At 33.4% G+C, this 144,179-nt stretch overlaps 7 protein-coding genes, 1 non-coding gene and 2 pseudogenes across 22 annotated transcripts; 4 read left to right on the top strand and 6 right to left on the bottom strand.

Moving 5' to 3' along the window:
- The first annotated feature begins 32,665 nt into the window (after window positions 1-32,665).
- LOC107891859 (peroxisomal fatty acid beta-oxidation multifunctional protein MFP2) lies at window positions 32,666-40,632 on the top strand. 2 transcript variants are annotated; one of them, XM_016816780.2, is made up of 18 exons: window positions 32,666-33,124; window positions 34,148-34,219; window positions 34,330-34,395; window positions 34,952-35,008; window positions 35,097-35,164; window positions 35,392-35,473; window positions 35,681-35,736; window positions 36,018-36,320; window positions 36,425-36,511; window positions 37,100-37,274; window positions 37,380-37,501; window positions 37,823-37,986; window positions 38,074-38,328; window positions 38,430-38,551; window positions 38,635-38,756; window positions 39,269-39,417; window positions 39,505-39,643; window positions 40,361-40,632. In XM_016816780.2, exons 1-18 carry the CDS (start codon window positions 33,025-33,027, stop codon window positions 40,394-40,396), a joined length of 2,175 nt encoding a protein of 724 aa, XP_016672269.1. In that variant the 5' UTR covers window positions 32,666-33,024; the 3' UTR covers window positions 40,397-40,632. The 2 variants fall into 2 exon arrangements, with proteins under 2 accessions (XP_016672269.1, XP_016672270.1); XM_016816781.2 differs by lacking the exon at window positions 32,666-33,124 and adding an exon at window positions 33,645-33,736.
- A 6,349-nt stretch (window positions 40,633-46,981) lies between these two features.
- Window positions 46,982-47,088, bottom strand: LOC121221423 (small nucleolar RNA R71). The gene has a single exon (XR_005918814.1). It is a non-coding gene; the product is annotated as a small nucleolar RNA R71 (small nucleolar RNA).
- An 814-nt stretch (window positions 47,089-47,902) lies between these two features.
- LOC107892627 (bromodomain-containing protein 2-like) lies at window positions 47,903-52,373 on the top strand. Its single transcript, XM_016817692.1, has 3 exons — window positions 47,903-48,073; window positions 51,922-52,017; window positions 52,305-52,373. The coding sequence occupies exons 1-3, from the start codon at window positions 47,903-47,905 to the stop codon at window positions 52,371-52,373; spliced, it is 336 nt and encodes a 111-aa protein (XP_016673181.1).
- Window positions 52,374-66,183: 13,810 nt separating this feature from the next.
- LOC107891860 (eukaryotic translation initiation factor 2 subunit gamma) lies at window positions 66,184-70,245 on the bottom strand. Of its 3 annotated transcripts, none has more exons than XM_016816785.2 (9): window positions 70,107-70,245; window positions 69,302-69,444; window positions 69,092-69,153; window positions 68,811-68,923; window positions 68,207-68,309; window positions 67,802-68,029; window positions 67,495-67,713; window positions 67,003-67,263; window positions 66,184-66,756 (listed from the first exon to the last, which is right to left on the bottom strand). In XM_016816785.2, the coding sequence occupies exons 2-9, from the start codon at window positions 69,405-69,407 to the stop codon at window positions 66,454-66,456; spliced, it is 1,395 nt and encodes a 464-aa protein (XP_016672274.1). In that variant the 5' UTR covers window positions 69,408-69,444; window positions 70,107-70,245; the 3' UTR covers window positions 66,184-66,453. The 3 variants fall into 3 exon arrangements, with proteins under 3 accessions (XP_016672274.1, XP_016672271.1, XP_016672273.1); XM_016816782.2 differs by having other exon boundaries at window positions 70,062-70,239; XM_016816784.2 differs by having other exon boundaries at window positions 69,578-70,190.
- A 9,968-nt stretch (window positions 70,246-80,213) lies between these two features.
- Window positions 80,214-88,207, bottom strand: LOC107891861 (eukaryotic translation initiation factor 2 subunit gamma). Of its 2 annotated transcripts, none has more exons than XM_016816786.2 (9): window positions 88,005-88,207; window positions 87,236-87,378; window positions 87,034-87,095; window positions 86,758-86,870; window positions 86,184-86,286; window positions 85,770-85,997; window positions 81,488-81,706; window positions 81,015-81,275; window positions 80,214-80,769 (listed from the first exon to the last, which is right to left on the bottom strand). In XM_016816786.2, exons 2-9 carry the CDS (start codon window positions 87,339-87,341, stop codon window positions 80,467-80,469), a joined length of 1,395 nt encoding a protein of 464 aa, XP_016672275.2. In that variant the 5' UTR covers window positions 87,342-87,378; window positions 88,005-88,207; the 3' UTR covers window positions 80,214-80,466. The 2 variants fall into 2 exon arrangements, with proteins under 2 accessions (XP_016672275.2, XP_040956250.1); XM_041100316.1 differs by lacking the exon at window positions 88,005-88,207 and adding an exon at window positions 87,589-88,004.
- A 920-nt stretch (window positions 88,208-89,127) lies between these two features.
- Window positions 89,128-92,226, top strand: LOC107892629 (LEAF RUST 10 DISEASE-RESISTANCE LOCUS RECEPTOR-LIKE PROTEIN KINASE-like 1.1; annotated as a pseudogene).
- Window positions 92,227-95,215: 2,989 nt separating this feature from the next.
- LOC121220808 (aminoacylase-1) lies at window positions 95,216-101,316 on the bottom strand. 5 transcript variants are annotated; one of them, XM_041100312.1, is made up of 5 exons: window positions 99,713-100,212; window positions 98,414-98,551; window positions 97,750-97,989; window positions 95,710-95,846; window positions 95,216-95,559 (listed from the first exon to the last, which is right to left on the bottom strand). In XM_041100312.1, the coding sequence occupies exons 1-4, from the start codon at window positions 99,926-99,928 to the stop codon at window positions 95,736-95,738; spliced, it is 705 nt and encodes a 234-aa protein (XP_040956246.1). In that variant the 5' UTR covers window positions 99,929-100,212; the 3' UTR covers window positions 95,216-95,559; window positions 95,710-95,735. The 5 variants fall into 5 exon arrangements, with proteins under 5 accessions (XP_040956246.1, XP_040956247.1, XP_040956248.1 ...); XM_041100313.1 differs by having other exon boundaries at window positions 95,710-95,825; XM_041100314.1 differs by having other exon boundaries at window positions 95,710-95,819.
- LOC121220756 (aminoacylase-1B-like) lies at window positions 100,290-102,041 on the bottom strand (annotated as a pseudogene).
- Window positions 102,042-117,096: 15,055 nt separating this feature from the next.
- Window positions 117,097-130,169, top strand: LOC107891862 (kinesin-like protein KIN-13A). 7 transcript variants are annotated; one of them, XR_005917994.1, is made up of 20 exons: window positions 117,097-117,312; window positions 117,591-117,759; window positions 117,878-117,940; window positions 118,023-118,378; window positions 118,502-118,594; window positions 123,064-123,123; window positions 123,204-123,293; window positions 123,389-123,664; window positions 124,359-124,580; window positions 124,813-125,007; window positions 125,303-125,404; window positions 125,528-125,605; window positions 125,728-125,809; window positions 126,454-126,616; window positions 126,833-127,162; window positions 127,315-127,533; window positions 127,644-128,508; window positions 128,597-128,662; window positions 129,042-129,300; window positions 129,629-130,169. XR_005917994.1 is itself a non-coding variant. In XM_016816788.2 (20 exons), exons 8-19 carry the CDS (start codon window positions 123,443-123,445, stop codon window positions 129,222-129,224), a joined length of 2,727 nt encoding a protein of 908 aa, XP_016672277.2. In that variant the 5' UTR covers window positions 117,097-117,312; window positions 117,591-117,759; window positions 117,878-117,940; window positions 118,023-118,378; window positions 118,502-118,594; window positions 123,064-123,123; window positions 123,204-123,293; window positions 123,389-123,442; the 3' UTR covers window positions 129,225-129,272; window positions 129,629-130,169. The 7 variants fall into 7 exon arrangements, 5 of the variants coding, with proteins under 5 accessions (XP_016672277.2, XP_040956244.1, XP_016672276.2 ...); XR_005917995.1 differs by having other exon boundaries at window positions 129,620-130,169; XM_016816788.2 differs by having other exon boundaries at window positions 129,042-129,272.
- Window positions 130,170-131,086: 917 nt separating this feature from the next.
- LOC107891864 (probable histone-arginine methyltransferase 1.3) lies at window positions 131,087-139,692 on the bottom strand. The gene is given in 16 exon segments (XM_016816792.2): window positions 131,087-131,328; window positions 132,033-132,184; window positions 132,260-132,432; window positions 132,514-132,529; window positions 132,532-132,616; window positions 132,990-133,067; window positions 133,270-133,353; window positions 133,858-133,912; window positions 134,829-134,925; window positions 135,585-135,654; window positions 135,749-135,847; window positions 136,638-136,741; window positions 137,279-137,422; window positions 137,514-137,610; window positions 138,878-138,940; window positions 139,298-139,692. Coding segments are annotated over 16 exon segments (1,620 nt in total). The 5' UTR covers window positions 139,505-139,692; the 3' UTR covers window positions 131,087-131,232.
- Window positions 139,693-144,179: the final 4,487 nt, after the last annotated feature.

Below are 144,179 nucleotides of genomic sequence, written 5' to 3'. Positions count from 1 at the left end.
ATATAGATATGCATATAAGTTATAAAATATAAAGAATGTATAAGTATATATATGTATATGTAGACAATGTATAAAAATATGTACATGTATATATATAAAAAAACGTATGTATATATATATAACAAAATTTAAAATTTAAAAAGTATAAATGAATAAATAATAATAATAATGGTATAATATGATAATGATAATAACATTAAAATAATTAATTAAATAATAAAATAGCTAAAACATGGACTAAATTGAAATAAAAATGAAAAAATTGGGGCGGATTCGAAAATAAATAAAAGGGGAGGACCACATTGAATGCGCGAATAACAAGGAGGGACCAAATGGGTAATAATCCCATCCCTCCAAAACGCACAGTTTCAGGGTGGGTTGAATTGAGAGCCAAAATAAATTGTAGGGCAAAATTAAAAATAAAAAAACTTAAATGCAAAATAATTTAAAAGCGAAAGGGCTAAAAGTGCAATTAGCCATTTAGCTTAAAAACACGCGGACCCTGGCCTGGAGCGGGTTGGGTTCAAGTCAGCCTCCCCAAAACGACGTCGTTTTGGCGTCTGGGGTGGCCAAGCTAAATGGCGCCATTTTGCTTTTAATATTTAAACCCCAAAAAAATTTTTAAGCCTCATTTCTAACCCCCACACCAAAAAAACTTTCTAACCCTCACAACTCTCTCTAAAAATCTCCCCCCAATCGACCATTGGCCCAAAGTCCGACAGGTCACCACTGTTCCGGCCGCCGGTCACCGGTGACGGCGCTGCCGTCCACGGTGGCCGAAAATCGCCTGAACCAATTTTTTACCCCCTGCATAAAAATCGATTTAGAGCCCAAAATTTTTGAAATAATACTTAAAAGAATCCTAAAAGGAAGAAAACCCTTTGGCTTCCGTCGTCGTGGCCTTTGGCCGAATCCCGGGGGTTCGACGACCTTGCAAAACCGACGGTAGCCCCAGCGGCGACACCTCGACGAAACAACAGGTAAAGTTTTCCTACTTTTATTTATCTATTTCGAAAATAAAAGAAAATAATTCACCTTTTGATTTTCTTTTTTAAGATCTCTATTTTTTTTATTTCTCCTCCTCTTACATTACAAATTTTGAAGGCTTTTATAGCCAAATAAAAAGATAATAACCTAAAAATCTATTCTATTTTCTATTTTACTTTTATCATTTCTGTCCAATATTGCTACTGTTGCTGCTATTGTTTTCGTCTTTCTTGCAGGTATCATTTTCAACCCTCTTTTCCAGACGCTAGGGTCAACGGAGGAAAGGAGTTGCCGTTTTGGTGCAAGTAGGGATTGCTTCGGACAGTGAGCGCGCTGACAGAAGCACATGGAGGCAGCGGCGCAAAGGGTTAGGGAAACCCTAGGGTTTTCTAAAAATTTTAAGCTTTTTGGGCTTATCGGGCCTTAGGGTAGTGGGTTTAGGTTTGGATATTAGATTTGGGTCTTTGGGCCGTGTATTTGGACTTCATTTTTATTTGTTTTGGGTCTTTAGACCCAGGTCAAAATTGACCTGTTACACTTCTCATAAAGCATCCTGCTAGAAGCGATTTTATACTATTTGCTCAGAAACGTCAAGTCGAAATTATTTTTCCAGGACCAACTGTAGCAAAAGTGCGTCCACGAGGGCGCGATTTCACAAATTCTTCTCAAATAGCATGCTGCTTGCAGCGTTGTTTTATATTATTTGCTCAGAAACGTCAACTCAAAATTATTTTTTCAGGACCTACTGTAGCAAAAGCGCGTCCACGTGGGAGCGACTTCACAAATTCTTCTTGTAAAGCATCCTGCTTAAAGCGTTTTTTAAACTATTTGCTCAAAAACGTCAACTCGAAATTATTTCTTCCAGGACCAACTGTAGTAAAAGCGCGTCCATGAGGGCGCGATTTCACAAATTCTTCTCACAAAGCTTCCTACTTGAAGCGTTTTTTAAACTATTTGCTCAGAAACGTCAAGTCGAAATTATTTTTCCAGGATCTACTGTAGCAAAAGCGCGTACATGTGGGTGCGACTTCAAAAATCCTTTTGATAAATCATCTTGCTTTGATTTTATCTTAAAAATCCATAAACACGAAACGTAATCCAATTTTGAATAAATTTTAATTAATTTAATTACGAAACCTTAACCCTAATCACTTATTTGTTTACTTTTTCTCCAAAAACCCTAAAAACCCTAACGTGGGAGACACGACGAAATCGCGTCCACGTCAGCGCGATGTCAGGGTACGTGCCAGGAAATCGCGTCCACGTCAGAGCGCTTTGCTGACGTGGACACAAATCGCGCTTCAGAGGACACGATTTGTTGCCATGTCAGCAAAGCGCGCTGATGTGGCCGCGATTTCTTGGCACGTACCTTGACATTGCGCTGACATGGACGGGATTTCGGTAAATTTTAAAAAAAATTAGCTTTTTTTGGTATTTTGCCCTCCTATTTCTCTCTTTTGTTTTCTTCTTCTTCATCCCTCGTATCATTCGGGTTTTAAAAACTTTCTTTCGAAACCAATTTTTAATAATTTAATTATTAATTTTAATCTTATCTATTTTTTTTTGGCATAATACTTAAAACTTATGTCCTCTTGTATTAACAATAATGCCCATACTAATTGACTTAAAACTCAATGAACAACATTAATTAATTAATTTTTAAAAATCTATTTCTTTATTTGAACCTAGAGTTAGGATCGTTGTAGCCCAGGTTTTATTTCTTAATTACATTATCTAATACTTAAGCCTAAAGAATTTCTAATTTCTTAAATAAACTTTTAATCGTAACATAAAATTTTAAAACATAAGCATAACGAATATGTATTGGTAGGTTAAGAGAATTCCAAAGTATGCCTATATCAAGTTAGATTTTCGGCAAGAGTTTTTCTAAAATATTAATTTTATATTAATAAAGTCATTTTATCAGTGTAATAATCTATTTAAGCATTAAATACGACTTAAAAATCAAATTCATCAACACATTCAAATATAAATTGATGTAGTAGCTACATATACTTATTAATTGATCAACATCATCTTTGAGATGTAATTTAATACCTAAATTGATAGAATCACTTAATTGATATTGTTTTCATTTTTTGAAAATTTAATTAAATATTTTGAAATTTGAGATCATTTAAATTTTAAGCAATTAATAAAACCTTAGATTAATAACAAGGAGACCTTGATAATTTAAATTTTGGTGAATTAATCTTAAATTATATAAAATTAATTTTCTTTACTGTGTGATGCACGAGAAAATTGTCGCTTTAAAATTTTTGAAATTAAAATCAATTAATTGCTCTTGGGAAATATAAGTTTATGAAGAATATTCTCTAGTTTGATGTGTCTATATTCCTGTTAAAATGAGTTTTATTTAGTTTTTTTTTGAGGAAGTTTTATTTAGTAAATTATATCATATATATATATTAAGAAAAAAATGCATAATTAAGTGTAATAAAAAATGTGTTAACTCCGGACTAAATTTCATACAATTGTTTCATTATATAATTGAAAATTCTATTTACCGTTTCGTCCATTAACACAAAAAACTTTAATGATCTTGTCGATAACAATAATAATGAATTTCAACCTGAAAATTAATAATTCACGAATAATTTATTAATTATCTAATTTTTTTCTATCCTAAAAATGTCGATTTTTTTAAAAACTTACCGGATTAGGTTATTTTTTGAAAAAAAAAATATGGGATTAGGCTGAAAAAACGAGAACACTTTTTGCTAGAAGGATTTTTCATACGGCTACCCCACCCAATGACTAACCTCACCCCAACAGCTATTTAAATAGCCATTTAAGCCCCCCACTAATGACTATTTTTTCTATATAAACCCCTAATTCCATTCAATTTTCAATTCAATCTCAACTAATCTTTCTTTCACATTCTCCAATCTCTCTCAATTCCCTCTTAATTTCTCACTCAATTTTTATTCCTCTCTCAACTCTCTTTTTTTATTAAAACTGTATTAAGGTTTTTTAAAATTAATTTTTGTATTACTATTTATTTCGTATTTATTGAAATTAGTAAAGGAAAAATTTCCAATTCGTTTGGATGACAAGCACATTTCAATCGATTAATTGCAAATGGTAAATTTTTTTTATTATATTTAATCTAATTTAATTTAAATATTTTCTTGTTATACTGAAATTAAATATTTTTTGTTTTTTATATATAGTCAGAAGATTGGATTTTGGAGACGTATATTCGTAATCTACCCACTCATCCATCGTCCTTAATTGAACCATACTTGAGAGATGCAAGATTTTTGCAGGTGGCCTGTATGTGTAGGGGGTGTAAATTGGATTCCACACTTGTAAGCGCGTTGGTGAAAAGGTGGAGATCTAAGACGTACACATTTCATCTTTCATGTGGTGAGTGTACTATCACACTCGAGGACATACAGTTACAACTGATTGGAGAGATGTATGCGAGCAGCTTTTAAGGAGGGCTCTGGACACGATTTATGGAGCCTGGATAAATATGAATTGGTTGAAAAGAAATTTTGGTAGGCTTGATGCGTAATCGAGTGAGGTTCAAAGAGAAAAACATGCTCGGGCGTACATCCTTATGATCATCAGGGGTCTCTAATGCCCGATAAATCACGAAATCTTGTCCATTTAAGGTGGCTACTAAGACTTGTAGACTTTAAATAAGTGAACAAACTCAGTTAGGGGTCAACTGTGTTGGCAATATTGTACCAAAAGATGTGTCGAGCGATGAAACCACAAAAAATTAAAATTGGTGGTTGCATGTGTTAGGGATCGTCCCGATTAAGCAACAAGTAACAAAAATAGCGGAATAAATTGAGAAATTGAACACACAAATTTAACCTGGAAAAACCCCTCCAAAGAGGATAAAAAACCACGGGCAAAGATAATTTTACTATAATGGCAAAAGAACGAAGAGTACAAAAGATGGAGATAAAACTAAACCCCAAAAACCCGAAAACAAAGAACCCTCAAAACGTAAACACAAAATTCTCTAAATGTGTTATGAGTTCTAATCTCTAATGGGTGTGTATTCTAAGGTTGTAAAAGAGCCTACTTATAGGCTAAATTCATATGTCAAATAATAATAAAATAATCTAAACTAATCAGTGTTTGACTGAAATAAATAAACAGAGTTTAACTAAAAGATTATTTTTCAAATTTGACTGAAAATAGGAGTCATACTTAATAAATCTCCACATTGACTCATATTTCTACAACACCATCTTTGCCAAAGCCTGCCACGAGCTTATCTTGAACTATGCAGGGAATTAACTAAGTCGAATTTGTGCTTAGAAACTGGAAGACTTCTAGCCTTCGACTTGTGCACTGCCAAATCAAAACTAACCCGGGTCTGATTTTCACGAACACAGTGCCCTAAATTTTCAAAACATGCATCCAAAAGAGAACATCTCTTCAACGAAATGGTCATACATTTTTCCCTCCTATGACCAAGTTGCCTCCGCTCCAAACGAGTTGACTTCGACTCTGTAACGGACGAGGGACTTCCGATTTCACCGGTCACTGTAGAACCTTTCAGAATATAAAGACTGCCAGTTCTTTTGCCTTTTAACAAAACGAGAGCTCCACGAGATACTTTAATACCGCTTGACTCGATGTTGTTTCTGCATCCTTTCAAGCCTAAAATACTCAAGGAGATGAGATTTTTTCGTAAATCAGGTACATACCTGACATTTGAGAGTGTCGTAATCGTCCCATCGTGTATCCTAATTTTAACAATACCAATACCAATTACCTTACTAGATGAATCGTTTCCCATGCGCACAACTCCACCTTCAACCGAACTGTATGTAGAGAATCATTCTCTATTGGGACACATGTGGAAAGAACATCCCGAATCTAGGATCCACTCGGACTTGAGCTTGGAGTTATCGCTCGTTGACACTAACAAGAAATCATCACCGCTTTCATCGATCAAATTAGCACCAGCTACATCTTCCTCGTTACTCTCAGCAGCTTTTTTATTTCGCAGTTTATAACAATCTGCTTTGACGTGACCTAACTTTTTACAATAGCGACACCTTTTGTCTCATTTCTTTGATGGTATCAAAACGGAAGCTTGCCTATCTGTCTTGTTATCCAAATGAAGCTCATTGTCGAGTTTGTCTCTACTCAACAAATGACCATTCACATCTTCGAACGAGAGTTTGTCTATGCCATAAATCAGGGTCTCCTTGAAAGACTTGTATGAAGGGGGTAAAGAGCACAATAATAGCATAGCTTGATCTTCATCATCAATATGAACCTCAACATTCTTTAAATCATTTAAAAGAGCAATGAATTGACTGATGTGATCTCTAAGAGGCTCACCTTCGTTCATGCGAAACGTAAATAGACGTTGTTTCAACACTAAACGGTTAGCCAGAGACTTAGTCGCATAAAGAGTTTCTAACATTTTCCACAAGGCGGATGAGGTCTTCTCCATCAATACTTCCTACAATACCGTATTCGCGAGGCACAACTGGATTGCAGACAAAGCCTTTTCATCAAGCTCTTCCCATTCTGTTTTATTTAGATTCTCAGGCTTTTTCCCGGTAACAACCTTTTTCAAACCGGATTGAACTAGAATTGCCATCATCCAAACTTGCCACAGATTGAAATTTGTCTCACCATCGAACTTCTCAATTTCAAACCTTGTTGTTGTCATATCTGAATGGGCTGATCTTTGAACTAGCTCTGATACCACTTGTTAGGGATCGTCCCGATTAAACAACAAGTAACAAAAATAGCGGAATAAATTGAAAAATTGAACACACAAATTTAACCTGGAAAAACCCCTCCAAAGAGGATAAAAAACCACGGGCAAAGATAATTTTACTATAATGGCAAAAGAACGAAGAGTACAAAAGATGAAGATAAAACTAAACCCCAAAAACCCGAAAACAAAGAACCCTCAAAACGTAAACACAAAATTCTCTAAATGTGTTATGAGTTCTAATCTCTAATAGGTGTGTATTCTAAGGTTGTAAAAGAGCCTATTTATAGGCTAAATTCATATGTCAAAATAATAAAATAATCTAAACTAATCAGTATTTGACTGAAATAAATAAACAGAGTTTAACTAAAAGATTATTTTTCAAATTTGACTGAAAATAGGAGTCATACTTAACAGCATGCTACTACTGCAATCATGGGCGTGGTACCGACTACCATTTTTACGTCCTCGAGTAGACTACCCTTGTACATTTCCACTCGTAAAAAGGTAAAATTCATTAGATAATATATTTACCATAATAAACTTATTTAAAATTTAAATTATTTTGTTAACATATTATTTCAATAGGTGGAACCATGAGCCGAGTTACATGGCACTATCGGAGGAGGTTCAAGATATACAGCTTTTATTAGATCAACAATCGGAAGTGGAGGTATGTATTTTTTAAATTTGAATTATATAATATTAACGTAGTTGATTTAAAAATTAATAGTATATGTAATTAAATTTTTTTATTATTTTAATATAGTTTGAATAGATGTCATACTCCGATCCGAGAATTTAAGAATGCATCCCATCCGAATTCTTGGTAAATCCCAACATCTGGCACTTGAAAGTGCCATTGGTAGTGTACGCTATGATGAAGATGCACGAATCGGATAAAGTTATGTGACAATTCGGGTTTAGGCAAACGACTCCGTCGTCACCCCAAGACATCGAAGATCTACACTATATTGACTTACGGGGGAGAATTGTTGAAAATTGACCTACATTCCACGTGGAATATATCAACCTTTGGAACAATAGGTACAAATTTTTACCTACTCTCGAACCCATTATTGTTCGGGAGTTAGCCTGTGATCCGGAGTACATGTCATGGTTTAGACACCATGACAAGCCATATCTACTAGCGGAAGAGGCGAGGGGTATGCAGCGTCATATGAGGAGGCCATAACGGACGCCTAAGCATCCAAGGTTTAAAGTAGCTGCCAAGGCAGGTCCATCATCTACACCAACGAAGAATCGACACTAATGACCACACCACATCTTGTACGACATTTTTATGTTTCTACATCAATGCCAGGTATTCTTTTTGGACCACCACCTCATTTCCCATTATATTACACGTCGATGCCATCAATGTTTTAGACGACGATGTATAGGTCACCTATGTTTGGGGCACCAACCGGAAGTCCAATTATTCTGCTATCGGTGTGTGGGACACAATATGATTATATGCCTACACCGATGGTGTCACAAACACCTCTAGGATTATTGTTCTACCAAGGTGAACTATCTTCGCAACCACCTGTTCTTAGAACAGAGGATACATGATGGCAACCAAAGAGCACTCTGCAATCAATCATGGATGAAGGCGAAGAAGATGAGAGACTGAGACCACAACCTGTACCCGAGAGTAGACGTAATGATGAAGACGAAGAGGTTGGTATATAGCTTGAGTGAAGAATAAACCTGGCTCTCAATCGACGACCACCCCATTGTGGCACACATTTTTATCGAGGATATGAATGATTTTTTTTTTGTAATTCTCATGTAAATTTTAATTGTTTAGCTAAGTTATAGTCGATAAGATTGTACCTATATTGGATATGAAATGGTTTTAAATAAATATAATTTTTGAATCAAAATTGATTGTCGTTGTCATTTTATATTGTTAAATCAAGTCTGCACGAGAAAAATAGAGCAAAGTTGTATATTGTATATTCTCTATAGTATAATAAGAACGCGTATTTACAAATTACAAAAAAAAATTTGAGTATGAATGAAAAAAAATCAACAAATAGATTTCGGTTAAAAAATTAATAAATTGATTAATGAGGTGTTGTCCTTATAATATCCAATCAGTGTGGACATGACGACATTGTATGCCAACCTCGATTGGTTTCTCTTCTCCTGAATATCCATGTTGTCGCGTATCCGAGTAGATGTCAGTTGACCTTTTGGTTTGTGATGTAATGATCTATTGGGTAACAACTTGAATAGAGCGCTCGATATCGGCGGCCACATACTTTCATCTAGGACCGGTGGGAATACGTTTTTCTATATGTTAGACATGTGTTCTAGTTTGTACACTTCATCCACAAAGCTCATGTTCGGGTTGAAAGCCAGCTGCGCTGTGTTCTTCAATAAAAAAATGACCTCATTCTCAGTGTCACGGACTTCACCGTTGTAATAAACAATAACATTAATTTGTCCACTCATTTTCAACGAAATAACTTGTTCCACATGTTCAAAAAAAAACATTATGCAGGAAAATAGTGTTGTAATTATATACGAACAACAAAAATTGATTCTTACTTGATGCAATTTCGTGGTTGCTCCAAATTATGCCTTATGAAACACCTTGTGAACTTTCTTTTCGTCCAATTCTTTTTGCAATTTTGTTTGCTCAAAATTGCCTTATGCCAATCAATGCTGAACGTCATCCTTTTATAGAGTTGGGGTGAGTGACAATTGATTCAGAAATTTTTCCCGGGTGAGTGGGAAGTTTGCATGTGTTGAATTTGGTAGAGGGAAAATGCTTTACATAGGGCACGTTTTCCGTGCATGTCAGAAAAATTCACTGAAAACGCGCCCAGCTAGACACGTTTTCAGTGCACTGTCAGAAAAATGCATTGAAAGTCTGTCTAGATGAACGCGTTTTCAGCTGACATGGCATGAAAACGCATCTAGCTGGGCATGCTTTCAGTGCATTTTTTGAGTTTGAAAAATTTTGATCATCCTCAACCTTCGTAAGCTGCGGGTGATCAAAACTCAGTTGCATTCAAAAAAATCGAAAAAAAATAAAAACTAAGAGTTAATCGAATCGAGTAGTTCGAGTTTCAATTTTGAATCGAATTAAATTTTACAGTTCAAATAATTTGAATATACGATTGGTGTGAATACAATTGTTGTAAATATCAACTTAAATAATTATTAACTTTACAACTCAAAAAATTATAAAAAATTTAAAGAATATATAAAAAAACTTAAAAATATAAAAAAATCCCTAAACCATAAACCATAAAACACTAGAATTTATAAAACCTTAACCTAATCTTACTTTAACAAAAATCAAAATCCTACCAAAAGGAAAAAGCTTCCAGCTAAAAACGTTTTCCTTCAAATATGTTGAAAACGCTTCTAATTAAAAATATTTTTTTATTTTTAATCGTAATTTTTTTAAAAATTGAAACCAGTAATATTTTTAAAATAATAGTAATTTTTTACAACTTTACTCCCAAATTTGTGAGGGTGAATTAACTTTAAATATATAAAATATTAAATTTGAAACTGAAAATCTGGGAAATGAAATCCTTTATGGAACATGGAAATGAAATCCTAAAACATTGGAAAAATCAAAACCCAATAATTCAAAAATAGAATCTTTTTCCATCTTATCCGAAAGTTAAGTTTGTTACGTCAGCAGGATAAGGTATTGCGAACTTCAAGAAAATAAACTAAAATAAAAGTTGTACGATTTTGGATATTATTGTTCCTAACTCCAAATTAACGCGCGTGTACAGTACCGTTTTTCCTCAAAAGAAAAAAAAATCTGGGATCCAGTATATAATTTTTTCTACAATTAATTAATACCTGTTTAAAATAAAATATATTTTTTATTGATAATTTTCTTTTATATAATCCTTTTAACCCCGCGTTCTTAGATGATTGCATTAATCAATAATTTATTTTAATATAATAAAAGATATTAAAGGTGTAATATCATAGGAGTTAATTCATGAGAACATTTGGATTACAACAATGACATATATTACTCTTGTTTTTAATAAATAATAAATTTAAATAATAATAATATAATTTAATATTTATCAAATTTTACCTATTTGATTTTTTATTTAATTACTTTTAATATAGTAGAGGGTTGAAAGATTAACAAATGTAAATGTTTATATTTTTTGGTAAATGGTTGTGCGCTATGTATGTTCCAATCCGACGAGTGTCTTACTCTGTTTAACCTATTGGCTCTTCAAGCAACCTCAAGCACTTTAGCTCTCCATAGAATCAGGAGACAAAACCTCGACTGGGGACACTATTGACTCGTTGAAAGCTCGTTAGCTCCTGATTGAGTACAAAGGCCTTGAATTTATTATTTTGAAAAATCCTTATTTTTTTATTAGTTAACATTTTTGTAGAATTTATAGAATTTTTATTTTATTAAATTTTATTCTTTTTATTTTTTGAAGATTTTTTTGAAGATTTTATCATTTTCTCAAACGGACCAATTTGCTTATTTAAAAATGGCAAGGATCCAATGTATTTACATAAATTTGTTTTCGATTTATTTAATTTGCGAGTTGTAAACATTTAACCCAATTCCAAAAAACTGAATAAATTAAAAACTTAAAATTTGAAAAAAAAACTAAATTTTCGAGTTGAATAAAGTTTTACTCACTCGTAAAAATTAGCTCTTATTTGCTTAACTTGTTTAACTTCTTATGCAATTAATTACTTTAAACTTGCAAATTACACAAACAATTACAAAAGTATGGTAAGAATTATCATTGTAAATTGTATATTCTTATAAAATTATAATTATAATTAATTGAAAATAACATAAAAGTAAAACTAAAATGAATAAAATTATAAAATAATAAAGTCGAGCTTTCACATTAGACAATAGAATGAAAAAAGAAAACGAAGAAGGATGAGTTTAAAATAAATTTAGTATGATATTTAATAAACTAAATAAGAGTGTGATAAATGAATTATAATATTATCTCATCTTCGATTAAAATGATTTTCCATCTTTCTCTAGTTTCATTATCATTTGAATATAATTCAATATTTCTTATTTCTTATTTCTTATTCTAAGAACCATTACTTTGATACTCTATACCTTTTAAGATGCTTCTAACTTATTAATATTAATAATCTCTATTTTTCGCTACTTAATTGAATAGGCTTAAGTGTTGGATGTTATCTAGATAAATCTTAATTTTAATTAGTATATATCTGTAAGACTAATTAAGTGGTAATTGATCTAAAATAATATAAATTATTAATATTTAATTAATATAAAAATTTTTAATACATTAAATCCAACTTCAACATAATTGTATAATTCAAATGAATCAAAACTCTATTATATAATAAAATAATTTTTTTATAAGATTGTATGATCCACTCATTTGTAGGCTCAATTCCAGAAACTAATGTGTCATTTATATTATCCTCGACTTTTACAATTCTTGAAGCTTCATTATTACATTTCAATAGATCGTAAGACATTTCAATAATATTATGAAGCAAACATCATACAAAGATAATTTGATTTTGGGTAGTGATGGCCACCAGGAGAGGTGGGTCGAATTTTTACCTACCCCGACCCTAACCCGATACTCTATCGCCATGGAATTTATTGTGTTTGTAGTTTACTTTTTGAGCTATTATGATTTACAACCAAGATCATACATGAAATGACCAAGTAAAATATATATTACATCATAGAAGATAAAATAAAAAACGAAATGAGAAAGAGACTTGGGAAAATAAATTAAAAAGAGTAACTAATGTGAAATAGAAGTAAAAGTGATGAAATTATGTTGGTAGTGATAAAATTTAATGATTTTTTAACCATTAGATAAGAAGGTTTCATGCTAAACTTGATTCCGAGTTGAACCGAGCAGATAGTAGATATTTGACTTTAATAACATTAGTAAGTACTATATTGAAAATCCTACTTATTGTTTCGTGCGATCTGTGGAACATATCATCACAAGTTCGATGAGAGATAATGAAAAGGGAAAATTGCTAAAGTAATACAGCCAACCTTGACTTTCTTTCAACCACAAAATTTTAGACTCACTTCATTCAAAAACTTGCCCACAAACTCTCTTAACTTTGGTATTTAGAACCCATGGACTAAAGAAGAAGGAAATTAAATTAAATTGTAGGAAACTATGATATATTTGACCATCTTTTTCAACTTTATGAAAGGAGTAAACAAATAAATTTACAAAGTAATACAACTTAAATTCAACAGAAACAAAACTCCCATGAAATATTTAAAACAAAGACCACAATTTCAAACATAACAATAATAGACGATTACTAGGACCGAGTTACCAATTTGAATTGACGCAGCTATGGAAAAAACCATAAAAATGTGCAAAGTAATTTTTGAGAAAGAAAAAACGTAAAGTTGAGTGGTTTTGTAGTGGGGTAAAATTGGCACAAATATTATTTAATATTTAAACCCACTTTGACGTGAGTAAAAGTCATCACTTACTTTTAACCAAACAGTCACATGATCTTATTATTTATCAATCCAATCAAATGCTTTATCATTTCAACCTTGTGTGATAAATATTGTGGCACCCACACTTGATCATGACGACCGACTTGAATGTGAGATATCACATTCGTTATCGAAGCAACTCAGATTCTTTCGATTCATTTTACTTGCTGGTTAAACCATTGAACATAACATGATTAAAAAATTTCAACTTATAAAATCAATCGTACATATTCGATGTCAAATTGGTTTTCTACTAGTGGCTTAGGATCATATGGGGGTCAATCATGGAGCTAGGATCCGAATCCGAACTCAAATTATCAAAGTTCAACAACATGTCTCGAGATAGGGAAGCCATGTCTCTAAACATGCATCCCCTGTTTTTATATTTTGCTTCAAAATATAATGTCTTGAGACAAGGACCCTAATGTCTCAATCCCCCCTGCTTTAGACCCTTAGCTTCAATATTGGTGGTCTCGAGACAATACCTTCCACGTCTCAAGACCTTAAAATGATTTTAGGTTCAAAGTTTGTTGTCTCGCGACATAGGCCACTATGTCTTGAGATTTGACAGTTTTGTCTCGAGACTTGCATGATAAATCTCAAGATTTATATCTAGAATTGCACAAAATGATCATTCTTGTTCTTGATGTCTCGAGACATTAATGCAAAACTACATATAATGCACATTTTATCTCATTCAAAGGATCACCTAATCAAACCTAAACATAATCGATACGATACTAATCCAGCATACATCAATTTAACCTTATTGAACACATTTAAAATATGCAAATTCATAGCACCTAATGCATCATACCAACATAGAAGTATACAAATGATTGCACACATATGAACTGTAACACCCCTAACCTGTATTCGTCGCCGGAATAAGGTTATGGGGTATTACCGAATAAACAGATTAAATACAGACATTTCATATTATTATTTAACATTCATGTCGGATATTATTCATAAAGTCCCTTATGAGAGCCCTCGAGGCTCAAATTTTACTTTAGAATCGAATTGGGACTAAATCGGAAACTCAAAGAATTTTTCGCGAAAATTTCAAAATTTTCCAAAATGCAGGGGACACACACCCGTGTCTTAGGCCGCGTGGTATTTGAAGTAGGGCACACGACCGTGTCCCCAGCCTGTGTAACTCTCTGACTTGTAATACATTTAAGTGCAGGGGTCACACGGCCAAGCCACACGACCGTGTTCTAGGCCATGTGATAAATTCTGAGCATTCTGTTTTAAAATTTTAAGATGTAGGGGACACATGGCCAGAACACACGCCCATGTGCTAGGCCGTGTGTCACACACGACTGAGACGCACGCCCGTGTCTCTGCCCGTGTAGACAAAATAAGACCATTTCCAAGCCTTATTCTTCACCCAATTTCACCTTCCACCTATATAAACATTTAAACACATTCAATAGCCAATTCAAGACATTTAAACCTAGCCAAATTCAAGTCTTCTGCATGACATATTAATACCTATGATCAAATGTCCAACTTGCCAAGATAGCCTAATACTTATAAATATGTTTTACCAAATACACTATCATAAATTAATATCCAATATACTTATATAATTTTCCCCATTCACCCCTTTAAACAGACTCATCAAGCATATTAAGACTATTTACATATCAAAACATATCATTTAATAGTCATTCCAATGGCTAATTTCAACCAACATTAAATTGTCATCAATGGTAACATTTAACCTATACATGCCATTATTACCAAAATTAGTTTACTATTTATATATATACCAAAAAGTTCGGGGGATAGTGTGATGTAGCTCTGACCAGCTTTCAACCTTTACGAGCTTCCGAGTACTATAAAACAGAGGAAATAAGACAGAGTAAGCACTTAATGCTTAGTAAGTTCGTATAACGGGAAATTAACTTACCATTCATTTACTTATATAATAAACATGCATAATACATCCAAAGCAATTTGGAAATTAGCCTAACATATATAACCTTAACAAACATGTTAATCATGTATTTCATGTGAATAACTAGAACAAGGATGAGCTCATCAGGTATCTAGTTTCCAAGTATTTCATGCATATACGGACAATAGTTTCATTTTGATTTCACATGTTCTCATGTCAGAATTTCATCCGTTGAATCATTTGAAATCTTGATGGATACTTGGGTAGTACACCTGAAGTGTACAATACTATAAATCCGTCAATTCATATTCGGGAGTGCTTTTATGAGCACTTAAACAGAAAGCTCTATTTCAAGCACTATAACTAGAAGCTCATTGAGCCTTGTAACGGGAAGCTTATCCGGGCAATATAACGGGAAGCTCAAAAAGAATCTATAACGGGTAGCTCCAAAGAGCAATTAACGGGTAACTCCGAAAAGCAATTAATGGGAAGCACCAGATAGCCATATAACGGGAAGTTCAAGCGAGCACTAACGGGAAGCTCACAAAGAGCCTTTATTTTGGAAGCTCACAAAGAGCCATATAACGAGACACTCATAAGATCTGCGGTGTGCCCACAACACATGTAGGGTAACAACGGATCGGGATGCTCCGAAGAACATTTAACGGGAAGCTCGCAAGAACACTATAACAAAAAGCTTAAGAGGGCTTGTAACGGGACGCTCTTTAGAGCTACAGTATGTTCGTAAAAAATGCAGGACCACTACCTTTTCGGGAAACAGAACCCTGTATCCAATCGAATTTCATTCATTCAAACGAGATTTAACATTTATCGGGTATTTTCCAGATATATGATCAGATTTCATATACATGGCCAGTACACAATTCATATACAAATCATTCAAATCAATTTGAACATATAATTACACAATTAAGTTACACGAACTTAACTCGACAATTGTTCGTGACTTGTAAACTACTAATCCGATACTTTTTCTTTTCCATGATCTAACTCCGTTTTTGATCTATCCAAATCTATATGAGTAAATTTAACATTAATGTAATACAATTTACATTCAATTCAATCCAAGTCGCATCTTAGACAAAATTATCATTTTGCCCCTATACTTTTAATTAATGACGATTCGTCCCTAGGCTCGAAAAATGAGATTCATGCAATTTAAATCCTTATCCCAAGCCTAGATATTTTAATATATATCAATAGTAGCCCATGAATTCCATGAAATTTTATAATTTTCCATGAATTCCCAACTTTTTAATTTAATCTCTAGATCATGATTTCATCCAAAATCCTTTAATAAAATACCATTAAATATCCATCAACATCTCAATTTCATCATATAATAACTAAAACCATATATAATTATCAATGGTATCTTCCAAAACTTTCAATAAAATAAAAAACTAATGACATGGTTAATTGGACCAAATTGTAAAAGTCCTAAAACATAAAAATTTCAAGGAAAGAGAAAGAATTAAACTTACATGAAGCAAATATTGAACAACTAGCTTAACCCTCTTCAATGGATATTTTAGAACTGAAAAATGATGATGAAAATGTCTAGAATTTCAATTTCCCTTTTATTTTACTTAAATTTGGCAAAATTTACAATTTTTCCCTTATTTCACATTAATTCCTTGATTTTCTATGCTTATGCCGCCTTAACCATCCCATGTGGGTCAAATTGCCCTTTTAGTCCTCCTTTATTTACTATTTAGGCTATTTAATCAATATTTCTTTAATTAGCAAGTTTTGCACCTTTTTCAATTTTATCCTTTTTAATTAATTAACTACCAAAACGTTAAAATTTTCTAATGAAACTTTAATACTACCTTAATGACACCCCTTAAATATTTATAAAAATATTTATGGCTCAGTTTATAGGACCGAGATCTCGATACCTCTTTACTAAATCACTTAACCTAATAAAGCCTTATAAAACACAAATTACTAATTCAAAAATATTTTAAAAACCACATTTGGCTCGTAAATATTAAATAATAAAAATTTACAAGCTTATTTGTTGGATTTGGTGGTCTCGAACCACTATTTCCGACATCATTGAAAATCAGCCTGTTACATGAACATATGAATTTTTCACAAGATTGAACTTGAAAATTCAACAATAGAATCATTATAGGTTCAAAACATATCATAGTACACCAAAATAGCCAAAATAACACTTAAAACTCAAAATTTACTCGCTCAACCTAGGTACATGCCTATTTACCAACTACATTAAAAAAAAGAGATACAAGCATTTCTGAGTTGAGTCTATATCTTTGGATGCCTTGGATGTTTCACAAACTAATCACGAATCAAAACAATACATGCGCACGGAAAAACACATCCGCATGCTGAGCATCAAAAGCTCAACATAAAGCAATAACTAAAAGAATAAACTACATTAACATTATAGATATTTATATAAACATGTCATCTTGACACATTTATTTAACACATTATTGACTACATTTTATTTATATTATTTAGCCTTTAACTAAATGTAGAATCCAGGACAAATACATGGATCAAACCTTTAACACTTTATAATACACATCTAAGTGTTGATTGAGCCTAAATTCTATGTTATCCCCTAAAACACTATCGTATGTACATATATAATATCAAAATGAATTGCAATGTAGTGCCAAAATACTTCCATAGCAAATCCTATGGTATATGCTAATTGTACCCATAACTCTATTCGACATCGTTTAATTAGGTTTGTTCATTACCATTTAACTTTATAATAGGATGAAATACAATTCTCGACATGATATCGTTTTAGTTTACTTTATAATGCCATAAGGAAATTCACATTTACAAAATTGACAACTTATCATCTACATTCATATTTCAACAACGATAATCTATTTATTTATCATTTTTCATGGAAAATCATCACATAATACTAACAAATAAATAGGTTAATAACCTACCATTATTTCAATCAATACTTACCAAATTTCCCATGCTCAGTTCCAACAAATTATAACTATCAAATTCAAGTCATCATTTATCAACAATGTACATATAAACCTAGCTACTCATAATTATGTGTAAGGAAAGCAAATTATATTTGCACAAAGGATATTGTCACACGTCAACTGCTTTCGCCTTCCTTTTGTATTTCGATAGGCCGATGTTGTCTTTAGTTATGTACAATAATTTCAAATATAGAAAAAAATGTTAGATTATCACCTTTAAATATATGAAAAATTCAAATTAAACATGTCATGCATATTTTCACTTAGGTCCTTATTGTATAAATTTCGGTATCTCACAACTCTCCTATTATCTAAATTAGACATTATAAATATGCTCTAGGGACCTCAAACTATGTAAAAGCATATAAAATTTCCCAAAGTCCAAACTATTCTCTCTCAAGCTTCCAAGAATACAGTCATGAAAACTTAAGCTATTATTGTTAGTACTTTACTATCTACTCAACCCATTAACTTCTAAACTTACACCTACTATGATCTAAGCTTAAAGCAACTAAATACTCATGATTCCAAGCTATCTCTCCTAGGTTTTCTAATCTTCCTTTTATGCTAACTAAATTATACATTAACAATTACAAATTCTAATCAATGGCCAAGGTCGAGTTGGGAATTGGATGCTAATTATATTTTTTTATAGATAAAAATGTCAAAAGAATCGAGAAATGATGTTGGTGATGATAATTCCAACAATGATCACTAGAAATGTCAGAGGAATCAAGGCATCAAACGTAAATCCAGCCTGTTCTCGAGAAAATAGGGTTGATAACCTCGTTAGGAAGGTCAGGATAGTGAGAATCTGTTCCATACCATTGTAAAAGTTCTTCAGTGAGTGGAAAGAGCTACTCCGCAAGTTGCACCGATAACCGTATCTCGACGAGCTCTGATAAAATAGTTGTGTAAATATGGGGTGACTGAATTCAAAGGGTTGAAAGGAGTAGACCCCTCGTCAACGAGGCTTGGCTTGAATCGATGAATCGGGTACTGTAATAGCTTGAATGCTTTCCACAAAAATATGTCACATGCAACACGGAGCGTGCTAGTTGATTAGATCACTTAGACTTCCTTCTAGTTCGAATTCCAGAAGAAGTACGTCGGTGAGTTGTATTTGAAAGGTAGAACATAAGAATTTTTTTATGTTGAGACAGGGTAATATGTTGGCGGTCGCTTATGAACGGGGATTTCTACGGCTCAACAACTATGCTTTAAAATTGATTCCATTTGAAGAAGAAAGTTGTAAGCGATTTCTTTGAGGATTGCATGATGAGATCAAATTTCAGTTAGTATCGTACAAGTTGAAAGAATTTTATGATCTGAATGAACGTGGGAAAATGGTTGAGCAAGCCATGGGCAATAATAAAAATACTAAGCCCTTTCAAGCTTTTAGGAAGCAAGTCGAGACATCTAGTTTGCACCTCGTGTCAAAACTAGCTAGAGAGTCTTGGGGACCTTGAAGGTCAACTTCGAGAACTATTAAGTTAGAGAGAGATCTTAACCAATAGCCATCAGTGTCTATATGTAGTGTTAGAGGCCTTGTAAGAGATGTTGAAATTTAGAATTGTGAATAGTGTGGAAGAAAGCATAGAAGGAGTATTGGAAAAAGACTGATGCGTGTTTTAATGTGGGTCTTTGGAGCATTTTGCTCGAGAATGTCCGAAGACTAATGATGCTTCTCTCGTTACTACTTAGAGGTTCGTTCCTACAATTAAGGGTCAGGGAAATCCTCATGGTGTTTCAGTATCAATGGGATGTCAAAAAAGAGGGATCGAATCAATTGTTTTGCAATCCGAGACTAGAGCCCCAACACGAGCCTATATGGTTAGAACCCGTGAAAAGGGTGATGTTACTGATGTTGTAGTAGGTATTTTTCTTTTATCCTTAGCACCTGTATATGTTTTGATTGAATCTAGTTTGTTGCATTCTTATATTAATTCTAGCATTGTGGAATCGGGGAATTTGATATCCGAATTGTTGAAAGTCGCAATGGTTGTATTAAGTCCTTTGGGACAAACTGTGCTCGTTGACAAAGTGTGTAAACTGTATCTATTGGAAATCTAGAATAGATGTTAATTATGTCATTTTGTGATTTCAATGTGATTCTAGGAATGGACTGGTTAATCAAGCATAGAGTGATTTTGGACTGTCACAATAAGAAGTTTTTGGTCCAAAGTCTAGATGGTGAGGTTGTAGATGTGAATGGGATCAAATCAAGTGGTTTAACTTGTACCATTTCATCAGTTCAAGCTAATAAGCTCTTGAGTCAAGGTTGTGAAGCATTTTTAGCCTACATTATTAACTCGAACTCGGATGAAAGCTAGTTAAGCAAAATTCAAATAGTATGCGAGTTTCCAGATATGTTTCCTAAGAAATTGCTAGGATTGCCTCCCAATCACAATGTTGAATTTGCAATTGAAGTTTACCCGAGTATAGCTCCTATGTCAATTTCTCCATAAAGTATAGCAACAACGGAGATAAAAGAGCTAAATATTCAGTTGCAAGATCTCTTGGACTGCGACTTTATTCATCCTAGTATATCACCCTAGGGAGCTTCAGTTCTATTCATTAAAAAGAAAAATGGGTCAATGCGGCTCTACATTGATTATCGGTAGTTGAATAAGATGGCAATTAAGGATTGATATCCATTGTCGTGTATCGATGATTTATTCGATCAGTTGAAAGGTGTATCAGTCTTCTCTAAGATCGATTTGAGATCAGGATATTATTATTTGAAGGTGAAAGATAGTGACGTACCAAAAATAATGTTTTATATGTGGTATGGTCACTATGAATTTCTTGTGGTGCTATTCAGGCTCACGAATTCACCTACGGTGTTCATGGATCTCATGAACCACATTTTCCAAACCTATCTAAATTAATTTGTGGTTGTGTTTAACAATGATATCCTGATATACTCGAGATCAAAGGCTAAGCATGATAAGAATTTGAGAATCATTTTGCAAGTGTTGTGTGAAAAGTAACTTTTCGGGAAACTCAGTAAGTGGATTTCTATTTATTTAAAGTAGTATTTCTTATCACACCCAATTTCTTTAAAACCTAAAATTTAAGAACATATTTTGGGTTAAAGAGACCAAAAATTGACAGTCTTTACTGGAAAGCTAGAAAAAATTAGGAATGAAATGAGACATGTTTCAAATCCAATTTTGGTGCTATTGGATTAGAACTAGTTGGTACCCTAGTGGAGGACAAAATTATTGTAAATGGATGGTCTCCAAACGGTTGAATACCGTGCATGAGGGGCTATAAAAGGTTGAGAAGTGAATCCTTAGGTGGATTCATCTCAATTTTGTTTCATTATTTCCTTTTCTTCATCTTCCATGGTTGCTCTGAGGAAGCGATGGTTATGGAAAGCTATTCATGAAGCGATGATCATAAAGTTTAAGTCGAAAAAATGGAGAATCCAATAAGCTGGTAAGGTTCTAAGTCCTTTGGTGTATGTAAGTTTTAGAAAACAAAGTTAAAAGGTTTTTAGAATCATTTTAGGGGTTCTGCATATTTTTCTAAAATTGGGAGTTTAAGTTGAAAATGTTAACTTTAACCCATGATTTTGGTTATAATGCTTAGCTACCAAGAGAATGGAAGCTCTGACGCTTGGGAAAAGCTAAGATGATAAAGCTAAGAAGAATTAGGTGAGTTTTTGAACTCCATTTTCTGGAATATTGTGATGATAGTATGAGTTCTATGATGATTCATAATTTTAGTTACTTGAGAATGCTGGTTGCATAAAGTTGTATAAGTTATGAGCATCCGTCATCATGTCGTTGTTTATAAATTTACATGTAATGCCTATTTATTACTGTGAACCATGACGGGGAATATCGAAGGGTTTGACAAGTTTAGGAATGAGAAAAATGGGTGATTCTATTAGATACAACCATACGGTATTATTATATACAAACCGGGATGTTCGAAGCTTCAGGCCTTGCGGAGGGGACATTGCGGTGTTTGAGCATCAAGTATAGGACGACAAATGAAGAAATGGGTGGAGGATTAGAGAAAAATGAATACTTAGAATTTTGTTATGATTCCGCCATCTGGGATTGCTGGGAGTAAACTGTGATGTGCGAAGCTCTGGGCCTTGCAAGGGGATACCCAAGCAGTAATATCACGTCATTTTTTCTCCACGTCAGGTAGCGGTATCACGATACCTAGGCTTAGGCATCGCGATACCCACGACAATCTTAAAATAGGTGGTCCTTTGGGAGTTGGATATCTCAATATCATTGTGAAGTGCCTCGATCCTCTTCAATTCAGCATTGTCAGGGTTATCATGACTTTCATGCTTCGGTATCACAATACCCCCTTTTTAGGTGATGTTTTCGCTTACGTTTGGGCCTCCTATGACTCCCTATAACACTCAATTGATCGTTAGGGTCCAAATGGCGCATTTGGCCAATTTGGGTCCCGAAATGAGCATAAAACACACTATTTCATTTATTAAGGTAAAGAACAAAAACTAAATAAAAACACAACAAAAACATAAAAATTGCTCAAAAAAACTCGTAAAGTGTAATGAGGAGCCTAATTTAATATATCAAATTACGACAAATCAATGGACTATATTAAATAAATTACAAAGTATGCATAAATTGATATTTGGTTATGAACTAGCTGGTAATTGATTGTGTGATATGTTTTGTGACTATTCATAGCTAACTTCTGTAATACCCCGAAAATTACTACAATAAGAACGTAGGTATCTTTGATATAGTAAAATAAGGAAATAAAGTGACAAAACGGAAAATTTTGAGTTATATCAACATTGGGTAGTATATTATGACATATTAATTCAAGAAAGGATTAAATCGCAAAAATGAGAAAAATTTTATTGCCCAAGAATAAATACTCAAAATTTGAGGGGTTAAAGTGTAAATATAAAAAATTTGAAGGACCAATAGTGCAAATATTTTAACGGTGAAATAATCTAGAAACTAAGGAAAATGAATGAATTAGGACCAAATTTAATAGGTGAAGAATTATGAGGGACTAAATCATAATTTTACCAAATTAAGTGATGACTCAAGGATGAAATTTTAAAATATCATAAAGGGTAAAATGGTCAATTAGAAAGAGAGAGAACTCTAGAAGGTAATTATAATGTTGGTGATATTTTTAATTAATTAATTAGATAAATGTTATTTAATTAATATTTTATTAATATTTTTAGTATTATTTTATTATTAAATGATTAATATAAAAGGGAGGAAAGATGAAGAGAATTTATCATCTTTCATCCCTCCAACGTCAGAAGAAAAAGAAAGAAAGAAAATTTATTTTCTTTACAATTTGGTCATTTCACCGAAAATCTACCATTTTCACTTAGAAATCAAAAAAATTTCCATAGCCACCAAGAGAGAAAATTGATAAGGAGACTATGGGGAGCTAGAATATCAAGTTAGATTCAAGAAATAGAAGCTGGAGGAGAGAGAAAATCAAGTTAAAGATTGAAATCAATAGGACAAGGTAAGAACATCAAGATTTCAATATATTTTTGAGTTTGATATTATTGAAAAAGTATGAAATTGATGTTAATGTAGAGTTTTATTATATAAGGTTCTATGTTCTTGATATGTTAGTGAAGAGAAATAAGTGGAAGGGATGAGAAATATTGTATAGAAAGGAAAGGAGGGTGTTATAAATTTGATTATCAACATCTTGCATTAAAACAGTTTTGGATAGCAGCAGTTGACTAACTTTGAAAAATCACCATAAATTTTGTAAATCAAATTAGAGGATGAAAAAAATATGAAATTAAATATTATTGAGTCTAGTTTCTCATAGAATAAATGGTGTAAGTAATGGAATTGTAAATCATGAGATATAATAATTTTTTTTAGACAAGGTCAAAATGAATTCAAGTTCCCCTATTCTGACTTTGGAAAATCATCAAAAATTGGAGAAAAATAATTAGGGGTTAAAATTTACATTTTTAAATTATTAATGAGTATATTTTCAATAGAAACAAATAGAAAAATCATCAAATTTTTTACTAAGAGATAATTAATATTTAGCAAAGAAAGGTCGAAGATGTCAAACAGCAGAACAAGGGTAAATTTGAAGATTTTACTGTACTTATTGGCTAAACTATAAATTCCTAAAATTTTATGGTAGAAATATATTTGAGTCTAGTTTCAAAAACATCAAGCGGTTCTTAATTTAGAATTCTGTAGCTCAAGATATAAATAATTTAGTGACTATGACTCAAGTTGACAGCTTTGAATGAACATATAAATAAATAGTGAAATTATAGATAATGTTACATATAAGCATGTTATATACATTAAGGATGTGGAATGGAGAGGAGGAGGAGGAAAATATATTAATATTCAACTAGCATGAGTTTTCATTAAAAATGGCTAATTTGCATGTTTTATGTTCGGGACTAAATTGAATAAAAGTAAAATTTTAAGGGTAATTTTGTAAAAATGTTAAAATGGCCAAATTGCATGAAATGAATTGTTTTATTATTTAAATTAATAAATTGAATGAAATATTAATATAGATCAATATTGGGTGGAAATTCGAGGAAAATAAAAATTACCAAAATGTCCTTGAATTTTGATATTTCTGCAATTTAGCCTGGTAAGTTCGTATGAACTATACTCTGTATAATTTTGATTAAAGTGAATGTTATTTGGTGATGGATATTATATATGTGTTATATTGTTGGAATTGAATTATTATTGGAAATATATTATTGAATTTAATACTCAGTTTTGATTGAACGCGGGATTGAGTACAATCGTTCTGTGCCAAAGGATGAATTGACGGATAAGACCATAACTGGGTTATGGCACTATGAACGTAAGACCATCGCTGGACCATGACAGTGTTTATATGTAAGACCATAGCTGGGCTATGGCATTCTGATGATAAGACCTAACTGGGTTATGGCACTACGAATGTAAATGATGAATTGACGATAAATTACCAAAGTAAATCGAGGTTCAACATTTGTTGCAAACTTTCGTGCTTACTATTTTTTTAGCTCTCATGAGCTTCTGTTCAGCCTTCGGGCTTCTGAAAACAATGTACTCATATCTGTAAGTCGTTCTTCGAAGGGTAAAATATCGAGAGTTGTCTTGAATGATATATATATGTATATGAAGAAATGGTAAGAGAAGGATATGTATTATGATATGTATTTATATAAATATCTTGATATGTTGATCTATGGAAATTATGTAAGTGGAGACAAGTAATAAACTCAAGTGTAACATGTTGAGATAGTAAGGTTATCGATGTTGAAATTATATGAAATATGTTTAAGTATGCTAACAAGTGTTGTTGTTTGATGCTTAGGCAAATTCCAAGCTATTGGTTGAATGGTAATATGTTTAATTATAAGATGCATTGAAATGGTAAGTGCTCAAATGAAAATATGCTTGTGTTCATGAAAAAGTGGTAAGTTTAAAGTTATATAATTTCTTATGAAAAGACTTATTATATGATTAATTCGAAAAAGACTATGTTTAAATGCATTAGCTTGTGGCTATGGTTGAATGATATGTTTATGACTGGTGTGTTATGCATATGGAATGAGTGTAGAAAGTAAAGAAATGCAAGTGAAAATAAAGAAATTCAGAAAAGTATAAAGTTGTTTAAAATCCTATTATGCTAGGGATAATATGTACAAGTGATGATGTGGATTTATTTACCTTGTGAGTTGATGAATATAGCCACATGAGTATTGTGTATCAATATTAAATTATTCTTAATATTTATAAATTTCATATTTGAAATGAATGGAACTGATTAAAGTTTATACGAGCTTACTAAGCATTTATTGCTTACGTATTTGTTTTTCTTTACTTTTCAGATTATCGGAAGCTCGATTGGGTTGGAAGCTTGTCAAAGATATAACACACTATCCATCGGTTCTATGGTAATTTTGGATGATTTGATTCTAGTTATAATGGCATGTATAAGTTAAATTGGCCAACGTTGGCTCATCAATGTTTTGATTTTGATTGGTTTCAAATATGAGTGCTAGATGAAATGAAATGTCTGATAATTAATTTGTAAACTCCGGTAATGTTCCGTAACCCTGTTTCGGTGACGGATTTGGGTTATAGGCTTACAACTTCACCGTGGAATTTTTTAGAGGGAAAGAAAAGAAAAAGTTGTCGATGAGTGACGCGATACCACAATTTGTACATTTATGATTGAGGGTCATAATAATTGATTGCATTTTCATGTTAATTGCATTTGGAAATATCAAGGTGAGTACCTAGTGATAATATGAGCTATTGAATTGAGTTTGAATGTGAATTGTCGAAATAGGGGACTAATAAAATGAATAAAATGTAAAATAGCATGAATTGCTCCAAAAATGATATGCGCTATAGGTTTAGGTGAAAATGTATTGAATGACATGAAGTATATGTGATATGTTAATAAATTGGATTATGATAGTGAATATGATTGAGAAATGTTATATGTAATAAATTGTAAATGGAATTGAACATTAGTACCCTATTAACTAGTTGGGATGAGTCGAATATAGTTGGCATGCCATAGGATTGGTATGTGTATAGGATTATGGACTTATGTGCCAGGATGCACATTGTGTGCCAGATATGCACTTTATACCAATTTACCCTACTTCAGTTTATCCAATGATGCACTTCAATGCTAGTTTGGTGTGTTAGTTGGATGATCCGTGTATCCGTTCAAGTCCGAGTCGTGTTAATAGGGTTGTAAATGATAAGGTTGATAGATGGTATTGAAATGAAACAACATATATGATCGAATATATGTATATGTATGAGTTTGATAAAGGAAGTTTATACTAATGTGGAAACAAATTGACAACGAGCCCTAGGGGTGTAATTGAATGCGAATAAGTTGATAGACTCTAGAAACAAGTTGAATGGTATAATGTTAATGGAATTTTGTAAAGATACATAATTGAGTATTTTATTCTTTAATTATTGGTAATTGGTAAGTAAATTGGAGTTAGTCATATATGTTGCTTTGTTGAATAAGTTGTTTGGTAATGTTCTAGTATGCTTACATAAATAAATGGATGATGAAAAATGTTTGGCACTTTGGAAAATGAATTGGTTGGATATAAAGTACATATTTGCGTGTTTTGTCTTGAAAAATGTTGTTAATGCTTATGCATATATATCTTGAATCATAAATGTACCACTATGCCCTATTGCTCAGTATATGGTTTTTTTTCTCTATGCACAGGTATAGGTGATCCTTGGAAAATCGAGAAGTAGTTCCAACATCCAAGAAGTGATTCACCAGCTCAGCAAAGTTTGTAAAGTACTCTTTTGATATTATATGGCATGTAGCTAAGGTTTAAGTCAATTTGGTATTGTAAATGGTCAAATTTAGAACTTGGTTGTTTATGTTATTTTGAAGTATCATTTTGGCATATTTTGGCTTGAATGTAATTGGTATATTTTTTATTTGGTTGTGATTCATATGTTAAGTGTTATTTTAGGTCTTTCTAACTTGTTTGAAACTAGTCTTTTTGAAAATAGTGAGTCACGTCACGACAACGTACTCCCAACTTTGTGATGAGGAACAACCAAAGAGTCACGTTGCGACAACGTATACTTGAGATCACGACGAGCCTATGCTAAAGAGTTGCATCATGATGAGGAACCCTCGAAGGCACCACGACAAACTAGAACTTTCAAATATTTATAATGTGGTCTTATTTCGACCCCGTGTTGGTAAAAGAGCTTTCGTAAGCTCGTATAAGACCCAAAAATGATTATATATTATTTTATACATAAGTTTTACATATATTTGAATGTTTAATTATTTTTAATCGAATATAAATCAATCGTAGTTACTCTGGTAACGAATGTGACATTTTGTAGCTCGAACCTGATGATCAGGTTGGGTAACGGGGTGTTACATGATGGTTTCAATGGTGTGTTAAGATTTTCGCCATTGATCAATACTATTTGGATGTTGTTTTTCGCATTATTTGGCTATTGATTTGACATTATTTAGGTTATTTTTTGTGTTGTTTTTTTGCAAGCTCATTTGGTATTAGCTTTGATAAAATTAGTTTAGAAGTTGATTTTGTAGTCTGCTTGTGGGATCTTTTGCCTTTCGTTCTATAATGGGTCATTTTTTTTCCTTTGCAGGTTCAAGTAAATCGGTCAGAGGTGTTTTCTCTTCGTGCTTTTTGTGTCGAGATAGGAACGTAATTTAGTGTATTTGTCCAGATTTTGTGAAGAGATAATATTAAAAAAATACTTTACTGACTCTTGCAAGGCCTTTAGGATCTAGAATAGGATCCTTCATCGACCCTTATGTGTTGGCACACCATCTTAGAACAAAGTAGTTGAACAAAAGAATAGACATCTTATTTAGATAGCAAGATCCCTTTTATTTCAAATGAATGTTCTGACCGCTTATAAACGTGTTATTGTTTATAGTATAAATATCACACAAAAAATATATAAAATTAAATCGACGGTGTCCGCAAGCGTATGGGTCAAATTGTAATATAGTAAAGTTTACAACAAAACACCAGTAAGTATTTCGAGGTGATACCCAAGGGATTGCAGATTGGAGAAACTATTATTAAATTAATTATAGAAAATAATTACCAACTTAATCGAGTCACGAATTAGTAGTGTTAATACAAATTAAAGTATTAATTAGACTAATTAAATTAACTAACCTAAATTAACATAATGGACTTTCCTAGTCCTAGTTTCAACAATACGAAACTCTAGCTCTAGCCTTTGATTGATTGAATCCCTAATTATTTAATTAAATAATTAATCATTATAGATCGTGTTATTTATCACCCTTAGCTACGAATACCCTTCGATTTATCTTTACTAATGATTATTACCTAATTCACCCTTCCGGTCTCTTCCTAGGTATACGGATACCTTTCCGGTCTCTCCCCTTGGCACAAGTTATACACGACAGGATACCCTTCCGGTCTCACCTGTCTCGATATTCTATCAGGGGTATCACTCCCTAATATACTAAGACTCTTGAATAAATGATCAATTTCAGGTAAATAATCACTTAACAAATAAATTAGATTGTTAATCGAATCATGCGAGATATGAAATAAGCACAATAATCTATTCAATTATTCATACAAACGCTAATTGATCAGAGAAACGAAAATATAAATAAAAGGATAAGAGATAGGAGAAAGTTCATGAATATATATATTGAAGCGCGGTGCTGGAGCAATCTCCGCTCGCAATTGTCTTTACATTGGAACAGAAAAGTTCTGACTACACGAACATGAAAAGAAAATACAAAGAAAATTGAATAGAAAAAAATTACCTGTCTAAGTTTTCCCCTAATTCCAGTAACCTTAAGGTTACTTATATAGGCAACGACTTACTTGGTATCCACTCGACTCGAGATACTCTTAGACACCAATAAATACAATATTCTGATAAATGCTAGGGTCCAAATATGGAAATATCCCAAAAGTGTTGTCCAAGGAATCAACTTCATTTTCGCCTGCCATCGTCGTGTCAGTGTGATGTGGGAAGACTCCTCGTCATGACATGGCCACCGTGAGACCCTTTCCATATTCATCGCTTCGTCGTGATGAGAGAAAGGTCCTTATCACGACGTCAAGTGTATTTTGGGCCTTGGCAGCTTCATTGTGCTATTGGGCTCCCTTGTCTTATGGGCCAATCATCATTCCTTGTATTCTTGGTCCTAAATTGGCATCTTACACACTTAAATAGCCCATTAGTCACTCACGAGGCCCGAGTCAACCTTACAAGTCATCAAAATTATAGAAAATGCGTAAAAACACTTATTTTATTAATATTTTATTCCTAACCTACTAATATTGAAAATATAATAATTGATTATAAAAGTGCTAGAAAATAAACTCATCAAGTGCGGAAATGACCCAAAATAACTACTACGTTTGACATCAGGTCATGTCCCTAAACAATTTTGGGTTAATGTTTCGACAAGTTGCTTTTTAATCAATCACATGTCTTCCTTCATACTTGATGGAGAAAACCTATACAATGTTCTCTTTCCATCTAAACCATCATTTCCTATAAGACCAAGAATTTTCAAGAGTATCTATTTTGTTCAAGATGTTTGGCCTTATGTCATTAAATTGGATCCTAAATCCTTAAAATATGTATTTCAAGGATATTCTCACCTTCAAAATGGGTATAAGTGTTATAGTAATGATCTAAACATGTATTTGGTGGCTATCAATGTTGCATTCTCAAAACAAGTACCATTATTTTAGAAAATATGCCATTTTCTAAAATAGAGGGAGAATGATGAATGGTTGATTTACATTATCACTAATCAATCAAGGAATTATAATCCTATGACTTCTGCTCTGACAAGGCCACCGTTCACTCAAGGGTATTTCAAATGAAAAGAAACTCATGATACATGTCTTAATCGGTGTCTTCACTGTTAGATCCAACCTCAAATGACATTGACCTTCCCATTGAGTAAGAACCTGAATGTTGTATGTCGATCTAGTGTAGAATTAGAATACAGGGCTATGGCATAGTCCATGTGTGAAATCATATAAATACACCATATGTTAACTAACTTGGGTTAGAGCATTCATCACCAGCAAAGCTGTTGTGCAATAGCCTTCATATCGCCTCAAATCCAGTTTATCATGGAAGAACTAAACACATCAAGGTTGATTGTCACTTCATTTGAGAGAAAATTTTAAACAAAATCAATCTCCATAGAATGTGAAGGTAAGAGAACAACATGTTGAATTGTTTACAAATGCACTGAATGGGAATCAGATTGGCTACCTATGTAACAAGTTGGGCATGACCAATATCTATGCTCCATCTTGAAAGGGAGTGTTACAGATTCTTAGGTTTAAGTCTAGGATTTTCTTTTCTTTTCTTTCCTTATTTAGACTATGTAAACTTGTATATAAATAAGTTAACCCTAGAGATGAAAGCAAGTAACTTTTTTCCATTAGTTTATTTTTGCATGTGTTCTTTTCTTTGTTTCTGTTAATAAATCCTATTTAGTGTTAGATTAGAGGATGTCTTTGTATCTGATTGATGCTCCAACACTTGAGGAAGTCCATTTTCATGAAAGGCATATGAATTATAAGAGTCGGTGTTACCTTTAGTTGAAGTTAGAGATTGGTCAAAATTCTTGATCTAACAAAAGATCAAAGCTTTGATATGGTCGAAGAAAATATTATGATAACCAATTTATAGATGTTTTAATTTAAGGTTTTGGATTAAAGTTAGAGTTTAAAGTTTAGGAAAAGGGTTAGGCTCTTTAAGGGATCAAGTCTAGTTTTTAATGCTAGTTGTGGAATCTAACAAAAATCACTAAGGATTTGCAACTTACTTAAGATATGATCTCAAGGATTTGGAGTTCAATGAGATGTGTTAGAATTTCTCAGTCACATATGTAATATTTTTGGTGGATTTGTTTGAGTACAAGGACCCATAAAAATCACTACATTGTTTTATCTTAGGGTTTGCTCAAAAGATACATTAAAGCAGAAACCAAGAAAACTACCTCATAGAAATAGAAGCGAATACTTTAGTAATAATAAACTTCACCAAATTTAGGGGACTATAGTTCAAGGGCACAAATTATGTTATATAATTAATTGTTTTTACATATAATTTTTTCAATCTCTTATATAATATATTCAATAAATTTGTTAAGTCTAATTAAAATTAATACCTATAGTCCCTCCCCAAACTATAAATAAGAATATAATGCATTTCAACGCATTTGAACTCACGTTTTCCTACACTTGTAACAATATTGGTATCAATTGAGTTAAAACTCAATAAGTATAAACATCTTAACTTTAATTAAATTATTTATTAGAAAAAATCAAATAATAATAATAACAACAATAATTTGATGGTCACTCGCCAAGAAAAGCAGGTGAGGATTTGCATGTTACTCATCTGACATCTTTATCCTTCCCTTTTTCTAGAATACTATTTTATTCATTCCTATTATATTTATTTTATAATATAATATATTACATATAATTTTTTAGTATTAATCCATACAAAATTAACTTATATCATTTACACTAAATAAATTCTTAAATATTAAATCAATCATTTCACCGATTTGGTTTATGAAACTGAGAATATTCTATTTTGATTTTTTGATTAAATTAGTAAATGTGATTAAGTATCATTATAAAACTAGATTTAAAAAAATAATAAAATTATAGACAACTACTTAGTTCCCATGATTTTTGTAGCATATTATTATAGCTGAATTAATATAATAAATTAATTAGATAGCAACCTAATTAAAAAATAAAAATATTTCCTGTTTTATAAAATAAAATAAAATATTTTATTTTATATTTTTATACTAAAAATATACATGCATAGGGACAAAGCCAGAACAAATTTTTAGGGCTGAATGAAATTTTAATTTTTTATAGTTTATAATTTTTAAAAGATTAAATTAAAATTTTATAATTTTAGAAAGATTAAAGTAGAATTTTAACTTACTAATTTAAAATTTTAAAATTTTTAAAAATTTTAAATAACAACTTTCCATGGAGAGCCAAAGCCTGCTAAGTCCCCTAGATTCATCTCTGACATGCATAACAATATTTTAATTTATATTTTTTATAATTAATATATTCTTCATATCATAAAATACATGAAAATTAATTTTCACATTTAATCAAAACCACATTTAAATTAGTTTTTTAAACATTTTTATTACATAATTTCCTTTCAAAAAAATTTAAGGATTACACAGCAACGCCACTCGACTATTCTTACACGACACTTCATCCTTAATAAATTGTTATTCGCTCAACCGAAACTTTCATTTTCATTTCCACAAATTTGGATCAAATAACAAACAAATATCGAATCAGAAGAAGAAAAAGTCGAAAATGGGGAGCAAGAAGGGAAGAACAATGGTTGAAGTTGGAGCTGATGGGGTTGCTGTTATCACTATCATCAATCCTCCAGTCAATTCTCTTTCACTTGATGGTAATTCTTTTTTTTTTTGGATCTTGTTTGTTTTTTTCAATGACCCATTTCTTGTTTGTGGTTTTTAATCAAGGTTTTGAGTTGTGGAATCTCGTGGGATTTCTTTGTTATTTATGAATTCAAATTTTTGTTAGTACTAAATTGTTGAAAAATGTTTTGATTTTTCGGTTCATTTGCAAACTAATTATATCGGGTTTTATTCAATTACAGAAGGAAGTTGACGCATTAGTCTACTTGACATTTGTTCTTTTTAGGATCAGAGTTTAGAGGGAAATTGATGTATTAGGCTACTATGTTGTTCTGGTGTGAGTATATATTCATTAAAAATACTGTATTCTAACTTATTTGAAGAACTTTTATGTCCTTATATACATATTTGATTATATAGTGTCGATTCAGGTCCGAATGTCAAATACGTAATCCTACTCGGGTATATTAAAAAGTTTTTAAGTATTTTTCTGTATTTAAAGTGTCTCTATATTCATGTTTGATTATACCCTTGGACATGTTTTTTATGAATAAGGAGAACCCAAAAAGCTGCCATTGAAGACCTGGCCTTTGTTTCCTTTTGAAGAAACACTGGTGTTGATTCGGGTGTGAGTTCAAATACGGGTATGTATTCGAGAGGGATAGTTCAAAATTTTAAAAATGTTCATGTATTTGGGTCATGTCCTTGTATCCATGTTTGATTTACATTGGACAAGGGTGTCAGTTCGGGTGTGAGTGTCAATTTCATAATTCGAGTAGGGTATATTCAATTTTTTCCCCTCCTTTTAATGTATTTGAAGGGTCCTGAAAGTATCAGTTTCCTATATCCAAGTTTGATTATACATCAGACGTGGGCGTCTCAAGAGAAATAAGAAGTCGGAAGAACATATTTAGGCAACTGCCTGGCTCGGTTTTGGTCACCTGAAAACTATAGTCATCAGGCTTTTTCCTGATATTTGTAGATTAAGTTTTAATGATTATATATAAGTGGGAATAAATGCAATTGATCTCTGATGTCATGTGTATTCCTTGCAGTGTTGCAAAGCTTAAAAGAGAGTTTCGATGAGGCCTTACAACGAGATGATGTGAAGGCCATTGTTGTTGCAGGTAAGCTCAAGGAGATTACCCTTAAAATTGAAGGAAAAGTTGTACTAAGATATTGTCCAATACTGGAATTCATTAGTTTGAGATACTAATATGCCTTGACCTTTGAGCAGGTGCAAATGGAAAATTTTCTGGTGGTTTCGATATTTCTGCTTTTGGTGGAATTCAACAGGGAGCAGGTATACATACTATTAAGGGTGTGCAGTCAGTCAGTATGGTTGAAAATTTTTTTTGAAACCGACTTAACCAAAGTACTATAAATAATAACCAAAGCAGAATCGACTAAAGCCGGTCGGTTAACCAAATTAACCGAAAATAAATTATCCAATCTATCCTTTTTTAGTTCATATTTATTTAAGACTATTATATATTTCTTTATGTTTCCTTAGAAAAATCCTAATCATTTGAGAAACGTAATCAACTTTATATTATAATATTTTCCATATATCTATGATATGTTAAATATATTTAAAAAATATAAATATAATATATTTGTTATTAAATCAATTAGTTGTTTTAGCTCGATTATCAGTTATATTAACCGGCAACCAACTGAATTAAACCGACTCCTTTAATTGACTAAAACTGAAGCCGAATTAACCAAACCGAATTAGTCAAATTGCATCAGCTCTGTTTTAACCATGTTTTGCACACTCCTACATACATTCTTTTGTTTTTTCCCAAGTATTATTGTATATTAATTTGACATTGATAAGATTTGGTTGCATTTTCCAGTGCAGCAGCCAAAGTCTGGCTATGTATCTGTTGAGGTTCTCACCGACACCATCGAAGGTAATGACCTGGTTACAATTATTTTTAAACAGGAAAGAATTTAAAATTTGTTTGGCTCTGTGTTGACTCTAGATGTTTTGTACTTCAGCCGCAAGAAAACCATCAGTTGCTGCCATCGATGGCCTGGCCTTAGGTGGGGGTCTAGAGGTTGCAATGGTAGGTAGTATTAAACTTAGTTTGATTTTACTTCGAACCAAGCTTGAGCTTCTATAATAGTATCCAGTCGAGCTTGAGCCAAGTTTCAAGCAGTAACTTTCAAGTTGAGCTCCAGCCTCTCACTGTTCGAGCTCGGCTCAGCTTGCTTACAGCCCCAATTGAACTTTTCAGACAATTTCTTATTTTGTTGCTTAGAAAGAAAAAGACCTTAAATGTCTCTATTCCAGGTATGTCATGCCCGGATATCGACCCCTACTGCACAACTGGGCCTGCCTGAACTTCAACTTGGACTAATTCCTGGGTTTGGAGGTATGACTCTTTAATTTAACAGCTTGTTTATGCCGGTTATCTTTATACAAAATCATAGGTTATTGAGGTGAACTATCAATTGTATGTGTGAGGTGCTGTTTTCGGATTACATAATATGCTAATTTGTTATCTTGGCAATATTTACATTTGGGCAACTACTTTTTCTTCTCCTACTATCAGTGTTCTTATGCTTCTAAATTGACTCAGGAACGCAGCGACTTCCACGGCTTGTTGGTCTCGCGAAGTCCCTTGAAATGATGTTGGTATGTTGTTAAATCATCTTTTTGCTTAATCTTACTTTGTTATGACTTGACCAAGGGTGGGTTTGGATGAGCGATTGAGTGCGGTGTGGTGTGTTTAGCTTACTTTTTATCTAATGCTATAGTATCGCTACAGTATCTAATCTCATCGCCACCGTTGTTTCTACACTAACAGCAGCTAAATGCACCGCCCATCCAAACCCACCCTAAATGTGATTTACTTCATTAAGTTCTTGTTTGTTAACATAGCATTTTCTTCTTTCTGTCACTTTTCTCATAAATAGACATCAAAGCCGGTTAAAGGCGAAGAAGCCCTTGGATTGGGTCTTGTTGATGCTGTCGTTTCATCTCATGAGCTGGTAAACGCTGCACGCCAGTGGGCACTGGATATTTTGGCACGAAGAAATCCATGGGTTGCTACCCTTTATAAGACTGATAAGATCGAGCCCCTCGGCGAAGCTAGGCAAATACTTAACTTTGCTCGAGCACAGACTCGAAAGAGGGCTCCAAATCTCAAGCACCCCTTGGTTTGCATTGATGTAATCGAGGAGGGCATAGTTAATGGTCCTAAGCCAGCACTGTATAAGGTATCTACTTATCCGGAATAGTGTTTGAATCCCTTTTTTTTTTGTGATAATGTTTTTATTTATAGCTATAATTCCCTTCAAAACCATATTTCCAATATTGGCAGGAGGTTGAAGCTTTCCAGGGACTTCTCAAATCTGATACCAGCAAAAGCCTGATCCACATCTTCTTTGCTCAGCGTGGAACATCAAAGGTTTAATGATAATTACTACTAGAAACTGTTTGTTGCATCTCTCATACACCATTAATGGATCCTTATATTTCATCCCTTGGTTTAGTGGGTGGTATTCTAAGTCTTTTTTTCTTCTCTACTTGGTCTAATACCGAAACAAGTTTTCTATTAAAATCTTTGTTACTAGGACTCTGGTGAGAATGTTGGATGCATATATTTTCTGACACAAGTTTGTTCAATTTTTTACCATGATTTCATGTATTTGAAGAGTCCCATCCCATATCCATGTATGGATATGTGTTGTGCATGGGTGCTTTAAAAACAATGAAGAGTCAGAGCAACATAAATTAAAATCCTCATATATTTTACATGTGGTTTATGTGGCTTGTAACTGGAATCTCAAACTTGTGGCTTTTAGTTAATTATTAATCAAAATGAAGTGGCTGTTTAATATGAGAATTCTTGATCTATATTACATTATTGATTATACTCTTCAAAGCATCTACTGCTCCAGGCTTCTGTTAAATGTAGCCCATACCTGGATGCTACCCTACCTTTTGTTATTTTCTGCTGAACTTTTTAGAAATACTTATTCTCTGCAATGGACAGGTTCCTGGGATTACTGATAGGGGCTTGGTGCCAAGAAAAGTGAAGAAGGTTGCTATACTTGGCGGAGGTTTAATGGGCTCGGGGATAGCAACGGCTTTGCTTCTTAGCAATTACACAGTGATCCTGAAAGAAGTGAATGAGAAGTTCTTGGAGGCTGGGATTGGTCGAGTCAAAGGTGAGATCACAATTTGATTATTTATTTTCATTTCCGATATCAATTTTGATGTATTTCTGATTTTAGAATGGTTCTTGTTCTGAGACCGTGTTCATTTTTGTTCAGCCAATTTGGGAAGCCGGGTTAAGAAAGGGCAAATGACTCGAGAAAAGTTTGAGAAAACCATGTCTCTGCTCAGGGGAGTTCTTGACTTTGAAAGCTTTCGGGATGTGGACATGGTCATCGAGGTAGTTAATGACACATTATAAGTTCTCCTCATGGATAAAATAAACCGAACTGGAGGTTGAACTAGTTGGGCCTCCAGTTCTGGTTCAACCATCTTGAGAAGTCTCAAGACATAGTAATTAATAAAATGAGCCAAAACATAATGAAAAGGTTCAATTTTTTGTTATATGGTTGAACTGTCAGATCAATTGCTACCCAGTTTAATTTGTTGAATCGTCCTGTCCCCTCATTTTAGTCCATGGCTTTCCTTTCTTGCGGTTCATGGGGAGGTTTAATATAATATTTTCACCATTTGTACCATTTGTTTATAATCCTTGTAACAGGCTGTAATCGAGAATGTGTCATTAAAGCAACAAATTTTTGCCGATCTTGAGAAATACTGTCCACCACATTGCATACTTGCAAGTAACACTTCCACTATTGATTTGAACTTGATTGGTAAAAGGACCAAATCCCAGGATCGGATTATTGGAGCTCATTTCTTTAGGTAACATCATAACTGCAGTTACCATTTTTCTGCTTTTGCTGTTTCATAACACGGATGATTTATCTGTTACATGTCTATATGACGCAGTCCGGCTCATATCATGCCGTTATTGGAAATTGTTCGTACTGAGCATACATCTCCCCAAATAATTGTTGACTTGGTTGATGTTGGGAAGAAAATAAAGAAGACTCCAATCATCGTTGGAAATTGCACAGGTTTTGCTGTCAATAGGATGTTCTTCCCGTATACACAAGCAGGCCTTTTCCTTGTTGAACGGGGAGCAGATGTTTATTGGATTGACCGAGCAATTACTAAGTTTGGAATGCCAATGGGCCCGTTTAGGTACCTGATTCTGGAAAATATGGCTTGTTATTTTTATTCTTGCAGTTGCTTAACTTTGATGTGCCAATGAATCGGACTTGGTAATTTTTGTATTAATGCAGGCTGGCTGACCTTGTCGGCTTTGGTGTTGCAATTGCCACTGGCTCACAGTTCATTGAGAACTTTCCTGAGCGAACCTATAAATCAATGCTTATCCCAATTATGCAGGAGGATAAGAGAGCAGGTATGATTTTCAGTTGAGCCCAAGCTGACAAACAAATTACGTCCTTGAGCAAATCCTGTTAATTATATCCAATTTTGTTTCAGGTGAAAGTACTCGAAAAGGTTTTTATTTGTACGATAATAAACGCAAAGCTAATCCCGATCCCGAACTAAAAATGTACATTGAGAAGGCGAGGAGCATCTCTGGTGTAGCTGTTGACCCTAAGGTCAGTCTTCATGGATCACAAAACCAGATTGGACCCGCAGGTTCAGTTGGTTGGTCCTATGGTTCAATCATATAAAAATTAAACTTAAAAATTGGAGAATTGGCCAGAACCAGTAAAATCCCAATAAAACCGGATTTCTTTTAATTAATTTTGGATTTTTTAATCAAAAAAATTGGGCCTTTTCATCTTTGGCCCATTTTTCTTAAGTTTCTGTTTCTTTTTTTTTTTTAATTTCTTTTATCTTAATTATTATCAATATGTGTTTTTAAAAATTTTAAGGTGGTTGAATCAAGAATCGGTGATCTAATTGATTTGACCTCTGGTTTGGTTTTTTCAACTATATTTATATGTTTGAAAATGTGGTATTTTGCATCTCATATTCTATGACCATATATACTACAGTGAAGCATGAGCTGCCTTGATATCAAACATTATAAAGAATAGAATCTTATTCTTTTCCTTTTCATCACTCGTTCTCAATCTCGTATTTGTGGGGCTACATTTGTATGCAGTTTGTGAAATTGTCGGAGAAGGACATTGTGGAAATGATATTCTTTCCAGTGGTTAATGAGGCTTGCCGAGTGTTTGCTGAAGGTATTGCAGTGAAAGCATCTGACATTGACATTGCTGCTGTTATGGGCATGGGATTCCCACCTTACAGGTTCGAAACATCATCGATTTTTTTATTAATTCTTCTTGGTTTTCCATTGGTTTCTCAATCTAATAACTTGCTTAAAAATTTTCTCAGGGGAGGACTCATGTTTTGGGCTGATTCTCTTGGTTCTAAGTACATTTATTCGAGACTTGAGGAGTGGTCGAATTTATACGGAGGATTTTTCAAGCCTTGCGCTTTCTTGGCTGAAAGAGCTGCCAAGGGTGCTCCATTGGTAAGCAAACTCCAAACTGTACATATTTTGCTACATTATTCGATAGGCTACTTCATGAGTTTATTGCATCCATTAGAAGCATTGTGGGCATCCACTGTGTCTCGCAATCTTATGAGGGCATTCTTTTTTCCTCTTATTTGAGTATGGAAATTGTCAACTCTTATTAGTTCCGAGTGTCGATAACTTGATGTTGAGTAGCTTAAGGGACCGGGACAATTTTATATGTTTCCTTGTATAACTCCTTTCCTCATTTACACATTGCTATCCCTCGTGCTTGCTCTGTTTACCCTGCAATTTCCACCAGAGAATAGTTATGGTCTATCTAGGGATGGCAAGAATCCTTGAATCTGTTCAGTTTCCTACCCTCCTCGATTCCATAGGGTCAGCTTTTTTTCCTCCTAATTTGGATTCACGGACAAGGTGGTTCAGGTATATATGGATAAAAATCTTGTCAAAAGGACAAAAAATCACCCGTCTTGTTGCCAACTGATTAGGTTGCCCTCCACCGACTCTACTCGGATGTTTTAGTTTGTTGTCTACCTACTTTGCCTGAAAACTGGTCTTAGTGTCGTATATGGGTTATCCAGCAAAGTATGTTTTTAAAGTTCCCATGTAAGTCAAGAAAACCAGAAAGCCGGTATAACATAGTTTTCCACCAATTGATATCGAAAACTGTAATATTGATGCTCATCTGATGATTGAACTGTTACATTGCAGAGTGCACCACTGGAGATGGGAAAATCAAGACTATAAAACTGCTTTGATTGCGGTGCTCGGAGATGGCCATTGATGTTTTGGTTTTACCAATTTGCTGCCATTGATAGAATGATAAAGCTCTCAAGATGAGCTTTCAATAATGTTGTTTCAAATCCAAAAAAGGATATGAGATAGGGAAGCAGATAAGCTAAAGAATGAAACATGAATAATAATAGTAATAGACATCGCAGATCATTTCTAGAAACAATCTTAATGTTATTCTTTTCATTGTCTACGGTTGTCTGCCTCTTGTCTTCCGGAAATCTTTGATTGTTTTCCTCTTGATATTAGATTGCATTGTTAAAATTCGACTTTATTGAACTGTCCAAGGGGTTGGGCAGTACGTCCGGAAATAAAATAAACAAAATGAAAAGCAAGGTCTGTACACCACCTCGACATGACCTGTGGATAAGTCACTATCTTGCAAAGATAATCGTATCTTTATTAAAATTTTCACATACTTTTATCGTCAAGTAATGATCTGTTAATTATTTAGTTGTTTAAAGGGGTATTTTCACGTCAAAATTTTGATTTATAAAAATATTATTTATTAATCGCTCCACTTGAATATGAGATTTATGTACCAATATGGGGCAGGGAGAAAATTGTTGGGTGGAGAACTCTATTTAAAGCACTTTTCTTGTAACTTGTACTAATATGAGAAGCTTTTTAGCAACCTTAATTGGTAGGATGTAGCATAATGTTCAAATCAGACGAGAGATGATTATTGATACAGAATTTAGGACAAGTTGGCTTGGGAGAACAGGGCTTTTGTCAATAAAAAATAAATAGATGGTTATTTTTCTATGATAAAGTTTTTGATATGTGGGTTGTAGATATGTTAATATTTATTATTTTTGATGTAATTGATATGTTATTGTTTTATTAAAAATTCTATCTCATAAATAAATTTGGGAAGGGTTATGATTATAGAATTATAACCCTTCTCTCCCAAATTCTTCTAATCTTCTCCTTCCTGTCTTCTTCTTCTTCTTTCCTTCTTAATTCTTTTAATCTTGTCATTCTTGGCCATTTCACAGTTCTATCAAATTGGTATCAGAGTCTCTTTTCTGGGTATCCATGGCATCATAAGGGCCAGTTAATCAAATTCAAATTAAGATTGCAAAAATTCAAACACAGGTGCAAGAGAATGACCGTCTAGTTGATCTGAGGTTTCAAGGATTTCATGGGGAAATGAAAGCTAAAATCAAGGCCATATTTTGAAACGTCTCTGGGTAAGTTTGGACTGGATGAGGTGCAAGGAGTTCTTGGAGCGTCCCCTTTAGGTTACTCCCATGCAGGCAATAGTCAAAATAAGATGATGGTGATAAAAATCGTGATTCTTGTTCTGATTCTTTCGGTTTGATTGTCCCAAATTTTTAGTAGATGATTTTCGAGGATGGTGGAGTAAAATGGAGCAGTATTTTGCTGTAGAGATGGTGTCTGACAGTGCCAAGGTTTGTATTATGATACTATATTTGGAAGGACGTGCTCAAGGTGGGATTGAGCAATTGGTATGAAGTTATTATTTGCAAGTCATTCGTGATAGGTTTGCACTAGAAGAATTTGATGATCCTAAGTTTTAGATGATGGCGCTGGAACGACTGGGATCGATAGATAAATTCTACGATGACTTTGTAAGCCTTCTCAATCAGCATTTAGATGATTCTTATGCACTTAGCATGTTTTTTAGTAACGTCTGACCTGGTATAAGTCAGCAAGTAGAACTATTTGGACCAAAAACCCTTAAAGAGGCTTTCTGCTAGCTAAACAAATTGAATCCATCCAATACTTGTCTACTAGGAAACAAATGAATTCATTTTTAAACAAGTCGATCAGTTATGATTGACCTAGCCATTCTCAGTCTACCTTTCCTAAATCCAACTATCTAAATCCTCGGCCTTTTAAAAACCTACAACGCCAACCTAAAGGAACCACCAATACTATAACAATTAAAAATAATGTGCTCATCAACCCAAAACCACCAAATAAGTTACCTACAACTGCTGAGGTTGAAGATAGGAAGCGTAGGGGCCTTTGTGGCCTAAAATATACTGTAGGTCATAGTATATGCAATACTAATTGTATCAGCTGCTTTTAGACAATTGTGAAGTAGGAGTTCAACAAGAAGAATTTGCTAATTGTGTTGATAATATGGATTAGAAACTATGCATGTTCAAGCTACATTGGTAATAGAAGTTTGCTTGTACGGATAGACAACGGTAGTAAGCATAATTTTCTAGATTTTGTTGCTGTGAAAATTTTGGGATTACCTGTAAAAAGGCATTTTGCACTGAAGGTTGCTATAGTTGATGGAAAAAGTCTTGGTATTAGGGAAATTTGTGAAAATGTGGGTTGGCTTTGCCAGGGAGTTGAGTTCCAAAAATGATTTCATGGTCCTTCCGTTGAAGGGATGTGATCTTGTGTTAGGGGTCCAATGGTTGGTGAGTTTGGGACCTATCGTTTGGACCTTTGAAGCCTTGACTACGAAAATTTAACATTATGGTGATTGTTGTGAATTGAAAGGACTGTAACCAGGTGCAGTGCAGGTAATGAATGCTCGATTATCCTCTAAGATGTTGCTAGTGTTAAATAGTCAAGGACATCATCTTAGTACTTATTTGAGGGTTATGACAACCATGACTGTTGAAAAAAATATGTTTTGAAAACAGTTTTATTGTATAGCGGGAAATTAAAATTTTAAAAATCGATCTGGTTTGTGATATTTATAGCAATAAATCTTAGACTAAAATTATATTTGTGTTTTCGGATAAGCGGATCTTTGATGTTTTCTGGCTTTTAACCAAACGATTTTTTTTGTTATTTTCATACCATGAACTGCTTTGAGTGTGAGCTCGAACTAATTGAATCGAAACACAAAACTAAAAAAAAAAGTTTCTCTTTTTAATTTGAGATGAAAACAAAACTTCTCTTTTCTTTAATAGAAACCAATAAAATTGTTATTCTAGATGAGGTGTACTTCCCTCATATGATGGGGATTCGGGTGTCTCCCACATCGGGTCCAATTACGAGTACTTCTTAGGCCTTTTAACCCAGTATTCTATAATGTGATCTAGCCCAATTCAGTTTTTCTATTTCCTAAAATAAACTTTAATATTCTATATTAAATAATTTTCTCATCCCTATTTTACTCCCAGTAAAACTTTGACGATTTTACCTCCGGTAAAATTTTTGATGATTTTATCCCTGATAAAATTTTGAGAAAATATGTTCAATATTTCATAACTCAACATGTTCACTGTGACCGAATGGTTTATTTTCATTTTTTAGCTTCAACACAGCTCAAAAACATAAACTCATTCTTCCGATCATTTTTAAGTAATCCATATAAAATTGCAAATGGATCGTTTCTATTTCCATTTTTGGCAACCTTTCCAAATGATTCCATCTTTTCATTTCGAAAAAATAAATCATAATCATTATTGAATGTTTTCCATTTCTCTTTAACTATTCATTTTGTTCATTTTTATTTAAACTCGCAATTCATTTTTGGTTTCAACAAGCTAGCGAATGGATCAATTGGACATATGTAATTAGGCCTTAAAATGATTTATAATTAAGTTTCGACTTTTCTCCTACTAATTATAAACTCATTTAGTCACGAATTTATTCAACCATAGTATCATGACTGAGCTCTCCCTAACAACATACCATTACGAAAGTAAGTACTCAGTGATCGTCCAATGACCTTGTCAAAACTGTGTTACCTTCATACGATATCAGTGATCTCTTTGGGATAATATCCGCTCTCCCAGTATGATCCTATTTTATCTTATGGTAACCATTACATTTTCTTTCATGAAAAGTCAATACTATCAAATAGTAATCAAGTCATTCATCACAAAGACGAATAATCGTGACCACGTTTACTTTTCATTAACCATGTAATGCCTATAAGAGGATATCACTTACTCATGTCTTGAACTATGAACTCCACTGTTGTGATTGACGCTGCATACTTTAGAAGTTGTAAACCTAACGCACCAGCTTTCGGTTCCTTACTATAGAAGTCACAAGTGAATAAATCCAAAAACGGATTCAAGATCTATTCTACTTGGATCAAGTCCGATGCATTGTATCTGATGCTCAAGACAAGGTATCTCCCCCAATTAGACTTGATAGACGATATATTAGTCTTTCAATCGATTTACTCATTTTCGATTAGACTAAGGACATGTTTAGGCTCGTCTAATAATACAAGTTGTCTTTCTATACTACGATCCGACCACGTAATATCGCTTAATGTCAGTTTAAACAATAAACAACTAATGAACAACATCTACTTCTATTTTTCTTTGCATGCAAAAACTATTTGAGGATAATAATATAAAGTATATTCATTGTAATAAATGAATTTGTTTTATTAACCAATCTGTTCGAAAAAATTACAAGTGTATATTGACGAAAATACTACACCTAAGGCATGACATGCCGTAATTAGTTGTAGCAAATTAAACCATTTTCTGTACTTAAGGAGCTTGTATAAATGCAATTTCATTATGTGTTATTTAGTTTTTCACTTTTAGTTGATTTGAGCTATTTATACGACCTTAGGGGTCAAAGTAGGCCTAAAGGAAGGCTAACGTATTTGGTGAGTGTGTAGGGTATCATTCGGAGGCACGAGAACACGAGTTTGCTTGTCATGTTGCAACATTGAGGGTCAATGTCGCAACATAGTGAGAAGGATACCCAAAATAGAAAAACTACCATCAGTGTCACGATATAGCTAGAGGATGTTACGACACAGCCCTGAATCCAAGCCTAAGCCTGTAAAATGTCACCAGTGTCGCGACATAGGGCAGAGGATGTCGGACACTGCCTTGACGTGAAGAATTAATAAGCCGAGGGCGTTTTGGTTTGCGCAACAAATTTTAATGTAAAAACGTCAGTCGAATTAGGTCAATGGACAGCAACCAACCCTAAATCTATAAATAGGCTTCATTAAACACTTCATAAACATCTTTTCTATACCTTTAATCTTTTATTCTAGTTTATATTGCAACTTTTATTTAGTTTTTAATTTTTTTGTACTTAGGATTTCCATTTGTAATTCAGTTTTATTTTCATTCTTGTTCTTCAGAGAACCTGACTTGTGGATTCATAAACTCTTTGTAGATTTTTGCTTTTTCAATTATCAATACAAATCAGGATTTCTCTCAAACCCTTATTATTGATCTAGTTTTCATGTTTATCTTTTTAATCAAGTTTTTATTGTTTATGAGATCCATAAGGAACTAATCATATTATAGGGGATTAGCGAGTGGACGTAAGAGTAATTAATTTCTTAGCAGACCAATTCGTTGGGATAGGAAGAATTTAAAACCTAAGCCTAACAGCCCTAGAAAGTCATCTAGGTGGGAGTGAACCCAAAATTGGTATTGTCTATCTGTGAACACCTTACCCTAATTCGGTATAAACTGTGAGGTTGACAGATAAGTATTCTTGTCAACTCGTTAGTTTAGTGAAAGATCGAGAGGTCCTGTTAGGTTAACGACTAGTTGATTGAGTAGAACCCGAAAAAGGAATTAGTTACGACCACCGAAGTGAGTTAGTCTTTCATACCTAGAATTGATTAAGTCAGCAAGTTAGTTTTTCGTTTTTCTTTTAATGCAATTTATTTATTTTTATTTAATACATTTTTTATTTATCTTATATTTTATCGTAATATAATTTAATTAAAATACTAATTAGATCTATTAATATCGGAGTTATTATTAATTTAGTATTCGCCTCCCTTAGGTACAATCCTCGAAGTACTTCTATACTTCGTTGTATAAACTATATTAAAACCTGACTCGTATACTTGTGGAAACTGCCTAATACTTATATTTGGTTGTAGGAATTACACTCTAGACATTAGTACATCCAGAGGCGATCAAGTTGTTGGCGCCATTGTTTTTTGCATTCAATAGAATAATTAGGAAATATTTAAATTATGGGTACAGTTTTTATTTTATTTTTCCTTACTAACGCTTTTACTTTTCTTTGTGGTTTCAGTGTATGACTTGTAATAGAGGCACACCTATAGAGCCAGCCACTAATCCAGAAAGAATAATTCGTAGAAATCGTCGTCATCAATAACAGATGTAAAACAATCCACCTGCTGCAGTTAACCCATCATGAGAGAACCCGTTGTTTGACGAACTTGACTTATCACCACAACTATCGTTAAACCCACCAATGGCTCTAGAAGAAAGAACCTTAAGAGACTATGTGCTACCAAATCTTGATATGGTACAATGAAGCATTATAAGGTCGACCATCATGGAAAATAATTTTGAGATCAAACTGGCTATGAGCCAGATGGTCCAGAATAATCTGTAATTCAGAGGGACAACGACGGAGGACCCAAATCAACATCTAAAGCGGTTGCTCCAACTTTGTGACACTTTTAAATTTAACGGGGTCACCAATGATGTTTTTTGTCTTCAGTTGCTCCCCTTCTCCTTAATAGATAACATTTTCTCTTAGTTAGATTCGCAAGTACTAGTATCTATAATGACATTGAACAAACTTGCAAAAAAGTTTCTACACAAGTTTTTCCCTATTAGCAAGACAGTCCAACTCAGGAGGGAGATTTCCATATTTAAAAAAATAGAAGGAGAAAGTTTTCATAAAGCTTGGAAATGGTTTAAAACGTTGGTTAAAATATGCCCACATCATGGTTTGCCCGACTGGTTACGGTTGCAGATGTTCTACAATGGGTTGGATACAAATGCAAGATCAGGTATAGATAGAGTCGCAAAAAGAGCCTTGATGAACCGAACATGCAAGGATATGTATGATCTTATAGAAAACATGGTGATAAATTCCTTCTAGTGGCCAAATAAACGATTTACTTATGGCCAGAGATCGTCTGCAGTGAAAATTGTTCAGAAAGAATATCAATATCAATAGATCTTGGATAGACTTAACCGGATAGAGTCAACATCTAGTGAATTTTTGATATACGATGTAGATAGACCTATTGGTCAATATTTTGAGAACCCAGCCGAGAATAGAATTACATCGAAAATGGGGGTGGAAATCCTTATTCAAATACTTATAATCCAAGCTAGAGAGATCACCCGAATTTGAGATTGGGCGGTAATCAATGAGGAAGTAATAATTCTAACCCTATTAAATAAAATATTACTTACCAACCTCCATATCTGCAGAAACCTCAGGAAAGGGCCAACCCAAATGAAAATATTGTATGTGGTCAACAACTAGGTTTAATCAAGTAAGAGATGCAGACAATGTGAACTAAAGTGAAACAGGTGCAATCTGAGTGCAATCAAACAAAAAACATTGACAAAACTTAAAGATCAAATGAGCCAATTGATGAGAATGAGGGGAGACATCAAAAGGCAAATTGGCATTAGGATCCCAAACAATACCGAGAACAATCCTCGGAGGGAAGGGAAGAAGCACATGAAAGCAATTGTGCTCCGATAGGGTAAAGTACTGAGTAGCCTGAATAACCTAACTCAATAGAAGGATATGGAGGATGTCGGTGATATTCAAGAAGAAACCCCTCGAAACGACGATGCTAAACTAGAACCAAAAAGGGTAGTCGAGTCGACAGCTAAGCCAAACCAAGAACCTGCACTGACCAAGGTACCATTCCCCTCACAGCTAGAAGATAAACAAAAATGGGATGAAGCAGAACTTGTATGTTTTCTAAACTTATTCAAGTCACTTAACGTTAACTCGCCTCTAATTGAATTAATTGAAAACGTTCCTAAATACGCTAAGTACTTAAAAGAAATCATGAGTAGGCGTAAGAAAATTAAAATAGGAGAGGAAATCAATATAGATGCATCTTGTAGTACAATAATCTCTAAACTAATACCTCCAAAACTAAAAGAACCAGGGAGTTTTACAATTCCTATAGAGATAGGAGATATTCACTTTAGTAAGGCCCTATGTGATCTAGGAGCTAGTATAAATTTAATGCCCTTATCAATATACAAGAAACTCGGGTTAGGGGAACTTAGAAACACATATATCACACTACAATTAACTGGCAGGTCTTTGGTACAACCGAAAAGGGTACCTGAATATGTGTTGGTTAAGATGCGTAGTGTTATCATCCCGATCAATTTTGTGATTTTGGACTTTGAGGAAGACCTTAAGATACTTACTCTGTTAGGTAGATTGTTTCCAGCCACATCTAGGTTCACCATTGACCTAGAAAATAATGAACTAATCATTAAAAAAATTGTGAGACTGAAATATTCAAATGCAATCACCAACAAAATCAGGGAAGTAGGGAAAAGTTAGGGAGATCATGTTATGAAATATCTGTAAAACCCCTAGCTATCTTGAGTTGGAAAAAGGTATTCTCTGTAATCAATGCAAGTAGAAAGAACAAATTCAAAGAGCTGGACAAACAGAAAAAAGGTGGAATGGCATGATGGACATCGGACCAATAATGGATAGAAAAACAATCAAAGACGCATCCATGTATACACTAATAGAGCTAACAGATGAATTTGATAGTAATACCTAACACTTTTTAAACTGTGTTAAAATTTTGTAAATTATTGTATTTTAGTAGACTTACAGGTAGATTAGGAATTAATTTGATTTAAATTGTTTAGAATTAGGTTATGTATGCCTGAACATTTTGAAACTCAATAGGGGCCAAAGTAGAGCCAGTGTTCTAACACCGATAAGAAGATCAAAGAATCGAACAATTCAGCTCGATGTCGCGACTTGGCACCTCTATGTCGCAAAAAAGTAGTCAATAGTCCCAAAATCTAAAGATTCCAATGTGTCGCAACATCAAACCCCGATGTCGCGACATCGATAGCCTGCCAGGGGTGTCGCAACATCGAACCCCCATATCGTGACATCGCTGCAATTTTCTACAGGGTCGACTCGACCCGTTGCACAACCTGTCGGCTTTAACCCTTATTCTACCCAATTTTTAACCTAAAAACACTAAAATTTTAAAAATTAAAACACTTCTAACTATTTCTAAACCCTCCTAAACTCTTCAATCGCAAAAAAAAACCCCATTTTATTTTTCTTTCTACTTTGTTGCAACTTTTTCTTCCTTTTCTTGTATTCTACTTTGTGCAGGGATAAAAGCACCACATAAACGAGGAACTTGTAACAAATTTTCGCGAAGAATCACGATATTTCTAACAAGGCTAAGGGTTCCTGCTTAAGTTTATTTTCCATTGCATTGTTCTTTTGTTTCTTTGAAATACGTTGCTTGATTTATCTTTTTCTAGTAAAAAATATTATTGAAAATGCCTTCTAGGAAATTTAGATGAACTAGTGAACAAGAGCCATTGGTGGTCACGTACCCTTCAAAATTTCCAAATGCGAATCTCAAAAAATATTTTCTAGATTACCAGGAAGGACATTCATTCAAGAATGGGGTTTCAAACCGTTGATTATTCTTTGTAAACAAATTTGGGCGTTAGTTCAGTATCATAGATGGGAGCGATTTTGCATGACTCCCAAAGAAAATATTGTTATCCCCGTGGTCCAAGAGTTTTATGCATCTTTTAAGGATCAAGAGATGAGGAACGCGGCTATTTGGGAAACCATAACAGTACAAGGCAAATAGGTACACGTCACCCCTAAGGGAATTTGTGAGTTTTATAATACTCCATACTATAAAAATGATTTCCTTGAAAACACTAATTTAACAAATTTTAATGACAGAGAAATGGATAACATTATAAATTACCTAACCGAAGGGAGGGGTGAGTGGAATCGCTGACTGAATATCAGACTACCAACCAATTTTAATCAAGCGCTAATGTTTACTGAAGCTAAGATGTGAATGTCATTTCTTTGCAGTAGAATTACACCTACAATGAATGTTTCTAACGTAAATACTTTTCAAGCTATTCTATTATATGACATTTTGCAGAAGAAACAGATATGTATCAGGGAATGGATCTATCACAGCTAGACCTGTTCACTGGTCGGGCCAGCCGGCCCTCCTGAAGGCCCGCTCAAAATGTGGGAGGGTTTGGGCAAAAGTATAGGACCAAAAAATGGGCTTGGACAAAAAAATAATGCTCATTTAAAAAACAGGCCGGGCTTCGAGTAAGGCATTTTTTGCCCGGGCCCGGCCCGACCCGAATTCACTAAAGGATAAAAAAATCTATTTTTTTAATATTATTTTCTTGTTGTTTTCTCCCTATTTTGCTACCATTTTACTATTATGTTGCTACAATTTTGTTGCTATTGTTTGGATATTGTATAAAACTTATTTTATTGTTAATTTTTTTATTATTTTAAAGACATTTGTTAATTTTGTTATTATTTTAGAGGCATTTGCTTATTAAGTTGTATCTATCTTAGTGTTGTTTAAGTATACATATTTTTTTAAAATCTATTTTCAATTTATTGGGAAATATTTATTTTGATGCTTTTAGTATTTTTGATGTATAATATATATTTTAAAATTATATAAAAAATAATATAAAAATTAATATTGGCGGGCCAGGTCGGGCTTGGGTTTTAGCATTTTATCCAGGTCAGGCTTGGGCAAAATTTTAGGCCCATTTTTCGGGTCGGGCAAGGCTTGGGCCTAGCAAACGGACCTATATTTTTTTTGAGCCCGGCCTGGCCCATGCACACCTCTAATCACAGCATGAAATGTTGTATCAGTGGCCAAAAGGTCGGGGTTTTCTTCCCTGACCTAGTGACGACATTATACAAAAAGGTTGGAGTTTCAATGGAAGCAAATAAATAGTTCATAAAGCCGAAGAAGAGCTTAATAGGTGACTCTATGTATACCTAATACGTCGAGCTCAATCGAAAACAAATTAAGGATTGGAACCAGCAAAGATAGATGTCTTGGTATCTCTAAAAATAAAAGAAGTATCAAAAGCTCGGAAAGGAAGTGAATTTTCGAACACTGAATGGATGAAAAGGTGGATACAAATTTTGTCCAAACCTGCCCATATTTGTAAAAGACTAACTCAAGCCCATTTTAGGTCTGTCTATATTAATTTTTTAATTTTTTTTAAAAATATTTTATTTTATTTTATTTTATTTTTATTTTAATATTTAATAATTTTATACATTTTTTATTTATTGAAATTTTTTATATAATCATCTTAACATTATTTTAATGTTTACATTAGAGTAGTATTATATGTTTAGTATAAGTTTTTTTTAATGTGTTCTAAATTACACAATATATAAAAATAACATAATATAAAGTATTATAAACTTAAAATGGGTTGAGTCAGGCTCGACCCTTGAATGTTTAAGCCCAAGCCCGAGCCTGAGCCTAACCCATATTTTAAACAGGCCTAATTTCTTTGCCCAAGCCCATTTTTCAGGCCTAAAATTTTTGCCCAAACATTCCCAAATTTTGGGCGGGTCTTCGAGCCTGGGTAGGTAGCACGGCCCATGAACTTGTCTAGATGCAGAAAATGAGCCTAGTTGGACAAGAGTTTGCACGGCAGAACAATATGAGAATACGAAATTTACCGCCAAACAAAAATGGACCCATGCGATCCCATCATAAATTCAAAGAATAGGGGAGTAACGAAGAAGGAGAAAGCGAGAGAGAAGAGGAGGAGGAAGAGGAAGCTGCAAAACAAGACTCTCAAGAGGAGAATGACAACTACGATACGGCATTTCAACCACAACATTTTACATAGAAAGGGCCCGTCATCCATAGCCCAACCTGGCATGCACATTCATTAGGCAGAGGCTCCTCTCAAGGCCACGTCTCGGGTCGAGGGAAAGCTCCAATGGTGGGGGGAAATCGACACATTTTAACGATTGAAACACTTTTTAATTTTGTTAAACTATAAAACAATTAATTAGGATGGTTTTTATTTTTATTGTTAGGAGTAGGAGTAACAATAGCTTTATATATCTATATTTTTTTGTTTTTGTTTTTAAATTTTCTATGCAGGAATCTCACATGAAGGAAGCACTACATTTACGAGCTTTAAACGAACGAGGAAGGAAGCACCCACTATAAGATTATGGCAATGTCACAATCAATCGGGTAACTTCATTTATCTACTTAGAGGTTGTACATTAGGGACAATGTCCTATCTAATGTCGAGGGGGTAACATAGGAAATTTATTTTTTATTTTTATGATTTTTTGTTTATTTTTCTTGCCAAAAGTGAGCCTGGGCTTATAAAAATACAATTAATTGGTTAGGCGCATGTTTATAGGTTGATTGTATTTACTATAAATTTGATGTGATAGTGAATGATTTTAAAAATACTAAGTTCTATATATTACAATATAAATAGATATTAAGTAATTGAATATACCAAATGACTGAGAAAATATCGGGAAACGAGCATGCTAGTATGTATGATAAATAGTTAAAATTGTGATTTTTTTATTGATTAAATTTATGAATATTGAGATACCTAGGGATGACCTAAGGCATTATTTGGTATAACCTAGAGCCAAAAAGCCAACCTTATTCATCAATCCTTAGTACCGATATTTGAGCTAGAAAACTCTTCTTGATAAACCTTTGTGCAAAACTCGGGCCAAAATATGAACTTGTACTTACCATTTTTCTTTAGTCCCTGAAATGCACGAATTTAGACATCTAGTCATACGTATTGAGGGATAGGTAGATACATTATGGTGGTTTTGTAAAATTTAGAGTGAAATAGGAAGGAGCAGTGTGATATAGTGATTATAGGTCTAACTAAAATGTGCAAAACAAAAGAAAAATACAAAAAAAAGTGAAAACTAGTAGAAAAAGTACTTGAACATTGAAAAACAAAAGCATTGTGAGTTAGATATGTTGAAAAAGTCAACATTGACATAAAAATAAAAGTCAAAATTAGAAACCTCAATCATTAGTGCACAAAAACTCGTAAGTTGACCATAGTTACTTTATCAAGTTGTGACTTCCTACATGGAGAAATAAGGAAGGTGAAAGAAGGAGAAATAAGGAATGTGAGAGAATGAGAAATAAGGCGATGAGTGGGAAAGGGTCATTAAGGGGAAGAATAGGGGACAAAATGATGTGCCAAACTACTTTCGTGCTTGAAACTGTTTTGATGCTCCTTGTTTTTTACTTTCATACCTACCTTGAGTCTCAGAGCTTTACAAGCTGAAAAGTCCTATGTGACCTAGGTAAATCTATTCATGAATGGACATTGTATCGAGTAATTGCAATAATGATTGTTTGTATTTTGCTAGGATAACCAAACTACCTATATGATTTATTGATGGATTAATATATTTGAGGACATTTTTGTTTATATGCTTTGTAATATACTGAACTTAGATGTTTGAGATTGAAAATGGTAAGTCGTCTACATATCATGCCAGAATTACGTGTATATATGATTATTCTTAATTATGTGTTCCAAAACTCGTCTTTGTATTATACTTACTCAGGAGTTGTCTTTTCTTTTTTGTTTTTATGTTTTCTAGCTTAAGGACAAGAAATGACTTAAGTGTGGGGGAATTTGATCTACCGCAATTCGTTGTAACAGATTAAACCTATCACGCCCTAGAATTTATTTATTAAATTGTGCAAATTTGTATCACAATGAAGAAAAAGGCCTAGTGATTTAGTGTGTTAATTAATTGTTAGAGGTCCAATGTTTGAATTCCCCTACACTCATTTTATTTATTTTCTCATCCTAGTTGCAATTGTTGACCATTCTAGAAGGTCAACACTCCCCCTTGCCGTCCAAGTCTTTCCATAAAAGAATGAGATTCTCCTTCCTCAAACTTTCCTTCCACAGCCCCTTTCTACTTTTCTTTTTGTGCAAAATCCCCCTTTTCACTCCTTTTGTCCCCAACTTTACCCAAAATGAGTTGTTGACTACCCTTGGCTGGCCCCAGCTCTCCCAAAACCTCAATTTTCATTTTGTTACTCCTTTTTTTTTCTCTCATCTCCTCCTTTGCCGTCCACCACCTTCTCCTTCACCGTTTTTGGCTTTTTTAATTATTTTTCAACACCTTTAAAGCCATTTTTCTTCAAATCTCTTCCCCTTCTCCACCATACTCGGCTTTCGCACCACTTTCCTTCCCCACTACCGCTGTCGCCACACCATCGCTGCTATCCACCGCCGATTTTTTTCCATTTTTCTTCTTTTCTTCTCCTCTTTCTAAAAATTCTCTTGTAAAAACCTGAATCTGATTTTTCATTATTAAAAATCATCTTTCAAATTATTATTTTATTTAAACTCTTTTATTTTCTAATTATAGGCCTAATCCCCCTCTTTGACCGGTTTTCAGGATTTTGTTGCCAAGCCATTTTCTCTTCGTTTAATTGTAAGTATGAAGAATTATCGTACGCATTATATTTTTGAAGTATTATTTTTATTCAACAAGGATCTAACTATTCAGTTTCGTGCATCATTGAAGAATACTTGTAAATCTTGGAATATGCGCATCAACTGTAGAAAAGGGTAATAGTTGATAATCTTTTTGCGTAAGTAGTGTCGAATCAGTGTTATTTATTTATGGGAATATTATTATTTCGTTAGATCGGTACTAACACATATTTTGATTTAACATAGTGACTCAAGGAAAATCAAATTCATCTCTTTCGAAGTGGAGTCGAGATCTAATTCATCAAATCTAAGGTGTGGGGATTTAAATGATATTATTCGATATTAAGATTAAATAAATAACGATGAAGACTATTTTTAAATATATAGCAAGTGTATTACTTATGGATATTGATATTTAATATTGTGATTATGTGAATACTTATAAAAATCGGTAAAACTGATAAGCGATAATAACAAGTAAATCCCGAAATTCTGTGATTCTGTGGTGTGAGTGGTTTATTGGATGATTCTAAGATATATGATAATATATGAGTTCCATCACTCATGTCATATGATTTATAGCTTATAAAAATATGGTATACTTATTTATATGGAAGTAATATATGTTACTAAATTTTGATCTAAGGATTTGTATGTTTATTATGTCCTACTATGATGCTCTGATTTGCTTGATAAAACATGCTATTTATGTGTAAAAATATGAGATCTAACTCGCATGTTAAGCATGCCATACTTTGATAATCCGATTCGCATGTAAAGCATGCTACTGAAAAATTTGTTATGTTTCCATAAGACATGCATAGGGTGAAAAAAATGTACGACGGAAGTATCTAGCAGTAGATCTGCATTTCTGGTGGCTTGTCTACAATATTATGTATCTGGCAGTAAATTTGCAATTTCTGGTGGTTCGACCATATTTTGGTGTGTTATTGGTTGGATAAGTTTTAAGGCTCTATATGGTTTGTAGCAGAGTTGGGTGGGATTTAAGCTCTAATATCTGTATTGTATTTTGAAAATGTTGCATTGATTACATCATTACACAATCTGCCATATCTGATTTATAATTGAGTAATTTATATATGTTATGGACTGATTAATATGATGTTGTGATCAATTGTTTTGTGAAATAATTGTTATTTAAGACCTACACTGAGCCGTTTTAAGCTCACCCCCTTCAAACTTTGATTTCAGATAATTGAGGCTAGGATGGGCTTGGCTACAGAGGTACTTTTGGTTATTTTTTAGAAAACTTTGCAAGTAGTGGTATTGGACATTATGGTTTGTGATCATGCTTAATGGACTTTAATTCTGGGTTATTTATATGACCTTAAGGGCCAAAGTAAGCCTAAAAGAAGGCTAACGTGTTTGGTGAGTGTGTAAGACATCATTTAGAGGCATGAGAACACGAGACTGGTTGTCATGTTGCAACACAGAGGGCCAACATCACAACATAGTGAGCAGGATACGCAAAAGAGCAAAGCTGCCTTCAGTGTTGCGACATAGCTAGAGGATGTTGTGACATATCCCTGAATCCAAGCCTGAGCCTGTAAACTATCACCAGTGTCGCAACATAAGCCAGAAAATGTCGTGACATTGCCTTGACATGAAAAATTTTGAGATAAGGGCGTTTTGGTCTGTGCAACAAACTTTAACGTGAAAATGTCAACCGAATTAGGTCAACGGATGACAACCAACCCTAAATCTATAAATAGGCTTCACTAAACACTTCATAAACATCTTTTTTGTACCTTTAATCTTTTATTCTAGTTTAGGTTGCAACTTTTATTTAGTTTTTAATTCCTTTTGTACTTAGGATTTCCATTTGTAATTTATGTTTACTTTCATTCTTATTCTTCGAAGAATCTAACTTGCGGATTCATCAACTCTTTATGAATTTCTGCACTTTCAATTATCAATAAAAATCAAGATTTCTCTTAAACTCTTATTCTTAATCTACTTTTCACGTTTATCTTTATAATCAAGTTTATATTGTTTATGAGATCCATGAGGAATAATCCTCTTATGGGGGATTAGCGAGTGGACGTAGGAGTAATTAATTTCTATATAGGGTTTCTTAATAGACCAACTGGTTGGGATAGAAATAACTTAAACCATAAGACAACCCTAGGAAGTCATCTAGGTGGGAATGAACCCAAAAATGGTATTGTCTATCCATTTATACCTTACCCCAATCCGGTCTAAACTATGAGGTCGAAAAATAAGTAGTTTTTGCCAACTCATTAGTTTAATGGAAGATCAAGAGATCCTGCTAAGTTAATGACTAGTTTATTGAGTAGAACCAAAAATAGGAATTAGTTATGACCACCGAAGTGAGTTAGTCTTCCATACCTTGAATTGATTAAGTCAACAAGTTAGTTTTTTTGTTTTTCTTTTAATGAAATTTATTTCTTTTTATTTAATATAATTTTTCTTCACCTTATATTTTACCTTAATATAATTTGACTAAAATACTAATTAGATCTATTAACGTCGGAGTTATTATTAATATAGTATTCACCTCCATTGGGTATGATCCTCGGAGTACTTCTATACTTTGTTGTATAAACTATATTACAACCTAACCCGTATACTTGCGAAAATCACCTAATACTTATATTTGGTTGCAGAAATTACACTCTAGACGTTAGTATATCCGGAAGCGGTCAGGGCACCAAATCCACCAATAGAAACCTCAACAGGTGATGACAGTCAATTGAGAATTGATTTACACTTGCTATTAGAGGAATTTCAAGATGTTTTTAGTGAACCTAAATAGTTGTCACCCTATAGAGCATGTGATCACAAGATTCCCATGAAAGATGAATCAGAAGTGGGGAAGTTAAGGCCATGTAGATATCCAACCATTCAAAAAGCTGTGTAGGAGAAAATGGAGTAAAAAATGCTCAATGTTGGCATCTTTTGGCATAGTAGTAGCTCTTTTGTCTCACCTATTGTTACGGTGAAAAAGAAGAATGGTTCCTAGACATTTTGTATTAAGTACAAGTTTCCTATACCCTTATTTGAGGAGTTGTTGGATAAGTTAGGCCAAGCAACCTATTTTTCAAAGTTAGACCTGAAGTCAGGGTGTAACACCCCTAACCCGTATCTTTTGCTGGAATAGGGTTACGAAACATTACCAAAATTTATAAATCGAATAACAAGCATTTCATATCATTTAGAATTCATATCAGAAACCAATCCAAAATCAATCATATTGCCCCTTAAGTGGGCCCTCAAGGCCCAAAATACACATTAAAAATAAATCGGGACTAAACCGAGTACCCAAGGAATTTTTCAGAAAACATCAAAAATTTTCAAAGGTGCAAGGGACACATGCCTGTGTGGCCAGGCCGTGTGGGCATTCGAAATAGGACACATGGTCGTGTCCCAACCTGTGTCCAAACTTGGGAGCTCTCTGACTTGGGTCACACGGCCAAGCCACACACCCGTGTGCAAGGCCGTGTGAGCATATAACTTGCTTTAATAAGGTGCAGAGGTCACACGGCCAAGCCACACGCCTGCGTACTAGGCCGTGTGAAAATTTTAAGCATATTGACTTATGCAAATTAAAAGAGATAGGGGACACACAGCTGAGACACAAGCTTGTGTCTCTGCCCGTATGGACAAAAATAGGTTATTTTCTAAGCCACATTTCTCACCCACATGGATACCAACCTAACCTCAACAATTTACACATCATTAGACCATATTAAAACATTCAATACAAGCTATCATAAGTCTTAAACATTCATCATCACAATAATCAACCAACATGCTCTTAGCCACCTCAAATGACAACTTATAAACATGTCAACCAAATACTCAAACTTACCTATTTAATGTATCTAACAATTCTACTAAAGTCCACCATAAATTAAATGTACACAAACATATATATCATTCACACCAACATCCCTAATATGCCTCATTCTCAAACCTATATATATAAGTTGGTTATATAAATAAAGTTATAATTCTTAACATTTACACAAGTCAGACTTTGAACAAATACACACAAACCCTATATATGCCATATAAACCATATTGAGCATTTCAAAAACTACCGGAATAAGTTGGATAATGTGACTTGAGTGTTGATCCGATCATCTAACCTTTCGAAAATCTACAAGGACATTAAACAACTAAAATAAGCTTATTGAAGCTTAGTCGTTCTACAAGTTAAACAGAAATTTTACCAAACCTACTATAATAAAGCAAATAATAAAAACCATTCATATCAATTCCCTGTCAATCACAACTTCAATCGATGAATACTATTGTTTTCAATTCAATATAAAAAATAAGTAACATGTCTTTCAATCTCAATAAATAAATCACCTTACCAAAATCTTTCCAAAATTGAATAACGACTTACGGGTATGAGTACATCGTTAACAGAAGCTCATAAGAGCTGGGCTTCTTAGATACACTAATAGAAGATCGAAAGCTGAACAGAAGCTCATAAGAGCTGAACAGAAACTCTTAACAGTTGAACAGAAGCTCGTAAGAGCTGAACAGAAACTCATAAGAGTTTAACAGAAGCTCATAAGAGCTAAACAGAAACTCGTAAAAGTTAATCAGAAGCTCATAAGAGCTAAACAGAAAGTAAAACAAGAGAGTTTGCAATAAATGTTGAACCTTGGTTTACTTGGGTAATTTGCCGTTATTTTTCTCCAATACCGTCATGCGCCAAATCATGAATCTACTCAAATCCCGCGTCCGATTTAATCCAATTATCCAATTCAATATCATAATTCCAATAATAATTCATTTTCAATAATAGAATAAATACATAATTCCATTCATAAAATTTCTACAAGTACAAATTAAACCGTAAGAACTTACCTGGATTGAATTGTAATATTTGTAGAAGTTCAATGACTATTCGGTTCTTTTTTCCTTTTAACGAGTATCTACGGGATCTTAATCTAAAATATAAAATTACTCATTCAAGCATATATTTCAATTTCAATTCATTTCACAATTAATACCCTTCAATTTTTTTCAAATTTACACAATTACCCCAAACTTTACAACTTTTGCAATTTAATCTATTCACTAGTTATTCTATCAAATTAACTAATTTTTCTCAATTAATAATTTATCTAAATATTATAGGCCATCATATAGCCCTTAATAAACCAAAAATTTACTACCAAACCCTAATATTTTAGCCTATTCACAATTTTATCCTAAAATCAATATTTAACAAAATCACTTTATAAAATCATCATACAAAAAAATCAAAGCTCTAAATCCATGTTATTCTTCAAAAACATCTAATGTTCATCAATTTAAACCTCCAAAATTTTCAATAAAATCAAAAACTAATGTAAAGTTTAGTTGGACCTAATTGTAACAATCTCAAAAACATAAAATTTACAAAAAACGGGTAAGAATTAAACTCACATGAAGCAAAAATAAACAAAACCAGCTTAAAGAGCTCTCCAATGGCTGTTTGGCTGAAATTTGGAGAAGAAATTGTCTAGAAACTTTTAGAATTTCAATTCGTAATTTTAATTTTACTTTATTTACCATTTTGCCATTAAATGGCTTTATTTTATTAATTTCTTTGCTTATGCCGCCTCACCCTTTTATTTTAGGCATATTTACTCCTTAAGTCCTCCCTTGTTTATTAATTAGGTCATTTAATCACTATTTCTTATAATTAATAAGTTTTGTACCTTTTTCAATTTAGTCCTTTTAATTAATTAACTATCGAAACGTTAAAATTTTTCAACGGAACTTTAATACTACCTTAATGACACTTTGTAAATATTTATAAAAATATTTAAAACTTAGTTTATAGAAACGAGGTGTCGATACATTATTTTCTAAGACCACTTGACCTAATAAATTATTATAAAACATAAATTAATGTTTCAAAAATATTTTTAAATCTGCATTTGACTCGTAAATACTAAATAATAAAATTTACGAGCTTACTCGTCAGATTTGGTGGCCTCAAACCATAGTTTCTGACACTACTGAAAAGTCGAGCTGTTACACAATGTGTCATGAAATAAAGATGTGGGAGTCATATGTGCATCAAACTGCCTTTAGGACCCACAAAGGTCACTATTTTTTGGGGATTGACCCGTATAAACAATAAAATAGAGAAGGTAGAGAAGATGGAACACAAATTTTGCGTGAAAAACTCCTCCGAAGAGGACAAAAAACCACTGGCAAAAAAGGCTTCGGCTTTTCACTAAATGAGTAAACAAATGAGAGTACAAGATGGAGAAAATAAACCTAAATGTACTAAACGTAGAAACTCAAACCCCAAAAAACAAAGCCCTAACTCTCATAGAGTTCTCTCAAAAGGGGTACAAAATTCTCACCATAGTTACCATGAAAACTCTCACCAAAACTCATTTGTGCCTATATTTTGTTGCCCCCAAAAGAAAAGTCCTGTAGTACTACATCTTTAATTGTCTTATCGAAATAAGGATACAAGGCCCCTTTAAATGGGCTAAGTTTAAAGGGCTAAAACGATTAAAATATCCCTGAAGTAATCAAAGTTCGATTAGAAAAAGATAGCAGAGTTTAACTAGGAGAAGAAACTTAATTCATGTAGGAAAATGTCGTGACGTCGTATGTTGTCTCATCAGGACGTCAAGTGCCGTATTGTCAATAGACCTGTCCATGGGTTGGGCCACCTGACTCAGCTCGAAGGCTCACCCGAAAATTAGGAGGATTTATGCAAAAATATAGGCCCAAAAAATAGGCTTGGGAAAAAATAATACCCGTTGAAAAATAGATTAGGCCTCAAGCAAGGCTTTTTTTGGCCCGAACCCAGCTCGACCCAACTCAAGTTAGCAAAAAGACAAAAAAGCATTTTATTTTCTTGTTGTTTTATCACTATTTTGCTATCATTTCACTGTTATGTTACTATTATTTTGTTGTTGTTATTTGGATATTGTATAAGTCTTGTCTTACTATTAATTTTGTTACTCTTTTAGAGGCATTTGCTTGTTAAGTTACACCTATCTTAGTGTTACTTAAGTATAAATGTTTTTATTTATTTATTTATTTACTTTGTTCAAAAAATAATTATTTTAATGTTTTTTAGTATTTTGATGTATTATATTTTTTAAAAAAATTATATTAAAATAATATAAAATAATAATATGGACAGGTCGAGTCGAGCCTGGGTTTTAGCATTTTTATTTGGGTCGAGCTTGGGAAAAATTTTAAGCCTATTTTTGAGTCGGGTTGGGCTCGGGCCTAGCAAACGAGCCTAAAATTTTGGCAAGGCTTGACCCATGGACAGGTCTAGTTGTTGGGGTGTCGAGTGTCGCATCGTTGGGACATTAGCTCTTCTTCGTGGCGACATCAGCTCTGTTTCATCCAAAAATGTGAGGCACACTCTACAAATCTCCACCTTGACTTGTATTTTCACATGCCTTCCTTTTTCGTGCCCCGTAACGAGCCTAACTCGATCTTTGCAGGATACTGACCAAGTTTAAGTAGTGTTTAAACTTGAAAATTGGAAGGCTTTTGGTTATCATATCGACTGAATTATTTTTTTATGCCAATTTTATGAATTTGAACATCTCCTTGAGCAACCATTTCTCGAACAAAGTGATACCAAATGTCTATGTGCTTTGTTCTTTCATGGTGATTTGATCCTTAGTGAGATGTATAGAACTCTGACTATTGCAATATACAACAATTGTTTCTTCTTCCTTAACCAGCTCCCCGAGTAGACATTTCAACCAAATGGCTTCTTTCATAGCTTTTGTGATTGCCATATATTCAGCTTCAGTAGTCAATAAAGCCACAGTGGCTTGAAGCGTGACTTTCCAGGTAATAGCACAATTGTTGAAAGCGAATAGATAACCTGTGAGAGATCTCCTTTGGTTTAAATATCCTACATAGTCTAGGTCCACATAGCCATCTAGACCCTCTGAACTTCTCCCAAATTCCAACCAAACATTGAAAGTGCCCCTTAAATACCTAAGATTTCACTTAACCGCTTGCCAATGTAATTTTTTGGATCTAACAATGTATCTACTTACAACACTAACATCATGTGAAATATCGAGACAAGTGCAAATCATTGCGTACATCAAACTTCTGACTGTACTAGAGTAGGGAATCGAAGACATGTACTTCTCTTTGTCTTCAGTTTGTGGTGACTCTGAAGCCGAAAGTCTGAAGTATGAATCTAAGGGCATACTCACCAGTTTTGAATTTTGCATCCCAAACAGCTCGAAAATAATTTTGGTGTACCTTGGCTAGGACAAAAAATCTTCCTAAAGCTTCTATCTCTGGAAATTTTCATCCTTAAAATTTTCTTAGTCGCACCAAGATCTTTCATCTCGAACTTAGTGTTAAGCATTATTTTTAACCGATCGATTTCAGATGGATCCTTAGTCGTAATTAGCATATCATCAACATAAAGCAACAAATATATAAATGATCCATTATCAAAACGATGTAAATACACACAGTTGTCATACTTGCCTTATTGAAACAAGGATATAAGGATACAAAATTCTTTCCATAGTTACCACAAAAACTCTCACCAAAACTCATCTGCAACGACATCTTGTCGTCCGCAAAAGAAAAGCCCTGTAGTACTACATCTTTAATTTCCTTATTGAAACAATGATACAAGGCCCCTTTAAATAAGCTAATTTTAAAAGGTTAAAATAACTAAAATATCCCTGAAGTAATCAAAGTTTGATTGGGAAAATATAGTGGAGTTTAACTAGGAGAAGAAGCTCAGTTTATGTAGGAACACATCGCCACGTTGTGACGTCATATGTTGCCTCGTCAAGACATCAAGTGTCACGTCATCAGGACATAGATTTCTTCTCGTCAGGATGTCAACTCTTCCTCGTGGCGGCGTCAACTCTGTTTCGTCTAAAAATACAAGGCACACTCCACACTATGAATTTTTGGTGATGCCCTTTGGGCTTACATGCACCCTCCACTTTTCAAAGATTGATGAACTCTTTCTTTAAACAATTTTTAATGAAGTATGTACAGTTTTTTTATGGTATCCTAGTTTATTCAGAATGTTGAAGTTCACATTTGTAGCATCTCAGACAAAGGTTGCATATTCTTAGAGAGCATAAGGTGTTTGCTAAAGGTAGCAAATGCCATTTTGGTGCTTAGGAGGTGGAGTATTAGGGGCCTATTATCAATATGGGGCAAGTATCTATGGATAAAAAATAAGGCGGCTAATGTTTTAAATTGGGCAATACCTAAGCAAATTAAGAAACTCGAGTTTTTTGGGGCTCTCTAGCTATTATAAGAAATTCATTCAGGGGGCCAAGCCTCTCACTCAATTATTAAAGAAATCAAGGTGGAAACGGTCTAGTTTGTAAGATGTTGCTTTTGACGCTTTGAAGGTTGCTATGACTACTACTCTAGTTCTCACTCTTGTGAGTTTGTGGTAGAAATAGAAGCCTCATGAATTAGAGTAGGTGTTATGTTTACTTAAAAAGGTAGACCCTTGTCATCTTCCAATAAAGCTTTAGCTCATAGGCATCAAGCCTTGTTCATTTATGATAAAGAGATGCTTGTTGTTTTATTGGTTGTTAATCACTGGAATTCATATTTGGTTTGCAAGCATTTTAAGATAAAGATAAACCACGAAAGACTGATTTTTTTGTTAGATCATAAAGCTATTACTCCAACTCAACAAATATGGGTGGAAAAAATGATAGGGTGTGATTGTGAGGTCTTTTACAAGAAGGGGAGCTACTAATTAGGTAGTTGATGTCTTATCTAAGCAGCTTAATACTGGTAAGGAGACACGGGCAACTAATGATAATTTATGTTGTTACTACTGGATTGATGGATAAGATTCAGAGACCACGGTACTAGGATCCTAAATTGCAACAAGTTATTCAAGCCATTGCACTAGACCATATATTTTCCTAAGTATCAGTGGGATGCAAGTAGACTTGTTCATGGGTCGGGCCGAGACCGCCTAAAAAGTGAGAGGGTTTGGACAAAAATATATGTCTGAAAGATAGCTTTGGGCACAAAAATAAAGCCCATTTAGAAAATGAGTCCGACCTTAAGTAAAGCTTTTTTGGCCTAAGCTCGGCTCAGCCCAAATTTGCAAAAAGAAAAAAATCCATTATTTTCTTGTTTTCCCATTGCTTTGTTGTTGTTTTATCATTATTTTGTTGACATCTCACTATTATATTACTACTATTTTGTTGTTATTATTTATATTTTTTAAAAATTTTGTTTTCAATTTGTTAGGAAACATTTATTTTAATGTTTTTGATGTATTAAATTTTTTAAAAGAATTATATAAAAATGTTTTACTACGGGCAGGTCAGGCCGAGCCCAAGTTTTAGTATTGTTATTTAAATCGGACTTGACCAAATTTTAGGCCTATTTTTTGGATCGGGTCCAAGTCTCTCAAATAGGCCTAAATTTTGTCAAAGACCCATGGACAAGTCTAATGGCAAGCAACTTAGAAGGGCAAATTGGTGGTACGAGCTGGGGAGGAAATAAGGAATTATGGGGCTACTTTCGCAATAGTTCCACAGCTGGCCAATTGGGTGCTCCAGAAATTGTAAGTAGAATGAGAAATGTCTTATATTGGAGAGGCCTAAGGAAAAATGTCAGGAAATGAGTTCAAGAGTAATGCAAGGCTGATAATGCAGCCAAGCTTGGACTACTTCAGCCTTTGTCAATACCTCAAAGGATGTGGGCTGATATAAGCTTGGATTTCCTTGAAGGTTTGCCAAGATCAGGGAGTAAAGATACTATACTGGTAGTTGTGAACTGACTCGCCAAATATGCCCATTTTGTGGGATTTTCACATCCTTTAACTACAAGTGGCCTAAGAGTTATTCAATAAGATTTGTCAGTTACATTGACTTCCAGAGAGCATAATTTCAGATCGAGATAAAATGTTCATGAGCAATTTTGAAGAGAGCTTTTCAAGAAGTTGGGAGTTGCCCTTAAACAATACACTGCCCATCATCCTGAATCGGATGGCCAGACTGAAGCTGTGAATAGATGTTTAGAATCTTAATTGAGATGCATGACTGATGATAGGCCAAAAGACTGGTATAGTTGGTTGCCATAAGCCGAGTATGGCCAATAACCACCAACACATCTTCCGTATTTGGCTAGTATATCTTTAGTGACAAAGGTAAATACGCCTCTGCAGGCCAGGGAAGCAGCTACTAAAATACTTCGATTTTATTCTCCTCTCTTCTTTTTCTTCTCTCTCATTCTTATTTCTCCTAATTTCGCCATTTTTGGCCGTTTCATAAGTTCCAGCATATATCAGCTTCAAGAAATTGAAATGTTAAAAAAAGTTATACGGAAATAAAAAGAATTGAATTGAACCTATCCAGGCTAAGCAGGCAACAATTCTAGGTTATTATCAACACAAATAGTCTCAATATATACATTGGGTTTTGTAATTTGATAATATTCCAAGCCCCAAATGACAAAATTCAATCAATATTTTATCTAATTTCATGCACCCCAATGTGAGTTCATCGACAAAAAAATAAAAGGTCGGAGTAAAAGATTTTTATCCAAAGACAAAGAATACAGTATCAAATATCCTAGAAAATGTTCCATGTTTTCAGCATAGTTTAGGAGACTCAATGTAATGCAAGGAACAATGAAGTTTCTATCAAACAATGTTTTCTTCTCCACCTTACAAAAATAGTACCAAGATATTGTCTACCTTCCCACATTTTCAACAAAAAAACAAAAATAGACTCTTCCGGCTTTTTTTTTCTTATCGATGTTTTTACTTTCTGTTTACCTGTTTATCGGTTATTACAGAGGGCAGGGTGGGACTTCAAGGGTTGTTCCAGCTTGGATTTGGCCCCATCCAATTAGACGCCAATGCTTCTCAACACGCCGACTAAGTGCAATTTTCTCTCCCTTGCTGGTGCATACAGGGGATGTGAGTTGCAGCTTTGCCAAATCATTCTTTACAGCTATGACTCGAGCACCGGTCGACATAGACCCAATATTCAACATTAGGATCTCTCCCTTGGCCAACTTTGACACTTTTCCTTGCCTCTCCGAACCCTTTGTCCTAACACCAAGAAGCCTTCGGAGAAGGAAGAAATTTACCTACATAAAAAGAAAAGATGCACCGAGCAAGAAGATGCCAGCAGTTAGCATTTTTCATAGTTTTTCTGATGTAACAACCTACAATACTTGGACTCGGATGTAAGGGCCAGACTCGAGTTTGTGTCTGATTCAAGTATGTTCATTTTTTTTATAGCTCTTTTATACATTTGGAGAGCCATAACCCTATATATCATTAAGAAAAATGAAAGTTCAGGTAATATATTGCTAAAAAAACTTAGCATATACCTCGAGCTCAACATAAACTTCTGGGAGTGACCCGACCTCTCCAAGAACTTGACCCACCAACCTATCTGCACGAGTTAAAGTCGGGTCCATTGTTGTTCCAACACCAATTAGACCTCCCGGAACGGCATACTGTAGCTCATTTTGTTCAGCATACAATGAGACTATTCTCGAATATATGGGTGTGCATTTGATGTTTCCGCTTTCATCCTTAACAACAATCCCAGGACGAACTTCAATAAATTGGTTCACCTTCAAAACACCCTGAAATAAACAAGTATTAACAAAATAGTCATGACTCATGAATACAAAACCAAAGCTACCGAAGCTCAATCTAAATTCACTCTAGCATCATTTTGGTAGAAGTCGATGTGGGCAAGAATGAAACAAGAAAAAAATATGGAAAGGACTCGGTGTGGCAAATCAAAATGTGCATCAATCGTACCATTCATCTCCAAATAAAGACTGAAAACTACATTCCAAAGAAATACATACCCTGAGTATACTTCCACCAGCAACACCACCTTTAATCTCATCAACCTCAAACCCTGGCTTATTGACATCAAATGATCGGATTACAATCATGTTAGGGGGTGAGACAAAGTTTCTCTCAGGAATAGGGATCTTCTTCACAATGTACTCGCACACAACATCAATATTATATTTTAGTTGTGCAGAGATTGGCACCACTGGTGCACCATCAGCAACTGTACCCTGCAATGAATTATTTTGAGCAAAAGATTCAGAAGAAAATCAATAATTAAATATCCATCTGTTTTCAATGAAAAGAAAAGCGATTAACCTGAATAAATTTCTGAATTGCTTCATGCTGATTGATGGCTACATTCTCTTGAATAAGATCAACCTTGTTTTGAAGAATTATAATATGCTGGAGTCGCATAATTTCAACAGCAGCCAGATGCTCAGAAGTTTGAGGTTGCGGACAGCTTTCATTGGCAGCTATAAGAAGTAATGCACCATCCATGATTGCTGCTCCATTAAGCATAGTAGCCATGAGAATATCATGACCCTGATGGAAAATTTGAAGATAAAAATAAATCCACATACGACAAAATAAAAGATTTGTATAAATCTCAAGAGAAATACGCTTAAATCCCTTTTATAGAACTGCAACAAGAGTGACATATCAAACAAGAGAATTAGAAAACTTAAAACTATCCCTAAAGTGTAGCACTTAGGACCTTACTGGGCAATCTACAAAAGATACATGTCTCAGCAACTTCATCCTACAGTTTTCAAAGCCGGGCACATCACAAAGAGGACTATCCTCCTTTCCACTTCCATATGCCCTACAGAAAAGATAACAATTGCAGGTGTTATTACTACTCATTAAATCAGTATTTAAAAAACCAGCTGGAGATCAAACCAATGCGGCCTCCAGTTACCAGTTGATTTGGTTTGGTTGTAGCAAAAAGAAAATAATATTAAAGAAGTATAAAATGTAAAAATATTAAATAAAAATAGGTTTTTGGTTGAATGGTACAAACTTTCACATTAATTAAAGAGGTTAAAGGGCAAAATCCATTCACATATAAAAATAAAAATAAAAACTTCATTAAGAAATTATTTTTAAAAAAGTTTAAAATCAGTTTTTTGCGATTTTTAAAGTTTTCTTCTTCTTTTTTCTCTTTTTTGCCGTTTTTAGCCAGTTAGAAAACAAAGCAGTTTAATGATATATGCCACGGACCAGATGGGCCACCAGTTCGACTGATTCAACAGGCTGGTCTTGTCCAACTTTTTAAACACTGCATTAACTTGGCTAAGAAAACAATTGCTAGATATCAACATACTTGTAGCGCATAGGACGAGGGCATCGCTCATCTTCACATTTGTATATCTTTGCATTTGCATATCCAAGCTTGATAGTAATATTTCTCTCCAACTCATTCTTGAAACGAACAGTCTGCAGAAAAGGCACAAAGCATAGAAAACAAAATGATTTAAATTTACTAGACTCCAAAATTCAAGGTTATTGTAGTCACTGTTCAAAAAGGCAAAAATATTAAGTGAACTCTATAAAGGTATATCATATCCTAGTTCAATATCACTCGTTAAAAGTAACTGAACTCACCTGAACCCCAGATATTGCTTTCACAACTGTTGACTTCCCATGTGCGACATGCCCTATGGTGCCTGATAAATTGAAATCCGAATCAAAAGATTGATAAATAAAGTCCCTAGCATAACAACTAGGAGTCATAATAACCATAAGTCCATAACTATTGGCACCGTAATGATACATGCTACAACTAGTTCGATAACAATGGAGTTAAAGCATTACCAATATTTATAGTAGCCTGGCGAGATATGACTTCAGGAGACAGTGGATGCAACTTAGTTACATCCAGTTTACTTAAGTCTTGCTCCATCAAACCTTTTTTCGACATTTTCACTGCTCCCTTTGTCTTTCTGCTTCAATATGAACTGTAAACAGAACATATCCCGAAAACAAATCATTTCACTTAATGTAGAAGAAAAGGAATAGACAAATATTGGAATCTAGCAATTAAGCAATCCTAAGAAATCAAATCAAAATCCAATGTTACAGAACAAAAACCTTAAAAAGTTCAGTTTTCCTACAACCTACAAAGCACAAACACAATATGAAGCGGAGTTCGGTCGAAGGGCCTTTACTCGATGAAGCTTTTAATCTTAATTCTGAGCCTCAAATGAAAGTGAGGAAATGTTGGATACAGATAAGTACAATTCTGGAAACGAATAGAACTGTGATTCATTACGTTCTGAATTCACTGCCCAAAAACCCTATACCCAATAAACCCGGATTAATTAAGTTCCTAATTCCTATCCCAAAACCCTAAATCCAATAAACCCCCTAGCTCAAAATTTCAAATCCTTAAGCATCGATCTTCAAACTCAAAATAAGCATAACTTATCCAGAAATATAACAAAAAAAAAGGAAAAATGAGAAAGCCAACAAAAAAATTTGAAGAACAGGCAAGCAAAAACAGCTCACAGCAACAAAAAATAAATATTAAAACTCAAAAAAAATACGAGAAGAAGCAGGAAACAATCAAAGGAACCTAATTAAAAGAAAGAGTTGCTTGAGACTGATTTGATTAGTTTGCCTGAAGAAAGAAGAACGCAGCCTTTTTCAGTCGCTGGGGATGGTGAGATTTAAGCCTAAAAAACTAAGCTTTTTAACAATGGTGCTTTCTTTTGTCAATCGAATCAAAGATCCAGTATTCTTTGGGTTGGATTTGGGCTTTTTTTCTGGGTTGGGAAACACCTTCTTAATCAATTATTATAATTTTAAATGGTTTAAACTATAAAATGATACCTAAACTATATTGTTTTTCTCAAATTAGTACCTAAACCCTTTTTTTTGTCACAAGTAGTACCTAAAATATATTTCATTACCTAAAGTGATACCTAAATTATACTCCATTACTCAATTATCCCAACCAATAAAAAATCTCTTAATCATTATGTGACACGTGATAATTTTTTACTCAAAAAATCTCCCAAAAATTAAATATCATTTCCTTACTCTATATTTGGAAAAATATTTATTAAAAAGAAAGAAAGGAAAGGAAATAAATGAAGGTTAAAAAATGATATTATATATGTTTATTTTATTTGAATAGATAAAATTAGAAAAAGAATCAAAATAAATGAATATTTACAATTTTTGTTCGATTAAATTATAGAAAATAAAAAAATAATTGATTATAATATTTTTTCCTATGTCTTTGTAAATAATGTTACAACTATAATCAGTTAACTAGTTAGTTAATGACCAAACTACTACGTCGGTTGTTAAAATTAGTTAGAGCAGTTAATCTTCTTATTCTATAAATAAACACCAATACTGTACTGAAGTTTTCAAGGTTTATAATAAAGAAGATTAGTTCATGTTATATCTTAACATGGTATCAGAGGTTTATTACTTCTTGTAGTTTTTTGTTTTTTTTTTCTGTGTTTGATGGACCTGTCTTCCAGTCCGTCTGCTGTACAATCCGCTGCTCATGCAATGGCATCCAATCTTGCTAATGGAATTGTTGATAGTCGTTTCTTTGCAACCAAGAAGATCAGTGTATTGCTTGATGATAATAACTATTTGCTATGGCGTCAACAGATTCTTTTGGCGCTCAAAACCCATCGTCTACAGTATTTTCTTACCTTGAGCACGACTGCTCCGCCTCAACAGGTTGTGGATCAAAATGGGGTTCCTCAGGAGAATCCGGAGTTTGTCAGGTTTGAGCAACAAGACTGTGCTCTAGCCTCCTGGCTGTTATCTTCTGTAAGCCCGGGTGTATTGCCACATCTTATTGGTATGGATTCCAGTGCTCAAATCTGGAATGCCATTGTTACTTTGTATGGCAGCAAGACAACATCTAGGTTGATGTCGTAAAGGAGAGTTTTACATGCACAAAGGAAAGGAGATCTCTCTATGAAAGATTTTCTTGTGAAAATCAATAACTATTGCGATAGTCTTGCGAGCTGTGGGGAAATTATTAGTGATCATGAGCACATCACTGCTATTCTTAATGGCTTGCCACCTGAGTATGAGTCTGTTATCGCGATCGTTACCTCCAGTCAGGTTCTATATACGGTTCAAGGAGTTACAACTATTCTTCTTGATGCTGAGACACGACAGCAAGTTATCGTATGCGAGGTTCCTAGTTCGGCAAATTTAGTATCTAGTCAGGTTCCAAATATTGTGAATGAGAATGTATCCACACCAGACTATCGACCTTCTCCTAATAACCGTGGACGTGGGCGTGGTCGTTCGTATGGGTCAAGATTGCAATGTCAGTTGTGTGGGAAGTCCGGTCATCTTGTTGACCGGTGTTACCATCATTTTGATGCGTCATATAAAAGTATAGGTTACAGACCTCCTCCAACCCCTCAAGCAAATCTCAGTATGCTTGGAGCAGGCTATCCGACTCCATCTTGGGTTGCTCCTACACCTGTAGTGAATCCGAATGGTCCCCCAGGTTGGTATTGTCCACCTACTCAAATTCCTAACTGGTCTAATCCGTTTCTTCCTGCCTCTCCACAGCATGGTAACGTGTCTCAGGTCTCTGCATCTCCTCCAACTCTACAGTCTCAGGCATTTCTTACAACTCCTGGAACAGTGGCAGATAATGCCTGGTACCCTGACTCTGGAGCCACTCATCATCTGACCAATTCAGGGGCATCAATCAGTGAAACTCTACCGTACAATGGTCCAGGTAAAGTTTATGTGGGTAATGGATCCGCTCTTCCTGTTATGTCAATGGGTCAGTCATCTTTAATTACTCGATCACGACCTTTGCTTATGAAGTCGTTGCTGCATGTTCCTGACATAACAAAAAATTTGCTTTCTGTTTCCAAATTTACCAAGGATAATAATGTGATGTTTGAGTTTTATCCCACATAGTGCCAAGTACGTGATCTACAGACGAGAAAGGTTCTTCTTGCTGGTTCTGTAAGTGACGGGTTATACAAGCTGCACTCGAATGCTTCTGAATCAAAGATGAACTCTGCTCACTATTTAACTGCCAGCACTATGGTTCCTCTTGATGTTTAGCATTATAGACTAGGGCATCCTTGTAGTGCCATGCTTAAAAAGCGTTGACTCAATGTAATATTTCAGTTGCTGAAAATAAACATACTGTTTGTTGTATTGCCTGTCATTTAGGAAAGGGACGCAAGCAACCTTTTGCACATTCTAATTTTGAATACACTGCCCCATTACAACTAGTAGCTGCTGATGTTTAGGGACCTGCTCCAGTCACATCAAATAGCTTTCGCTACTACGTTGCTTTCACAGATGCCTATTCAAGATATACATGGATATATTTCCTAAAAAGAAAGTCCGATGTCCTTAGTGTGTTTCCTGTTTTCCATAGACAAGCTGAGCGACTTTTTGGATGCAAGTTGAAAACTTTGCAAACTGATGGTGGTGGAGAATTTCAAGCTTTGACTGGCTATCTGTTACACCATGGTATTATTCGACGTGTCACATGCCCATATACGTCTCAGCAGAATGGTCTAGTAGAGCGCAAACACAGGCAAGTTGTTGAAACCAGTCTCTCTATGATGGCTCACGCAAGTCTACCCATCACCTACTGGAATGATGCATTTTGTAGTGTTGTTTTCTTGGTGAACAGGCTGCCTACTTCTCCATTAGGGGTATCCCCTTATGAAAAGTTGTTTCATGAGCGTCCTAACTACTCTTTTCTATGGGTATTTGGTTGTTTGTGTTTTCCTAATCTACGGCCATTTAATACCTCCAAGTTGCAGTTTAGATCCAGTTCATATACCTTTCTAGGGTATTCCCCTAGTCATAAAGGCTATCGATGTCAGGCAGCTGATGGTCGGGTGTATATCTCTCGCCATGTTACTTTTCATGAAGGAGAGTTCTCGTTCAAACAGATTAACTCTCAGACAACAGCCTCTCAACCTCCGGTTTCCAGTTCTAGCTCAAAATTGCTGGTCTTCATTCCAGCCCAGCTGTTTCAGCTTCATCCACTGCATCAGTTTCACCTGAGCCATATAATACTTCAACTCGACAGCACAGTCCAATGGTCTCCTTCAATAATAATTTACTTCCTGACAGCCCTAATTCAGGCCATGGTTCTCGGTTAAGTACCAGCTTGCACCAGTCTTCAGTTAGCCATTCTATTCCTACTGAACCTAGTCCGCTGCCTGTAAACTCACATGCAGGGATTTAACTAGCGGTCCGTTACCGAAATAGCGGTCGTTATATAGCGGTAACGGCACCGTCCGAAACCGTTACTGCCGAAACCCGCTATACCCGCAATACACAATAAGTAATGTAAAATTCACGACCGCGATACCCGCAGTGACCGCAATAGCGTCCGTTATGTCCGCGACCGCGACAAACGCGACGCGACCGAAAACGTGACCGCGACCGCAATTTAAATCCCTGCTCACATGCTATGACTACCAGAAGCAAATCGGTTATTTTTAAACCAAAGGTATATCTTAGTAGTGTTAGTCATGAGGTTCCAGAGACTCCTACTAATATTCATGATGCCATGCAACATGGCTGCTGGCAAACCGCTGTTCAGGAGGAGTTACAGGCCCTACTTCGCAACAAGACGTGGGTTCTCTGCCCTCTCCCTGACAATCGAAAGATTATCGGATACAAGTGGCTTTTTAAAGTCAAAAAGCGTGCTGATGGCACTGTGGAGAGGTACAGGGCGCGGTTGGTGGCCAAAGGATTTTCTCAACACCCGGGTTTTGATTATCGAGACACATTTAGTCCCGTTGTTAAAGCAGCAACAATCAGAACAGTACTATCTATTACAGTTATGCATGGCTGGGCTCTAAGGCAAGTTGACGTGAATAACGCCTTTCTTAATGGCGATCTGACAGAGGAGATATATATGGCTCAACCTCCTGGTTTTGAAGTAAAAGGAGATAATGGGCAGACACTTGTGAGCAAATTGACCAAAGCACTCTATGGGCTGAAACAAGCCCCTCGTGCATGGTTTCAGACGCTTAAGCAACATCTTGTTTCTCGTATTGGTTTTCGTGCTTCAAAAGTAGATCCATCCTTGTTCATTCGCTCATCTGGTGGACATCTGTTACTGCTTATGGCATATGTTGATGATATTGTAATTACAGGGAGTTCTGATGAGGAGATAGACACAGTTATTAGTTTACTGCACAAAAAATTTGCACTCAAAGATATGGGGCAACTTAACTACTTCTTAGGGATTGAGGTTCATCACACACCTCAAGGACTGTTCCTCAGTCAAAGAATGTATGTTTCAGAGACTCTTCAGAAAATTGAGATGATAGGAGCTGCACCCACTCCAACACCCATGGTGAGTAACCAAAAACTTGTTGCATCTGATGGTCATTCGTTGTTGGCTGATGGTCAGCTATATCGAAGCATAGTTGGCATGCTTCAATATCTGTGTGTTACACGTCCTGACTTGGCCTTTTGCGTCAACAAGCTAAGTTAATACATGAACTCTCCTAGTGATGATCATTGGAAAGCAGTAAAACGTGTTCTGAGGTACCTCATTGGGACTATGGACCATGGTTTATTTTTTTCCAAAGGGCAGTGCAAGTTGGTGGGTTACTCGGATGCAGATTGGGCTGCCTCGGTTGAAGATAGGCGTTCCACCACGGGGTATGTGATTTACCTTGGCCATAATCCAGTTGCATGGTGCTCCAAAAAGTAATCTGTTGTATCCCGGTCAACTTCTGAGGCTGAGTATCGCAGTTTGGCAAATTGTGTTGCTGAGTTATTATGGATTAAACAGTTACTAGATGAGATCGGGGTCTCTTTATGTCAAACACCAGTTGTCTGGTGTGACAACACGTCTACTGTGTCCATGGCCGCCAACCCAACCCATCATGCTCGCATGAAGCACGTCGAGATTGATCATCATTTCATAAGAGAAAAAGTTACTGCAGGAGCTCTCCAGGTCAATTTTGTTCCCTCTGCAAGACAGATAGCTGATGTTCTCACAAAACCCATACCTCCAAAGCAGTTTGCTAGTTTTTGACAGGATTTACAAGTTCAACTGTGTGATCAAAGTGAAAAGTTCAAACGGAACCAGGAGAATGTTACAACTATAATCAGTTATCTAGTCAGTTAATGAACAAACTACTACGTCGGTTGTTAAAATTAGTTAGAGCAGTTAATCTTCTTATTCTATAAATAAACACCAATACTATACTGAAGTTTTCAAGGTTTATAATAAAGAAGATTAGTTCATGTTATATCTTAACAAATAAGATAAAAATGTAATTTTGTGATAAAAATAACTTTCACTCTTTCTTTAACTTTTTCCCTAAATTGGAATATTTTAAAACTAATGATAGGTTTGAATAGGCGGTGGAATGTGGTGCGTTTATCTTAGTTTTTATCTTACACTACAATATTTAATCTCACAATCACCGCTATTTTTACTCTAATCGCAGCTAAGCATACCCTCCATCCAAATACACCCTAAGTAACTCAAGAAAAAGCAATGGAAATTCGAACTTCCTTTTATTTTTCCCTTGATTTCATAAAAGAAACTATGGAAAGATGTTATTTTCATTCCCTTTCCCTAATTCCAATGCAAACCAAACATGGTGTTAAGGGTTTTTTTTTGGTTAAACTTATAAACATATTTAAGTACACCGGAAAATTTAAAGACCCATTAAAAGAATTATTCAAATCTAATTTTCAACAACAAAATTTAAATTTCTTTCTCACCTCAATTCAGAAATCATGTATTATTGTTCTTAAAAAAAATTCTATTCTTTCCTATGTACTTTGCATAAATTAATTAATGTTAAGTGAACCTTACGATGAAGAAAAAACCAAGAAAGAAAAAAAAAAGCAAGAAATCCAAATATTAGAAAGAAGTTGAGTAAAAAAAATGCTAATAGGATTGCAATAAAAGGTTTTCTAACAGTTAAAAAAAGTGCATTGAAATAGAAGAAAAATCGTGATAAAAAGAGTGTAAACATGAAAAGTTTTAATTTAATTATTTTTTATAATTTATTTTAAAAGTGCATATGCCATAAAATGATTGACTAAAGGTTTATTTGAAACAGCTAGGGATAATTTAGCTAATAAAATTAATTTAGGTATCACTTGTTACCAAAAAAAAAGTATAAATATCAACTTGAGAAAAAAATATACTTTAAGTATCATTTTGTGATTTAAGTCATTTTATATTAAACCATATATTGCAAATATCATATTTTAAAATTAATTAAAAAATATGCAAGTGCTACATGGGTATATAAATATATAGTACTATTTAATATAATTTTTAATACAATATTAAGGGTGAGAGATGGGGTCATAGGATAATATAATTCATTGTGATAAAATATTTGGTACACTATCAGTGGAGTTTTTAGACTCTACAAGTAGGGTCAAAGGATTAACAAGTGTCTTACTGGGTTATAGTAAAATATTTTTTTTAAAAAGATACATTGTAATTTTTTAAAACTACTTGTGAAATAAAAAAGATACACTACTAATATATCAAATACTAACTCATTTATTATATATATATTGAACACAACATCAATAAAAACAAAATAAGGTATAATATGAATACATAAATTAACAAATTAGATTTTAAGTTTTGTAGGGCTTAAGTATTAAAAAAGCTTTTAAAAAGAATGAAAATTAATTCAAAAATCAATTGAGTTTCTCGATGAAAGTGTAATCATTTGAGCCATTAATCAAAAGTTAGTAATCAATTAAGCCTTTCAAATATGATTTTTAGTTGAAGCCCTTAATGGACATTAAGTGCTAATGTGGCAGGTAATATGAAATCTGACATAGAAAATCAAATGACATGGGGGTTAATATGGCATCTAGCAGCATGGGAAAATACTGATGTGAAGGGGTTAATTGTTATTTTTTAATTATTTTACGAGGACTTGATTGATTTTCTTTAATTATTTTAGGAGGGCTTAAATGAATTTTAAAGATTATATAAAAATTCTTAAAAATTTATTTTAAAAAATAGTATTTTTTAAATTAACATTTAATATTTTTTAATAACTTATAATTTTTTTATAATTTTCTTTATACTATTCTAGTAATTCTAACAGTTTTAAATTTTTTTAATAAAGATTACAATTATTTTTATTTTCTTACGCATGCTAGCCTACACCATACTTTACCCATGCATTCTTTATCAACATCTATTGCATCACTTCTCTTCAACTAAAATTATTATTCATAATTCACCTGCCACCAAACACTAAATCTATTGTCTCTAAACTCAACACCCCATACATGTTTAATTACCATTTTTGCAAAAAGAAATATACTTCTAATAAGTTTTTATAACAATTTTTATAGATTTTTTATATAATATTCTAAATTTTTTATAATATCTGTTTAATATTTTCATAAGATCTTAATAATATTTTATAATATTTAATAGTTTTTATAATGTTTTAAAATTTTATGATATAATACTACTGATACTAAGGATGCAGGTTCGAAACCTATAGGCCAAATAAAATTTCATGATATTTAATTAATTTTATAGATTTTCCATAAATTTTAATTTTTTATAATATTTTAATTATTATTAGACTTAAATAACTACAAAATCAATTAGACCCTCATAAAATAATTAAAAATCAATTAAACCCTACACGTTAATATTTTTCCACGTCAAATGTCATATCAATTATCATCTCATCAAAATTTTCATGTTAGATGACACGTTATACGCTACACCACCTACTATATCAATTGTTAACAGTCCATTACAGGCTTTAACAGAAAATTATATTTAAAGAGCTGAATTGATTATACTTTTCAATGAGGGACTCAATTAATATTTAAATTATTTTTGTGAGGCTTTTTTATTACTTAAATCATTTTAAATTATATATAAAAATCTTGTTGAATTAATTTTTAAAGATATGATATTTAAGGAAATTTAATGATGCTCTCATATGCCCTAACATGATGGGTGATTAGGATGTCTCGTTGATTTTTATTTTGATAATAAGACAAGTAGTCTTATGAATATGAGCACATGCTAAGAAACCATAAGACCAGAAATAAAAGACTCATCCTAAAGCTAAAGCAAGTAAACAAATTATGAAACTTGTAGTGGCTTTGATTTGACTATTAGGTCATTGAAATATGTCTTTCGAAAAGAAAATAAGTGTGTAGATGCCTTGGTTCGATTTGGAAGCAATTTTCAACCTGATTTATCTATAGTATTCATTATGATTATGTATTACTCCTTCTACTTGTTTAATTTCCTCATTAGCGAGCAGGGTAGTGTATTGTATCCAACAATATACTAATTTCAGTTTAATGGTAACTACTTCCTTTCTTTGACTAAAAAAAAATTTTAGCCCCACATATGCAAACACCTTTGGCCACTTGTTTGTATCTTGTAGAGCTTGATTACACACAGCTAAAGAAACCAGCTTAATCACTAGAGTTGGCAATCCTTCAAGATGCCACTACCAAGATTTGTTGCCTCCTTCACAAAAACTACGACTTGGAGCTAAAATCTTTTAGAATCTTGTAAGGAAGGCTTCTCCCAAAATATTGAGAAAAGGCAAATACATACTTCTTTGTGTTGAGATCCAACAGCTGCATTGCAACCAAGTTTTCCTCTTTTTTTATCCAGGAAAGCAGAATAAAAGAATGCTCCATGCCCATGCCATGTAAAGTACTGACTTGTGTTATTTTAGCAAAGTTGGTATCAACAAAGTCGAAACACTGATTCCAAGAGTCTGATAAACAAACCCCTTAGCAGCAGAAATAACACTCGCTGGGTTGAAAACTTTTCTCTCAATTACGATAAATCTATAGTGACTAGAAGGTTTTCAAAATCTCAAGAAAAAAGCTATGTTCAGGCAAAGTTTTCTTTACCATAATGAAGAAGTTTATCCCATTGATTAGATTGATGTTATCAGACATAAATTCAGATCTGCTCCCAAACCACAATTTTGCATCTTATTCTGAGCTCTCTCTAGAATAGATTGGAAGAAATGGAATCTTTTAGAAGGTGCTTCAGCTCAGTATCTACCAGTAGCAATTTTAATATGCAAGATTTCCTTGAACATCTTTTTGAAACGAGGATGACGATTTGGGCTAATTAGGAACTCTGACTTACCAAGATTAATAAGATGACTGGAGAACTCACTCTTAACACTAAACGGCTTCACATTCTTGCAAATTGGCTCTGAAGAAAATATAACCATCCTTTGCGAAGAAGAGACGGAAAATAGGAATATTATTTCCGCTGAGTTTCAAGCCTTCAGTTATCGAAAGCACATTATAACGGATAAAAGATCTTGTCTTAGTCCTCGTTGAGGCTTAAAAGAGCTTGTCATGTTCCTATTGACAAGAAATTAAAAAAAAAAACTGCTGTAGGTTTCCTTGCATTATATTAAAAAATAAAAACCCCTTAAAATGGCTATAAACAATGCAATGTTTATCAATTAAACTCGAAATTCAATTTAGTTCATGTAAAGGAAGCGACGTTTATGGTAGAATCCGGATTTTCTTTTATCTATGATAAAATCTTCAAGAAATTGAGAAAATAAATGAATTGAGCTTATCCATGCTAAGCAGGCAAACTTCTAGGTTTTCAACAAAAAAAGTATCAACATATAAATTGGGTTATGTAGTTTGATAATATTTCAAGCCCCAAATGACAAAATTCAATCATTATTTTATCTTATTTCATGCATCAAATATTAGTTCTTCGAGAAAAATAAAAAGTCCGAGTAATAGATTTTATCCCAATAAAAAATTACAGTATCATATATCCTAGAAAAAGCTCCATGTTTTCAGCAAGGAACAATCAAATTCTCTATCAAACAATGTTTTCTTCTACACCTCACAAAAATAGTACCAAGAAATTGTCTACCTTCCCACATTTTCAACAACAAAAAATTTGATTCTTCTGCCTCCCTTTTTTTCTTATAGATGTTTTTGCTTTCTGTTTACCTGCTTATCTGTTCTTAAACAGGGCAGGGTGGGACTTCAATGGTTGTTCCAGCTTGGATTTGGCCCCATCCGATTAGACGCCAATGCTTCTCAACACGCCGACTAAGTGCAATTTTCTCTCCCTTGCTGGTGCATACAGGGGACGTGAGTTGCAGCTTTGCCAAATCATTCTTTACAGCTATGACTCGAGCACCGGTCGACATAGACCCAATATTCAACATTAGGATCTCTCCCTTGGCCAACTTTGACACTTTTCCTTGCCTCTCCGAACCCTTTGTCCTAACACCAAGAAGCCTTCGGAGAAGGAAGAAATTTACCTACACAAAAAGAAAAGATGCACCGAGCAAGAAGATGCCAGCAGTTAGCATTTTTCATAGTTTTTCTGATGTAACAACCTACAATACTTAGACTCGGATGTAAGGGCCAGACTCGAGTTTGTGTCTGATTCAAGTATGTTCATTTTTTTATAGCTCTTTTATACATTTGGAGAGCCATAACCCTATATATCATTAAGAAAAATGAAAGTCCAGGTAATATATTGATAAAAAAACTTAGCATATACCTCGAGCTCAACATAAACTTCTGGAAGTGACCCAACCTCTCCAAGAACTTGACCCACCAACCTATCTGCACGAGTTAAAGTCGGGTCCATAGTTGTTCCAACACCAATTAGACCTCCCGGAACGGCATATTGTAGCTCATTTTGTTCGGCATACAATGAGACTATTCTCGAATATATGGGTGTGCATTTGATGTTTCCGCTTTCATCCTTGACAACAATCCCAGGACGAACTTCAATAAATTGGTTCACCTTCAAAACACCCTGAAATAAACAAGTCATGAATACAAAACCAAAGCTACCGAAGCTCAATCTAAATTCACTCTAGCATCATTTTGGTAGAAGTCGATATGGGCAAGAATGAAACAAGAAAAAAATATGGTAAGGACCCAGCATGTGGTAAGTCAAAATGTGCATCAACCGTACCATTCATCTCAAAATAAAGATTGAAAGCTACATTCCAAAGAAATGCATACCCTGAGTATACTTCCACCAGCAACACCACCTTTAATCTCATCAACCTCAAACCCTGGCTTATTGACATCAAATGATCGGATTACAATCATGTTAGGGGGTGAGACAAAGTTCCTCTCGGGAATAGGGATCTTCTTCACAATGTACTCGCACACAACATCAATATTATACTTTAGTTGTGCAGAGATTGGTACCACTGGTGCACCATCAGCAACAGTACCCTGCAATGAATTATTTTGAGCAAAAGTTTCAGAAGAAAATTGTAGGAATATTCTGTAAATATTTTAGGAATATTTTGTAGATATTTTCTTTATTAAAATCCCTTATTTTAAGGGATCATATCTCCTATTTAGTATCTTTCCTAACTTAGAGTTTCCTAAAGTAGTGCCATAGGTTGTATATAAAAACTCTGATTTATGTTCTATTTAGTATAAAAAATACTCTGATTTCTACATGGTATCAGCTTAGGTTACGATTTCTTTTTCAACCTAGACCATGTCCGAAACTCCTTCTCCTACTTCGGAGATTACTTCAAATCCAGAAAATTTTTCTGGTTCCGATGCTCCATCAGATTCGTCTGGTCTGACTATCACCTGCCATCGATTGAATGGCAACAATTTTCTTGAAGGGTCTTGTGAAGGTAATCTGGTCATAAAAGATCCAGAAGGTAACCTTTCTTCTACTGCATTTTTCTCCTCCCAGTTGACTCCTAATTGGATCCTCGATTCTGGTGCTACGGATCATATGACTAGTAACAAGGCATTGTTTCACAATTTTTTCCATACCTTTGGTAAAGCTGTCAAAACGGCTGATGGTACCTTGTGCAAAATAGAGGGACATGGCACTGTTATTCTCAATGAACAGATTGCACTTAAAAATGTTCTCTTTGTACCAAATCTGGCGTGCAATCTCATCTCTGTTAGTAAATTGTCCACAGACTTGCACTGCTCTGTAATTTTTAATGATCGTGATTGTACTTTGCAGGCACTGAACTCGAAGAAGATGATTGGTAAGGCCAGCTTGCATAATGGTCTCTACATCCTCCCTACCTCTCCTAAAATCGAGATCTCCAAGTCATTTACCGCTTTAGGAAAAGTTGATACTGTTATGTTATGGCACTTTCGTTTAGGCCATCCTAGTTTCCAATACCTTGCAAAATTGTTTCCTGCTCTATTCATTAATAAAAGGCCTAATTCTTTTTCTTGCAAAGTTTGCTCTCTTGCCAAACATACTAAATCATCTTATTTTCCTTCTACATACAAGCCTTCTTACCCTTTTGCTTTGATCCATAGTGATATTTGGGGCCCTTCTCGGGTGAAGAATGCTGATAATTGTAAGTGGTTTATCACTTTTATTGATGATCACAGTAGGATAACTTGGACTTATTTGCTGAAAGATAAATCTGAAACTGCTAGTGTTTTTGTGCAATTTTATAACATGGTTCTCACTCAATTTGGGTCTAAAATCCAGCTCTTTAAATCTGATAATGGCAGTGAATTTTTTGCTAGGTCTTTAGGTGATTTTTTTAAGGAAAAGGGCATAGTTCAGATTAGTTCTTGTGTTGGAACCCCACAGCAAAACGGCGTTGCCGAAAGAAAAAATAGGCACCTTCTTGAAGTTACTCGTTCTCTTCTATTTACCACTAATGTTCCTAAATATTTGTGGGGGGAAGCCTTATTAACTGCCACATATTTAATCAACCGGATGCCTAGTAAGGTTTTAAAATTTCAAACGCCTCAATCTATATTTTTGCAGCACTTTCCTCATTTTAAGCCTATCTCCTCCATTCTGCCACTTAAAATTTTTGGCTGCACTGTTTTTATCCAAAATATTGCTCCTAATAAGTCCAAGTTAGATCCTAAGTCTTTAAAATGTGTATTGGTTGGGTATTCTTCACTTAAGAAGGGTTATAAATGCTATCATCCTCCTTCTAAACGATTTTTCACCACTATGGATATAACATTTTATGAGCAGGATTCCTATTTCACTCAGGCTGAAATTCAGGGGGAAACATGGAGTGATTTTCAGCCACAACAGGTATCTCCTTCTAATCTTCATTCTCAACCTTCAGAATTGCCATCTTGTTCGCCATTACCTGCAGATCTGTCACCTGTGAATGCTCCCATTGATTCTCCTGTAGTACCTATGACTAATTCACCTACACCCACTCTAAACACTCTTCCTGAAAATACACCTACTCCAATTGACAGTCTTCAAAAAACACCATCACCCAAACAGCTTCGTGTCTACACAAGAAAAAGAAGACATATCCCTGAGACTGTTTTGCAATCTGATTCTTGCCGAGAATTGGATTTGGGTCCAGCTGCCGAAATGGAAGAAGAAATCAGTAAGTCCACTACTCTAGATGACTTTCCTATTGCTATTAGAAAAGGGGTTAGACAGTGCACCAAGCATCCTATTGAAAAATTTACTGGTTATAATTCATTGATGCCGTCTTTTCAAGCATTTACAGCAACTTTGGATAAAGAACAGGTTCCCACAAGCATAGCTGAAGCTCTAAAGGATCCAAAATGGAGAAGGGCTGTTGAAGAGGAAATTTGTGCACTAGAGAAAAATGCTACTTGGACCATTACAGACCTTCCTCAAGGAAAAAAGGTTGTCGGCTGTAAATGGATCTTTGCTGTAAAGTATAACTCCAATGGCAGTATCCAACGATACAAAGCTAGACTAGTGGCCAGAGGTTTCACGCAAACATATGGGATAGACTTCACAGAAACTTTTGCACCTGTGGCAAAGCTTAACACTATTCGAGTACTCCTAAGTTTGGCTGTAAATTGCGATTGGAAATTACACCAACTTGATGTAAAAAACGCATTTCTTAATGGCAAGCTTGAGGAAGAAGTCTATATGCAATTGCCACCTGGCTCAAAGTCTATTGAAGGTAGCAACAAGGTTTGCAAGCTCAACAAGTCTCTATACGGGTTAAAACAATCACCCAGAGCTTGGTTCGAGAGGTTCACTAAAGTCATTCTTCAAAATGGCTACAAGCAGTCCCTTGCCGATCATACGCTTTTCATCAAGGTAACTTCTACAAATAAGAAAGCTATCCTAATTGTGTATGTGGATGACATCATTCTTACTGGAGATGATGAGGAAGAGATTAGCAATTTGAAGAAGTTGTTAAACAGGGAATTCGAAACCAAGGACTTGGGAAAGCTAAGGTATTTCCTAGGAATGGAGGTGGCAAGATCAAAAGAAGGACTTGTGATCAACCAGAGAAAGTATGTACTTGATTTACTCAAAGAAACTGGTTTTCTTGGCTGTAAGCCGGCTGATACACCAATGGAGGCAAACTTGAGATTCAATAAAGAAGATGAGTCCTTAGTAGACAGAGAGAAATTTCAAAGGTTAGTTGGGAAACTAATCTACTTATCCTTGACAAGGCCAGATATAGCTTTTCCCGTAAATGTGATAAGTCAACACATGACTAATCCTACTGAAGAGCATATGGCAGCAGCAAATAGAATTCTCAAGGACTTGAAGAAAACTCCAGGACACGGCTTAATGTTTAAGAAGACACAAGACAGAACTGTTAAGATTTTTACAGACTCTAGTTGGGCTGGAGATCTCACTGAAAGAAGATCCACTAGTGGGTACTGCACTTTTGTTTGGGGTAACCTTACAACTTGGAGAAGTAAGAAACAATCTGTTGTTTCAAGAAGTAGTGCTGAAGCTGAATTTAGAGCACTAGCTTTGGGGATATGCGAAGGAATTTGGCTACTTAAATTACTAAAAGAACTTGGCACAAATCAGAAGGATCACTTTGAAGTTTTGTGTGATAATCAATCTGCCATTCAGATTGCCAAGAACCCAGTTCAACATGACCGAACAAAGCATGTTGAAATTGATAGGCATTTTATTGCTGATCAAGTCAACAAAAAGACAGCCACTCTTTCTTACATTCCTTCAGAAGGACAGATTGCAGACATTCTTACCAAGGCTTTGCCAAAACCTGTGTTCAATAAATTCCTATTCAAGCTGGGATTATACAATGTATATTCTCCAGCTTGAGGGGGAGTGTAGGAATATTCTGTAAATATTTTAGGAATATTTTGTAGATATTTTCTTTATTAAAATCCCTTATTTTAAGGGATCATATCTCCTATTTAGTATCTTTCCTAACTTAGAGTTTCCTAAAGTAGTGTCATAGGTTGTATATAAAAACTCTGATTTATGTTCTATTTAGTATAAAAAATACTCTGATTTCTACAAAAATCAATACTGAAATATCCATCTGTTTTCCATGAAAAAAAGAAGAGTAACCTGAATAAATTTCTGAATTGCTTCATGCTGATTGATGGCTACATTCTCTTGAATAAGATCAACCTTGTTTTGAAGAATAATAATATGCTGTAGTCGCATGATTTCAACAGCAGCCAGATGCTCAGAAGTTTGTGGTTGTGGACAGCTTTCATTGGCAGCTATAAGAAGTAATGCACCATCCATGATTGCTGCTCCATTAAGCATAGTAGCCATGAGAATATCGTGACCCTGATGGAAAAATTGGAGATCAAAAATAAATCCACCTACGAAAAATTAAAAGACTTGCATAAATCTTAAAAGAAATAAGCTTAAATCCCTTTTATAGCACTGAAACAAGAGTGACAGTCTGATAGATCAAACAAGAGAACTGGAAAACTTAAAACTATCCCTAAAGTGTAGCACTTAAGGCCTTACTGGGCAATCCACAAAAGAGACATGTCTCAGCAACTTCATCCTACAGTTTTCAAAGCCAGGGACATCACAAAGAGGACTATCCTCCTTTGCGCTTCCATATGCCCTGCAAAAAGGTTCACAGTTGTAATTGTTATTAAATACTCATAAAGTCAATATTTAAGAAACCAGGTGGAGGTCAAACCAGTGAGGCCTCCAGTTACCGGTTGAACTGGTTTGGTTGTAAGAAATAGAAATTTTAAATATTAAATGCAATAAGTATTAAACAAAAATATGTATTTGGTTAAATGGTACAAACTTTGACATTAATTAAAGAGGCTAAAGGATAAAATCTAATCACATATAATAATTTTTTTATTAAGAAATTAAAAAAAATAGGTTTAAAATAAGTTTTTTGGGGATTTTATTGGTCTTTTTGCTGTTTTTAGCAGTTCAAAAATAAAGCGATTTAATGATATATGCCGAACCAGATGGGCCACTGGTTCCCAGTTTGACTGATTCAAGAGGCCGGTCTTGTCCAATTTTTTTAACACTATATTAAGTTGACGAAGAAAACAATTGCTAGTTATCAACCTACTTGTAGCACATAGGACGAGGGCATCGTTCATCTTCACATTTGTATATCTTTGCATTTGCATATCCAAGCTTGATAGTAATATTCCTCTCCAACTCATTCTTAAAACGAACAGTCTGCAGAAAAGGCAGAAAGCAAAGTGTTTTACATATACTAGACTCAAAAATTCAAGGTAATAGTAGTCAATGTTCAAAAAGGCAAAAAAAAAAAATTAGTGAACTCTTGAAAGGTAGGTTATATCCTAGCTCAACATCATTGGTTAAAAGTAACTAAAATCACCTGAACCCCAGATATTGCTTTCACTACTGTTGACTTCCCATGTGCGACATGCCCTATGGTGCCTGATAAATTGAAATCCAAGTCAAAAGATTGATCAAAGAAGTCCCCAGAATAACGACTAGGAGTCAAAATTACCATAACTATTGGCACCGTAATGATACATGTTACAAGTAGTTCAATCACAATGGAGTTAAAACATTACCGATATTTATGGTAGCCTGGCGAGATATGACTTCAGGAGACAGCGGATGCAACTTAGTCACATCCAGTTTACTTAAGTCTTGCTCCATCAAACCTTTTTTCGACATTTTCGCTGCTCCTTTTGTCTTTCTGCTTCAATATAAACTGTAAACAGAACATATCCCGAAAAACAAAATCATTCACTTACGGTAGAAGAAAAAAATAGCCAAATATAGGAATCTAGCAATTAAGCAATCCTAAGAAATAAAATCAAAATTCAATGTCACAGAACAAAAACCTTAAAAAGCTCAGTTTTCATACAACCTACAAAGCACAAACACAACACGAAGCAGAATCTGGCCTAAGGACCTTTACCGGATGAAACTTTTAATCTGAGCCTCAAATGACAGTGAGGAAATGTCGGATTTGAAAGATAAGTACAATTTTGGAAAGGAATAGAACTGTGATTCATTACGTTCTCAATAAACTGTCCAAAACCCTAAATCCAATAAACCCTGATTAATTAAGTTCCTAATTCACAGCCCAAACCCCAAATCCAATAAACCCCAAGCTCAAAATTTCAAATCCTTAAGCATCGACCTTTAAACTCAAAATAAGCATAAATTATCCCAAAAACAGAACAAAAATGGAGAAATGAGAAAGCCAGCAACGAATTTGAAGAACAGACAGGCAAAAACAGCTAACAGGAACGGAACATAAATATTAAAACTCATAAAAAATTACAAACAAAAAAAAAGGCACGAGAAGAAGCATGAAACAATCAAAGGAACCTGATTAAAAGAGAGAGTTGCTTGAGTCGGGTTTGATTAGTTTGCCTGCAGAAAGAAGAACGCAGCCTTTTTCAGTCGCTAGGGATAGTTGGATTTAAGCCTAAAAAACTGAGCTTTCAACAATGGTGGTTTTTTTTGTCAACCCAATCCAATCCAGATACAGTATTCTTTGGGTTGTCTTTGGGCTTTGTTTGTTGAAGGATACTGAGCCTATCACACTCTTTGCATCTTTATACTCCACCTTAAAAAATATTTGATATAAAATTTAAATAACAGTTCGGTTTAAAATAATGTTAATACATTATAAGTTATTATGTTTTAATTTTAAATTCTAATTTTTTTTAGATTTTATATAAAACATAAAATGATTAACTCATTATTTCGAATCTAAATTTACAATTTCTTTCATATTAAGACTTGAATTCCTTTTTTTTTTAAATTTAAATCTTTAACTTGACTTTTGTTAAATAAATTAATTTCTATAATAACACCATTGATTTTTTAATACAACGAACCATGATTTGACACGTGGCTTTTATAATATAATTAAAATATATTTTAGTTAAATAAAAATTTTAAACCCCCATGGCAGCAGCTATCTCCTCCTTTTTTCTTTCACGTGAACCATGATGAGGATGATTTTTTTCTGAAATCGTCACTAAAAAATCCTTACTCTTCGATTCCTTTAAAAACATATTTTTATTATACTATAAAAACCATGTGTCGTTATATTAAAAAAAATTAACATTTTTATCATAGAACCTAATTTTATTTAATAGAAGTCAAGTTGAGGGGCAAATTACCAAAAAAAGCCCTTTTTTTTAAATTTATCGAAATGGGCCCGGTATTTTATTATTTACCGGAATGAACCATTTTCCCCGAAATCGCACCCACGTCAGCGCAATGTCAGGGGACGTGTCAGAACATCGCGTCCACATCAGCGCGCTTTGCTTACATGGACACAAATCGCGCCTACGAGGACGCGATTTGCTGATGTGGATGAACAGTTTATGTTTTTTAGCTTGGAAAACTTTGAAAGGCCATAACTTTTGGCTCGGTTAACCCGGAATTGTTAACTCAATGTTCAAGTATTCAGCCTTTTGATTGATTCACTGTTAACTCGATGTTCAAGTATTCAGGCGGTTTGCCGCAGTTTTCATCGAAAAAGATCCTTTTTTACCCCTAAATTTCGATTTTTTCGGTTTAAAATTGAATTTTGAAACATTCAAATCATTATTTTCCTTATTTATTTGAAGTAAACACCGATTTTTTTTACAGAATTGTTGTATTTTTTTTTTATTTGACACGTGTATGGAATAGGTCCGATAAATCGTTAGAACGTAAGTAATATAATTAAGATAATAACAGTTTTTCTATAATATGTCAATTAATTAGTTTAGCTTAGTTGGTTAAGATGCTTGCTCTTTTCCCTTAGTACCTTGGTTCAAATCTTGTTGGTAATAATTTTGAATCTTTTTTGTACTTGTTGCTATTGATGTAATATTGATGTAATATTAAAAAAATAAATACAAGTACAAAAAGATTCAAAATTTATTTTTTCAAAATACCAAAAAAGCCCTATATTTCAATCGAAAAAGAGAGCATTTACTTTGGAACTCACGTCTTTAGTTATCAAGAACTTGAGGAAGCCACTGATAATTTCAATCTTGCTAAACAACTTGGAGAATGAGGCTTTGGCACTGTTTATTATGGTAAGACATTAACTTCTCAAACATTACTCGCCCTTCACCATTAATTTCCTTGTATTTGCTTCATCATTAGGTATGCTCAATGATAGGCGTGAAGTTGCGGTTAAACGCCTTTACAAGACCAATTTCAAGCGTGTTGATCAGTACATGAATGAAATCGAGATCTTCCCTCGAATACGCCACCCGAACCTTGTCACACTCTATGGATGTACGTCAAAACGTAGCACAGAACTTCTCCTTGTTTACGAGTACATTCCTAATGGAACCGTGGCTGATCATTTATATGGGAAGCTATCAAATAGCGGTTTCCTTACTTGGCCTATTAGGCTGAGCATTGCAGTAGAGACAGCGAATGCACTAGCTCACTTCCATGCATCGGATATCATACATCGCGATGTTAAGACCGCTAACATTCTCCTAGACAATAGTTTCAAAGTAAAAGTAGCTGATTTCGGTCTTTCACGATTGTTTCCTAATGGTGTTACTCATGTCTCAACTGCTCCACAAGGCACACCCGGTTACGTTGACCCTGAGTATTTCCAGTGCTACCAACTCAGTGAGAAGAGTGATGTTTATAGTTACGGAGTGGTCTTGTTTGAGCTTATATCCGTAAAACCGGCAGTGGACACCAGTAGGCACCGAGATGATATTAATTTGGCTAACATGGGTATGAACAGAATCAGGAACCATGCATTGCATGAATTGGTTGATCCATCTCTTCGATTCGAGAACGATTATGCGACGAAAATAATGGTAACGGCAATTGTGGAACTGGCTTTACGGTGTTTACAACAAGAGAGGAATATGAGACCTTCTATAGAACAAGTGTTGCAGACAATGATAGGAATTCAGGGTGAGCAGATAGGATTGCAGAAAGCGGAGAAAGAGAATGTAAGATGTAGGCGTCAAAAAATTTATCGAAATGGGTCTGGTATTTTATTTTTTTGACCGTTGGGTACTGTTCACGCGCGGGCCAAAATCGCGTCCACGTCAGCATCTCGGGCTGACGTGGACGCGATTTCCCAGAAAAAGGACCATTCCGGTAAATAATTAAAAAATGGGCCCATTTCGGTAATTTTTGAAAAAAATGGCTTTTATTGGTAAATTGCCCCAAGTTGGGAGCTCAAGTTGGAGAAAAGAAAAGTTCAAATCTTAATGGGAGAAATTGTCAAGTACAAACCTCAAATAATGACTTAATTCAATATAAAAAGATAAAAATTCTTCTAAAATAGTAATTATTACTTTGTAAAAATAAGAGTTTTTAATAATTTCCCAACTAATATGAGATATGATAAATGAGTGACATCAACTCAATTAAACACAACATTAATTTTAGGCATATTCAAAAATAGGATTACCTGAATTGAGCATGGTGAATTTTAGTTTAGATTAATTTCGTTTGGCTTGAAACTAATAAAATTAACATTTTATTTAAATTTAATATTTTACAAACATTTTTTGGCACAACCACGAGTGTTTTCATTCATTTTACGGTTTAAGCTTAGTTATGTTTGGGCCAATGGTGGTATTTAGGTAAAGCTCTCCTAACAATGTCAACTCTAGGATTCAAACTTTTTCAAAATACCAAGACTATTATGATTGGTCCTGACCTAACTCGAATGGACTTTGATAATGAATTTCAAAAGGTTTTTAGTTATAGCCCGGCTTGAAACACGAGCACATTTAGGTAAAAGATGGTATTAATATTTAGGCTTGGCAATTCTTGATTCATATGTTTTTTTATTTATTTCATATTTGTGTTTTAAAATTTTTTATATTTATATAACTTTTGATAATTTAATAATTTTTAATTTTCTTAGATTTTGACATATTTTCAATCGTGTTTGTGTTTCTTTTCCATGTCATGTAGTATTGTGTTTACATAATGTTTTTTTTTTCAGTGCCTTGTAATCATATCAGGTTCAACATATCTAAATATTATTTAAACATCCATGAACACAGAAGTGGATAAAGCAATTTGTTAGTACTCGTTGCACCGTCAGTTGCAAGTCATTTAGTAACTAGACAGTTGTGCAATTTATCATATATGTTGGCATATTTTTTTTACTGAAAAAATTTTGTTTTATTTCTTACATTTCATTAAGAATTTTGAGCAACAATTCTATAGATTTAATATTGTTGAATATCGGTCAATCAATAACTTTATTTGAACAATTTATATGTGATTGAGTTACCATAATTAAGGAGATTTAGTTTCTATAGAAATTTAGATGGAGAATATCTCTACTTAATTTATGTCATATCTAAGATTAATTGAAGTACAATTCCAATAGCATATCTCATTCACCGTAGCTGAAGATTATAAGTCTGCAATGCCTATTTGAAGAAGACTTGTCTATGTGATTATGTACGAAATAAAAACACTTATTTTGTTCATCAAGAGGAACTTGTTTTAATACATAACACATGTAAACAAAATTATTTTCATGATCATTTTGTAGCTATGCTTTCAAGGGGAAGAAAGTCTTAGTGGGGAAAGTGATCTTACTTGATGTATAGGTGTGAGTTTGGAACTCGGTGAGTAGGTTGAGCTTAAACCACAATTTGTACTATTTTTTAATTGTAGACTTCTCTTTGGATAATGTCCCACAAACATAAGAAAAGGTTTTCAACTACGTAACCAATTTTTTGTGTCCACCTCTACTTTTTACTCTTTTAGTTGGTACTCTAGTTGCAACTTAACATATAACTGACAAGCAACTCAACACTAATAACTGGTATCAGAGCTAGGCACTTAATGTATTAGGTGAATATCTTGTTATTTAGTTGATTAAATGTGAAAGGAAGCTCAATTTAAAGGCTCCCTATACTTGATAGTTCCAACTATGCTATTGGAAAGGCAAGATGATGACATTTATCAAGTCTTTGGATAAGTGAGGTTGGAAAGTGATGTTGGCTAGTTAGGAGCCTTCTACTGTTGATGTAAATTACATGGATCATTAAGGAAGATAAGTTGATAAATGCACACTTGAAAGCTTTCATGTTATTTTAAACAATGATGACCTTCAAGAGTTTAGAAAGAACTCCAAACACACTACTCCATGAAAAGCTTGGAAAATATTAGAGACAACATGTGAAGGAACTTCCACTACTAAATAATCAAACTTCAAATGTTAACGATCAAGTTTGGATTTCTCAAAGTCAAAATTCTTGATGGTAAATCCTTGTCTAATTTTCATGCAACACTTCCTGATATCTCTGACCAAGCTTTTGCTCTTGGTGTATTCAAATGCTATGCTGGTTAGGAAGATTTTAAGGTTATTTCTTAAACGTTTTGCGATCAATGTGACTGGTTTAAAAAAGGTCAAAGATATCAACACAATGAAAATCGGTGAACTCATTGGATATCTACTAACCTTTAAGATTAATTGATTGCACCCCGGCATGTATGCACTAAGGCTATTCATCAACACAAAAACAATTATAACTAGCTGTATACTTACAACACCCCTAACCCTTCTCCGTTGTCGAATTAGGGTTACAGAGCATTACAGTACAAATTAGAATAATTTACTTCAAAATAGATCAATAATACCATTTGTTATTAATTATCAGAACTCATCACAATCTTAGTAAACATACACATTTGGACCTTAAATCAAGCATTCGAGGCCCTAAAAATAGTTCAAGAACAAGCTAGGACTAATTTGAAACAAATAAGAAATTTTAGGAAAAAGTTAAAAATTTTGAAAATAGGGGTCATACAGCCGTGTCCCAGCCCATGTGTTCGCCCATGCGTGTATACGAAATTGGGTCACATGGCTGTGTCGTTAGGCCGTGTAACTCTCTGAGTCCGTGTGGTTCACCTTGCAACTAAAAAATTTAAATGACACACGGCCATGTGGGGTGACTGTGTGTGGCACACGGTCATGTGGCAGCTCGTGTCTTAGGCCGTGTGTAGCAAAATTTACCTCTAAATCAAGTTATTCTAAGCCCAAAACTTGCATACAAAGATTTACCAGTTCAACCATCATTAACATATATAAAACATACCTCAAAACATCTATAAACATGACAAAATCACATTCAAACTATTTCTAACCAATATGCCATTTAAACGACACCTCAATCATTATTCTATTCAATCCATTCAAACATGCATTATAATCTAAACATATATTCCTATGCTTACACCATCATTATATCACTTCTACCACATATAAATGAACACAAAACACATATTTAAAAGGCATTTTAAGATGGTCCAAAGTCACAAACATATACATACATTTACATAGCCATATTAACATATGCATAAGTTTGGTAGCAATCCAAACATACCAACTCAAACATCAAAATACTAAGGGTGCGTTTGGTTCGCTATATTGGATTAGAGGTGTATTGGATTAAAGGTGTATTGGATTAGATGTGTATTGGATTAAAGGTGTATTGGATTAGAGGTGTAATAGCAAATCAACTGTTTGGTTGAATGTAATGGAATAGAGGCGTAATAGTAATCTTGTGTTTGGTTGAATGTAATAGAGGTGTAATAGCATAATGGAAAAAATTAAAATGACTAGAATACCCTTAGCATAAATTTGTTTTGGTAAATGATTATTGTTATTGTTATTTAAATTATAATAAGATTATTATTATCAATAATAAATAATTTAATCATATTTAAACATAATTTTTATTAAATATATTTTAATTAAAATATATAATTTAATAAAATTCTTAATAATTAATATTCTTATATTAATTTACTGAAATCATAATATATGATACTGTAAAATATAAATTAACATAATTACTATTAAATATATTTTAATTAAAATATATAATTTAATAAAATTCTTAATATTAAATATTCTTATATGAATTTTCTAAAATCATAATATATAATACTATGAAATATAATTTAACATAATTATTATTAAATATAATTTAATAAAATATATATTTTCAATTACTTATTTAATATAAATTCAAATTAATGACGATTAATTATATTAGATATATATGATCTTGTACTAAAATTATTTTAAATTACCATATTATTTAATAATTGGAATACAGTTAATTTCTTACCAAATTATCTAAAAATTTTAAAAATTGTGTTTGGTAAAATTTTTAAAATAGCTGGCACAATAATTATGTTTTAAAATTTTTTTTTACCGTACCATTCTAAAAAATTCAAATATTGTTTTCTTAAAAAGTATTAAAGTGCGAAATTATCATCATACTATAGATAAATATTGAAATTTGTCACTGTACTTTATTTTTATTTATATTTGCCGTTATTTTTTAAAAAAATATGAGTAAATTTGTAACTTAATTTTTATGTTATTGAATTTTACCACTAAAATTTAAATTTTATTAATTTTTGCCACTAACTCTTATTTTGTAGTTAAACTCTTATTTTAAATTTATATTGAATTTTTATTTTTTTAAATTACAAATATCTTCATTTAACTTAACGAGTAAATATAATTCTTGACTTTCCTTTCTCATCATCTAAACAAAAGCACAATAAACAAATTGTCAAAAAGAAACCCAAATCCAATAGTTGGGAGATTCAAAAGCTTTCTCCAATAATGTGTTTATTCTATAAGAAACAATGCTTATAAGCAGCTTGTCAAAGCTCAAAATCTATTTAGTCCTATGTCATACATCCAATGTCATTTGAATACAAACAGATAACTGGCTTTAAATGGCAAAAGATATAACCTTAGGTGGACTCATTACAAGACTAGCAAGAATTTGACCAGTGATGTTAGAACACACATTCGCAGATGCTAATTTGTATATATGCTCCCTCACATCAGCACCAAACCCAGTAACCTCCATGTAACCTCCCCTTTTTCCACACTCTCCATAATACCCTGGAGACAGTAAAAGAGTTTATATTCTGTGTCAAAATTCCAAACTTTGTATAAGCTCATTCACATTCCGTAAATGAAATAATAGAAAAATGAAATTGCATGAACCTTTTTCATTTATAATATACTTTTCTGAAAGCATTTCATTGATACCTGTCCTGTTGGGTTGCCTGGATTTATTACAACCAAGGCCCTAACTGTGATGCCATTAGACTTGGCTTCCTGCAGTTGTTTCTTAAGCTCAGATACTTCCAAACCCCATCCTGTAGCTTCATCAAGATAGTAGGGAACTTGTAAAATCCAAAAGAAAGTTGTAATTACAACAACTGGCCGATCAAAAAATGGTTGGACGGTTAAAGGAAATCCCTATTGCCAATCATTTAGCAAGTTCTACCGGGAAAGACAGCTAAGAAGTAATCCTCAAGAAACATAACGCAACTTGATATAGGTCAGTTAAAGCTTGGTCAATGAAGCAAAAAGTGAGTACTTACTTCACTAACAGATAATTAAAGACAGCTTACAAATAACTAAATACTAAATAATGCTTTAAGTTATTATATGCTTGGAAACTAGATGCACTAACAGTAAAAACGTGACAGATAAAACAGTCACACAAAGCAAAGACAGCATTCTCTACATGTAAACTAGTGTATCCCTAATTCATAATAAAACCCAATGTAAAGTCAATCAATATCATATATCAAGGGAAATCAATCAAGCATACCCCAACAGATGCCAAAACATGAAGATCATGCTAAACATTAAGAATAACTCAATGTGACTACCTTAGGACTTAAAACCATGCTAATTGGACTTATATTTCAACACTCAACATTGAAAACAAGGGCCCCTTCTTTCTCATTAAAAGATAGAAATGAAGTAAAATAAACATAGCATAACCATTTTCTCAAATGAAAAATCATACTCTTAAGGCATATAGAGGTCATTGCAATTAGGACTTCTTAATATTATCAATATCATATAAAATATTATCGTTCAAGTACATATACATCGTTCAGGTGCATATAGAGGTCATGCAAAAATAATATACATATAAAAGCCTAGATTGAATAATTAGGACCCATCCATCCCTGAAGAAATCATCAGTTTAAAGCACTATAATGTTTAAAGGAGTCATTTCATCTCAAACTCCATTATTCAACCACCAAGTAGAACTTTGACAAGGAACTATGAAAAATGAAAACGCTACAACAAAGAAGGAAACGAGGCACATGTCATCAGGGCACATTCAAATAACCCACCATCCATAAGTAACATGATGAACTGCTTCCACTGCTATTGATACATTTCTAGGATAACATTACCTCCACTCCCTTTATGGTATACTTCGAGGCAGCAAGAAAAACTAAGAGTTATCACTCGATGAAGAAGGTACCCAACCGTGCTAACCCTTTTACAACTCTTCTCTCGAAAGGCTATCTCTTCCAGGTGGGATATATGATGTATATGCTTTAATAATGGACTCGTATACGTCGATTCCTTTCATGTACTCAGCTTGGTTTAGAAACTGCAGTAAGGTAGAAAAGACAACAATTAGATACTCAGATCACATTTTGGCAGTGAATGTTAACTGAAGGGAGTTTTAGTTCTTCTTGTATCACATACTTGTATTCACACGGTAGATCATCTCTGTCAACCTTCATTAAAATGCTAAGTTACTTGGACTCGGGTTTGAGTGTCGGATATGGTTATGTATCCAACATGAGCAAGGTTAGTCCTTTTTATGTTTTGTCATGTATTTGGAGGATTCTTGGAAGTTATATCCCCGTATCCATGTGTTAGACATGGGAATTTCAAAAAACAAATGAAGAGTCCAAGCAACATGGTCATAATGTGTATTGATTCTATACTCTACTCTATATCAGAGGAAAAAGTGTATAAATGCTCATAATCCATTTTCCATCATATATACCACTTGCAAGTTGCAAGAGATGGGATCCAAATGTGCATATGACAAAAAATTGTAACTTCTTGAATCCTCAATGACGAGTCATTTGTGGTTAAAGAGTACTATAGGTTTCGGCTATCTGCACTTGTAATATAAGATGCAAGCATAAATATGACAATACTAATGCAAGAGGCGCCTAATTGGGGTTAACAGTATTTTGTGTGAGTGTGCATAAATATGCAAGCATGCACATTAACATATAACGATAATAATACAAGATGTACCTCATTATGGTCATGAAGCAAAACAGGAGTGTTAGCCATAGGTGAAAAACCAATAGCTCGCAGGCCCTGTTGCCGAAAATAAAGAGAATCTGTAGCAGCGGGAAAAATCTCTGGCTTCCCAATCTTTCCATTAGCTTTCTTGATAGCTTCTACCAACAAAGCCCACCATGGATTCGACCTGTCAGTAGCAGTTATGAGTGGCCTTCCCCGGTAATCTTGCGTAGAACCCTTTTGCTTAAACTGCAGACAGAAATAATTAGTTTAGGAAGCAATTCGGTATCACACAAACAGCAACACACCATGAGAAACTCATACAAGTGGGCAGCTTTTTTCTTTTCCTAATATTTATCGCCTTTGTTTCCCCTGGAATGCACTGATCTTGTATTTAGACAGTGACTCAGATGATATCAAATCGATACAAGTTGACGAGTGTCACTATCTTCAAAAAGCGGGAGAGGGGATGCGTGTAAGGTCATATAACTGACAGTATGAGCAGAACAAAATATTGAACAAACCACAGGACATAATCATATTGATTTCAAGAAATATATTGCAGGATGCCATGAAATTTTGTACTAACAGATCCCAAAAACATAGTACACCACCCTTTTATTCTTACAGAATGCCATTTTTTTCTAAGAGAGAAGTGTTTCACTTGCTCTACCTCAAATGACATGTTTCGAGAAGCAGGTGCCCATTCCTCAGCTATCCGTTTCTCCAAGAATTCTGCATTAACTGTTGGTGGTATTCGAATATCAAAACCAGCTTCTGCTTCAGACGGCTGCAAATTCATAACAAAACCCTGGCAGAAAAATATAAAAGAACCCACGTATGTTTGAGATAGATATTACATATATAACTATCTTTTTTTCCATGAATGCAAAATGGCAACAAAATTGATGATAGACCAGCAGAATGAATGTGTGCAGTAACGGAAAGGAGAAAGGTAGGCTAAAAGGCCTAACTGACCATGCATTAAATGGTCCAGCATTTTTAGCACAGAAAGCTTAGTCCTTTAGTTCCTCTAGCAACCGAGTGCTTTAAGGAACTATGGAACATAGATTAATGCACATTGTTTTCCATCTTCAATGAAACAATGCAATCAAGCCACAGCTTTCCATGTTGATATATACTTAACATATTTATTAGGGTTAATGCAATTTTTGGTCCCTGAACTTGGCAACTAGGTCCATTTTGGAACCTCACTTTTTTTTATCCACTTTGGTACCTGAACTTACCTGAACTTGACAACTAGATCCATTTTGATCTTTGAACTTGAAAAATGTAAAAGTTTGATAACATGGCACTCTGAGATTATGCCACATCATTAGATATTGAGGAAATCCAAATTTAGGGACAAAAATGGACCTAGTTGCCCAGTTCAGGTACCAAAGTGGAACCAAGAAACAGTATAGGTACCAAAGTGGACCTAGATGCCAAGTTTACTGTTTAATACTTAATAATTACTGTTAAAGACATCAAATTGACACAAGAAAATCCACTATTGAGTCACTAGGAAATTATTTCTATTCCATCAATGTGCATGACTAACATTTCATATCCAGTAAAAGCCTCATGAGATGCTTCATATTACTTGTCAAAGAGTATATGCTCCTCATGTCTTGTATAAAGATTCATACACTAACATTTTGTTTTTTAAAAGAAAGATTATCTATTTCTTTAATTTTCTAAAGTGTTTGAGGAAAGGAATCGGTATAAGCTCATTAGGGCTCTTAAAGTTCTAGTGCGTCAAAGCCAAGTGACAAGTATGGTTATAGACTGCTCCTGAGACATGAGCAAAAATTTGGTTATCTTCTGTGCTTTTATGATAAATATCTGAAGCTATACTATTAAGAAAATATCTAGTGAAATCATAACTAATAGCAATGCATGTAAACTAACTACAAGGACTTTAACAAGTAAAGATTTTAGCAACTAATTATCTAAATTTACAGAGACTTACTGTGGGAGAAGGCGTGCCAGCCTTCAGAAAGGCCATGTTAACCGAAATGACTTCTCCTTCACCCTTCAAACCAGCTTTGACCAAATCAAACTGCGAAGCCCTGAACCTCCTGATACTCTCAATGCTCTTGAAAAGGTTCTCAATTGCACTGTTGTCGTAAAGCTTCGCCCCATGTCCAGGAGCTCCAGTAGCCTTTATCACCAGCCACCACGGCATCCTCTCTCCATAGAATAACCTGTAATTCTCATTGGGTGAAGCCAACCCTGTTCCTCAAAACAACATTATGTTATCATCACTAACAGATATACGGCCAACTAGCGGATCAGATATCTGCAATGTCAATAAAATTCAAACCCGCAAATTTGCTTTAAAATCTAAATCTGTTTACTATCCGCAGCAAATCCAAATATAACTAAGATATCCAAATCCGCTAAGATCAGTATTTAGTAAGTCCAAATACTTGTTTAAAATAAAATTTTTTAAATAGTTTGGATATCCAAATCCCTTATTCCCCAAAACAGATTCAGATAATGGATATAGGAACATTAATATCCACATCCATTCCGAATCCACTTACTAAAGTACCCAAATACAAATATTATCTGAAAAAAATTAAATAAATATCTACAAATACCCAAGTCCCAACTATTGTACTTACAAATTCAGGTCCTCACCGGCAAGCTCAATAACGAACAAGAAGCATTGCCCACCAATCTATTAACTATTAACTATATCAGCCATTTCAAAACATGGTTTTACAATTTTTTTTAATAAATTTTAAAAAGTAAAATCTGGTTCACCTCCATCAAGCACAATATCAACATTCATATTCTTGAAAACATCGGATTGAGCCAACTTCTCAAGACCGTCATGGCCACCAATCTCTTCATCAGGGACAAACGACAAGTAAAGTGACCGTTTTGGCTGAAACCCAGAAGCCTTCAACCTACGAACAGCCTCCATATACTGCATGCCCACGCACTTCATATCCTGGGAGCCTCTAGTTAATATATTACCATTTTCATCGATGTGGGCACCGAAAGGATGATAATCCCACTTCGAACGCTCAGAAGGGACGACATCGGTGTGGGAGTTGAGTAAGATAGAAGGAAGGAAAAGGTCGGAGCCTGGCCATTTGAGGATAACGAGCGGCTTTCCTTAGACGAACTCTATGACTTGGGTTTCTAAAGAAAGGGATTCGGCTAAGGATAGGATGAATTGGGTCGATTTTTTATAGTTCGGGGATGGTTGGGATGTGTTGATTCGGAGGTATTCTTGGAACCTTGATATGATTTGGGATTGTTCATCTTGGGTCGGGGATGGTGTTGGATTTGTGAAGCTTAGAAGTGAAGAAAAGAGTAGAAGATGAACAATGACGCGTTGGCAGGGGCTGCAATGGTTGTCGCCATACCTATGATAGATGCCGCAAAGAGAGAGAACCGAAGTGCGGAATGAGGAAATTAGAAGACAAAGGCCTTTCTCTTATACAGTTGCAGTAACCTGGAGACCCAGAAGCGGATGAAGCTAGAAGGAACAGAAGAGAAACAAAGGGGATCGGGGGAGGGTAAAACAGGGAGGTTTGCTGAAGCGGTAGCTAATCTGGACAAAAGAGGGGGAATAGAAATCGGTGGTTTTCACCGATTAGGAAGGTAATGGATTACACACGTATTAGTAATACATCAAACCAAACAACTGAATATAGCCGGATTAGGTGGGGCCCACCGATTAGGGGTGTATTGGCATAGCCAATACACCAAACCAAACATAGTGTAAGTGGTAACCAGCCTATACATGCCAAATAACCATACCACACAATCATCTTCTCTCTACTCACATAAGGGCATGCATAGTTACTATCATCTCATATGAATACACATCATTTATAAACTTTCATTGGAAGATATGAAAATAAATGAACTTGGCACCATTTAAAAATAAACTAATTACCAAGACTACATTTATAACCCTATTACATGTCATTTATAACCATCAGCCAAAATAACCAAAATTTACCAAAATGGATCATTAGATAGTGTGATTGTGCTCTGACATAATTTCCAACTAATTGAGCTTTCTGATGACTTAAAGAAACAAAGAAAATCAACTAGGTAAGCAATTAATGCTTAGTAAGTTTGTATAACGAAACTTAAACTTACCAAATGCATTAATTAAACAACCATAAATGATTCCATTTAGCCATAGTCCAAATTTTATTCTCCTATATACAACACCTCACAAGATTACTAGGTGAAGCAATGCACATATAAATTTAACCAAATAAGGCATATAACATCTCAAGCTTTTCAAATTCATCAATCATTTTCACCATATACTATGTACTTTTATTTTCATTACCTTTCACACCTCAAACTTCATATATCATACATACTATAACATAGTAAATCATGTCATATACCTAATAAACATTTAGGTTTTATAAATAATCCATCACACATATATATATCCATTTCACATTCTACTCATTTGAGTCCACATAGTTAGTAAATAATAAGTAAACATAACATCTATGAAACATATCATATGTTAAGAAATAAATTCCATGCATATTTCATCCGTCGCATGATAAATTCTCATCATTTTCATTGCATATGTGCATATCCATCTTTCCGTTTCATATGAACATTAGTACATTAAGTTTTTATACATGTCTTTCCATTAATCTTTACTTACTCATTGAACTATCTAGAATTTCATCAAATACTCGGGAATGCTAGTATGCCTTTTCATGTAATCATAACATTTCCTTTTTCAATAGTGCTTACACAAGCTGTAAAATAGGCCCACTCACACGAGCTATGGGTTAGAATGTTAGCTACATGATATTGCTCACACAAGCTGTGGGGAATCTGCAACAAATGCAGGACCTCAGCCATCTGTAGGACATTCAAGATCAACACCCGAAATCGTATAAACCCTAATGACATGTCATTTGTATCCTAATAATTATTAAGGTTCAAACAGGACTTTTATGTCTTAAATCCTTTACTTCCACTACATTATAACATTTTTGTATATCACCACGATTTTCACATTTCTCAATTACAAGCTTTAAATAAACTAACCTTACAAATCAATCCATACTATCCATTTCCAAACAATTTACAAATCAAGATTTTAATTCACATAATTATTTATAGTAACTCATTTAAAACATCATATAAAAATAATTTAACTCTATACAAACTTATCTATACCAAAACAATGCCCTAATGTGATTCAACGACTAATCGCTATTTTGGTTTTTCCGCGATTAATGTCTGTTTGAGTCGTTTCTTGATCTAGATAAATAATTTTATTCAATTAATCCCGTTCTAGTATTTAAAATAATTAATTTAGCTTATAACCCATAATAATGGAAATTTACAAAATTACCCTCAAAATTTAGTCCCTAAACCCAAAACTTGTAATTTCACCATTTTTAACCATAAATCATGCTATCCAATTTTTACCTAATATTATAACAACCCAAATTTATCAATAATTTACAATAGTTTCCTTTAATTTTACAATTTTTATAAATAAGTCCCTAAACCTTAAAATCATAAAAAATTTACTTAACAAAATATGTCTATTTAACAACAAACTTAACAATTACCATAAAACTCCATAAACATATCAAATTCATCCACGGAATAATATATAAAATTTTACAACTTTACAATTTGACCCCCGAGTTAACTAGATTAAGCTAAAGCGAGCTCAAAAATATAAAAATTACTAAAAACGGGGCTCGAAAACATACCACACATGAGATTTCAACTTTGGCCGAAAGCTTCTTCACCAAAAGATGGTGTTTTGGCCATCCCCTTCTCCAAGTGAAAAAGATGATACCTTTTCATTACTTAATTTTAAGTTAAATTAACTAATTACTATTTTAACCTTAAATATTAAACCAAATTTCACCAAATGCCAAGCCATGATCATCCACTAAACTTAAAATAAGTTGAATTACTACTTAAGACCCTTATTTCATGCTTTTATATCTATTTAATACAAATAAATCTATAGCTATTAAGTTTCACTTTTTTTTACAATTTCGTCATTTTCAATTAATTAACTATCTAAACATTAAAATTTCTTAACTAAATTTTAATATGACCCTAATAACACTCTGAAAAATATTTAATAAACTATTTACGGCTCAATTTATAGAAACGAGGTCCTGAATCTTCATTATCCAAAACCACTTGACTTTAAGGATTTACCAATTGAACCTAATTATTTGTTTAAATAACATAAATTATCAAATAAAATTTTATTATAATACTATATTTGGCTTGTAAATATTAAATAATAATATTTACGAGCTCACTCGTCGAATTTGTGGCCCCGAAACTAGGGGTGTGCATTCGGTTAACCGACCGGTTAACCGACCCGAAATAGCTATAACCGAATTAACCGACCTTCCAAAATTCTTAACCGTTAACCGAACCAAATTTTTTTAAAAAAATTAACTGAACTGAAATTTTTTCGGTTAATTAGGTCGGTTAACCGAATTAACCGAAAATTGTATGGTTTTTATTTTTGGTTAAAAATTAACCGAATTAACCGAATTACTCGAATTGAATCACTACATAATTAAAAATATTACATAAGTCTTTGAATCACTGCATAATTAAAAACATTACATAATTCTTGAAATTAACACATAGTTGAAATGTAAGTCTTTAATATTCTCCATTTATATCCATTTCTTCTCTCCAAAAAATCTTCATTTGCATTAAACCTAAAAAAAAGTGTAATTGGGTAGATACTTAAGAGTTAGACTTTAGCTTTATTTTTATTGGGTTGGTAATTGGGTAGACTTTAGTTTTAGTTTTATTGGGTTGGGTAATTGGGTAGACTTTAGTTTTAGTTTTATTGGGTTAGGTAATTGGGTTGGGTTGGTAATTGGGTTGGGTAATTGGGTTGGGTTGGATAATTTTATTTATTAATTTTTTCGGTTAACCAAAAAAATTCGGTTAACCGACCGGTTTCGAACCGAATTAACCGTTAACCGAAAAATTATAAAAAATTAACCGACCCCTGACCGAAAAAATTCAGTTAACCGACCGATTAACCGAATTCAGTCAGTTAACCGAATTTTTTCGATTTTACCCGAATTATGCACACCCCTACCCGAAACTACTATTTTCGACACCACTGAAAAATGGGCTGTTATAGTACTAAAAGTGTGACAGGTCGAGTTTTAATATTTGTAGTGTTACAACAGAACACCCAAGTATTCCAAGGATCGAACCCAATAAAGTTCGGGGACTAAGTGATTCTTAAGCAATCAATATGCAACCAAGAATTCTAGTTAACTACTTGTCAAGTGCTATATTACGACAATCCATGATCAAGATTTAATTACTCTAATTGACTACCTAACATTAAGGCTGTGTTTGATAGGGGAAAATATTTTCCGGAATTGGTTTTACACATTTTCCAGTGTTTGATAGGAGGAAAATATTTTCCTTTTGTAAAACCAATTCCGCAACACGGGAAAACCAATTACAAATTTGGGGAAAATGTCTTACGCCCTTAATTTCGGTAAGACATTTTCTGTTTTCTCTCCTGCCTTCTAATACCTTCATTCCTTCATTTCCTTCCATTTCCACACCCCCCACAAGATCTGTCGACTGATTTTCCACTAACCCCCCATAAGAACTCCTTCATTCCTTCATTTCCTCGATTCCCAGTGGCAGATTATTACAGTTTTCTTTCATTTCCTCGGTTCCCTCTTCTCCGACTGATTCAGTTACCGATCCAAACGTTCTCTCCGACCACCATTTATTTTTGCTATCTCCACTCCAATTTCCGTCAGATCTGTGGGAAATTTCAGGTAACCTTATTATTGTAGACATTATTTGATTTTTTATGGTTTTATTTTCAATGTCGAAAAAGACTTGCTGGGTTTGTATTTTCTGTTTCTATGTTATGCATTGTTCAGTAATTGTAAAAGGGTTTTAGGTTTTTATGCACGAAATTGGGTAATGCAAGGTAAATAATAAATATGCAGATCAGTAATGTTTGATCCTGCAAATTTTCGTATTTTTGGTAAATAATAAATTGCTGCTATTTGTTGTTTTTGTATTTGGAATACTTGTAAAGTGCCAGTATTTGGTTTTTTGAACTGCATGTGTAGTTAAACTATTATTGGTTTTTTTGTTGGATTGTTTGTGCTACATTGTTGGTTTTGACCTGTTTCTGATATTAAACTGTTGTTTTTGTTTTTTCTTTGGACTGCTTGAGTAATTAGGATGAACATTTTGCCTATCTTTTCACTACTATTGGTGTTAGCTCTGAACTATTTACTAAAATGATTAAAATTGGTTCATGTCACTCTTTTCCTATGCCATTGAATTGTTCTAAGTATGAGTGCAATCATACTCATAGTAGCTTTTATTATTTTTCATCTTCAATATGTACAGAATGGATGGAAGCTTTCATGCTTAATCATACATGTGTCTAAGCTCTTTTTATTGCTAGGATTGAGAATTTATTGTTTGTTAGAAATGGAAGGGGTCCTGAACCATGATAGTATTTTTCTTTTTTTATGGACAAATTTGTTGATTTTTCTGTAATTCACGTTTGTAAATAGACAAATCAAGTTGTTGTTGTAATATTGTAGATTTTAGCATTATACAGTTATTGATTGTTAGCACCCTCTAAGGATTAGAGCCAAAAGGGATGCTTTTGGGTTACAAAGTTTATTTGATGAGTATAATTCACTGAATGCACTTCACAATTGCTATTTTTGGTCATCTTTTTTTACCAGTTTTGGACTGTTTGTATTAAACCATGTGAATAAACCTAATCGAACTGATGAAGTTTAGTTCAGTTATTTCGGCAAATAATAAACATGCAGTTAAAAACTCGGCACCAGCTGTTACAAAAAATAAACGGGAAAACAAAATGCCTAAGCTAGATCCCAATTCTTTCTAGATGAAAACGAAACCCCCTACAATCTCTTTACTTTCTATTACATTAAGCTGTAGCAGGCAGGGATTTTGATTATGTTTATTAGGTTTTAGGTTTGAACGAACCAGACTTATTGATGATGGTAAGACTGATGTTGTCTTAGCTTCTATTTTTTATTGCTCCTAACGGTTCTAATTTCTTTCTATGCTTGACCTCCAGCTGTATAGTTCTTGCTGTCTTAGCCTCTACCTCAGCATTCTTAGTCCTGTTGGTGGTCTTGGTCGATATTTTCATAAGAGGTTTGTGGTGTGCTTGATTTATGATTTGGTATAATATGCATTTGTTGTTGTTATAATTCGGTTCAAGTGAATTAAATGGTTGTTGGATGTGTTTGGGTATGGCTTATTATTGATTTACATATTTTCTGTAATTTGTTTACGTATTACTTGGGAAATGGCAGTGATGAGCTGTTATATTTGGTTGATGGTAGATGTTATAGATTTAAATATACGTAGCAATCTAGAGTTTATGGCAAGGAATTATGTTTTTTTCTTTAAAATATAAGGAAATGTTGTTTAAATATTACACATTGATATCGATTTGCATGAAAGAGATTGTAGTGAATATACAGTATGAACAGGAGGGAAAGAATTCATGCACCCCACCATTTTTTTCACAATTCAAAGACTCAGAATTAAAGAAAAGATGATGCTAGAAATGGGAGAGTCTCAAAACTTTTGCAAATGACAGATGAACCAAAATCAAATTTGTTTTTAACTTTTCAAGTAGATTTTGATTTAAGAAATCAGGAAGCTAGTAATAACTCATCTATATAGGCATCTTAGGGACTGATATATTTGTTAATTATGTCCGTAATTTTAACTATATTTATTGTTATCTATATAGCAATTGTAGCACTGCACTTAAACATTATTTATTTTTTATAAAAAGTAATCAATTTTTTATTTAAAAAATTATAAAAAATAGAAATAAAAAAATTTATAACATTGTCAATTTTTTTTGTTTATATTGAAATAAAAAAAGAAAACACACTTGTTAGCAATTATAATTTAAAACTCTTTTATATTTTAAAAAAGAGGCATCAATATTTTTAATAATGTTTTTGCAATAAAAAACAATACTTAAATAATCAAATTTTTGTTAATGTATTGTTAAATAAAAAACATATTATTTGCAATAATCAAATTTCTGTTAAATAAACAATACTTAAAGTATTGTATTAACTATGATCAATATATTTTAAGTCATGGTAACTTTATAAATACATCATCAATATATAACAAATACATGAAAGATATTTTTTATAAATAATATGTTAATGTATATTTTTTATAAATACATGGTAACTTAAATAATAAAAATATTTTTTATAAATACATGAAAGATAACCTAATAATATATAACAAAATCTTGCACCAATTGAAGTATTGTATTAACTATGATCAATATATTTTAAGTGCTACTTTCAAAAAATTATTATTGGGCAATTATAATTAGCTTGATATGTATGTATGCACTTTTTTAGTCATGGTAACTTTATGTGATCTTATGAAAATCTTGCATCTTTTGTAGTAGTGATCATATATTTGTGTGGCATTATTTTGTGTAGATGGATCGTAATCAACATCAAATGGCAATTGCCGGAGTCGTGGCTTCAGTTTTAGCTTTTGGGGCTCTTTGGATTAAAAAAATTAGAAACTAGGAAGGAAATTGCTTCTCGCCCTCGTATGATCTAGATTATGAAAGAGAAAACTATATTAATAGTATTATATAGTGGTGACCAGCATTGCATTGATATGATAAGGATGAGACCGATCACCTTTTTTAATTTATGTGATATTCTTAGTACGAATAATTTGTTACAATCGTCTAAATCTGTCGATATTAGGGAGCAAGTAGTTATATTTTTACATATAATTGGTCATAATGTAAGGTTTCGAGTGATTGGATCTAGATATTATAGATCAATTCAGACAGTTCACCATTACTTTAGGGTTGTATTGAGAGCTATTTTGAAATTGTATAGACTAGTGAAATTAGAAACAATCCGAGGTTTTATCCTTATTTTAAAGATTGTATTGGAGCATTAGATGGAACTCATATTCGTGCATCCGTTCCACCTAGCATGCAAGGAAGATTTCGTAGTTGTAAAGGGGGGACGACACAAAATTTATTGGCTGCCATTACATTTGATTTGAAATTTTCCTATGTTCTAGCTGGTTGGGAAGGTAGTGCACATGATTCTCGTATTTTAAGTGATGCACTTTCACGCCCAAGAGGATTTAGAATTCCGGAAGGTAATATTTATCACAAATAGTTCCAGTAAGCTCATAGTTTATCAGTATTAATTATGTATTGTAAAATTGTAGGTAAATATTATCTTGCTAATGCTGGATATGGCATCCGAATTGGATGTATTACCCCATATCGTGGTGTCCGATATCATTTAAAAGAGTTTGGTGCTGAAGGGCTTGAAAATGCAAAGGAACTCTTTAATCTTCGCCATTCTTCATTACGGATCACTGTTGAACGTGTTTTTGGGATTTTGAAGAAACGGTTTTGTGTATTAGATGCTAAACCATTTTGGAATTTTCAAACTCAAGTAGATATAGTTTTGGCTTGTTGTATCATTCATAATCATATAATGGGAGTTGATCCTAGTGATTTACTTAATCAAGGATTATACGAGGCGTCTGAGTCTGATTCGATAATACAAACTCTCACGGAGCGAGAAGAAAGAGAAGAAGCAAGAGAATGGTCTGCTAAGAGAGATGAGATTGCACAAACTATGTGGACTGATTATATGGCTAGAAATATTAGGTAGATTTAGGGCTTAGGGTTATTGTTTCTATGTTATGCATGTTTTAGTATAAAAATTGTTTTTTTTTTGTAAATGTTGGTTGGATAATGATATTGAAATTTTAGATTGTTGGATTTTGATATATGTCTTGAATTTGTTAGATATTGATTATGTTTTAACCTTGTTAGATATTGAATTTATTATTATGTTTTAAGCTTGTTAGATATTGAAATTATTGACAATGACAATTATTTAATATAGAATGGGTAAGGGCAACAAAGAAGGGACCTGCAAAACCGATGGAACATGTTTTCCTTGAAATTCTAGCAGAGGAGGCTCGAAAAGGAAATAAGCCTTCTAATACTTTCAAAGAAGTTTCTATTAATCGAGTTGTCGACACCATTTCTGAAAGATTCCAAGTCCAATGCGATGCGAAGCATGTGGAAAATCATTTGAGGACAGTAAAAAACCAGTGGCAGATTATATGCAGAATTCGAGGTGAAAGTGGTTTTGGATGGGATGATAACATGAAAATGATCACATGTGATAGAGCAACATATGATGCAGCAGTGATGGTAATATATGTATATATATGTTAAGTATATTTCAATTGTTTTTTACTTGTTATTCTAATTGTGTATAATATCCAACAGTCACACAAGAAGTTTGAGCCATTTTTGAATAAAAGCATTGATCATTATGATGAAATGGCTTTGGTTGTTGGCAAAGAAATGGCAACAGGGAGTTTTGCCAGAACATTTGTTGACATAGATTTAGATGATGGTAATGAAAATTCAATGCCTGTAGACTGCGACAATGAAGAGACTGAAGAGGTAAGAACAAATGAATCTTCATCCGGCACATCCAAACATAAAAGAAAATGTGGTCAAGAAAGTCTCGTTGATGAACAAATTAAATTTGTGGGTGAACAACTTGGCAAAATTGCTAATGCTTTGGAACAATTTACTGCTGATCAGACATCACAGCTTTACGAACAACTGATGTTGATGGAGGAAGAATGATTTGATGATGACTTCTTGTGTTCTGTGTTTGATTATCTAGTGAGTCATGAATCCGAGGCCAAAGCTTTTTTAATTAAAAGTAAGAAGCATAAAAAAATTTGGCTTCAAAAATTTTCTCAGGGTTGAAGATATTAATACTTTTATGTGGTGTAATATTATGCACTTGGACAATGTTGCTACTATGTGGTGTACTACTAATTATGTATTTGGACAATATTGTTACTATGTGGTGTACTACTAATTATGTATTTGGATAATATTATTTATAGTACTCATTGTGGTTTCGAAGCAATTTATAATTATTCAATACTTGTTGTTTTAACACTTACAAATAATTTATTTGATATTAGTTTTGTTGAATTTATAACAATTAATATTGTAGCTTAATAATTAAGTATTATTATAAATAAATCATTGCAATATATGTAAAAACAATTTAAAATATAAAAATTTATTAATATATATGTAAAAACAATTTAATATATGTAAAAACAACTTTTCTGGAAAAAATTTTCAGGAAACCCGTCAAACAGCAGAAAACATTTTACACAGATTCAATCAAACACCAGAAAATATTTTCTAGTAAATCATTTTACAGAAAAGTAAAACATTTTCCAGAAATCATTTTACGGAAAACATTTTACTGCCAATCAAACAGACCCTAAAAATGACGAAATTGTAAAACAAAAAAAATTAAGCAATTATCAATTCAAATCAACAGCAACGATTGGTTAGTTGACTTCTATGCTACTGATTAGTCTTCGCGTTAGGGATATAAAAAGCTTAAACTTCTAATTGGCTCAATTTCACCTTTCGGTCTCTATTTTACCAAATTAAACAAATTAGTCCAGTTTATTTCTAGACCTCACCAAACTAACTCGGGACAACCAAATCGGTGCTCAATAGGATCTCTTATTAGTATCACCTATCTAAGTTTTCTTGTAGAGGCGTTAGTTATAAGTTTTGAAGTTTATTCGATTTAGTCTAGTTTTTATGATTTAGTCTATGTACCAAAAACTAACCAAGTAGTATTTCCATCAACCAACCACCATAGATTTAGCTACTCATCATCATTTCCATACAAGTAACAACCCAATATACATTCAAATCATACATTAAAATAAGCACAACAAAAGGGTTAAAAAAATCTTAGAGTTTTCTTTATAGTTACTTGAAGAAGATGAAGTTGGCAACAATTATGGTGAAAAATAACACTAAAGTTCATATTTTTATCTAAGAAAAGAAAATGGAGCTGAGTTATATTAATGACTATAGATTAAACTGAAAATACAAAGAGAATTGGAGTAACAAAATGCAAATAAAACCAAGCTACAGTAAAAACTAACTAACTAACATTAAAACTAGAAAAAAGTTGAAACTAAACCCTAGAAAAATGAAGAAGAAGATAGCTAGAAAGCTAAAAAGATGAAAGAAAAGTAAAGGTAACAACCTCTATTCAGTTATCAGCCAAAATGACTTTTAACATTTGATTACAACCTAAAATTTTGGATCAAAATGCCCTAAACATTGTATTTTGATTGGTTTACCCCTGTAAAATGTTTATAGGCTTTCTATTGAAAGAATTACGGATTTGCTGAGTAATAAACCCTTCTGACCAAAAATTTTAATAGGGCATTCAAGAATATTACAAGGAATAGCAAAAACTTTGAAAGAGGTTGTAACTTTAACAAATGAAAAGGAAAACTTGTTGTAATCAATGATGAAGCTCCTAAGAAGAAAAGAAAAAGCATCAGTGTTATGAGTGTTAGGTGTATGGGTATGTCCAAGCTGAGTGTCACAATACACTAAAGCAAAAGATATCTTATTGTGTAATCTAGAGTGATGATGGTTCTTTCAATAAGCCATAAGAAGATAATGAGCATTTAAGTAATTATGTGGCTTTCACTTCTAAATTTTTTCCAGTAATTGTAATTGACTCAAACAATTGCTATGGCAATGACGGAGACAATGGTGTTGAGTCTACTAAAGACTTTATGGAAACCTACAAGCATACACTAGAAAAGTGGGATCAGGTATGCGGTATATATAAAAACTTAATAATGATAATATGATGTTGAAATATGAAAATAAAGAACATTGCAAAAAGAGAATCAGACCGAGGTGAACTATGTTATGTTCACAAAAGTGACAAGACAATACTCCTACAGTTTTTTTCAAAACCAAGAAATTGCAAATCAAGTGATACTTTAAGAAGCCATAGATTGTTCACACTAAAAATAGCCATAGATGCAACAGTAATTTTTTCCCACTATTGTGGTACCCCGAGTCATATCAGGTCTAGTTGTTACAAGTTTTTGAAAGATCTCAAGAGAAAGCAAGCAATTGCATCTCCAATTGCAACTCAAGCTGCAACTAATGTAGAAAGAAAAACTTGTCTTGTGAAAGGAATATCAAATATGTATCATTGTTTCACACCAATCTTTGAAGGCTTCCATTGAGCATATATGATACTTCAATAGTGGAAGTTTTAAGCATATGGTTAGAAATAAAAGTTGCCTTAAAGAATTCCAAGAAACCATAAAGGTGATGCAACTTTTGAAAATGGTAAAAAATGAAGAATACTTGGAAAGAGAGTACTCGACGTATAAGGAATGCCATGATTCCAGAACATATTCCTTGTTGAAGGTTTGAAAGCCAACTTGGTTAATGTCAATGAGTTGTGTGATCAAGGTATGCCAATGAGCTTTATAAAATAAAAAATTTAAAGTGACTTGCAAGTTAGATCAATTGGTTATAGAATGTGTCAAGATGTTCGATAATTGTTATAGGTTGATAGAATCTTTGACTTGCAACAGAATTAGCTCTTCAGATCGTGAGTTATGGCATGAGAGGTTGGGCCATGCACATTTTAAGAATCTACAAAGGCTTGTGAGAATATTGCCAAATTTATGGAGAGTAACGCCCAAAGTATGTGGTGCGTGCTTGAAGGGAATAAAGCTACGTGATTCACATCCCTAGTTGCAACTAATCTAAACAACTAGACCATTGGAACCACTACATATAGATTTGATGGGACCTATGCAAACAAAAAGCTTAAGAGGCAAACGTTACGATCTAGTTTGTGTAGATGATTATTCCAAGTTCATTTGGGGTGAGGTTCTTACAAGAGAAGCTAGGCACATTTGATGCATTCAAGAATCTAGGTAAGAAGTTGATGAACAAAAAAGGACAACTCATTGGGAAGATAGTCAGCATATGAAGTGATTATGAAAAATAGTTAAAAAATAATAAATTCTTTGATTTTGGTGATAATGCAAGCATCTAACATGTGTTTTCTACACCAAATTGAACAACGTCGTTGAAAGAAAGAATTGAACAATTCAAGACATGGCTAGAATCATGCTTAATGACAAAGACATTTCATGTTGTTTTGAGCAGAGGCTATTAACATAGCATGCCATGTGATCAATAGGGTGTTGCCAATGACTAAGACAAGGATGACACCCAATGAGATGTACGGAGGAAGAAAACAAACTGTGAGATACTTCAATGTGTTTGAAAGTGTAGTGTGTTATTGCAAGTTAATCAATCATTAACTTAATTATTATAAAATTTAAAATCAAATATATTATTGAAGAGATTGTTTAGGTTTTTTAAATATTTTATACAAATATTTATTTTAAAAATTTTATCATTCTTTAAAAAATTAGGAAATACTTCATCCTAAAATTTGTTATTTATAGAATAATTACTCTCATAAAAACATATTTTCTCAAAATAAATAAATAAAACCATGGATATTTAAAAAAGTTTACATGTATATTTATATTTTTATAGGTTCTGTTTATGTATGTTAAAATTACAGTGCACTCTTTAAGGGTAATTATTCTGTCCACTATTAGTAGAGTAAAAAAACTCCACAAACCAGTTTAAAATGATGTCAAGTATTTTTTATTTCTTTAATTATTATTTTATTATACCCTAAAACCATTTGTAGAGTTTTATAATATATAAAATAATTATCCACTCTTTAAAAGGTTAAAATGTTTTGTTTTTTCCTAGTTGGCGTGCCTTGAGATCCAACCGTCATCCTTCTTCATGAGGCCAAAGTGACCCAAACAACTCACCTTAAAAGTAAAAGGTATATTTAATGGTTTATGTATATTTAAAGAAATGGAATTGATAACACAATAAAAAAACAAAACAAGTAATAAAATTAAAATATAAATATATAAAAATGTTTATAATATAAACTATTAATACGCTAGAATATATTTAAATATAAAATATCTTAAATTTAATTTAAATATAAAATACATTAATATGATATAAATACTCAACTTATTTAGGGTAGGTTTGGATGGGTGATTGGGTGCGGTGAGTTTAGTTTACTTTTTGTCTCACGCTACAGTATCGCTACAGTGTCTAATCTCACCGCCACCACTGTTTTTACACTAACCTCAGGTAAACGCACCGCCCATCCAAACTCACCAACATTACACAAGCATCTATATTTATATTATTATTTAAACTTTTAATTGAATTAATAAGCATCAACTCTAGACCTGTCCATGGGCCGGGCGGGCCGTCGGGGTTTGGGTAAAAATATAGGCGCGAAATATGGGCTTCGGCAAAAAAACGAGTCCCGTTTAAAAAATGGGCCGGGCTCGGGCTCAATTTTTTTGGCCCGAGCCCGACCCTCCCCGGCCCGAATATAATAAATATATTATTTTTATTTTTATTTTTTAATTTTAAAATACTTTAAAAATATATTTTTTTTAAATATTTTTTGTGTTTATTAAAAATCGGGTCAGACCGGGCCGGGCTCGGGCTTATTATTTTTTCCCGGGCCAGGCCTGGGCAAAATTTTAGGCTCATATTTCGGGCCAGGCCCGTGCCTAAGAGTCGGGCCAAATTTTTTCTGGGCCCGGCCCATGGATAGGTCTAATCAACTCACTTAAAAAATGAATAAAAAATATTCATTTGACAAAAATAATTATATTATTATAAAAATATTCTTATCTTTTCACATTTTTATAAACAAATAAAAACTTACCAATAAAACTTGCACGTTACCTTTTTGTCCGATACTTTATTTTATTTTTAATATTTTTTCAGTAATCTAATATTTTTATAATTACAATCTTCTGCTTAGGTAAGCTGGCTCCATTATAAGCAAAGGACATTAATAAGCGCATAAGGCTAAAACCAAGTCTTTCAAAGGAATATTATTTTACTCTTTTTTCACAAAAAAGTTCACTTACTAAAGTACAACCATTTATTTGTTTAAAGTTTTAGATTGTTGTCATCATCATTTCTTCCACTCATTTTTTAGTACTAATTATAAATATTTACAAAAGAGAGTTTTAAAGAAACTTCTTAAATTGTTTTGCATAATCTTTTCTTCTGCAAAGTCATTTGTAATTTAATAATAAAATTATGAAATAAATTAAATTATATATATTTTTGATAAAGAATTAAATTATATATATATTTTTAAATAAGAGTATGTTCATTTCTTTTAAATATGTTTAATGATCGTAATAAATTTTTAATAAAAAAATTGTTGAATAAATAATTTAATATTGAAAAGTTAAATTGATTTTATTTAAAAAATATATATTCAAAATAAACCATCTTTTTATTTTTGTTAAAAGAATAAAATATTCAAATTATTATATCGAGAAATTATTTGGTATACTACCAGTAAAATTTTCAGACTTCCATGAGCAAGGCAAAGAGTTAACAAGTATATTATAAAAATATAATAAAATATTTAAAAAAAAAGAGACTTGTCAATTTTCAAGGTTATTTGTGGAATAAGAAAAAGTATACTAGTGTATCAATTATTAACCTTATTATATTGAACTTTTATCCAAAACTATATAAAATAATATAAAATTTTATGTTAATAAGTTTAAAATTATGAAATAAGTAATTTAAAATAATCAACATTTATAGTTATCAAAGAAAATAATTATATTGTATTCTATGCCTATTTTTTACTAATAAAATAAATAATTTTATAATATAAATTTAGAACTTATAAAATTTTGTATTAAAAATCTTATATTTAATTTTTTTAGTTTATAAAACAATACCTAACTTAAAAAATTAGACATTGACATTGATTTTTTTATTTTCCTTTTTCACACATAAATTTAGAGAAGACTCACATTTAATTACATAAAATTTAATAATAAATATAAAAAACATAAAAACCTTTGAATTTATATTTATTTATTTTATCAAAAATAAGATGAAAATAGTTATATGTATTTTTTTATTATTTGATTAAATTACAATAAACTTTATTTATTAGTATTAATTATTTTGAGAATATTATTAATAGAATTAATAAAATATATAATTTTTAGTTTTTATTAAAAAGTAAATCTAAAAATATAAAGGAAATATAATTAGAATGTGACATGACATAAAATATCATATGAACACATAAATTAATATACTTTTTTTTTTGAAAATTTCAACTGAGATAAAAAAAAGCCAAATAGTTTTAAAAGTTCAGTTTTAACAAACCTAAAACAAATCCTAAGAAATAAACAAATCAGGCCCATGTAATGGCCCATAAATTCAAAGAAACCTGATAAGGTTGGCCTTAAAAAAATAAAAACAAACTGACGGTAAAGTAAAAGAAAGCTTCTAGAAATCTCAGTTGAACAAGAAACAGCTGGCCTCCATTATCTTTTCATTTCCCATCACCGACACATCCATTAATATTAGCAGATTTCCCCAAATCTTTTAACCTTCTGCTACTCCTTTCAACAGTCGTCTCTTTTCTCTCAATTTTGATATCTTAGAAGCTCCCTCTCCACTACTCGATGAACGATATTCGGAACCTCCCCAACCAGGTAATGTCCTTCTCCCTTCTTTAAAGCTTCTGTTGCAACCAAATGGGCATACGTATTTTCTGTTCTAGGAATATGACAAAAGCCAATACTGTTAAAAATGACTTTTATTTCTTGGATATCTTTTATGATAGCTCCGATGGTCGATCTGTCTTGTTCTGAGCTTTGACACTTTTTGATAATCATTTTCGAATCTCCTATTATTTGTAAGTCTTTGAGCCCCATAGACCTTCCTAACTCTAAGGCTTGTAACCCTGCATATTCCTCTACCGCGAATGGAGTTGCTATATTGGTGTGGATTACTGATTTTGAAGCCAAAATCTCCCCTCCCTCACCTCGAACAATCAAACCTGAAGCAGATCTTGCTTGTTGTTGATCGAAAGCTACATCAAAGAAGACTGACACACTTGTTCTTCTTTCTTCAGTTCTCGGACCACCATTTCCTGCCAAGTTAAGTTTCCTCTCCTCGATTCTTTTTAACTCTGAAATAAAATCTGAGATTTTAAAAGAGATGTCCCTGCTTGTTGTTTGTCTGTTTTCATATATAAATTTGTTCCTGCTTGTCCAGATTACCCAAAGCCTACAACAAAAAAGTCGGCACTGTTCATTTGACCCTCGACTAAAAACCCATGTAAGCTAGTTCCATAAACTGTCCTGAGTATTATTTAGTAGCCAAGATAACTGTAAAAGTCTCCAAACTTCTGTTGTTGTAGGACATCCACGAAAGATATGATTGCAATCCTCCTCTTCTTGGTTGCATCGAGGACACCGGGCATCAGCAACTATACGTTTAATCTTCAGATTAGCAAAAGTAGGAATGTAATTCCAAGAAATTCCCCATATTGTAATTTTGACTTTCGAGGGGATTTATAAATTCCATAGTTTTTTGTAAAAGGCTTTAGTTTCGGTTTGTAAATTAATAGGATTTTGAGTACCCTCCTGTAATAGTTTGTAGGCGCTTCTAACCGAAAAATTACCAGATGGTTCTCCTCTCCAGACTTGGAAGTCTTCATTTGCTGACGTTGTCAAAGGAATCTGTAAAATCTTTTTAGCAACTTCCGCATTGAAGGTATTAATAATTATATCATCTTTCCACTTTCTTCTATCTGCATCAATCAAGTCCGATACTAATGAAACATTTCCATCTCTCTGTTGATTTTGCAATCTGTCTTCTTCACTGCCCGAAATTCAGAGGTCCTTCCAAACAGAAATACGATCCCCCTTACCAACCCTCCAGCAAAGTCCTCATTCGAGAATGCCTTTTGCCGACTAGATACTTTTCCAGGTAAGCGAACGTAAATTCCCTAATTGAGCAGTTAGAAAACACGCATTCGGATAATATTTAGCTTTCAATACTCGAGCTAGCAAAGAATCTGGAAAATTAATGAGACGCCAGCCCTGTTTAGCTAATAATGCAATATTAAATTTATCAAGTTTTCTAAAGCCAAGACCACCTGCTTCTTTCGAGACACACACATCCTTCCACGCACACCAATGAGTCCCATTCTTCCCCCGATTTTTCCCCCACCAGAATTTAGCTATTATACCTTTCAACTCGTTACATAAAGACTTAGGAAGTAAGAAACACGCCATAGAATAAGTTGGAATGGACTGTAATACTGCCTTAATGAAATCCTCTTTTCCACATTGAGAAAGATACTTAACACTCCAATTGTCAATTTTTTGTTTTAATCTGTCCTTCAGACTTTGAAAAGCTGCCTTCTTGCCTCTACCCACTAAATTTGGAAGTCCTAAATACCTTTCTGGATTATTTGAACTGCGAACACTAAGCATCCGAGCAAATACCCTTTTTTCTTCCTCCTGCGTATTTGTACTAAAAAAGATTATGGATTTATTGTAATTAACACATTGGCCCGAACTTAGCTCATATTCCTTTAAGATACTCTTCAAAATAGTAACACGTCTCTCTGTGGCTTCTCCAAACAGAATGCAATCATCCGCAAATAACAAATGTGAAATTTGCGGACCATTTCTACTAGCCTTTACTCATCGAATTAAATTTCCTTTCGTTGCTTGCCTTAGAAGACTAGAAAGTCCCTCACAATAAAAAAAAGAAATAAAAATGGGCTCAACAGATCTCCATGTCTAAGGCCTCTAGACGGGAAAAATCTTTCTCCAATGACACCATTAAGAACCACTGAATATGATACTGTTGAAACACATATCATCAACATGTCAACCCACTCGGAGTCAAACCCTAATTTCTTCATTATTTTTTCAATAAAGCCTCATTCAACTCTATCATATGTTTTACTCATGTCTAGTTTTACTCCCATAAGCCATTTTTTTCCCTAATCTTTTATTCTTCAAAGTGTGAAAAATTTCATAAGCTAATAAAACATTATCACTAATTAGTCTCCCAAGAACAAAAGCACTTTGAGCTAAGTCAATGCATCTATCAATCACAATACGGAGACGATTTGCAATAACTTTAGCCAACAACTTATAAAGCACATTACATAAACTGATTGGCCTAAAATTGGAAATGTTCAAAGAATTAGGGATTTTAGGAATTAAAACTATATTCATTTTGTTTATTGAGTTGACATCCATACCTCCATTCAGTAGATTAAGATAAAACGATATGACTTCGTTGCCAATAATTGACCAGCATTTTTGATAGAATAATGCCGGAAATCCATCTTCCCTTGGTGCTTTTGTTGGGCCTAATTCTGCAAGTGCCTCAAAGATCTCTTCTTTTGTGAACCTTGCCTTCAGTTTCGAATTGTCCTAATCAAAAATGCATTGCTTAATTTCTGCCAAAATTCTGTCATAATTTCCCCTCCTCCCAGCCAAAAACAACTTTTGGAAATACAGCCTTGTGATATCCTCTATTTCTAAAATATCTTTTGTTTCCGTACCATCATCTGATTGCATTCTATTAATAAAATTTCTGTCATTTTTGAGTTGCCTGTTTATGAAAAAATGCTGTATTTTTATCCCCTAATTTCAGCCAATTAACCCGCGCCCTTTGTTCCCAATAATGCTCATCTTTTTCAATCTCAAAATTAAGTTGAATTTTAGTGTAAATGAGCTCTATCAAGTTTTCATCATTTCTTTCATTCTCCTCTAAGCTATCCAATTTTGAAATTAATGTCATCTTCTTTCCCTTCCTGCTTTTTTGTATATTATCAGCCCATTTCTTAAGTCCCCTCTTCAAACTTTCCATCTTACTCAGCAAATCACCTGTGGCAGTCTCCCAAATACCTTTAACTTCCGAAATAAAACTCTCCTCTAAAACCCACCATGCCTCAAATTTAAAACTTCTAATAATTCTTCTCTTCTCCTCTTGTTTGGTAGTAATGAGCAACGGACAATGATCTCAAAAAGAATGAAACATATGTCTAACTTGAAATTTTGGGAATAAAGTTATCCACTCTTCCGTAGCCACTCCCCTATCCAACCGCTCTTGGATATTCGTTTCTGGTAGATTTTCTCTTTCCCAAGTGAACCATCTTTTAGAGAAACCCAAATCCCTTAGATCACAATTCTCTAAAACCGTTTTAAATGCTTCCATTCTCCCCTCCTCTCGAAGTAAACCTCCAATTTTTTCAAAGATATACAAAATTTCGTTAAAATCACCACACACCATCCAAGGCAATTCCCTACATTACGCAAATGTCTCAACAAATTCCATGATTCTTCTTTATTTGAATAAGGAGAGCCATAAAAACCAGTCAATCTCCAATTTTCTTCCTCTTCTGCATCCTCAATTTGCACATCAATATGACTTTTTGAATAGCTTTGAAACCTAATATTGATATCTCCACGCCAAGCCAAACTTAATCCACCTCGAGATCCTGTCGCGTCCACATCAATTCCATTGAGAAAACCACATCTTCTTCGAATTCGTTCCATTCTTCTGTCAATTTTTATCACCATAAAGAAGACTATATAGGGATTATATAACCTCAGTCAGTGTCGAAGTTTATGAATCATTCGTGGGCTCCCCAAGCCCCGGACATTCCAGTTTAAAATTTTCATTGTGACCGGTCGGCTGCCTCTTGGCCGCTACCGATAAAACAATATTAGCATTCCCTACTTTTCGGTTCCTTTGCGCCAAATTGCTATTCTCTTCCTTTGCAAGACCGTCTTCACTCTCCCCCTTGCTCTCTTCTTCCCTTCCTCCACAGTTAACACCCTGTCTTCTATATCATGATCCATCAAATTATAAGAAAAATCATCCTTTTTGAAGATCGATGATTGTCTTTCCAGATTAAATCCTAATATTGGATATATATTTCTGCTTTGTCAAGCTCCTCCTTGAATCCCTCGTTTTAGGACCTAATACTTGAATCTCTTCTTTATTCCTGCCCCAATCTTCTTCCTCCTCTCGCAACCAAACGCTATTCATCGCTAGAGCTCTTCGAGATTGAGCTCTTAAAGATAAATCCCATCCTATCTCAGCCACTTCCACTCCTAACGCAATCTTCGCTTTACAAAAATAATCACTATGTCCCAATCGCCCACAATAGAAGTAAAAGAGAGATAATCGTTCGTACCTAAATCTGACATATAAGCAATTGCCAAAAAATAAGATCTGTTTCTTCATTTTCAGAGGATATCTTACATCAACTTGAACTCTGATTCTTATGAAATTTCGATTTTCTTTCCCCAGATTTGACCCATTGTACTCCATATAAGTACCTATAAAATTTCCCAATTGAATTGCCAGCCTTTCTGAATAAAACCCTGCAGGGATATCATGAATCTGTACCCAAAAGGGTGTATAGATCAAAGGAACAATTAATGGATCCTCCGTATAGATCAAAGGAACAATTAATGGTTCTCCTCTCCATGTCCATTATATGAAAAAACTGAAATAATTACCTTTTCCCTCCTAGATCTCGAATTTGTACCCCCGAACCGGATGCCATAGATTTGCCATTGTACTTTTCATTGCTGAAAAGTGAATAATGCTAGCAGTTAAAAAGCATCCTACTAATTTAAAATTCCCTACCTCTGTTTCTGTTTTTGGCTTGAATTTAAACTGTAAAATTTCTTCTTCCTCTTCATTGATCGTCAACCCAGCAAATTCTGTCTCCATAGTTGTAGATATATCCGATCCAGAAACCAAATCTCAAAACGAAAGAATTTATTGCCGCCGCTTAACCCAATAGACTCAAACAATAAAACCTAAAACCTACCAGAGAAGGCGGACAGAGACATGCCAGACATGCCAAAGAGGGCAAACTTTTTGATCGAAACAAGATAACAAACCCTAATGTTATCATATGAAAATTAATTGAATGTGATGAACATTTAGTTACTGTTAAAACTTTTATACTTTTGAATCCCATAAATTAATATACTTATATTGTAAAAATTATAGATATCAAATTGAAATAGAAATTAAATATTGTACGTGAATAAAATTACGATTAAGGGCATTTTTGTCACCAAAACTCAAAATAGAAAGAATCAGTCGGAAATAAGGGCATTTAAGTCATTCGAACAACTTAAACATTGCCTTCCAATAATTTTGAAAACAGAGAAAGGCAACTTACCCAAAATAACCAAATCCAAATTAGCAAACTATAATTATATTTCAAAGAAAAAAAGAAAAAAAAATTCCTAACTCTCTGTCTCTCTCTGCTTTCATTTTCTCCTCGATTTTTATTTTCAAAGTATTTTGAAAAGGAAAAAAAATTTGAATAGAAATTAAATCGGAGCGGCCATTCTATCTAATTTAATCACTGTTTCTGATTTTAAATAATTTTGTTTCTGTTTCAGATCTGATCGCAGATCTTGAATCTCCGCGTATCTCTTCATTTTTTTTCGTATTTTTCTCTGGTAATTTTTTTAATTTTTCCCTCTCTTTCTTTGTTCTTTTAATAATTTAAATGCTTGAATTTTGAGTGATTTTTTTGTAGGATTAAGAGAATTGTACGGACTATTGGAAGTAGAATTTCCGAAGAAACTCATTTTCATGTTCTTCTTCGAATTCGGATTTTCTCCGCCCTGTGAGTAAAAATCTGTTATTTTTTTTATTTGTTTTATCGTTATCGTTATTATATATGAAGTTTGATTTTGGATTTTTTATTTTTTGTTATGGCAGGTTGGTAAATATAGATCTTAAAAGTTGGCTCCTCAAAGGCGATCGCAGCGCCACATGGGTGGCCAGATGCAGCAAAGCAATGCTGCATCGGCGGCGCTTTACGATCACGCCGGCGGAGGTGGCGGTGGGTCCTTGCACAATGCGGGTCCTGCCGGCGGCGATGCTGGTGATGCCGTTATGGCGCGGTGGTTGCAGTCTGCTGGATTGCAACATCTGGCCTCTCCGTTGGCATCTAGCGGCATCGACCAACGCCTCCTTCCCAATCTCCTCATGCAGGTAAACCATCGCTCTCTTTGTAATTTCCACGCGCATTTATTTATAATTTCTGTTGTTTTAATTATTATCTGTCTATTGCTCGATTCCAATGCGGCAATTTGAATTCGGTTAATGTATATATATTTAATTGCTTTTAATTTATTTTAAATTGTCATTTTTATGAACTTATTTGGTGAACATAATTGAATTTGGTTAATGTATATATTTAATGGCTTTTAATTTATTTTAAATTGTTACTTTTTATGAACTTATTCGGTGAACATAATTGAATTTGGTTAATGTATACTTTTAATTGCTTTTAATTTATTTGAAATTGTCATTTTTTATGAACTTATTTGGTGAACACTCTCATGACTATTGGCATTTGAATGATGGGATATGTTTTTGAAGATGTACATAATTCTTCACCTAATAATGTTTCCTTTTTACGATATATATTCATTTTTTCTTTTGCATGAAGTTATGAAAAATTCATTTCTAGTGTTGACAATTAGGGTGGTTAACCTTTTAATTCATTATTACGTGATAATTTGATGCTTGTTTCCTTGTTTTCGCATAAGTTTATTAATTTTCACTTCCTTTTGATTGAACTATCTGTGTTTTAAATACTTCCTATTGTGGTACCTTTATATGTTTAAATGATTTACATTTTATATGTATTCAAAGATAATGAGAAGTTACTACATTATTGAAGGGTTACGGAGCTCAATCTGCAGAAGAGAAGCAGAGGCTTTTTAAATTAATGAGGAACCTTAATTTTAGTGGAGAACCTGGGTCAGAGCCGTATACACCAACTGCCCAAAGTTTGGGAGGGCTGGGTACATCTGATGGTTTTTATTCTCCGGAGTTTAGGGGTGATTTTGGAGCTGGGCTTCTTGATCTCCATGCTATGGATGATACAGAGCTTCTTTCCGAGGTTTGGTTTTAGGGATGTGCATATTGTTTTTCATGGGATTCCGTAGTTCTACTATTTTCCTTTCAGTTTTTGTGGTGATATGGTTAGATATTTCTGGATGTTGTTTCCTCTTGATATTTTTTAAAATTCAGTCAAAATTTTACTTCAATTTAAGTTTTGTTGAGCATCTTTCTTTTTCCCCTTTTAACTTTTATTCCCTTCAGAAATAAATTTCTATTTGATTTGTTTGCAGCATGTTATCTCAGAACCTTTTGAGCCATCACCATTCATGCCTAGTTTGAATAAAGAATTTGAAGATGAACTTAATGTAACAACTAATCGGCAGCTAAAGGAGATAAGTGATGCAGATGCCTCAGCTTCATTAATTTCTGCCAATGAAAAAGAGATGAGTGCAAGGGAAAATAATGTTGCTAAGATTAAAGTTGTGGTATGTTGATTTGTAGCTATGGTGCTTCATTTCCCTCTCCTTTGCCTCTCAACCTTTTATGGAGAGAGGGACATCCTTATTTCGTTGCTAAGATTAAAGTTTATGTTCTCCAATATAGTATCTTTTTATTCCCCTTTTCTTGCATTATTTATCTAGGCTGGGAAAAGTTGATATGTCTAAGCACTGCATGTTCATTGCACAACATTATGTGCCTTGCTTTTTAGTTTTCCTGTAACTATTTCTTCAAAAATAAAAAAATCCTGTTATTAAATTTCTGTCTTGTATGTGCTATAAGGTCCGCAAAAGACCATTAAACAAGAAGGAGATTTCTCGGAAGGAGGATGATATAGTAACTGTCAGTGAGAATGCTTTAACTGTCCATGAACCGAAGCTAAAGGTTTGTGTCTTATTTACAGTAGTTAATGCTACGTGACTATGTGTTATTCAGATGAACATTTTAGAACAATTGGTGCTTGGTTGATATGCCATTTCTTATATATGCTTTGATTGTTGTGTAAAGGTGGACTTGACAGCGTATGTAGAAAAACATGAGTTCTGTTTTGATGCTGTTCTGGATGAGCATGTTACAAATGACGAGGTAATACATGGTTGAAATATTTTTCCATCTATATTTTTGAGTATTTCATGACCAAAGTTTATCCTTTGTTTATTGATTTTGTGTAGCAACTGATTGATTTCTTCTTTTGTTTGCTTCTATAGGTTTATCGGGAAACTGTTGAGCCGATTATTCCCATAATCTTTCAGCGAACAAAAGCCACTTGTTTTGCATATGGTCAAACAGGTGAATGGAGTTCCTGAACTTTCTTCCTGAATGGCGGGCACCTTTGCTATATTTTTTATGTTTTATTTTCATAAACTTGAAGTTATATTCATGTGAAGGAGAACTTTTTAGTATCCAAGCCTGCATGCATCTTGGATGCCATCTATATTTCATTTGCTTCCAAAATAAACTTTTACGTGAAGATTAATCCTCATTCCTTCAAGGAGAATTATATCTGGATGTCGAAGTATAAATGTCTTTAGCTACATTTGTTATTTTCTATTCCATTTATCGCTTTGGTTTATATAAAATTATTATTCACACTGAAATAATTTTACAATATTCAAAGAGTCAGGAAGAAATTAGATTCTAGTTTAGAACCTTTTTTTTTTTTTTGGTTAAGTGATGCACATGGTATTTTGTGGTATTTTAAATATAACGGAGGAAACCATTTGGGAGGTTTAGAGACTGCAAATGTTGGAGTATGTTGATGCTTTTCTGCTATGTTAATAGGTAGTTTCCGAAAACAGGAATACTCTGTTGTGAAATAAAGAAATCAGATAAAACACATACATGATAGTCATTTTCTTATTTTCCTTAGGTTCTTGTTGGACATCTTGTTGCTAATTTCTGCCCCATGTCATGGAATATACTTTTGATTTCAGGTAGTGGTAAGACGTTCACAATGCAACCGTTGCCTCTCAGAGCAGCAAAAGATCTTGTTAGATACTTGCATCAGCCTATTTATCGGAATCAGAGATTTAAATTGTGGCTTAGCTATTTTGAGATATATGGTGGAAAACTCTTCGACCTTCTGAGTGATAGAAAGTATTTCCTTTTATTCCCTTTCTTATTTTTGTGTTGGTCTTTAAAAAAAAAAATCTTTTTTCCCTTAGACCACCTGATTGATTTATGATGAAGTTTCTGCTGGCACTACGTCGAACACACATTCTCTTTCAACATGCATGATGATGTAACTGTGGATGCATATATGTATTAATGATAACAATTAGATTGCTCAATATTCTAAATGTTCTTCTAAAGGAAACTTTGTATGAGAGAAGATGGGAGACAACAAGTCTGCATTGTTGGATTGCAAGAATTTGAGGTGTCAGACGTGCAAATTGTGAAGGAATACATTGAGAGAGGAAATGCCGCTAGAAGCACAGGATCTACTGGTGCAAATGAGGAATCTTCAAGGTCACATGCAATTTTACAACTTGTCATCAAGAAGCACCCAGAGATAAAGGAGTCCAAGTGGAAAAATGATGGGGATGAGTCAAAACCTGGGAAGGTTGTAGGAAAGATTTCTTTTATCGATCTTGCTGGCAGCGAAAGAGGTGCTGATACCACTGACAATGACCGGCAAACTAGGTAAGTTTAAATCTGTCCATGGGAAAAAGGTTTCGGAAACCACTTCCAAAGGTCTAATATGTGGATTAGCTTTATCCATCAGCTTGTTAACTAGCTTAACACCTGGTTTGTTTTTAGCTTGGTTCTGATATAATGGTTTTAATTCTTGCTAGGATTGAAGGCGCTGAAATAAATAAAAGCCTTTTGGCTCTTAAGGAGTGCATTCGTGCTCTAGACAATGACCAGATCCATATACCTTTCCGTGGGAGCAAACTCACTGAAGTACTTCGTGACTCCTTTGTTGGCAATTCAAGGACAGTTATGATCTCCTGTATTTCTCCAAATGCAGGATCATGTGAACATACTCTCAATACTCTGAGATATGCTGATAGGTATGCTTGTTTCTATAATGAGTCTCTACAAAATGGACTTCCTTTGTTGCAGTAGATAGTATTGTTGTAGTTTTGGACTAAATAAGGGTTATTATTCTCCAAACCAACAGGGTTAAGAGTCTTTCCAAAAGTGGTAATCCGAAAAAAGAGCAGGCTGTAAATTCTTTTCAACCAAGTAATAAGGATGCTTCTTCAGCATCGTCTCTGTTACCTACTGCTGTTGTAGAAGATATTTATGAGCGACAACCGGAAGTAAAAGTTGTTGATACTGGTCGAAGGGTAGCAGAGAAAGATGTTTATACTACAGACATTGACAAACAGCCCTCTACTTTTTCGTCAGGTTACCCATTCAATGGGAGGGAGGAAAGTGGAAAGGCTTCTGGCCCAACGGATAGGGAGAGATTTGAAGTGAATAGTAATTATGGTGGTTCTTCGAGCCAAAGAGTTTATTCATCAAATTCTCAAAATTCAGCTGATACAGAAGAGAAAGTGCCAAAGGTGTCACCACCTCGTAGAAAAGCAATTAGAGAAGAAAAACTGGAAAAGTCGAGGAATTGGGCCAAGAAAGATGGAGGAGGATCCGATTCGTCTGCTTCAAACTCGAGGCAGGTGAATGCTGTTAATAATAACGAAACTAATACCATTGGACATAGACAATATGATCCAGAAGAAAAACAGGAAAAGACGAGGAATTGGGCCAAAAAAGATGGAGGATCCGATTTTTCTGCTTCAAACTTGAGGCAGGTGAATGCTGTTAATAATAATGAAACTAATACCGTTGGATATAGACAATATGATCCAGAAGAAAAACCGGAAAAGACGAGGAATTGGGCCAAGAAAGATGGAGGATCTGATTTGTCTGCTTCAAACTCGAGGCAGGTGAATGCTGTTAATAATAACGAAACTAATACCATTGGATATAGACAATATGATCCAGAGCCTCCCACTGATGAGAATATCAATGCAATACTTGAGGTAGGCGATCTGTACTGTTCATTTTGTTGTTTTATATTTACGGTCTCGGGATTTTCTTCATTCTATGTATGCTTTTGGTTTGTTGCAGGAGGAAGAGGCTCTAATTGCTGCTCACAGAAAAGAAATTGAAGACACAATGGAGATTGTTCGTGAAGTAAGTAAATTTGCATTTGATCCATGGTGAATATTTTTCATTTTCGAGTACTTGTGTTGTGAGGCATTACATTCCTTATACAGAAGCCACATCAATAAGCTGAACAAATTATCCTTCTCCCTTTTCCAAATATTCATATCTATGTTGCTCCGTCTCTTCATTTTTCTTAAAGTACACTTGTGTCCAAAACATTCTCGGACAAGAGTATCGGGTATGACACTTCAAAGTCCCTCCAAATACATGAAAAAACTAAAAAAAGAAATCTGAACATGCCCTCTTATGACATATACTTGCATCCAACACTTGCACTTGAGTTTGAGAACATAGATTCATCCAACAATTGAACCAGTGTTCATCTTATTTTGCGCCTTTATGATAGGAAATGAAGCTTCTGGCTGAGGTGGACCAACCAGGCAGCCACATTGACAATTATGTGACCCAGCTGAGCTTCGTTCTTTCACGCAAGGCTGCTAGTCTGGTGAGTCTTCAAGCTCGCCTTGCCCGGTTCCAGCATCGACTGAAAGAGCAGGAGATACTGAGTCGGAAAAGAGTTCCTCGTTGATGCCAGCTCTTTGTTCTCTGCTTTCATTGCTGCATCAGACTCTGTCCAGTAATTTCCTCTCCTATAGATTATTATGGTACTATTTGTCCTACTGGACATGTATGTTAAATATTTGATTAAACTACCTGACGGTTCTAAGCTTAGGAACAAATTAGTCCCTCTACTATAAAGTGAGCGATCTAGTCTTTGTACATTTAGTTTTGAAGCAAATAAGTAAAACTGTAAACAACAGTAAGTAACCTGTGTTTTAAAGTGACGCAAAAAGAAAGTAAATGTATAGGGACTAAATTGCGCACTTTTATTTGCTCTTCAGCCTATAGCATAGGGACCTGCCAGATAGTTTAACCTTAAACATTTTTACAAGCTGATGAATTCTCTTAAAAGAATCTACCCGGTTCTTGCAGTCGATGCACGGAGCTGCATTAGGGTCTTGAGAGGAAATTCAGCAGTGTGCAAAGATCCTGATCCTATTTCCCCCAGCATCAAACGTTGCAGATCGCGTTTCCTTCAAACGCAATGGCAAAGATAATTCAGGTGCAGATACTTGTGTGATGCTTGATTTATCAAAATGTGTATTGTTTTAGATGAATCTGATAATGTTCTGGTTGAAGATTGAATGGTTTTGGTGGCCTTCTGTTGTTTAAAGGGCGACAAGAAAATGCTTTCTTTAAAATCATTTCTAGGAAATGGGAGAGAAAAAAAAAGAAGGGAAAATAAGGTTTTTGTTTTTCCCCTTTGTTTATTCTGTACTTTTGAAACTATATATATTCTGTTTTCTCACCTCAAAAAGCACCTTGTGAATGTTATATAGACCCAGTAGTATGTAGTAGTGTCCTTTTCAAGTATTTTGTTATGTCATAATCGTATTTTAAGGTATTTTATATTTGTATTATATTTTATACATTAATAATTTGTATTTTATATATATGTGAAAACATTTGTGCATTTGGGTTATGTGTGTTATTTTACATTTCAAGTATTTTTTGTTTTCTCATCTAAAAAGCTCCTTGTGCACCTAATATAGGTCCGGCAATTCATTCCAATGTGTAATGATGGTGTTTTTGGTATTTTAATAATTTGAATTATATAAATCTTGTATGTGTCATGCCCATGTCTTTTTTCCGGTCGTGTTTAATATTTGTCAAATTTACGATATTCTAACCTTAGACTAATATGTTGTACTTGCTTAAGCAAATGCTACAGAAAAGCGTTTTCGAGTTTGTTTAATATTTTAAATAATGGGTTGGGGAAAGGCAAAAAAGTCATAATAAATATATTGTAAAATTTGAAGCTTTACACGTAACATGTTTTTCAAAATTATTTGAGATCAATCTCAAAATTATACATGAATTTTAGTTTTATGTGCAATTTAATATATAAATTGACTTGGTATAATTATACACATAAAATCCTGTTTGTGGTTCAAATATATATGAAATTTTGAAGTTCAATCGTAAACATTTAAAAAAATAAATACATCATATGTATGCAATATATAAATATAAAATAATCGTTATATTAATAATTTGTGAAAATTGAATTAAGTCAAAATTTCACATATAAAATTACACAAATTCAAAATTCTTGTATAAAATTACACATTAAATCAAAATTTTGTATAATTTTAAGATTTATTAAAATTAATTGTGTATTTATATCCTATATTATTATAATAATATTCTTCATTTTTGTTTAAGCAGCACCTGTGCCTGAAATTCAGTTTTGACGTATAAATATTAGAGTATGATCTTCAAGGATCTCCAAAATGCATGTACAAATTTGATCATATTTGTATCGAGACATGAACATGCCTGAAATCGAGTAGAGCATATCAGTTTTAATTTACAATGACCAGAAACAAATGGTAGAAACGATCCAAAGAAGAGTTGATATAATATAAGCGAAACCATAGCAATTACCAGTGTAAAAAAAAAAAAAACCAAAATTTATGTTACAGATGAAATGCCTGTTAGAATCCTCTAGAAAATCTAAAATCTAATTTCATCACTTATTGGTCCTGCTGAGCTCCTAAAGGTTCCGATGGTTGCTGCAGCAACTCAAGTTCCTCTAAATCCAGATCCTCGGTGTGGATTGGCGGTATATCCTGTTTTAAAATCAGAGGACAAGAAAACAAGGATTGATATCGTTTATGGATATCAATTTTAGATGGAATCTAATGCTAAATTCTTGGTTCGAACCAGGCTAGGTTTAGGTCCAGGCTGGACCTATGTATTGACCAAGCCTGACTTGGCCGAAATATGGAACTCAAATATTCTACCAACTCAACCATATTTGTAAATGATTAACCCAACTCTATTTAAACTCACCTATATATTCTTTTTCTTTTTAAATATGTTAATTTTATTTAGTATTTAGTATTTTGTCTTATTAAATCTTAAACATATATAACTCAATATTTTTTAATATTTATATTATAATATTATATATTTTATATTATATGATATAAGTTAATATATATATATAAAGAAAAGAAAAGAAAAATAAAATTATATAATTAAAATAGGCCAGATCAAACTTGAACCTTGAATGTTAGAATCCAAGCTTGCCCTATTTTCTAAATTTCTAAATGAGTTTTTTTTTTTTTTTTTGCTAATACTCATTTTTTAAGCCTAATATTTGTCCAACCCTCTAAATTATTGAACGGACCTTCAATTTCGGACTAGTATAAGGATATGATCCTCTAAATAGACTCATGTTAGACACATCTGTATGCGACAGTCCTAACTGACTCCGAATAACTTATATCAAATGAATCCAATATGAGCTGACACAAAATTAAGCTGGTACCTGAGCCTGTAGTAACTGCCGTGGTTGCTGATCTTGTGCCGTTGTGTAGGGTTGTGGCTGTGACATACGGTAATATGGCTCCTTGAGATCGAGTTTGCAAGATGATGTCTGAATAATTCCTCCTTGTTCTGCCCCGGGACCCCACATTTTAGCTATAACAGTCGATCTACCTCATTAGAAAAAATGAAACAGCAAACCAGAAACACAAAAAGGAGATAGGGACCTACCTGATAATGCTAGATATATGGTATAACTTTGAGCATTATGGGCAATCATATGAAGTCGGCCTGTTATTTCTTGCCCGGCCATAACATAAATTGGCTGTGAGAGGACACATCGTATCTGGTACCAGTGTGTTGTAGGTGCACCAGGGGCGGTCGTAAGCCATCTTTGCACGGTACTGTCAATAAAGCAGTTTGATTGCATTTAGATAGGATGAAACACCAGTTCTGATGAATAAAGCAAAATTTTAAAATATTACCTTCCATTGAACAGACATCGAACCAACAGGCCAACCCGTGGACTCTAGTCCCGACAGATGCTGTGAATTTCAAGGGAATATCTATTTCATACAAGTCCTCTTCCTACACAAAAGGGAACAAGTTTACTAAATATTTTGCTTTTGCTAATAACCATTCCAATTCTATGCTTTTCTTTAAGTACCCATGCCTAATGCATATTTGGGAATGAGCATGGGGATATGAATTTCCATGCACCCTCCAAATACAAGATAAAACTTTAAAAGAATTGAATGCACCCGTGTTGGATATGTCAACCGTATCCTACCCTAACACCCAAGTTTGAGTAAGATAAATTATAAGTAGTCAACTATGTTTTGACTTTCATTTTTCTAGAAGTACTTACGTCCTACGACAATATGTGCTTTGATTCCATGAAAATTACCATAAGAGACTACATTAGTTAATAAGAGGAGTGTATAAAGGCTCTCGCTTATACCTTTATTTCATTGAAGTTGAGAACATGGCACATGGGAGGACACACCAATAATCTCGGATCGAAAGCATCCACCACAGGCTGAATGAAAGGAAAACACATTCAGTTAAAAATTAGTTGAAACAGAATGAAATATCAATGGAGTAACCATAAACACACAAAGATTGGCAACTGCCATAGAAATTTTATGGGCAAGCATTCTAAACCTTGCATTTTAGTAAGGATTCTGTAGAAGTGCCGGAATTTAACTTGACAGATTCATGTGAAAATGTATGAAACAAACCTGAGAAAAATATCCCTGGAATGCAGACCCATATAGCGGTGTCAGATCCACACCATAATAGTCTTGCTGCTGCCAGAAAAGAGCCTGCGAATTCTTCCAGGTTAGGGAGAGGAACAGAAAAGGTCAATAAAATGAAAAGTTAAATGAAACTGTAGTAAAGTAATAGCAAATCAAGGAATGCAGAATGGGATGGTGTCTGAGCCTTATATTACTCGAACTCAGGCTAGAGTGTTGAATATGGATGTGTTCAATACAAGTATGTTCAATTTTATAAAAGCTTTTTTCATGTATTTAGAGGGTCTTCGGAGGATCATATCACAATACCATATCCGAGCATGTGTTGGATATGATTACTTCAAGAAAAATGAAGGAAAAAGATCGCTCTGTAAATTTCTGACAAGAATTAGAAAACAATTTATACAGCCAACAAGTTTCTATGTAATTTTCTTAACCGGACTGGATAAGGAAAAGGATTCATGGCAACAAGTCATGAGATTTTGAGATCGACTTTCCTCGTATATGTATAAGTTTATACAGAAGGATAAAATCACTTTATATTACTTTAGAAAAACAATGTTGAATACATACCTTATTTGCAATTTCAACAAATAAATATTCATCACTGAAAGGAGCCATATGTATCCTACAATATTAAGATAGCATGAGATTATCTCAAAGAAAAAGACCTTACGCATTTTACAGCTTGATGAAAACATTGATCAATGGAGACTATGAGACTATGTTACTCGGACTCAAATGCAAGTATCGGATATGGACAGGTTTGACACTAGAGGTGTCCATAGGCCATGCCAAGCCATGACTCGAAAAAATTTCAAATCTATTATCCCAAACCCATTCAAGCTGGACCCAGTTCAGCCCGGCCATTTTTACTATTCAAATAATAATAAGTTTTTAAAAAATTATATTAATATATTTTATAATTAAGTTTAAAAAAAATATTAATTTTATCATCAAAGTTTTAATCTAGGCCGGACCAGTCCAAATTAAATTCACCTTGTCTAAGTCCAACCCAAGTCAGGTAGCCCAATCTTTGAACATGTCTGTCCAACATGGATACATTCAATTTTTTCAGTTTTTCTATGTAGTAGGACAATCCTTGAAATGTCATATACTCACACGTATGTCCTAATATGTGTAGAACACAAGTATCAAATGTCAATACTTTAAGTAAAATAAAGAGTCCCAACAATCATTTAACCTGTTTAGTTTGAGTAAGACCGACAAACCAAGAAATGAAATGCATGTCTTCACTGACAGTGGAAATCCTACAAGTAATGGGCTCTATGTTATTCGGATTCAAGTATGAATGTTGGAAATAGGAGTGTGCCCGACACAGGTATATTCAATTTTTTCTTAGTTATTCCTTATATTTGAAAAGTCCTTGAAAGATCATATCTCTATATCTGTATCCGAAGATATGTCGGACAAAGGGGGTCAAATACAAGTACTTCAAGAAAATTTGGGATAACATTACCAGCAAATTGAAAATCATTATCAACAACATGAGAAACAAACTTATTGAATGGAATAGCTTTTACCTTCCAGTCGAAGGAAACATTTTCCCATTAGGTACAAGAAACCGATCTCTTGCAATTATATAGGATTCCAACATTCTCTCATTAACTAATACGGTGCCTGCAGGTGACAAAATCAAATAAAGAATCAATGAAAAACAATGTTGAAAAAAGCAGACTGAAGGTAAAACCGATGAGACCTCCAGTTATCCGTTTAACTGGTTGAACGGAATGGTTCATTAAGAAGAAATATATTAAATAACTAATTCTAATATTAAATAAGTATTAAATATAACAAATATTAAATAAAAATATGTAATTTGCTTAAATGGTCCAAATTTTCATCAAGTTAAAAGGGATTAAAGGTTAAAATCTAATAACATAAAATAATTTTTTATTAAAAATTTTCTTAAAAAAATTAAGAACCGGTTTCTGCCTTTTTCTTACTGGTTCGACCGGTTAGAAAACCAAGCAATTAAATTATAATATTATATATATACCAGACTGATTGGACTAACGATTTCCGGTTCAACCAGCTCAACAGGCTAGTCCAGTCTAGGTTTCTCAACACTGATCAAAAGTAAGCAGAAAAATTTAAACATCCACAAAATAGTTCATTTTCAAAGCATTTTCACTCATCATTTTCTTATCGGAAAATCTTCATTTCCATGAGAATAGAGCATCAAAGCAAGGATTATAAAAAGTTATCAAAAGTTCAGCATAGTGAGATTTTTATCATCACATTTAACGAAAACAACAGAGCTTCACACACCAACATACCCATTGGTTCAGAGATGAGAATATCAGCTTTCTCCGGCAACTCAACTTCCTCAACTTTGCCTTTAATTACCTACATTTTGCATGTCATTTGTAACCGAATACATGAGAAACTGGATCAATCTAGATATAAGAGGAAATGCGAACGTGAGAAGACAAGCACATACAGTAATTCGTTGACCTAATGTCGGGTTCCCAGTGATAAGTTTACGAGCATAATCTGCCATTTCAGAAGCTTCAACAGCATAAACATGCTTTGCACCAGCCTAACAGGGAGTAGGAAACAAATTGAGTATTTACAACCAATGGGAAAAGCAATAGCATATGCACATGGTCAAAATCTATATTGTTCTGACTCTTCGTTTATGCTGAAATACAGTATCAAACGCTCGTGTCTGACATTATTATGCATGGGCAGAGCATAATGGAAGCCAAAGCCCCCCACCCCAAATTTTGAATTATTTTTTAATAAATATACTCATATACTAAATAATATTAATCGGCCCCCTCAAAGTAAATGTTATATGCTTATTTATAACTTAAATTTATGCATTATACACTAAAAAAAGTTAAAGCACATTATTGTTTATCTCTTCATTTCACCATTTATCATTATATATTTACAAACTCTTCAAATTAATTGGTTTATTATAAATATCAAGTCCTATCATTTGAACTTAAACTAATTGCATGACAAGAGGCTTTTGCTGCTTCTTGGATTTAGTATTTGTTAAACTATTATTAAAAAATACGCAACAAACTTAAAAAATATGAGTTCCTTGCAAATATTTGGTTGTCAACATCAAAAGAAAGATTTTTTTTTTTATACTTTTATTCAAGAATTGACAAAACTTATGATTTTATAAGTTCTTAATTTTCCTCCCTCCAAAAATAAATAAATGTCAAGGTCTATCATTGTGGTTATAACCTCCAAGTATCCCCCAAATACATGGAAAAACTTATAAAAGCCTAACCATACCTGTTTTGGACATGAGTCAGACACTAACACTGAGTACATGTGACATACGACAAAACAAACCAAAAGGTTAAAAATACCTGTGCAGCAAATAATGACAAAATACCACTGCCTGCACCAACGTCAACCACCACACGACCTGTAAAATCCACTCGGTTCTCAATTACAGCCGCATAATAGGTTCCTGGAGAAAAACCATTAATCAATCATCAGCCTTTAACTTCTTTTCTATGTTGATTATACACAATGGCATAATATATCACTGTAGTGGGTTTTGTTAGCATTGTCTACAAAAATTTAAGACTGTACTATAGGCTTAAGAGCTTAACAGTCTATCTATTAAAAAAATGAGCGATTTAATCATTTTATATTTAATTTTGAAGAAAATAGATAAATTTGTAAACAGCAGCATGGTTAAATGTTAAATAATAGACCTGGAAAAAAAAGTCAGTTGGACTTTGTTGTGTTTTAAAAAATGTAGAATTTTAGTTTTTCTTTCGTATCACTTTAAAACACGACAAGCCAGGACCTTTTAATGGTTAAGGTTACCGCCATGTAAAATTTTACATATTTGCTTCAAAATTAAATGTATAGAGACTAAATTGCTCGCTTTTATAGAACTAATTTGCTGTTCAGCTTATAACATGAGGATCTGCTAGATAATTTAACCAAAGAAAATTTGTAATAGAAAATCAAATGAAACACAGCTCTGTAATTTAACCTGTTCTCACATAATCTTGTAACATATTCTGTTGATGTAGCAATTGTCCATAATAATGGAAGTACATTTTAGCAGAAGATGACTCAATTTTATTATCGAACTTGCTCTTAGAAACAGAAATGTCTCCATTAGGCAAATGTGTTCCTGGACGAGAATGGAAAAATAAAAAATTATGAAAGGCTACAAAACAGTCAATTTTTCTGCATCATCATAAGAAGGTGTTTGAAAATAGCACCTTTGCTTTCCATCTGCCATTGTTCGAATGCAGAATGGAAGTCCCTGCTCTCCTCCTCATTTCTAAACTGGATGGAGACTCCCTGAGAATATGATTTCTGATTAAAATGTAACCATTGTACAGCATACTTATGTATAGCCACAATTCCACAAAACTTTTAACAGAACACATTTGGCAAGGATATATACTCCTAAGTCCGTATTGCAATATACTAGATAGAAAGTGCTGATATATGTAACCATCAACCAGCATTTGAACTAGGAATGGCTAAAATCTTGAAAACCATCAAGTTTTGATCTGTTCTGTCCCTTTAGGGATTTTCTTTTCCTCTTGAAATCAGGTTTCAGGGCAGGGCGGGTCAGTTTTTTTCATTAAAATTTTCAAGGTCAAATCAGGATGGGTTTAGGTAAAAGACACTCTGCCCTACCCCGATATATTTACTAACATGATACTTTTTTTTATATTTTATAACCATTTTTATATTTTTCATTATAATTTCTTAATTTTATGAGAATTTGTAGCATAAATTTTAATTAATAAATTTTTATATTTTTTTATTACAACTTTTTAATTTTATAAAAGTAATATAATATAGAACATTGTGTAAATTTTCAAAACCAATTGGGAAAATCATTTCACAGTCGGGACAAAATCGAGGCTAAAGTTTTAAACAAAGTTCGGGACAGAACGGATAAATTTGGGAATATATAAGTTAAGGTCAGGTCAGGCCAAGCAAGCAAAAAAGCCCACCTGTAGCCATCCCTATTCTATAACCTGCTGTTAAAGTTATCCCCATTCCAATGAGAAATCAGAATTTTAATTTACTTTTTTGAAAAGTTTTCTTTCCCGTGTATAGGGCAATTAAGTCATATCACTAATGAAGATTTTATTGACCTTTTAGGTACTTAGCAATTAACATTACAAAACTGTTTTTAAATGAGAAACTTTTAGCAATTCAGAAAATTATGTTAGTATCATGTTTATGCATCTGGACTTAGATAAAAACAAATCTGGATATGAATCACATAATATATATCGAAGAGAACCAATAACGCATAGTTGGACGACAAAGTTTCCATGGTCTCAACTTTGTCATTTCAGCCAAAGCCTTATTGACATTTAGTTATATATTTTAATTCATTTTATATTTTGCATAATTTATCAAATTCATTTAATTTCAACTCTAAATTCATTTACTTGAAGGATTGAATCATTGCACTTGTCATTCATTAGATAAAAATAATATTCAAAACTTTTAGTAAGCATGGCCAGAGCATATTCTAGTTTTACAGACAATGTACCAAACCAGAATTCCATTGCTAATCATAGTAACATAATATATACATATTTAATGATTTTAGTACCTCTTTATTGGTATCAGCACTCTCTGAGACACAAAGTGATTGAAGAGGTCCCAACTTGAAGAGCTGAAAACAATAAACACACACACACATACAAATTTCAACCATTTTACAACACTGTAACAGTCAGTAACTAAAATTTTCCATTCAAAAGTAGTAAATTTCAACAATTCAATCTAATTTTCAACTTCGCCATTCTTCATCAAAAGAAAAACTATAGCCAAAATAAAAATTGTAATAATAATAAAGAAAAAAAGAAAAACCTTGTGCAGCTCTTCAATGGTAAAGAAAAACATAGACGTTTATTAAACCAAAAACAATTGAAGTTCTTTGTTTCTCATTTTTATTAAGACCATAAAAACCCAATATTACATATTGCATTACCATTATCTCCAGAATCAAACAAGACCCTCTTTCATTTACCTGAGAGGTTCCAAGATCGACATTTAACCCGTCAATAAATTCCGAACCTTGATGAAACCGAAGCGCGGCAACTCCATCATCAGCACTGAATCGAGCAATCACCGGTGTCGAAGAAGAAGAATAAACCGATGAAGAGGAAGACAGTTCAGAAACAGCCGCCAATGTTAACTCCAAGTGTTTGTGTTTATGCCCAGTTGAATCCCCCATTATTATTATACAAAACTCCCCTAGAAATTTTTCTAAATCTAATCAATTTCCAAATTAGGGTTTTTATCAGAGAAAGGAAAAAATGAATTTAAAAGAAAATTAGAGCCGCCACTAAGTGAGAGATAGAATAAAAGACATTAGCGTAAGCTGATGTCTGGTAGATCTTTTAAGGTTCGAATTTGAATGAAGTGATTATAATTTGGATCGATTAAATTAGGTTTTGAATTGTTATTTTATTATTCAAATTTAGGGGAAACTGCACCATTAGCCACTAAACTATGGGTAAGGTTTTGATTTGGTCATTTAATTAAAAAAGTTTAATTTGGTCAATTATTCGAAAGTTTCATTTGAGTCACCGAACTATTTAAAAGTTTTTATTTAAATCATAGGGTTGTTAAGTTTTTTTTTTAAGTTTCGCCAACAAGCTCCAAGCAATAACGACAATCGGTATGGTGGATCAATACCCATCGATGAATAGAAGAACATGTATTAGATCCAATCTGAGGGTTAGTGTCGGAGATCGGAAGTTGTTTAGATTTTAATTCGCAGATCTGTGACGTCTAAAATTGTTTCATAAAAAAAATTAAGCTATAGAAGAGAAGAGGAAAGAGAGCTTTTGATTAGTGCAGACAGTGCGAACAGAGAAAATCATGTACCATTGATTTTAATAGCTAGGTGACTTAAATAAAATTTTTTGAATAGTCCAGTGATCAAATTGTAATTTTTTTAGTTAAGTGACTAAAACAAAAACTTACCCATGATATAGTGACTAATGATGCAATTTGCCCTTAAATTTAATTAAATTATGAGTCTATTATACTTTTTGGTCCAATCAAGTTTTGGGAAGCGGTATTTTTAATTAAATAAAATTTTAAATTTAATATTAGATGAAATGTTCTCTCCCTAGTTTTTATTATCTTCTTCCTCAGCATATTTTATCTCTTTATCTTCACTCAAGCACCTCACTTTTCACTTTAAAATGTAATAAAAAATTCATCAAGTCCTTTATTTTAAACGACAATGAGGATCTATATCAAAATTGCTGTTTTTTTTGTCTACTTTGTTTATTTTATGTAAGTTTAAGGTATAATGACAAGTTTAACTTTGAATGTTTATTTATCTTGTTATTTTGTTCCTAATTCTTTTTATTTTGCATCATTTTTATTTTTTATTTTCAAAATTTAGTCAATTTGCTTTTATTTTGGATGGAAAAGTTGATTAAAATGTTAAAAATTAATGGCATTTTACGTATAGTTCATTACCGACATGAATAATTTTTAGTTCTTTGATGAATAGGGTGAAGCTAGAATTTTTTTTGGTAGATTTAAGTTGTATATTTTTACGATAATAAATATGTAATTTCACCATTTTAATAGTTTGTATCTTTATAATTTTTTAAATATTAAATCAAAATTTTATCATTTTTAGGTGGGCAAAGTGCAATTTTACGATTACTAATTTAAATTTTATAAATGATAAAGGGGCCTAAATGAATTTTTTTTATTTTAGGTGGGACTGAGGCCCCTGCCAACCCCTGACTTCGCCACTGTTCATGAACCTTTTTAAATTTGTCAAATTTTTAATAATTAATTTGATTTTTTTATAAAATATGTATAGGCTGTCACGCCGATGCCATTAAAATTTTCATGTTCCATTTAACTTTTTCATCTATAAAAGAAACAATTTGACAAAATTTCGAAGTTTGAAGGTCAAAGTGAAAAAAAGAATTAGAACCAATATAACAAAAAAAGTAAACATAAAAGGCTAAATTTATAGTTATACCTGAGATTTCTTTGGCTGGAAGTTATGAAGGGTGTTTAGCTACATAAGATAATCAAATATAAAAAGGAGTTAAAATATATTATTTCATGCGAGTCTCAAGGCCTAATTTTAGACCCATGGATGCGATGAGCTTACACTACCTCAAGACCCAACAATAATGTCAAAGGTCAAGCAAATCAAACTAAGATTCTATCAAAGACAAGATTCGATGATGAATCTTTTTGAGGAAATGAGAAATGATACATGCACAGATGAGGTAAAATTTATTAAATTTCATTCACCAAAGTTGCCAATTTTCAATTTTATGAAATCAGCAGACTTGTGATGATTTTTTGGATGGGATCCTGACATTTCTAGGTTGAGATGTCTCATAGAGTTCGAAGATATATCTGTTAGCTTCAAAACGCACTTTGAATCACTCATTTTTGAGTTCGGGAGCTCAATTTATGACTGTTTTAGTGAAGACTATGCAAGAAAATTTTCTGAACAGGATTATGACGAGAATTACGAGTTTTGAGCTTTTAATTCGAGTTTAAATTATATTGGGTTCAAGTTTTGAGCTTAATTTTTATTATATATGAACACAATATTGTATTTATCAGCTCTTATTATTTTATTGTTTTATTATTCTGAATTTTTAATAATTATTAAGTAGTTTAAGTTATTTAGGAGTTTTATGTCAACAATAAAGTTTAGTTTAAAACTCTTTTTGTTTAGATTAATTAGAGTTCTAGTATATTTAAGAGTTTTATTTAGATTTATTTAGCTAGCCTATATACAGGCCTTTGTATTGTACACAAATCATTCAATTCATTATGATTCAACTTCTGTTTTGAGTTAACAAATTCTCTTTGAGTTTTCTTTTCAAGAATTTCTCTTGAGTTTCTTTTAGAAGAGTTTTAACAGTTTTTTCAAATTGTGGGATCATATTCAAACTTTTTTTTGCCAATTTTTTTTTCTTGGAGGGGAAATTAGAGCCGCTTGAAAGGGGTTGTGGATTCTTTGTGTTTCTAAGGCTTCTTAAGACTTCTACATACCACTTTCTATCTTTCCATCTATCTTCTTTATTTTCTTTTTTATTGTTCTAATTGTAGATTTATTATTCTATTTTAATTATCTTAGTTATTTATTTTAATTGTTTTATCTAACTTGGATTTGATTGCGTTTCAGGTTGTGTCAAAATCCAAGTTTCTTTTCCAAAGTCTGGAGCCCTAAGTCAAATTCGCAACTTAGACAAGCTACGACCCTGTTCCGCATGTGCTCTTTATTACTATTAGTTCATGTACTTTATTTTGATCAAATTAGTCTTTTTACTTTTCCAAATTTGAAATTTTAGTCCTGACCCAAACAGTAGTAGTTAAATCCATTTGGTTAAATTCAATTACTAGTCATGTATTATGCATACAACTGCTAATTTAGTTCATTGGATCATTTGAAGTCCCTATACTTTTCATAGTTTAAAAATTTAGTCTTGATGAAAATAATAGTCATTAATCTATTAACCAGATTTTTAGCGAGTAATACATGAAAATAACAAGTTAACACAACATTACACATATGATAATATGTTTGCTAGTTATATTTTAAAAATAGCAGAAATTAACTTAATAAATTTAACAATTATCATTTGATGAGAATTGAAATTTAAAAAATATAAAAACTAAAAATGATCAAATTAAAGTATGGGGATTAACTCCGCAAAATTTATAAACTAAAGGTACTAATAACAAAATCCTAACTCTCAAATGCTGAGTTCTTAAGCTCGAATCATCTCAATGGTTGACAATACCTACATTTCCATGATATCACACAATTATCATTATTAAAAAGCTAAAATATTTTGAAGCCAATAAGCTTTCTCTCATTTGCATAGTAAATTTTTGGTTTGACAATCTTTACATCAAAATTAATCCAACTTGTTGGGTAGTAATGAATTGGCTACATAAGTTGCACTAATAACCAATGTAAGATTTGATAACTTTGTAATCTATCGATTGTAACAATTAAACTTGAATTGCATTATTTTCATCGCTCATTAATCTCAAACATAAGGTAGAATTCTTTTATTCAAAGGTAAATTGAATCATTAGTCACTAAATTAGAGGTAAGTTTTCATTTTGCCCACTTAACTTGTTGGGGATCGACCTTGTAATGCCTTGAATTTCTTAAATATAAAATGTTAAATTATGTTAAGAAATTTAATTTGGTTTAGTGGTTATATGTTTTGTATGTGTGTGAGAGGTCCTAAGTTCAAATCCTAGCTCTTGGAAGTTTGTAAAATTTTTAGCTCAATTCCTATCCCTAATCTTTTGACTTAAATTTTATTTTCGTGCAAGTTATAATTGAATGAGCTTGCCAGTTCGGTAGTATGGTGTTAGCTTAGCTTCAAGTTTTGTGTTTAAATCCTATGTTGCACACGTTTGGATTATTTTTGCTTCGACTTTTGTTGGGAAGTATAGTTCAACTTGAATTCCATAAAAAAATATATTGGATAAATCTTTATTTATTTTTATTTTAGTTTGTTCCCAAATCCCTATTTTCTCTTAGTTATCAACCGTCCACTTCCTTCTATTCCCTCACGTTAATTTTGTTTTGTTTTCTTCCTATTATTCTTTCTTTTCTTTCTTTATTTTCTTTTGTTCTTTTGGTAATCTTGAGATTCTTTGCTCACATTCCTTGTTGGGTTGTGTGTGTTGACGTTCTATCTTTCTTTTGTTATTGTGCTCGATAACCACTCTTTGATCGTTTCAACGTGGTGTAAGTCTAGTCGAACTAATTTTGATTACTTTGCTATTAATCATTTCTTGATCAAGATAGGATTACTTTAATGTATAACTCTTGTTTTAGTAGTGCTTAACGTTATGGTGTTTTGGTTAGGCGAAGGAAGCAAAAA

This window comes from Gossypium hirsutum, chromosome D09 (genome assembly GCF_007990345.1).
Source record: "Gossypium hirsutum isolate 1008001.06 chromosome D09, Gossypium_hirsutum_v2.1, whole genome shotgun sequence".
Lineage (NCBI taxonomy): Eukaryota > Viridiplantae > Streptophyta > Magnoliopsida > Malvales > Malvaceae > Gossypium > Gossypium hirsutum.
This window is presented reverse-complemented; position numbering and strand designations above follow the sequence as displayed.

What these genes read in the sequence shown, in the direction of transcription:
- LOC107891862 (XM_016816788.2), top strand. Translation starts at nt 123,443, where the DNA reads ATGGGTGGCCAGATGCAGCAAAGCAATGCTGCATCGGCGGCGCTTTAC. An exon ending in TTGCTAAGATTAAAGTTGTG is followed by an intron (nt 125,008 to 125,302) that starts GTATGTTGATTT and finishes ATGTGCTATAAG; the next exon opens with GTCCGCAAAAGACCATTAAA. An exon ending in TTTTGCATATGGTCAAACAG is followed by an intron (nt 125,810 to 126,453) that starts GTGAATGGAGTT and finishes TTTTGATTTCAG; the next exon opens with GTAGTGGTAAGACGTTCACA.
- LOC107891861 (XM_016816786.2), bottom strand. Translation starts at nt 87,341, where the DNA reads ATGTCGAAAAAAGGTTTGATGGAGCAAGACTTAAGTAAACTGGATGTG. An exon ending in AAGCAATATCTGGGGTTCAG is followed by an intron (nt 86,871 to 87,033) that starts GTGATTTTAGTT and finishes CCTTTTCTGCAG; the next exon opens with ACTGTTCGTTTTAAGAATGA. An exon ending in AAGTTTATGTTGAGCTCGAG is followed by an intron (nt 80,770 to 81,014) that starts GTATATGCTAAG and finishes CTTTTTGTGTAG; the next exon opens with GTAAATTTCTTCCTTCTCCG.
- LOC121220808 (XM_041100311.1), bottom strand. Translation starts at nt 99,928, where the DNA reads ATGCCGTGGTGGCTGGTGATAAAGGCTACTGGAGCTCCTGGACATGGG. An exon ending in CTCGAAACATGTCATTTGAG is followed by an intron (nt 97,990 to 98,413) that starts GTAGAGCAAGTG and finishes TTCTGTCTGCAG; the next exon opens with TTTAAGCAAAAGGGTTCTAC. An exon ending in TGCTTCATGACCATAATGAG is followed by an intron (nt 97,085 to 97,749) that starts GTACATCTTGTA and finishes ACCTTACTGCAG; the next exon opens with TTTCTAAACCAAGCTGAGTA.
- LOC107891860 (XM_016816785.2), bottom strand. Translation starts at nt 69,407, where the DNA reads ATGTCGAAAAAAGGTTTGATGGAGCAAGACTTAAGTAAACTGGATGTA. An exon ending in TATCTTTTGTAGATTGCCCA is followed by an intron (nt 68,030 to 68,206) that starts GTAAGGTCCTAA and finishes ATTTTCCATCAG; the next exon opens with GGTCATGATATTCTCATGGC. An exon ending in CTGGTGGAAGTATACTCAGG is followed by an intron (nt 67,264 to 67,494) that starts GTATGTATTTCT and finishes TGTTTATTTCAG; the next exon opens with GGTGTTTTGAAGGTGAACCA.
- LOC107892627 (XM_016817692.1), top strand. Translation starts at nt 47,903, where the DNA reads ATGGAGGATGTCGGTGATATTCAAGAAGAAACCCCTCGAAACGACGAT. An exon ending in AATGGGATGAAGCAGAACTT is followed by an intron (nt 48,074 to 51,921) that starts GTATGTTTTCTA and finishes TTCAAAGAATAG; the next exon opens with GGGAGTAACGAAGAAGGAGA. An exon ending in AGAATGACAACTACGATACG is followed by an intron (nt 52,018 to 52,304) that starts GCATTTCAACCA and finishes TTTTCTATGCAG; the next exon opens with GAATCTCACATGAAGGAAGC.
- LOC107891859 (XM_016816780.2), top strand. Translation starts at nt 33,025, where the DNA reads ATGGGGAGCAAGAAGGGAAGAACAATGGTTGAAGTTGGAGCTGATGGG. An exon ending in CTAAGCCAGCACTGTATAAG is followed by an intron (nt 36,321 to 36,424) that starts GTATCTACTTAT and finishes CAATATTGGCAG; the next exon opens with GAGGTTGAAGCTTTCCAGGG. An exon ending in ATGTGGACATGGTCATCGAG is followed by an intron (nt 37,502 to 37,822) that starts GTAGTTAATGAC and finishes TCCTTGTAACAG; the next exon opens with GCTGTAATCGAGAATGTGTC.